This window comes from Schistocerca cancellata, chromosome 7 (genome assembly GCF_023864275.1).
Source record: "Schistocerca cancellata isolate TAMUIC-IGC-003103 chromosome 7, iqSchCanc2.1, whole genome shotgun sequence".
Classification (NCBI taxonomy): Eukaryota; Metazoa; Arthropoda; class Insecta; order Orthoptera; family Acrididae; genus Schistocerca; species Schistocerca cancellata.
Window position 1 is genome coordinate 590,552,869 of NC_064632.1, and position 144,179 is coordinate 590,697,047.

Sequence of the window (144,179 nt, forward strand, 5' to 3'; positions counted from 1 at the left end):
GGAAATCGGCCGTGCCCTTTCAAAGGAACCATCCCGGCATTTGCCTGAAACGACTTAGGGAAATCACGGAAAACCTAAATCAGGATGGTTGGAGATGGGATTGAACCGTCGTCCTCCCGAATGCGAGTCCAGTGTGCTAACCACTGCGCCACCTCGCTCGGTGGTAAGGCCACAGGAAGTAATTCTATTTCTGGAAGACAGAATATTTAAAGTGATACCTAGATAAGAGATTAGACACATAACAGAAAAAAACAAGTGAAGGAGAAGAAAAATAACAGTATGCACTGGGAGTGCTGGCTGTAATGTCAGTGGGGTGAATATAAAAAAATACAAGATTAGTAAGTACAGAGCAATAATAAATGTTTGGATACCATGAGAAAAGAATGTGAAACGAGTATGAACATACTATATATAGCTAAGGACCTTTAGCGCAAGGAATAATTTATTATCAGGGCGAACGATGTAGGCTAAATATTACTAATAACTCCATATGTGCTAACATTAATTGTGCATTATACTTAACTTTGGCGCATTATTGAGACAAGCAGTACAAAAATAAATTTATGTGTTTGTTAGTAAGATCCATTGCTTACAATTCTGTGGATACTTTACCGTGTATTTGCTGTACATATGTATACTGTTGTTAGAAGTACATAAAACATCATCACAAAGTTATATACAAAACGGACCAGAGACAATACATCGTAGTGTATGGTCATCAGTCTCTTGATTGGACTAATTCCTCTCCAGGAGCTAATCGTGTTACACTGCACTCTACATGAGCAGTAATCTGCTCTAACATTCTAACCTATGCATATCTTCACAGTTTTTGCTGTTAAGTTCATGGTTAATTAATCCTGGATTCCATAGCATTAGTCCCGTCAATCTACCCTTAATTCTGTTGAGTGCACTCCTAGAAACATCTGTCAGACATATGCCGTCGTAGCTGAATAAGTTATGGTAACATCAAACCACTCACATCTCAACGGTAATGGGCGCGCTAAGGCGAAAGAGGTGGCTGAAGGTATTCCACTGTTTGAGGACAACGTGCAAGAACTGACAGTGCAGTCTGTAATAGTGTTCACGAAACAAGAAATGATACACTCCTGGAAACTGAAATAAGAACACCGTGAATTCATTGTCCCAGGAAGGGGAAACTTTATTGACACATTCCTGGGGTCAGATACATCACATGATCACACTGACAGACCCACAGGCACATAGACACAGGCAACAGAGCATGCACAATGTCGGCACTAGTACAGTGTATATCCACCTTTCGCAGCAATGCAGGCTGCTATTCTCCCATGGAGACGATCGTAGAGATGCTGGATGTAGTCCTGTGGAACGGCTTGCCATGCCATTTCCACCTGGCGCCTCAGTTGGACCAGCGTTCGTGCTGGACGTGCAGACCGCGTGAGACGACGCTTCATCCAGTCCCAAACATGCTCAATGGGGGACATATCCGGAGATCTTGCTGGCCAGGATAGTTGACTTACACCTTCTAGAGCACGTTGGGTGGCACGGGATACATGCGGACGTGCATTGTCCTGTCGGAACAGCAAGTTCCCTTGCCGGTCTAGGAATGGTAGAACGATGGGTTCGATGACGGTTTGGATGTACCGTGCACTATTCAGTGTCCCCTCGACGATCACCAGTGGTGTACGGCCAGTGTAGGAGATCGCTCCCCACACCATGATGCCGGGTGTTGGCCCTGTGTGCCTCGGTCGTATGCAGTCCTGATTGTGGCGCTCACCTGCACGGCGCCAAACACGCATACGACCATCATTGGCATCAAGGCAGAAGCGACTCTCATCGCTGAAGACGACACGTCTCCATTCGTCCCTCCATTCACGCCTGTCGCGACACCACTGGAGGCGGGCTGCACGATGTTGGGGCGTGAGCGGAAGACGGCCTAACGGTGTGCGGGACCGTAGCCCAGCTTCATGGAGACGGTTGCGAATGGTCCTCGCCGATACCCCAGGAGCAACAGTGTCCCTAATTTGCTGGGAAGTGGCGGTGCGGTCCCCTACGGCACTGCGTAGGATCCTACGGTCTTGGCGTGCATCCGTGCGTCGCTGCGGTCCGGTCCCAGGTCGACGGGCACGTGCACCTTCCGCCGACCACTGGCGACAACATCGATGTACTGTGGAGACCTCACGCCCCACGTGTTGAGCAATTCGGCGGTACTTCCACCCGGCCTCCCGCATGCCCACTATACGCCCTCGCTCAAAGTCCGTCAACTGCACATACGGTTCACGTCCACGCTGTCGCGGCATGCTACCAGTGTTAAAGACTGCGATGGAGCTCCGTATGCCACGGCAAACTGGCTGACACTGACGGCGGCGGTGCACAAATGCTGCGCAGCTAGCGCCATTCGACGGCCAACACCTCGGTTTCTGGTGTGTCCGCTGTGCCGTGCGTGTGATCATTGCTTGTACAGCCCTCTCGCAGTGTCCGGAGCAAGTATGGTGGGTCTGGCACACCGGTGTCAATGTGTTCTTTTTTCCATTTCCAGGAGTGTATTTATCGATGTGCCGCAGAAGTGCCCACTGAGGTGAGTCAATATCATTACTACCAGGAAGAGTACACAGGAGGAAACGGCCAGGCAGGGTGAGAACGAAGAAACAGCAATTACATCTCAGGCTGTAAGCGCTGTGGGCTTTGTCAAGCATCTCCTCCCGAACAGGCCATGAAGGCACAGCGGCACCGACCGGCTGCCGTGTTGTCCTCTGCCCACAGGCGTCACTGGATGTGGATACGGAGGGGCACGTGGTCAGCACACCGCTCTCCCGGCCTTATGTCAGTTTCCGAGACCGGAGCCGCTACTTCTCAATCAAGTAACTGCTCAGTTTGACTCACAAGGGCTGGGTGCACCCCACTTGCCAACAACGCTCGGCAAACCGAGTACGAGCCCAGCCCGACAGCGCGTAACTTCGGTGATCTGACGGGCTCCCGTGTTACCAGTGCGGCAAGGCCGTTAACTTTGTCAAGTGCCAGATACATACACTCCTGGAAATGGAAAAAAGAACACATTGACACCGGTGTGTCAGACCCACCATACTTGCTCCGGACACTGCGAGAGGGCTGTACAAGCAATGATCACACGCACGGCACAGCGGACACACCAGGAACCGCGGTGTTGGCCGTCGAATGGCGCTAGCTGCGCAGCATTTGTGCACCGCCGCCGTCAGTGTCAGCCAGTTTGCCGTGGCATACGGAGCTCCATCGCAGTCTTTAACACTGGTAGCATGCCGCGACAGCGTGGACGTGAACCGTATGTGCAGTTGACGGACTTTGAGCGAGGGCGTATAGTGGGCATGCGGGAGGCCGGGTGGACGTACCGCCGAATTGCTCAACACGTGGGGCGTGAGGTCTCCACAGTACATCGATGTTGTCGCCGGTGGTCGGCGGAAGGTGGACGTGCCCGACGACCTGGGACCGGACCGCAACGACGCACGGATGCACGCCAAGACCGTAGGATCCTACGCAGTGCCGTAGGGGACCGCACCGCCACTTCCCAGCAAATTAGGGACACTGTTGCTCCTGGGGTATCGGCGAGGACCATTCGCAACCGTCTCCATGAAGCTGGGCTACGGTCCCGCACACCGTTAGGCCGTCTTCCGCTCACGCCCCAACATCGTGCAGCCCGCCTCCAGTGGTGTCGCGACAGGCGTGAATGGAGGGCCGAATGGAGACGTGTCGTCTTCAGCGATGAGAGTCGCTTCTGCCTTGGTGCCAATGATGGTCGTATGCGTGTTTGGCGCCGTGCAGGTGAGCGCCACAATCAGGACTGCATACGACCGAGGCACACAGGGCCAACACCCGGCATCATGGTGTGGGGAGCGATCTCCTACACTGGCCGTACACCACTGGTGATCGTCGAGGGGACACTGAATAGTGCACGGTACATCCAAACCGTCATCGAACCCATCGTTCTACCATTCCTAGACCGGCAAGGGAACTTGCTGTTCCAACAGGACAATGCACGTCCGCATGTATCCCGTGCCACCCAACGTGCTCTAGAAGGTGTAAGTCAACTACCCTGGCCAGCAAGATCTCCGGATCTGTCACCCATTGAGCATGTTTGGGACTGGATGAAGCGTCGTCTCACGCGGTCTGCACGTCCAGCACGAACGCTGGTCCAACTGAGGCGCCAGGTGGAAATGGCATGGCAAGCCGTTCCACAGGACTACATCCAGCATCTCTACGATCGTCTCCATGGGAGAATAGCAGCCTGCATTGCTGCGAAAGGTGGATATACACTGTACTAGTGCCGACATTGTGCATGCTCTGTTGCCTGCGTCTATGTGCCTGTGGTTCTGTCAGTGTGATCATGTGATGTATCTGACCCCAGGAATGTGTCAATAAAGTTTCCCCTTCCTGGGTCAATGAATTCACGGTGTTCTTATTTCAATTTCCAGGAGTGTATTTATTGAGAAACTCTCATGATCGAGAAGTACCTCCATGAATGTGAAATGTAATCGACTCTCATGTTTACATGAAGGTGTAAGAAAGCGATTCACTTTATAATAATCTAGTAACACTAATGTCCATTGGTTAAAATACCTCAATATAAACATAAGGTTGAACGCTAAATTATTACTGACGGAAAGTGAGGGTCAGTTGTAAAATTGCCATGGGTTCGGAATATATCAGTGTGTGAAAAATGGCACCCCAAAACGACATCAGATCCACCGGTTATAGAAGTCCGTCCTGTCGAGTCACAACTGATTGAAGTTCACTGCCAGTCGGAGTCACATCCATCTTATCAGTATTGCAGGTTCGAGGCAATGGTGTACCATTAGAAGCTGACTTTAAACTTGCGACAAAGTCGTTACTGTCCTAACGCAACACCGCCTCGTTACAGATTTCTGCGGAATACCATCTTTGTTTGGCTGGTCTCTTACAGGAATATAAAACATATACAAAGCATCTGGCTACGTCATAGCGGAACTGTAGCGCAGGTTACAAGTGAGTTTAAGTACTTCTTGCTTCAGTGGGACTGCGACCACAGGAATTTGCTGTTAAGAACTGTGGAAGTGAGGTAGAGCCTGCTCTGTAATGTAAACCTAGACCACGGGAGCACAGACTCGTCTGGTCAGTCACACACTAAACAGTGACATTAGCGCGATGAAGTATCGCTATCAATGGAAAAAATGCCACGCACTTAGATATATAAGTTAGATCAGACAGACCTGTTACCAGAACAGAATACTTAAATGTGGTATCGCGTCTAAGTGGATATGAAACCAGGAGCTGGAAATAAATGACGCCATGAATACCACCAATTAACCTTTTATGAAACAGCGGGGGACGGATAAAGCCGCCAGAAACAATTTTAACACTAAAACGGTACTTGACTACTAGAATCTGACGTAGCAGATAACATAGATGATTCAAACGAAATGACTACTACATCTATTGAGTGCACTTAGTGAGGAGTGGATTGATTCGATTCCTCGAAACAAATGAGAGGGATTAATCTGACTTCATAAACATTATTCTCTAACCGGCACAAGGGCACTCCACGAGGACGTCTACATCTTTCTCCCAACACTCCTCACATACTAAGAGCCTCTGTTGTACTTTCGTGGGGTCTACTTTCCTCTATTACGCCACCGTCAATGATACTTCGAATGTAAATGAGTTCTTAATCCAGACTGCTTGTACAATTAAGAGCAGTCGGGAGAGCCCACGTGAAATCAGTGGCACCAAAAATGTTCAAATGTGTGTGAAATCCTATGGGACTTAACTGCTAAGGTCATCAGTCCCTAAGCTTACACATTACTTAACCTAAGGACAAACACGAACACCCATGCCCGAGGGAGGACTCGAACCTCCGCCGGGACCAGCCGCACATCCATGACTGCAGCGCCTTGAGACCGCTCGGCTAATCCCGCGCGGCTCAGTGGCACCAGTCGTGGAAAAGTGTTGGTGTCTCTCTCTTTGTGGCGAATCAAAGTTTCGCAAAGATGTGTCGTTACACTTATGTAATATCTCTTTATATTCGACGAATTATTCTGATACAATTCTACCCTTGAATGACGTATACTAATTTTCTATCTTCATACTCGCAGAATCCATGCGAAAAGTAGTTCATACAATAGCTATGCCATGAGCGCATAAGTATTCTTTGTAGTACTCCCTCTGGTGGTTGTTAGGAAAAAAAAAAAAAAAAGCTTCCGAGATTGTCTTCGTGCCGATTAGCCTGAGCTTGGTTAGGAAGAACTGTAATTTGATTATTGAGATTTATCACAGAAGATAACTGATACGAACTGTACGATTAAAAAGGAAATATATATATATATATATATATATATATATATATATTGCTCCTTCAAAAAAAGGTGTGTATGTGACATTTGGAATTAATGATATTTATCGATATATTGAGTAGTTGTTAATCAGAAGGGACTTCCGAAAGACTGGATACGAACCTGCATTTAATAATCCAAGAGCTCCATTACTTCTTCGGAAGGTTAAACTCCATCAAAGCCAAATATCCGCTTGGTCTGAGGTCTCCCGACTGATTATACAACGCTCCCAAAATTACGAGGCATTTTATTTGTACAGATTAGCAGACTGCCGCAAAGCACGGGCCTGCAGAGAAGAAGAATCATCGCCTGATTTCATTCTAACAAGTAAAATTTCAGAATCGTTTTGAGTGACTGAGCTATGACTGTGTTTCCTATCATGAATGATTGATTGCTCGAACGAATTGAGAGCTACATATTCACGTAGATAGGAGGAAAAATTACACTTACTTATAGAGATACTGTTAGAACCAAACCGACAACCATCCCATCTGTTTTTCTACATCAGTCTTGATTACCACGAATACCAAAGTTTTCGATCCTTAAGATAATGAGTATGGAGAGCAATCCATAAGTAGAAATGTAGTTCTTTTTTTCTACCGTCTTAGAGTTTAAACTGTTTACGGTACAGCTAGAACAACAGTAAGGTCCAAAGTTGTGGCAAACTCGGTAAGTCATGATAGCATGTTTTAATTCAACATTTACTTTCACATTACTGCTACGGAATGATGGTGAGTTCACTCAAGTATGGAGACCAAAAAAGCAGCAGCTGCTCCACAGGTTCACAGGTTCACCTATGACCATAAACGTAACACAGGCGAACCGAAATCTCTGACACCCCAAAATTCGAAGACAGTGAACCTCGGAAAAAGAGTTGAATTTTCGTATTTAGCTGGTGAATAGGTTTCTTTTGTCACAGATCATTTCGATCGACCAGTATCCACATCAGTGTTATAACCAGTGTGAGTGAATAATTTAGCAGGAAATGGAGCTTACTGTAACCAATATGCATGAAATCCAAGCTCTTTCCAAAGGCGATAGGCAGGCTGTTCCCAACCGAAAAGAACACATACTGCTTCGCTCACCATCCATATCCATATCGAGATCGAGATCTGTCTCTCATGACTTCGTGAACGTCCGTACATTGGATCCCAATTAAGCATTCTCTTAGCACAGTGGCACCGCAGGCACCTTCTACATACTAAAGTGCCCTGGAATTCTTGTGCTGTTAGGAAGACATCGGATCTGTGAAACACTACGTAACAACTTCTATGATTACTTGCTGTTCGACTAGTGGTGCTACATTCAATAGGAGTATCCCAGTATCCTAAAGAGGTATGGCACTTTATGGATTGAGGCCCTCTGGGACAGATGTACTGGGTTGTAGTTTATGCAGTATGGATAAAAACGCTCTTGACATTTCTCAATGGGTGTGATTTGATAGACGGCAACGGTGCATATGAAAATATGGCCATCGTTCCATCTGAATATGCGACCACATTGGTAGACGCAGAAATAGTGGCAGTGCTCATATACAGAAGTTGTGCTGGGAAATTAAGCGGAAAAGAATAAATAAATCAGTATAAAATAAATAAGGAATCCCATAAAGCGAATCCAGTAATGCTGTACAAAGTAATTCTATTTCTGGGAGATAACGCATTTAAAGTTGTACCTAGGTAACAGATTAGCCATACACCAGAACAAAAACTAATAAGAAGAACATTATACGTATATAAGGGAAGTGGCAGTAATGTTAATGTGGTGAATACACACTACAGCATTAATAACTTTAGAACAATAATACAAGTCGGTTAATATGATAGAAAAGTGTGAAGGGTAATGGATATTTAACATGTGAGTAAATACCTTTATTGTAAGGAATTTATTATTAGTGCAAATGACACAAATTTAAATTTTAGTTAGCAAGATGCCTTGTTTACAAATCTCTTTATACTTCGATATGAAATGTGAAATGTCTGAATGTTAGCTGGACACATGTCTGTGCTGTACAGTTTATGAACCACACAAAACATGCAAAATGGACCACACGCAGTTCATCATGTTTTAAGATCTACAGTCTCTTGACTGGCTTCATTCTTCTTCAGGTACTAATGTTGTTACACTATACACTACACCAGCAATAATCTGCTTCTAATATTCTAACCTCTGTATATCTTCATTTCAAGATTCTGTTCTCAAAGCTCTGACATGAAGCTTAACATCTTCTCATGGACGAGTCGGTGTACATTCTTGTCAAAGAGGATATGGAGGTGGTCATAGCCCTCCAGTGGTACCACCATCTTCTTGACGTTGCTTGGAATCATTTGTATCTGCCGCATAGCTTCCTGTGGACGACGGAATTTTAGTAGCACATACGGCATAATGAACTTCATGCAAATATAGGCGAATGTACACATACTTTATGGGTACTTTCTGTTGGGTAAAAGCTATATCTTGTGAAGTTTTTGAGCGGTGAACCCATATCTCCTGTTTCTTTCTCCCCTCAGATGTACTTCTGTTGGCATGTAACTACATTATAAACTAGGTAAAAGATTAGGTGTAATTAATGATAACCTAATTTTTAAATATGAACAATCAATTTGTTGAAGTATGAAAATGAAAGTATCCTTTGTTACCAGGAACTTTGTGTGCTTTGACTTAAACTTCCCATTTTCTCCACTCCTCAGAGCACCTAATAGAGTACGAAAACGTAAACGAGCCTTTGTTACACATGGTGACTGGTGTGGTTCATCTCCCCATGCTACTCTACCCTGTGCAAACCTTTTCATCTCCAAATAACTCCTGCAGCATGTGTCCATTTGAGCTGGCTTGTGGTACTCATCTCTTGGTCTAACTCTGCAATTTTTGCCTTCCCCCATCTCTCAATTATATATGGAAAAGATTATTAATATTTTTACAGACCGCCATTATTTATCATCAACATTTACTCCCATCCCTAATTTTCGTTTTCGATACATTATTTCTCTTACTGCAGTTGCTGCTAAATTTTCACCAAATGACGAATCTTTAGAACGTATACTTTCTTTTGCGATTAGTTGAAGTTCTTCATTTCTTTCACGTCTTTCTAAATCTTTAATATCTCTATAACCAATATCATGCTTCATCATGTACATGCTTCATCTAATGGATTAATTCCTTGATCAACTTTAGCTATTCTTTTTCTAGTTTTGTCCCAGGGCAACAATAATTATAATGTGGAATATATCATTCAAATTGTAGTTTATTAATTAACATATTAACTAAATCTTTTCAATATTTTTCATTTTTCCGAAATTTTTCCTTATTCAAAAACTGTACAAAAAATGGAATTCCTTCTGGATTGTTAATAATACAATAGCTAAATTTATTTGTTGACATTTTCATTATTCAAATTTTTCATTATGATAATTTTTATTTCCAGCTAATTCTTCTCCATGAATTACAGCTAGTCTATCATTAATTGAGAAGCATTATTCATCGAAAAATGTTATATTGGTTTATCTGTATATTTTTAATTAATCCTTCACCCATTTTTCATCAACACTTGAATCCATTTTTTGGAAAGATGAAGATGAACAATTTCCTATACCAATCAGTTGTATTTATTATCCTTATTTGATTTTATTTAATTTGGATTATTGTCACAATATAATGTTCCTGAATGACTCACTAAATCTGCATAGCTTGATAAAATAGAAGCAGTAAATAGTGCATTCATATCTTTCATAGTTATTTGGTTTTTAGTTAACAGATTCATTAAGTCATCTGTATCTTCATAGCCTTTTTCACCAATCTTTAATTTATTTCCATTAAATTCAACTGGATATTTACCAACAATTTCAAATCAAGCAACAGCTCTTACTACAAAAACCTTATCTTTAAGTCATTAATATATTCCAGTATTCTTTCACTTCTGTTCATTTTTAATATTCGATGATTCATTTTCATTTTTTAACTTTTTCGTCTTTAAGTTCCTCTTCATATTTATTCAATTAATCTTGTATTACTGATTCACTTAGTACATAATCTCTTTTATCATTTAAATATTTTTTAATTGTTGGAATTAAATCCTTCAAAATAATGTTGTTTATAAGGAATAATTTGTTTTCAGCTTCTCTATTTTCTTTAATAGCTTTCAAAACATTCTCTACAGATCCTTAAATTATCCAATTCACTTGTTCAATAAAATCTACAACTGTTTAATCTTCTCTTTTAAATTTTTATAATATGTTCTTGTCCTTTTTTTCCACACTTTAAACTCTTCTTTTAATTGATCTTTTCCTCTTCAACTTCACCTAGGTTTTCTAAAAATATTTGGATCTTACAACCAAACTGACTTATTCCTTCTGGATGATCACATTTTGAAAACATTTATTAAGTATAAAAACAATCAATTTCGTTTTTAACATTCAACATTTATATTCAACATTTATTTTCAACATTTACATTTAACATTTACGTTAAATATGTAAAAATTCTTAATCTTTTCTCTGTATTTATCGTTATTAATTTTTACTTGTGATATCTATTGCAATAAAACCGAATTCGTCATTATCCCAACATTTACTACATATTTCTTTAAAATCATCAAACTTTAAATAACCCTGACAAACTCATATAAGTATTATTCAAATTTTAGTCATTTAATCTGAAAACATTAAAAATTAAGGTTATCTCTATGTAATTGTTTTGGTATTTTTGAGGATGTTTGACTAAAATAAAAACAATCTGTTTCTTTGTGTCTATTTCTAGTAAAATACTCTCTAACTATATCACGGTTATCAAGAATGAACTCGTCAAACTGTACATCTTAATTATTTTTACACCCATCTAACAGAATAATTTCATCATTATTTAAATATGATAGCATTTTTTCCTTTAATTTATCATCTACTTTTCACGTCTTTTTATAAATTCTTCATATTTTGGTTCATCTACATCTACATGGATACTCTGCAAATCACATTTAAGTGCCTGGCAGAGTGTTCATCGAATCACCTTTACAATTCTCTATTATTCCAATCTCGTATAGCATGCGGAAAGAATGAACATCTGTATCTTTCCGTACGAGCTCTGATTTCCCTTATTTTATCGTGGTGATCGTTTCTCCCTATGTAGGTTGGTGTCAACAAAATATTTTCGCATTTCGGAGGAGAAAGTTGTGATTGGTATCTCGTGAGAAGATTCTGTCGCATCGAAAAACGCCTTTCTTTTAATGATTTCCAGCCCAAATCCTGCATCGTTTCTGTGACACTCTCTCCCATTTTTCACGATAATACAAAACGTGCTGTCTTTCTTTGAACTTTTTCGATGTACTCCATCAGTCCTACCTGGTATGTATCCCACACCATGCAGCAGTATTCTAAAAGAGGACGGACAGGCGTAGTGTAGGTAGTCTCCTTAGTAGGTCTGTTACATTTTCTTAGTGTCCTGGCAATGAAACGCAGCCTTTGATTAGCCTTTGTTCAGCACTTTAGAATGAATGTACAAATGATTGATTCTATTCTAATTTAATCATCCTGGAACTAGAATACAATTATCAATCATTAACAATGTTTTTTCATAAACACTTGATCCAATTATTGCACATCAATTAGAATTTGATAATGTTTACTGTGTTTATTTTTTATTTCTTTTGTGGAATTTTTATTTTTGGTTCAATTTTAGTCATTTATTGACATTATTTTTATTAATATCAAATGGCTTGTCTATTTCAATTCAGTGATGATTCATCTGTTCTTAAGAAAGATTAATTGTTCCAGTAAGAGAAACTTATAAAAACGTCACATCTGTTGGTTTTTACACAACTTTTTAACTGCAAATATAACATCAAAAATTGTAAATAATACACTAACAAAAGAATGACAGAAATTAATATTGGTCAATATAGCCTGAAAAATTTGGAAAAACTTATTCAATCGAAAAAACCTAATATACACATTTCGCATCAGCGCACACTCGTCTGCAGAGAGAAAATTTCATTCTGGAAACATCCCCTAGGTTGTGGCTAAGCCATGTCTTCGCAATATCCTTTCTTCCAGGAGTGCTAGTTCTGCAAAGTATGCAGGAGAGCTTCTGCAAGGTTCAGAAGGTAGGAGACGAGGTACTAGAGGAATTGAAGCTGTGAGGACGGGGCGTGAGTCGTGCTTGGGTAGTTCAGTTGGTAGAGCACTTGCCCGCGGAAGGCAAAGGTCCCGAGTTCGAATCTCGGTCTGGCACACAGTTTTAATCTGCCAGGAAGTTTCATATCAGCGCACACTCCGCTCCAGAGGGAAAATTTCATTCTGATTACTCGAAATAACTGTCAACATACATAGTCATCCCCCTACACAGGGACTTGCCCCACTCTCCCCTTAGAATCTTGAGTACCATGCTTTCATTCATTACAGAACTCTAGAAGTGATTCCCCATGATTCGGCTAAACCCCTCGTTTTGCAAATATAGCACTATCTGGCTGACCGCAATGAGACAATACTATGCTTATAGCACTTGGTGTATAATCGTTCGTTGTCTCAAGTATTGAAGTGGTGTACTTGTAACAAATATTAAATGGATAATTATCAGTTTTCAGGGATATATTGTTTATTGTGTCACCTATGAAATTTAGCTGTTGTGGCTTGATACATTTCAGAAGTGACCGACTCATTTACATCGAAAATGGGAATGTTTGTGTCTAGCACCTGTTCCCCTTCCCTATCCCCGATAAATTTCTGCAGATGCCTATATCCGCATGATCGAAAAACAAAACGCTACAATGAGAGACGTTTACAAGTGCAGTTTCACCTTAAAGTAGTTAAGATAAAGTAATAGAAACGTGTCGATTCATGCAATAATACGTGCACTAAACGATTATATTAGGGCATTTAATGTATACACACAAATAAATAAGTATATATACATTTATTTAGAATTTTGCGTTGCATAATTCTGGACAATAACGTTCGATTCATTCGTATCATTTCTGTTTTTGTACTCATCTGCTTTAAAATTACAGAATACCGGCAGTTATTTATACATAAATTGATGGTGGAGGGAGGGTGGGGGGAGAAAGGAAAAGAGAGAAAAAGGGATGGGTTACTGATTTCGGCTGTATCAGGACATTACGTGGAATCAGTGGCGACGAGTGAAAATATTTATCAGATCGGGATTCGAAGCCAGGTACTCCTGTTTACTAGGCAGGTGTGGTAACCACTGCGTCATCCAGCACACAGTGCTACTGCACCTGCGCGGCCCTCACGCCCAACCCATATTCCCACCAAGTGCCACCTACCCGGGGTCCATGTCCATTTCCTGCACGCTCGCTACTCTGAGATCCCCGCAGGAGGTGGGTCGTAGTTGTGCATCTGCAATGTAGAAGGAGGATCCATAGCTCATATTGACGAATCAGTTATATGAATGTGTGGTGTCTGTTCCTTCAGACGTCAGTAAAACATTCCCTTTCGTTTCCTTTCTCACAAAAAAATGGTTCAAATGGCTCTGAGCAGTATGGGACTTAACATCTGTGGTCATCAGTCCCCTAGAACTTAGAACTACTTAAACCTAACTAACCTAAGGACATCACACACATCCATGCCCGAGGCAGGATTCGAACCTGCGACCGTAGCAGTCGCGCGGTTCCGGACTGCGCGCCTAGAACCGCTAGACCACCGCGGGCGGCTCCTTTCTCACACCTGCACCTTCAATTTACGTATAATGTATCACAACTGCGGATTCCGCGTGGCGTCTGTTCTTTCGGACATGTATGTAATATCAGGCACCACGCGTTCATGTAAGTTATTTGTACATTCGATGCATTCCTATCATAACGCTGTTTCGTCTTGTTTTCGACTCACTTTCAACACCCACAGCTAAACGAACAGCGAATGCATAGATACTCAGTCTGCAGCACCCGAAAGACTGCCCACAGGCGGCACAATATTTCCGAGCGGCGCAAAATATTTAGAAAATTTTTGGTGTTTTCAATATCTTTGCGCAACCTCTCCCCTATAGTTTCAATATTATTGCACTGCAGCGAAACTTGTTCATTTTTTCTTTTATCAGCCTAATTCCTCCGGGAAGCGAACGTTTGGTGTTGCGAAAATTACGTGCCATCAGCGTGCATAACGCGCATCCTGTCTGTTAGAAACTGCAGGCTAAATTATTTTGTATATGGAGTCCGATTATGCTTGCTGTGCACCGCAGCACATTTTTGTCGCATTGTACTGCACATTAACATAGTCTGCCACCACTCAACTTATCGTTCTCCTACAGCGACATCTGCACCTGGTTTCATTGTAACAGGAAATTTAACAGGAAACAAACCGCACGTTTAGGTTCAGTGTGGAATTTTGTTTGAATCCACTCCTGAGCTAAACATATTCATTTTTACTGTCGCTATTGCCACTATAATTTATGCCACCTCCGAACAGTTATCATTCTGACGTAAAATGCAATCTAGTATTCCACCTTTCTTCTGAACTTTTTTGGGGATGAATTGCACACTGTTATAACTGCAAGGTAAATACTTAAAACTGCAAACAGTCAATTTTTTGAAATAGTTATTTGTTCATTCCACGAACAGGGTTCATAAGCTTCATCTGTTCAAGGGGCTCCGGAACGCCCTATACTTGCAATGTTAAAATAACGCTTATAAATTACATCTTTCCTCACAAAGTATTTGAGGTAGGAAGTTGAACTTTTTACAGATTATTTATTGGAATATGGGCTACAACTTAACACAGGGATTTTACAAAATTTTAGTTCAGTTATTAAAGATGATTTTTTTTTCATTTGTAATGAAAATTCACAACATTTTTTTGCAATTTTTTATTTATATATTCAAAAATATACAGTTTTTTGGAAAAAGGCTGTGTTAAATTACGCAGAAGGTACTGTGTAACATTTACTGAAAGTTTGAAACAAATATGTTTGGAAGATCCTTAGAAAACATGTAATTAGTATGAGAAAATAAAAGTTTTGGGAATCGAGCGACAAAGATTGGAATAACTTTTTAGTGCATTCCAGGTCCATAGGGTGGATTATCTTCATCCTCTGCAAACTCCTCCTCCAGCTTCCTCTTGTTTCCTGTTTACTCTTGCTTGTATTTCTAGACTCTTTACAGCCCTGTCTGCAGCCCGAAGGCGTTCCTTGTCTAAAGCAAGCATCGCTCGTACCATGTTAGAACCTATCTTCATTCCCATATTTCTAAATACCTTGCACCTTACAATGTTGCCATCATTGAAAGTCGCAACAGCAACTTTACTTTTACTCATTATTATACTTCAACAAAACAGAGACTCAAGAAACAGAATTAATTACGAATATTTTCGAGATAACGACAGAGTAAATAAACATGAAACAATCGACAATCATACCAGCGATATATATTGAACCATCACAGGTTAGCCACAACACATACTTTATCTCACATCACCAAAATGTACCTGATGAACACGGACGTTAATAATAACACCATTTGACAGCAGTTTAACAGCGCCACAGTGGGTCACGGCCATGTAGAACACATTTAAAAAAAATTTAAAAATAGTTGTAGTCTTCGGAATTGAATAAATTATATATCTATTAAAAGGTAATAGTCTGCAGATTCAGAAAACGCAAAAAAGTAAAAATTGAACTTTTCATGATTTTGAGCCTTTCCGGAGCCCCTTAACTGCAGTCTGGTTTGTCTATAAGCTGTATACAACATTTTTCTCCCAGTATTTTATCTCTGCTGCCTTCAGAATTTCGTATAGCGTATGCCGTCAACATTCTCAAAACCTTTTTCTATGTCTTCAAGTACAATAAACTTAGGATTTTCTTTGTTTAACCTATCTCCTATACTGATCAGCGAGAACATTATGATCACCTGCCTAACAGCCGGTACATCCACCTTCGCACGGATAACAGGCAACTCGTCGTGGCACGAAAGCAATGAGGCTATGGTAGGGCGATGAGTGAGGTGGCACCACATCTGCACACACAAGTCACCTAATTACTGGAAATTCCTGGGAGGGGGCCGGCCGCGGTGGTCTCGCGGTTCTAGGCGCGCAGTCCGGAACCGCGCGACCGCTACGGTCGCAGGTTCGAATCCTGCCTCGGGCATGGATGTGTGTGATGTCCTTAGGTTTAAGCAGTTCTAAGTTCTAGGGGACTGATGACCACAGCTGTTAAGTCCCAGAGTGCTCAGAGCCATTTGAGCCATTTGAACCTGGGAGGGGAGTGACGAGCTCTGACGCCACATTCAATCACATTCCAGATGTGTTCAGTCGGGTTCAGATACGGCGAGTTGGAGGGCCTGCACATCGAACGGAATCCGCCACTACGTTCTTTGAACCACTCCACCACACTGCTGGCCTTGTGACATGGCGTATTATCTTGCTGGAAGAAACCACAGCTGTCGGGAAACGACATAGTGATTGTGCTTGAAACAGCTGTGTAAGTCCTCTGGGACCAGTGTACGATACTCCTTGGCTGTCATGGTGCACCAATGGACCCATGGATGCCCGTGTGAATCTTCCCCAGAGCAAAATGGAACCGCCGCCAGCTTGTCTATACCGCAGTAGAGGTGCCAAGGAGCCGTTCCCCTGGAAGGCAGCTGATTCTCGACCTCCCATCGGCGCGACGAAGAAGGTATCGAGAATCACCAGACTGTGAAACGCTCTGCCACTGCGTCAGCATCCAGTTCCGATGGGTCGTCGGCTGCGGAGGCCCATCGATAGGAGTGATCGGTGCACTGTGTGTCCAGACACACTTCTACTCTGCCCAGCACTAAAGTCTGATGTCAGTTCCGCCACAGTTCGTCGCCTGACCAGTCTTACCAGTCCGCCCAGCTTACGACGTCCCATATCTGTAACGAGGGGTGCCCGCCCAACAGTACGACATCTGGACGTGATTTCATCTCGGTTGCAACACATATTGAAGACACTCACCGCAACACTCCTTGAACACCCGAGAAATCGTGCAGTTTCCCAAATGCTCGTGCTGAGCCTTCGAGTCATCACAATCTGTCCTCGGTCAAATTCAGACAGATCACGCGCCTCCCCCATCCTACGCACGGACAGCACGCCCACTGGTACTACATGCACCGTAGGTCGGTGTTCATAATGTTGTGGCTGATCAGTGTAACATGGGTCGTGGGACCAGCAATGCCTCGCGTGCAGCTACGCTTCTGTGAATCCCCAACTGATCTTCCCCGAGGTCGACTTCTGCTACGTTCTACATCTACATCTACATTTATACTCCGCGAGCCACCCAACGGTGTGTGGCGGAGGGCACTTTACGTGCCACTGTCATTACCTCCCTTTCCTGTTCCAGTCGCGTATGGTTCGCGGGAAGAACGACTGTCTGAAAGCCTCTGTGCGCGCTCTAATATCTCTAATTTTACATTCGTGATCTCCTCGGGAGGTATAATTAGGGGGAAGCAATATATTCGATACCTCATCCAGAAACGCACCCTCTCGAAACCTGGCGAGCAAGCTACACCGCGATGCAGAGCGCCTCTCTTGCAGAGTCTGCCACTTGAGTTTGTTAAACATCTCCGTAACGCTATCACGGTTACCAAATAACCCTGTGACGAAACGCGCCGCTCTTCTTTGGATCTTTTCTATCTCCTCCGTCAACCCGATCTGGTGCGGATCCCACACTGATGAGCAATACTCAAGTATAGGTCGAACGAGTGTTTTGTAAGCCACCTCCTTTGTTGATGGACTACATTTTCTAAGGACTCTCCCAATGAATATCAACCTGGTACCCGCCTTACCAACAATTAATTTTATATGATCATTCCACTTCAAATCGTTCCGCACGCATACTCCCAGATATTTTACAGAAGTAACTGCTACCAGTGTTTGTTCCGCTATCATATAATCATACAATAAAATATCCTTCTTTCTATGTATTCGCAATACATTACATTTGTCTATGTTAAGGGTCAGTTGCCACTCCCTGCACCAAGTGCCTATCCGCTGCAGATCTTCCTGCATTTCGCTACAATTTTCTAATGCTCCAACTGCTCGGTATACTACAGCATCATCCGCGAAAAGCCGCATGGAACTTCCGACACTATCTACTAGGTCATTTATATATATTGTGAAAAGCAATGGTCCCATAACACTCCCCTGTGGCACACCAGAGGTTACTTTAACGTCTGTAGACGTCTCTCCGTTGATAACAACATGCTGTGTTCTGTTTGCTAAAAACTCTTCAATCCAGCCACACAGCTGGTCTGATATTCCGTAGGCTCTTACTTTGTTTATCAGGCGACAGTGCGGAACTGTATCGAACGCCTTCCGGAAGTCAAGAAAAATAGCATCTACCTGGGAGCCTGTATCTAATATTTTCTGGGTCTCGTGAACAAATAGAGCGAGTTGGGTCTCACACGATCGCTGTTTCCGGAATCCATGTTGATTCCTACATAGTGGATTCTGAGTTTCCAAAAACGACATGATACTCGAGCAAAAAACATGTTGTAAAATTCTACACTCTTCAGTAAATAATTCGTGTCAGTATCTTGCAACCATGGTTTAGTAAGTCGATGGTTCGGTAATATTCACACTTGTCACTCCTGTTTGCTTTAGAATTGGAGTTATTACATTTGGGTATTTTGCCTGTGTCATATATCTTACACATCATGTAGAATAGTTTTGCCATGGCGGACTGTCCCAAGATCTCAGTAATTCTGATGGAATATCACCTACTCCCGGGGTCCATAACAGAAATATAATGTGAGTCCTTACGTTGCCTCAGCACATAGTAACAAACATCTTGTATGATTTTATTTTTGTTTTACACGTCTAGTTACGTAGGACCAAATTGAGGAGCAAATCTCCAAGGTCATGAAACGTGCCAGTACACGAAATTAGTACATAAAAGTAATAACAGATAAAATAAAATGTTTTTGAACAAAAAAAAAGACAAGCTATAAGTTTATGTACGCGCACTAAACAATATAACGCAGGAATCAGCTTAATATTTCAAGGAACTCCTCGACAGAATTGAAGGAGTGACCCATGAGAAAACTCTTAGGTTTCGATTTGAAAGCGCGTGGATTACTGTTAAGATTTTTCAGTTCTTGTGATAGCTTCTTGAAAGTGGATGCAGCAGTATACTGCACACCTTTCAGCACAAGAGTCAAAGAATGCCATCCAAATGCAGATTGGATTTCTGCCTAGTATTAACTGAGTGAAAACTGCTAATTGTTGGGAATAATTTGATATTGTTAACAAGAAACGACTGTTAATAATATATATATATTGAGAGGCCAATGTGAGAATACCTACACTAATGAACAGAGGACGACAAGAAGTTGGCGAACTTACACCTACCTCTTTCTGAGTCAAAAATATCCTTTGAGAATGGGAAGAGTTACCGCTAAATATAATACCATAAGTTATAAGGGAATGAAAATAAGAAAAGTAAACTACTTTTCGTGTCGAACCATCGCCTACTTCAGACGCAGTTCATATAGTAAAAAGGCAGCATTAAGTCTTACTGTCTTACTGTGATGTAGCATAAGTTTATTTTCTACAAGCTATGAACTTACGTTTGAACTGCACTGTTTGAAACATTGCCAAAAGACACCAACCACTACAGGAATTTTCCCATCAGTGATCCCATCACCACCCACTACACTGTTATCTATAAGCTTTGCCAGCCTCCCCTTCCCATACCTACTGAGATGCAGGCTATGCCTAATAAAACCCGATCTATTAATAGACTCAACTGGCACCACTGCACTCGGCCATCAGCGCCCTCTCCAGCCCTATGTTAACACGCCTAACAGCAGCATTAAGATGAGGCGGATCGTGTTGTTGAAACAGATGCACGAAGTGCACATTAGTGCCATCAGTCTGAGTGGCTATCTTTACTAGGTCATCACCTACATCGTACTCCCTTTCCCTATCAAGACTGTTCCCAGCTCCACCCACAATCACTACCCGATCCTCATTAGTAAAATTCCTACGTAACACCCCTATGCTAACAGTCACTTGTGACAACCCTGCACTAGGCTTCAGCGGGTGACCCTCACCTCTACCATACGAACTACCTAGCAGCACAATCTTCTTCTTTCTGTTAGAACATGCAACTGACTTAGGTTCCCAAAACACCTGAGGACTGCTGCATGTTTCCTAAACCTACAGCTACAAGATGCTCCTCTCCAACAAGCTCTGGCAGTTGGCGAAATCTATTGGTTATACGCAAAGTACAACTGCCTGAATATCTCCTCCTCCCAGCTGCCTTCTTACCAACTGGCAGTTCCCATTCCTCAGCGCCCTTCATCCTTATCAACCTATCTAGCGCCTGCATTGCGTTTGCTAACTTCACCTGAAGGGCATAGATCGTAGGCTCCTGCTCTTCTATCAACTTCTGCTGAAAATTCTGCATTTCCAGGACAGGATCCCGCTAGAATGACCACTGGCTTCCCCACTGCATTCCCCCCAATGAGAATACTTTGAACAAATCTCACACCGAAACCCCCTACTCACAAATCTACGACAAAGCCCACACTTCTCAGTCATGGTATTCTTTTAAGTTTCTGAAAAAAACTAATCGTTTACGTTACGTTCAGTTACAACAGTAGAACTATTTAAATAACTAACAACAGTGATCTCGAATGCCGCTAAGAAAGCAGCTACTTTTATTAGTACTACTAAACCACAACTAATACCAGTACCACATATACTTCAGTTTCTTATCTGAAACCAAAAATTCGAGTGACCACTGTAAAGCTCAACGAAATTTAACACAGTGAACGAAAGTTTTACTGAAATATTTCAGTACAAATAATAAGAAATGTCAGCTGAAAACTACCGTACTGGATTTAACAAATGACTTCAACGCGCAAACATCTCTGTAAAACACAGTGGGAGAAAGTTTCCAAAAGTTTATTAAACCGATATTTCACCAGAAACAGCGCGAGACACCGTTGGAAACTACTAAATTTAATAACCGAATAACAGTGCACAAACAGCTTAGTCAAGAATTTAAGTTACGAACCGCTACAGCTGCAACTGCACGCGGTGAAATGTAAACACACTGCTAATATTTGGATGAACGACTGAAAGCTACAAAATTTAATATTCAGATACAGTGGACAAACAACAACAACAGTCGTCTCAATCACAGTCAATATTGATTCAAAATAGGAGTCCATCATCATTTTTCGAAGGAAAATTTCAATTTTGCTTGTGACAGATGAGATAACGCCTAGCAGAGATAATCGAAAATGTCTCCATCTTTGGGTGATCCTTTGGGAGTCTGTTTCGTCAGGTTCAACGTAATGTACAGAGACAGTAATATATTTTTCCCCGCACATGAAAAGAAGCGCCAAAGAGCTTGTCACAAAAGTTGCGATATGTATTTCTAGATTGAAATTTTTATTCTGCAATGGAGGGTGCACTAATATGAAACTTCCCACGAAACTGCAACTCGCACACATGACCTTTGTCTTTCGCGCGGCAAATGCTCCACAGACTATATGCAGGAGAACTTCTCTGAAGGTTGGAAGGCAGGAGATGTGCTGGCGGAATCAAAGCCGTAAGGGATGGTCGTGTCATTTGGTACAGCACTCGCCCGCCGAAGGCATAAACCCTACAGTATGCGTTAACGAGTGCAACGGCTACCATCTCGATTTCACCTTACTTGTTTTGGTGCCACTGTCAGATTCTTCGTAAGGCCTGTACACTGCGAAAATATTTCATGAATCTCTTATATAAGTTAGCACCACGGTCTTTCATAAGAGACGTGATAAAAGAGCCTATCACACAGTTAAAGATTTAATAAATTGACTTTTGCAAAAGATATTTGACAAGGTTCATTTACTATAATTTGGGCCTGAGCACTCTATCGAAGATGAAAGTCGATCGGGTAGTTTGCAGTCCTTGGCAGTGAGCTGGGAAGTTGCCTGTGATTTCTGTGGTGGATGAAGGAGCAGGCGTAACGTGTGCAACGGACTGCTGGGTTATAAAGGCATTGTGCTCACAAGCTTGTCGGTCTGCGAGAGACAGCTTGTACTCGAGCCACGTTCCAATGTAAGTTACAAAGTACGCTCGTGTTTACGGCCAGTGGCTGTTTGTTGCGTACAATGCTAGGTGTCATTGCTTCTGTCTCAACTGCACTAGGGCCTGCACCATATGAGAAGTGTAATACACAGGGCGATTCAGCTGCCCCTGTCGATTCCGTTTTATGCAACCCGCAACTTAACATCTAGCCTTCAAAAACCACGCTCAAGATTTTCGTTTTCTCTCGTTCCCTACGCACTGTTAGCCCTACAGGAGAAAAAAAGGAACAGGACCTTTTATAGGAAATTTTGTGTAGTTTAATTTTGTACTGGGGCACGTTTTCGCTACAGGCAACGGTTTTCGAGGTACACGAGAAAAAAAAAAAAAAAAACGTGCAAAAGTGACCATCAAACGCACTTCATCCACACACTCATCCCTCACCAGTCAGGATTTCTAGTGTGTTTCTCGTGGCACTCCCTCGTACCACTGTAAAAAAAGTTTCCGGCGACACGAACTATTCCCGATATTCGACCTTTTTTGTTCTCTGTTGACTGGGCTCTTACGCCACAAGAATAGTCAGCTGTTTTGGTAACATTATTAATTTATACATGGCCTTGAGGGTAATGAAAGGAAAACGACTTTTGCAAACGTTACGCTAAAACTAATCATGTTGACAATTCGATACAAATTTAACCCTTCCAATTACAGTAATTTATTGGCCAGAAGGCCTGACGAATACAACGATTTAATTGTTTTCTTATGCTGTTAAAATTCACAAAATTATTAGATAAAATATATACAAACATCAATTTTAATACTCGTTAGTGCTCGACTAAGCGCGTGCCGGAATACTGCCAGTCAACGAAGGCCAAAGAAAGGTCGAATGTGGGAAATAATTCGTGCACTCGCAAATATTTGTACAGTGGTAGGAGGGAGCGCCATGAACAACGTATTAGAAATCCTGACCGATTGGGCTGAGTGTGGGAGAAGTGCTGCGTTTGATGGTCACATTTGTACGTTTCTCTTGAGTAACTCGAAAACTATGGCCTAATGCGAAAACGTACGCCAGTGAAAAATTTTACTACATTAAATTTCCTACAGTAAGGCGCTGTTCATTTTCTCTCTTGTAGTAATAGTTTGCACGTGGCGAACGAGAGAATATGAAAATCTCGCACTTGGTTTTTGAAGGTCAGTTATAACGTGCGGGTTGCATAAAACGACACCGGTAGGGGCAGCTGAATGACCCTGTAAAGTGAAGTGCACACCGACAGGTAAGTGTACCCTAACTAGGCAAGGAGAGTCCGAGTTGGGGTAAGCATACGCTGCCTCATGTTGACCAAGAGCGACATGTACAAGGTACTCCGCAAGCTCCCTAACGGAGTGTGGCCAAGAGTATTTCTAATACGACTATCTGATCGACTCTTCCCTGTTCCACTTGTGAATGGCGCACAGGAAGAATGATTATCGGTAAGCCTCTGTATTCGCTCTAATTTTTCGGGTTTTCTCGCCGTGCTCGTTTCGTGATACGTATGCGAGGAGGGAAGTAATATGTTGTTCAGCTCTTAAGGCACTTCTAGTGTGTGCCACTGGAGTTTATTGAGAATGCCTGTAAGGCTTTCGCGCCGACTAAAGGAAGCCGTGACGGAACGCACCGCTCTTTGTTAGATCTTCTCTCTCTCTACTATCAATCCTACCCGATAAGGCTCCCAGATTGATGAACAATACTCGAGAGTCGGTCGCAGAAGCGCCTTCTAAGCCACTTTACACGAGTTACATTTCCTTAATTTTCTTCCTATGAATTTCCGTCTGGAATCTGCTTTTGTTTTATGTTGTCAATCCACTTAAGGTCGCTCTGGACAGTTACTCCTACATAATGCATGGTAGACACTGTTTGCACCAATTTGTTACCAATAGTATAATTGTAAACTTGTGGCTTTCTTTTCCAACGGGTGTTCAGGGTCAGCTGCCAGGGCTTGCACCATTCACCAATCCTCTGCAGGCCATTGTGCAAATCGATATCGTCTTCTGGTGTTGCTACTTTCTTATTGACAAGCACATCATCTGTGAACGGTCTTCGACAATCAGTGGATGTATGCCATTGGTATAGATGTACTGGTTTTAAGTACTAACTGACCACGCATATTTACGTTCACGTTTGTATTATGGCTGGTTACAGGGTTTATATTCTGAAGGCCACTGTACCTGTACAGTAAATGTCCCACCAGGTATCAGTTGTGCTTACTGCCTCTCCCTTACGTGGGAATTCTGGTCTCTAACTGTGAACCGTCTATAGTCAGTCGTTAAGTACATTTATGGAGAGCGTTAAAACAGAATTATTGATTAGATGTTGATCAGTTCATTTACCTTTTGGCTATTTTATGTTTTTTGACATCAGATATTTCACTTATATTTTTGGTATTGGTTAGTAGTTGATTGTCGAAACAGAGTACCTTAGAGTCTTGGCACTACAGTTACAACTTTGTCGAAAGTTCGTTTCGTACATAATATCAAGTAATCTAATTCCAATGCAAATATAAAACTGTGTTAGCCTGTTAATAACATCGATTATATTTTTCTGCTCTAGAACGTTATGGATTATCTTCTTCCACAACAAAGCTGTTCTTGTTAAGGTGAAGCATTACTGAAAACTTGTGAGAACGATACGTGATATCACCACTTCGCTCTGTGAACCACTAACAAGACATTCGCAGTATCAAAAAGCCAATTCGCTTTACGTATTTTAGTTGTTGAGATAACTTTGTAACACATGATATAAGCATTGTATACTTAATTTTGAAGATATTTTAATTCTTGAATTAACATTGTGACACTTGACAAACATCATAGAACAATTTAGATGTGGACATTTAATTTGATGATCCAATTGTGCCTTACTCCAAGTGTAGGCCCAAAAATTGAATTAGCCGCATTCTTCCCACAGCCAGCTGTGATTCAGACTGCCTATTTGTTTGTGTGCTTATCTGCTTTGCGTAGTATTTTAGCCAACATCTGTTTTCTCTGCAGGAATGGGCTTGGTCTGGTTAAATTTGCTGCATTACCTCATTTAGGAATAAATGTGAAGTGTCAACGGTCTGTTAGGCATATTATTTTAATGTCACAGTTGTTTTGTGGCTATTCAAGCATACAAATAGCATTTGGGCACTTCATTTGAGAGTTCAAAAGTATGTTTTGATGATTTGGCTGTGTGTGTGTATGTGTGTGTGTGTCATTGTGTATGGAAAATAATACTGTTTCGGTTTATATAAAAAATTCATTTTTGGTGATGTATTTTTGTAGACATTCTAGTCATGAAAACAAAATTGTGGCTCTTGAGAAGAATCATAGTAGAATTTGGATTTGGGGAATATTTAATTTGAGGATCCGTTGTGCCTTACAACAAGCATCGTGCAATAATTGCGCTTTTGCCACTCATAAGTCTGGTCCTACATTGTGACTGGCTATTTCACCGTAATCGTTTCTAAAATAAGGGACTGTGATCACTAATTCGTTCAAATGGCTGCCACCATACCAATAAATGAGGTTTGGCTTCTTGGAACATGTATGATGCCATGGAGAAGGAAGACTTTAATTTCATGTGAAGATAATCATGATGATGATGATGATGGTGATGATGATGATGATGTCCTCGATAAGGAGGGCGTGGTTTGAGGGTGACATGGCTAGTAGATATATGGAGAATCTAGCTCACCTGCAATTATACAGGTCATTAAAATACAAAGTGGAGCAGAATACTCGTAGATATGCTACTGATAAGTGAAGTTAATTGAGCGGAAAAATAATGAGAGCACATTCCCAAGAGCGAGAAAATAGTTTATAAAAATTAAATGTGTTGATGTGGAATTTAAATTGAAATGTTAGAATGTCTTTACTGAAGGTCCCTGCCTAGAGTGTAGCCTTCTATGGAGGTGAACTGAGAACAATAAATAGTTCAGAAAATTCAAGCTTTAAAATGTGGTGCTACAGGAGAATACCGAAGATTTGATGAGTATATCAGGTAACTAATAAGATGATATTACATCAGTTTGTAAAGAGAAGAAAGTTACAGTACAACTTGATTAAATGAAGGGATCTGTTGACAGGATGTATCCAGAAAAATCAAGAAAATGTAAGTTCGCTGATGGAGAGATGTGGTGAGGGTAAAAACTGTGCAGAGAGGCCAAGACTTGACTGATGTAAGCAGTTTGAGATAGGTGGGGGTTGCTGTAGTTACTCAGAGGTGAAAGGGGTTAGTTGGGACATACTAGCGTGAAGAGGTTCATCGCACCAAGACATTGGCTTGAAGACCTCTACATTGCTAACTGTGTCCACCAGCTACTTGGACGTCTTGGTAAGAAATGCTGGTCTCATAGCGTCGCAGCAGTGTCAACGGAAAGAGAGGTTCACGTAGAGTCACTCCAGCACCAGTCAGCTGCGTTGCCTGGACAAGCTGCTGGCTGCAAACAGTGCAGCGCGCAGCGGTGGCGCCACCCCAGTGGGGGCACGCACCCAGCAACTGAGTTAAAGACACGTCGGTACCACAGGGAATTTGGTACACAATAGCGACAATATGGATCGTCTAGCAACAGAGAAAATTTGAAATGTAGGGCAGTAGTACACTCAAGACAAGACAATCATCTATCACCAGTAAAGGATTGTAGTACAAAGTTCCAATTTCTGATCAAACTAATGCTGATATCTTCGATGTAATACACCTGACAATTCCATTGATAAACCCAGATGTAGCTTTCTGACATAATTTTAACTCTTTATAAAGCAATCTCTCATGCTGATTTCAAAACCTGCAAACATTTCTTGGATATACAACGTCACGTCTGAAAACGGCAAAATTTTATTTTTTGTGAAATGGCATGTCACTGGAAACTTTTCGTCAGTTCTCGGTATTGTTCATGAAGTGCTGTAACTCACCCTAAGAGGAATTCCAATGAAACTGTTAGCGGTGCATCAACGCTGACTCTAAGTCATTATGGCCTTTGTCCATTAGTTTGCCTGCACGTAGGGACACTGGTTCACCTACCTGCCAAGGGCAATGACATCATCAGTGCCTTTGTACGCATTAAGGCCGTGAGGATGGTGGATGGCAGGAAATTTAAAAATTCAATATATCATTGGCAGGAAATTTAAAAATGCAAGATTGTGAGAAATTAAAAAGATCCAAGATGACGGAACTAGGCCGTTTGTGCTTTGCAACACCTACCCATCCCCTCCCCTTCCCCTACTGGTCAGAGCATAGTAATCCACAGATCATCAGAATGAGAGAGCCAATCTCACTAAAGCCATCTTGACTGGGCTCTAAAGTATCTGAATGCTTTAAATTTCTTGCACCGTGTTCAAAAGCATATTTCCTGAAAATTATTTAAAGGGTGTAACATTCGATATTTGCACATTAAAAGTACTTTATAGACCCGTACAACGAAATACCCAATCACGATGTAGCAGTCTTGACATTTCTCGGAAGTAGTCAAATGTCCTGATTTTTTTCCCATCTTGTTCAAATACATTTACCCAATACATTACGTATTCAGTGTAACTTGCAATATCTGAACATTAAAGTACTTTACGGATATTAAAATGAAACATTAAAACGAAAGAAATAGCACAATGTAGACTCAGAGCAGCCTTTTTCGTCGTGCTCAGAAGTATTCGAACGATCTGAATTTTTGTACTATGTTCAAAGGTATTTATCCAGAAAAGACAGTAAAGTGGCTCTTCCATATGTGAAACGTTCGAGTAGACCATTCAAATGGAACTGCTTAAAAGTAATCAATCTGAACCGTTCTGTGTGGTTTTCAAAGTATGTATGGAAAATTTGTAATACTCTACTTGTGTACATGCAAAGTTCGATTTCTGTACCATAGTTGTAAGCCACAATAGGCCCTCGAATCGTTTATTCTACGCCTCTGAACTGTTCTACAATGCTCATCAAGTCTCACTGAGAAAACAGGCAGGCGAGCAGACATCGGTAAGACCGAACTCACTGACTGAACGTTTTACTTATTCCAACTAACTTGCCTTGCTGAAGTCCAGGGCATCTGATTTTCGGCTTCGTGTAGTACGACATGAAAGCTGCACTCCAAGACACACATGGGCACTAATGGTGATGTAAGTTAAGCTTAAAGTGCACGTGTCAACGAGAATTGCGAAAAAAACCAATATTATTCCATATCTTAATTCGAAAAAAATCGTCTCTAAAAAGTGATATCAGAGGCGGTCAAGTATTATAGTGACCTCATGCAAAGGTGCTAACTTCACCTTTCAGTTCAAAGCGTATGTCGCCTTAACAGTGGAAACAACTTGACATCGTAATGTTATACCGCACTGAACAATAGTATATCTGAATAGGTATGAAAGCAAGTTTCTTATGCTCTCAAAGTCAGCCAAACGTTATACTGATGGTAAGGTACTGACTGTATCTTCCATTCCAAAACGTTTCTCATACCCTGCTTATAATGCTAAATCATGTCCTCATACAGTGGAAACTACCATCATCCATCCAGATATTTTGTATGAATTTTATGAATCAGAGTTATCCTGGGAACTCTGATTTACTAGCTCTTGCTATGGGGTGGCTGTGAGCTACTGGGTAGGGTGTGGGATGTTTGTCAGCTGCTGGGGGATGTCAGCGACTGGGGGTCATTTTCCATTGAAAACAGGCAACGGTAAATGGTAAAGAGTAATCGGTGAACAGCTAACAAGTAACAGATAATAGTAAACAGTACACAGTAAATCACAAATCGGTAACGGGTAATGGGCATTGTGTAATGGTTAACAGTGAATGGTAAATGGTGGATGGTAAAAAGTAAATGGGTAACAGGTAATGGGTAGCAAAAAAATAGGTAATCAATTACTGGTAAGTTGCAAATGTAAATGGGAAATGGTAAATGGAAAACTGTAAATGGTAAACAATAAATACACATTATCTGGTTAGATTTCCCCATTACCCATTATCCATTACCTGCTACCTGTTTAGTTATTACCCATTACCCTTGTACCACTTATTTGTCCTATATCATTTACCATTACCTGTTACCAGCTGTTATATGTTTACACTGGGAAACAGGCCACTATTAACTGACACACCAGTACTTTGACACTGCTCCATCCCCATCCCCCCCCCCCCCCCCCCCCCACTACCACCCTATCCAGTAGGTCCAGCTTCTCAAATAGCTGACACCCCACAGCAACCGGTGATCAGTTGTAAGAGCAAAAAGTTTGTAGATCAACTGTGATTTATAAAAATTCTGGCAAGATGTGCAGGGCGAATCACCTAAAGCTTGGACTGCAAGTATTGCGGAAATAAAAAATGATACTGATATGCAGCTTTCACAGAATGGATTGGTAGTCAGGGGCTCGTGTTGTTATCCAATAAACAGATTCTAATAATACCCAGAAAGTGTGTTTTTGTGCAAACATACACTGCCTATTGACATTAATATACTAAAGGTAGGGTAAATTAGAATGCCAGTGGTGTTCTCTGCTGGATTCTAGTGCGAGTCTTTTAGAAGATATCACATATTGAAAAGTACCAACAATGACACTTGTACAGTACCTGTGGTACCATACATTAAAGAGTAACATGAGTGTAAACACTAGTCATGTAGATTCTGACTAGTAACGAATCAATTGACCATCACAGGTTGTGTTCAAAATTACCACTGGCAGTGGCAATACATGCTTCCAGTCGAGTACGGAACGACTGCTGTACACGTGCTAGCATTTTAGCGGAGGCTGCAGTAATACATCGTTGGATATCATCAGGCGTAGTCGGTATGTCCTTACAGACAGTGTCTGTCACCTTCCCCAACAGGAAAAAGTGTACCGGCGTCAAATCTGGGGAACGGGCCAGCCAAAGTACAGGTCTTCTGTGTCCAATCCAACGATCTGGAAACAATTCATGAAGAATTGCTGTAGTACTTCGTGGGGTATGGCTGGACAGCCATCACGTTGGTAGCACAGGTGCCTCCTAGTCTGCAGAGGAACGACATCTAGCAGCCGACGAAGATGGTCTATTAGGAGGCTGCGATACTTGTGCCCATTCAGTGTTCCATCTGTGGATGTTGGGCCTATGAGCTGCTGATTCAGTATCCCGCAGCACGTTTACGCTCCATGGACGCTGACGTTCTGCGTGATGAAGCCAACGGGGATTGTCAGCAGATCAGCAGTGCATGTTTCGGCGCCTTACCTGGCAATGATTAATACACTCCTGGAAATGAAAAAAAGAACACATTGACACCGGTGTGTCAGACCCACCATACTTGCTCCGGACACTGCGAGAGGGCTGTACAAGCAATGATCACACGCACGGCACAGCGGACACACCAGGAACCGCGGTGTTGGCCGTCGAATGGCGCTAGCTGCGCAGCATTTGTGCACCGCCGCCGTCAGTGTCAGCCAGTTTGCCGTGGCATACGGAGCTCCATCGCTGTCTTTAACACTGGTAGCATGCCGCGACAGCGTGGACGTGAACCGTATGTGCAGTTGACGGACTTTGAGCGAGGGCGTATAGTGGGCATGCGGGAGGCCGGGTGGACGTACCGCCGAATTGCTCAACACGTGGGGCGTGAGGTCTCCACAGTACATAGATGTTGTCGCCAGTGGTCGGCGGAAGGTGCACGTGCCCGTCGACCTGGGACCGGACCGCAGCGACGCACGGATGCACGCCAACACCGTAGGATCCTACGCAGTGCCGTAGGGGACCGCACCGCCACTTCCCAGCAAATTAGGGACACTGTTGCTCCTGGGGTATCGGCGAGGACCATTCGCAACCGTCTCCATGAAGCTGGGCTACGGTCCCGCACACCGTTAGGCCGTCTTCCGCTCACGCCCCAACATCGTGCAGCCCGCCTCCAGTGGTGTCGCGACAGGCGTGAATGGAGGGACGAATGGAGACGTGTCGTCTTCAGCGATGAGAGTCGCTTCTGCCTTGGTGCCAATGATGGTCGTATGCGTGTTTGGCGCCGTGCAGGTGAGCGCCACAATCAGGACTGCATACGACCGAGGCACACAGGGCCAACACCCGGCATCATGGTGTGGGGAGCGATCTCCTACACTGGCCGTACACCACTGGTGAACGTCGAGGGGACACTGAATAGTGCACGGTACATCCAAACCGTCATCGAACCATCGTTCTACCATTCCTAGACCGGCAAGGGAACTTGCTGTTCCAACAGGACAATGCACGTCCGCATGTATCCCGTGCCACCCAACGTGCTCTAGAAGGTGTAAGTCAACTACCCTGGCCAGCAAGATCTCCGGATCTGTCCCCCATTGAGCATGTTTGGGACTGGATGAAGCGTCGTCTCACGCGGTCTGCACGTCCAGCACGAACGCTGGTCCAACTGAGGCGCCAGGTGGAAGCCGTTCCACAGGACTACATCCAGCATCTCTACGATCGTCTCCATGGGAGAATAGCAGCCTGCATTGCTGCGAAAGGTGTACTAGTGCCGACATTGTGCATGCTCTGTTGCCTGTGTCTATGTGCCTGTGGTTCTGTCAGTGTGATCATGTGATGTATCTGACCCCAGGAATGTGTGAATAAAGTTTCCCCTTCCTGGGACAATGAATTCACGGTGTTCTTATTTCAATTTCCAGGAATGTATATGTGCTTCATCACTAAAAATGATTTGTGATACATCGGGAGTATCCTGTCTTAATGCCCATGAACAGAAGTTAACGCGATTCTCGTAATAGTTTTTATGGAGCTCTTGACGAAGAGAGATGCGACAGGGATGGAACTTATGCCGATGGAGAATGCATAGGACTGATGCCACTTCCTCGTGCGATTGCGCGGGAGGTAACGTGCGGATCAACTGCAACAGCATCAAGAACATTTATTTCCTCCTCTTCTGTCGTCGCTTCTTCCCTCCTGTTACGTTTTCTAGGAATTACACTATCATATTCATGTAACTGCTTGAAGAGGTTGATAAATATTTGCTGAGACTGTTGATGTCTATCGGATATCTTGCCGCATAGACTGTACAAGAACGAATTGCATTCTTCCTACACTCCCCTTACACCAAGAGCCTGTCTGCATTTTCTGCACTGGTTTCTAGTTTCTAAGTATTATTACAATCTCTTTATTGGCTAACAATACGAGCCCCTAACTACCAATCATTCTGTGAATACCTCACATCAATAGTACTTTCTATTTTCGCGACGTTTGCGGCGTACGTTTTAGGTAATTCACCCTGGATGGTTACAGTACAATATTTTTCACTGTGTTTCAGCATGATTTAGTATTATCAGCAGAATATGATAAACTTTTTGTACTCCAGTTCACCGTTAATATTCTAGCAAGGGGCATTACAATTTCTGACAGATTTTGAAAGCGGGCAGTTAAAAGTATAGCAATCCTTCCTTCTTATATTTACGAATAAGTACTAGTACTGTTTGGAATTATCAGCAGAAGATGACACACATCATGTACAGCAAATTCAGCCAATGTCTTAGATTTTACTAAGTATAATCTTTGACTAATATTCAAAACATAGCAACACCAGCATAGAGACACCGTAATATTTGGCTGACTTTGATATCGGCTTTATAGACGAATTATTGCCGAATTTTGAAGTGATAATAACGTTATTCACTTTGGTGATTCTCGTCGACAAGTGGACTTCAAGCTGTAAGTTAGGCCAGCAGTTTTGCCCATTTGTGTCTTACTGCAGGGTGAGCCGAGAACGCAATGGATACCAGCAAGACAAGAGTCGTTGTGACAAACAAAACGCTCGCTCAGCAAGTTCACTCTGCTGGCGTCTGCCTGTCTGCTTTACGACAAATACCTTAAAAGTGGGAAATAATTCGTGTGATGCTCCGTTAAGCATTACGCAATTTGATGTGTATAAATAGACATATGCATGAACGCAAGTGCTGTTTTACGTGACTTTTGGATAACACTTTAGAACATATACCAGAATATTCAGATCTATTGGCTACATTGGGCAGGTTCAAGACAACTGCTCTGAGTCTACACTGTTTCATTTTAATTGTCAGTAAAATACACTACTGGTCATTAAAATTGCTACACCAAGAAGAAATGCAGATGATCAATGGGTATTCATTGGGCAAATATATTATACTAGAACTGACATGTGATTACATTTTCACGCAATTTGGGTGCATAGATCCTGAGAAATCAGTATTAAGAACAACCACCTCTGACCGTAATAACGGCCTTGATACGCCTGGGCATTGAGTCAAACAGAGCTTTGATGGCGTGTACAGGTACAGCTGCCCATGCAGCTGCAACACGATACCACAGTTCATCAAGAGTAGTAACTGGCGTATTGTGAGGAGCCAGTTGCTCGGCCACCATTGACCAGACGTTTTCAGTTGGTGAGAGATCTGGAGAATGTGCTGGCCAGAGCAGCAGTCGAACATTTTCCATATCCAGAAAGGCCCGTACAGGACCTGCAACATGCGGTCGTGCATTCTCCTGCTGAAATGTAGGGTTTCGCAGGGATCGAATGAAGGGTAGAGCCACGGGTCGTAACACATCTGAAATGTAACGTCCACTGTGCAGAGTGTCGTCAATGCGAACAAGCGGTGACCGAGACGTGTAACCAATGGCACCCCATACCATCACGCCGGGTGATACGCCAGTTTGGCGATGACGAATACACGCTTCCAATGTGCGTTCACCGCGATGTCGCCAAACACGGATGCGACCATCATGATGCTGTAAACAGAACCTGGATTCATCCGAAAAAATGACGTTTTGCCATTCGTGCACCCAGGTTCGTCGTTGAGTACACCATCGCAGGCGCTCCTGTCTGTGATGCAGCGTCAAGGGTAATCGCAGCCATGGTCTCCGAGCTGATATTCCATGCAGCTGCAAACATCGTCGAACTGTTCGTGCAGATGGTTGTTGTCTTGCAAACGTCCCCATCTGTTGCCTCAGGGATCGAGACGTGGCTGCACCATCCGTTACAGCCATGCGGATAAGATGTCTGTCATCTCGACTGCTAGTGATACGAGGCCGTTGGGATCCAGCTCGGCGTTCCGTATTACCCTCCTGAACCCACCGATTCCATTATCTGCTAACAGTCATTGGATCTCGACCAACGCGAGCAGCAATGTCGTGATACGATAAACCGCAATCACGATAGGGTACAATCCGACCTTTATCAAAGTCGGAAACTTGATGGTACGCATGTCTCCTTCTTACACGAGGCATCGCAACAACGTTTCACCAGGCAACGCCGGTCAACTGCTGTTTGTGCATGAGAAATCGGTTGGAAACTTTCCTCATGTCAGCACGTTGTAGGTGTCGCCACCGGATCCTACGTTGTGTGAATGCTCTGAAAAGCTAATCATTTGCATATCACAGCATCTTCTTCCCATCGGTTAAATTTCGCGTCTGTAGCACGTCATCTTCGTGGTGTAGCAATTTTAATGGCCAGTAGTGTATTATTAGATGTGGTAATATTACAAGTTATATCCTTTACATAATTTTTGGGATAAATACTTTTGAAAATGGCACAACAAATTTCAGCCTGTCGGATACATTTGAGCGTGGTCAAGATGGCTGCTCTGTGGCTACATTGTGATTGGATCTATAAAATGATGGCCTCTGATTAAAGGCGTGGAGAGGGAGGGGGATGGGCGATTGTTACAAAGCAAAATGGGAGGAATTGCGCCATCTTGAATTTTGTCGATATTTTTTTAATTTCCTACGTACATCACTATACTAACAACAAAACTGTAAAACGGTGGTGTCTGTGTATTTGTCTATTCGAACACTCTAATCTCCAAAACAACGAGGCGGAATTTTATGGTGTTTTCCCAGGTAACTTAAGTCTACCTTGTGGCAACGTATGGGCTTATTGCATCAATATCGGTTGTTGCAAGAGAAAAGAAAAAAGATATCGTGATCTCAGGTTTTAACCGAAACCATTATGTCTGTCCTTTTGTCTTTTTGAACATACAAATCTGCATAACTGCAAGACGAATTTGAAGGCATTATCTCAGTGAAGCTGCACGCCAAACGCTATCTCTTGTGGGAATCCTGGATGGTGAGTGAGGGTTTCTTGCGTAGGCGACGCAACGCTAGTGTTGTGTAACAGGCTGTGAATCTGGTCAGACGGGAAGCGTGCTTGGGTGGCCGAAGCGGTTAAGGCAACCACTTGCGCCAAGCGAAAGATCCGAGTTGGAGTCACGTTTCGGTGCAAATTTCCGCTGTTACCATCGATTCACTTCGATTCCCAAATGCGGCTAACATCATTGATAAACTTTGAATAGTGTTCTTTGAAAGTGTAATGGCTAGAAGTACAAAATCGGGAAGTGTCGCCGGCCGGAGTGGCCGAGCGGTTAAAGGCACTACAGTCTGGAACCGCACGACCGCTACGGTCGCAGGTTCGAATCCTGCCTCGGGCATGGATGTGTGTGATGTCCTTAGGTTAGTTAGGTTTAAGTAGTTCTAAGTTCTAGGGGACTTATGACCACAGCAGTTGAGTCCCATAGTGCTCAGAGCCATTTGAACCAATCGGGAAGTGTCCTTTCTCATTCGCCCATAGCGCATATTAGGTCAAAGAACTAGATACCACGTAAGGTCCACACACAGAAGGTTCTCTCCTTCAACGTACAATGCCAGACCTCACACTAGAGTTGCGATATCTGGATCAATCTGACGCCTTCAGTTCACTGTCATCAATAATATTTCCTACTGTCCCGACTTTACGTCATCCGTTTTTCGTCTGTTTCCAGAACTGAAAAAATAGCTTCGAGGCCTTCACTTTGATAGCGATGAAGCGGTGAAAGCAAAGGTGACGTTGTAGCTCCATCAGTAAAGGCACACGTTCAGCAGTGACGGTACCAACTAACTGGTCTCGTCGGGAGAAATGTGTTGGCCACCACGGTGCCTATGTCGGGAAATAAGTATGTAGACATGAAGAATATAGATGTGGAATGTCAATACAGTTTGTTTGATTTAAAAAGTCGCAAGAGTTTTCACATAAAAAATTCGGAGCCATTGCTTTTCAGCATTGCCACGTAATTAGTTATACTTCTATCTATAAGAGTTCGTTTCGACACAGTCACAAGTGCAATAAAGCAATAAGAGGACAGAGGGAAAGGGGCTGATCATTAACTGCTCTTACGAAGTTGGCAAATATTGGAAATGCTGTGGGAAGGTCAAGGCTGCCAGTTTGGTCTTGTCATTGAGAAGACAATCAAGTGCTACATCAAGTTTGATTCGTTCCAGCAAGTCGAGTGGTGTATGTCTTTATTGACAAGGCGAAGTATCTGAAGAGTATCCACGACAAGTAACTGAAGTAAATAACTAGTTGTAGCTATCATTGAGTAGAACTCACTCGACCATAATAATGAAAGTGGTATTACTAGCAACAGTGGACTGCGTACCTCAAAGGAGACCAACCGGTCGCGCGTCCCGAGGAAGAAGGCGGTGGGCAGCGTCGAGTTGAGGACGTGGTAGGCCGGCGGCCGCTCGCTGCCGTACTTGCTGAGGTTCTCCTCCGGGCCAAAGTCGAACGCCTGCAGGCGCTCTGGGGGCGACAAGAGGGACACTGCGTCATCCCAGCTGCGCTGCGAGTACTGTGCGTACGCGTGAGGAGGCGCGCAGCGGGACAAGCCATTGCGAGGACACGAACGTCAGTAGCCGCACAAATAAACAGATAAACAAAGGCGGTTCAACATCACTGCGTGTACACTGGGCCTCCTTTGTCACCCTCTATCACGTCATTAACAACATCCGTTGTAGGTACGTACAAACTGTGTGTGTTTTTTGTTGTTTAAATTGAAGGAGGAGGGGGAGCAAATGAAAGGAAAGGTGTTATTGACATCAGCTGCATCAGGGCTTTGTGGGGCATCAGTAGTCATCATCATCATTATCATTTAAGACTGATTATGCCTTTCAGCGTTCAGTCTGGAGCATAGCCCCCCTTATACAGTTCCTCCATGATACCCTATTCAGTGCTAACATTGGTGCCTCTTCTGATGTTAAACCTATTACTTCAAAATCATTCTTAACCGAATCCAGGTACCTTCTCCTCGGTCTGCCCCGACTCCTCCTACCCTCTACTGCTGAATCCATGAGTCTCTTGGGTAACCTTGCTTCTCCCATGCGTGTAACATGACCCCACCATCTAAGCCTGTTCGCCCTGACTGCTACATCTGTAGAGTTCATTCCCAGTTTTTCTTTGATTTCCTCATTGTGGACACCCTCCTGCCATTGTTCCCATCTACTAGTACCTGCAATCATCCTAGCTACTTTCATATCCGTAACCTCAACCTTGTTGATAAGGTAACCTGAATCCACCCAGCTTTCGCTCCCATACAACAAAGTTGGTCGAAAGATTGAACGGTGCACAGATAACTTAGTCTTGGTACTGACTTCCTTCTTGCAGAAGAGAGTAGATCGCAGCTGAGCGCTCACTGCATTAGCTTTGCTACACCTCGCTTCCAGTTCTTTCACTATGTTGCCATCCTGTGAGAATATGCATCCTAAGTACTTGAAACCGTCCACCTGTTCTAACTTTGTTCCTCCTATTTGGCACTCAATCCGTTTATATTTCTTTCCCACTGACATTACTTTCGTTTTGGAGATGCTAATCTTCATACCATAGTCCTTACATTTCTGATCTAGCTCTGAAATATTACTTTGCAAACTTTCAATCGAATCTACCATCACAACTAAGTCATCCGCATATGCAAGACTGCTTATTTTGTGTTCACATATCTTAATCTCACCCAGCCAGTCTATTGTTTTCAACATATGATCCATAAATAATATGAACAACAGTGGAGACAGGTTGCAGCCTTGTCTTACCCCTGAAACTACTCTGAACCATGAACTCAATTTACCGTCAACTCTAACTGCTGCCTGACTATCCATGTAAAGACCTTTAATTGCTTGCAACAGTTTGCCTCCTATTCCATAATCTTGTAGAACAGACAATAACTTCCTCCTAGGAACCCGGTCATAGGCCTTTTCTAGATCTATAAAGCATAGATACAATTCCCTGTTCCACTCATAACACTTCTCCATTATTTGCCGTAAGCTAAAGATCTGGTCCTGACAACCTCTAAGAGGCCTAAACCCACACTGATTTTCATCCAATTGGTCCTCAACTAATACTCGCACTTTCCTTTCAACAATACCTGAGAAGATTTTACCCACAACGCTGATTAAAGAGATACCTCTGTAGTTGTTACAATCTTTTCTGTTTCCATATTTAAAGATTGGTGTGATTACTGCTTTTGTCCAGTCTGATGGGACCTGTCCTGACTCCCAGGCCATTTCAATTATCCTGTGTAGCCATTTAAGACCTGACATTCCACTGTATTTGATGAGTTCCGACTTAATTTCATCCACCCCAGCCGCTTTATTGCACTGCAATCTATTGACCATTTTTTCCACTTCCCCAAATGTGATCCTGTTTCCATCATCATTCCTATCCCATTCTCCCTCGAAATCTGAAACATTACTGATCGCATTTTCACCCACATTGAGCAACTCTTCAAAATACTCCCTCCATCTGCCCAAGGCATCCACAGGATTCACCAGCAGTTTTCCTGACCTGTCCAAAATACTTGTCATTTCCTTCTTACCTACTTGGCATCAGTAGTGACGGCAGAAAATATGTGCCGCAGTGGGACTGAAACCCGGGATCCCCTGGTTACCAGGCAACTGCGGTAACCACTGCGCCACTCCAGACACAGTGTTTATGGCAACTGCGTGGACTATTTCGGTACGCCTCTCGGCCGACACGTGTTCCCACCTAGCGAAACCTGCCAGTAGTCGCTGTCAATGTCCTCGATGCCTGCTGCTAGAGATTCCGGCAGGGGGTCAGACGTAACCGCACTGAGTACGATTCACTTCGATGGACAGTGGATCCACAACGTTCAGTGGGGATGCACTGTTACGTCCGACCTCCTACCGGAATCTCTGAGCAGCGGGCATGGGGACGCGGACAGGGACTGCAGATAGGTGGTGGCGTTAGGTGAGAAAGCGGGTCGGTCGAGAGACATGCTGAGACAGACCGAGCAGTGGGCGTATACGCTGTGTCCAGGTGGTGCAATGGTTAACGTTATTACCTAGTAAGCAGGAAATCAAAGGTTCGAATCCTGGTCTGGTACACATTTTTGCTCGTCGCGTCTGACGCCACACAAAGTCCTGATGCTGCTAATATCAACAATACCTTCTCTTCCTTGTCCTTTCTCCCGCCTCCACCTTCAGTTTACATAATACATTTCACAGCTACGGGTTCTGCATGCTGTCTGTTCTTTCAGATATATCCGAAAAAAAAAACAGACACCATGCATTATTATTATTATTATTATGTGCGATTGGACCCATACGGATCACGCAAAGCTTTTCCGATTCAATTTTTTAATTCTCCAAACTTCTCTCATTCTTTCCCCACGAATTCTCTTTCTTTCCCCTGTCCATTTTGTCCCCTGTCTCTTGCAAACTTCATTCTCGGGTTGTACTTTCCAACTATTGATTTTTTGCCTGTATACATTTCTGTTTATAACTTCTGACGAATTTATTTGCGCATTTGCTAGATCTGTTTTGGTTTCTTTTATCCAGGGTATGGTTTTCAATTTTTCAATATATATTAAAATTTTGTGTGTGAGTCTGGGTGTTGGGAGTCTGTGGATATGACCGTAAAATTTTAGTCTTCTTTTCCGGATGTCTGCGGCGAGGTTAGATAATTTTTCTGTAGTTTTCCGAGACACCATGCATTCATATAATTTATTAATTTTTTTAGGCAACAGTGCTACACATAAATTAAGTGACATCTTGTACTGCTTGTAGAATACTAGCGTTCAACACAGGACAGATTGGTGAATATACAATGTATAACTCTGTACATATGTATAAGGGGCAATGATAAGATTTCCATTCGAGGGTGTTGCTGCAGCGAATATGAAACGTAGCGCAACTCCGATGCCGGTATATAAGCCCCGACGTGTAGGCAATATTCGTGTCTTTGCAATGTATGTGCGGTACATATGGAAACGTGAACAACAGCGACGTTGTTACCAAATGCGCCCAAACAGGACCAACGTGCTGTTATTCTTTTCATGGCTGCCGAAAGACAGACCCTGGTAGACTTCCACAAGCGATGTGTGTGTGGGGGGGTCACCACACCTCTCGAAAATCACAGCTGTCGAATGTTGCGCAAAGTTCCACGCTGGTCGTGATTCGACACAACACGCTAGTCGATCTCATAGACCAGGCTTATCCGTAACGACCAACTGAAGTGGGAGACACTCAGGCACCCTCCCTATAGTCTATAGTCCTCACCTCTCAAAATGCAATTACACACCGACCATTCCTTAAAAGGGCCTTGAAAGGTCGACGATTTCAATCGGATAAGGCTGTGCAGCAGGAAATTACAGACATCATCACGTAGCATGACGTGCTGTTTCATCAAATTGGGATCTTCAACCTGGTGTGTCGGTGGGAGAATTGTCTCAATAATCACGGCAACTCTGCCTGATTGATATGCCGATTTTGGACTTAACGGCCGTTGAGTGGAAACTTTTTCATTGCCCCTTACATAATATGTAAGCACTGCTTCAACCAGGTATTCTTGCAGAGGGCAACACAGTTATTACCGATAGTCCACTTTCGAGAATCTCTGCAGAGAAAATAAAAATTTTTCGTTGTAAAAATACACGAGCTTTTTGGTAAAAGACGTAGGTAAAACACAAATGGTCAAAAAGTTCAAGTATATTATCAAGCCAAGATAGCTTAATAAAATGGTTTAAATATCTGATTAAAGGATACACAAAATGGAAGCAGCATATCAAACCTAAGGCAGGGAAGGTCATAAATCCCAAGTCCTTAATATTAGAATTACTCTGAAACTGGTAGCCAGATGTGGAAAGAGTACAATGGTGTCGAATTTTTCATTTTTCGAACTAAGATACTAAAAACCAAAATTACTATGCTTACATTTAAAAATGTGTAATTAATGTAGCAGTGAAAAGAGAACATACATCATTTGCTGGGGACTTTACACAATTCACCGGTTTGAAAACAGATTTGCGGTATCTCACACGCTGCCAGAAATATTTGAGGTGAACAATTTAGTAGAATCAGCCTGTTTTATTGAAACATAGTATAAGGGTGCGAAAACCCCACTGCCCTCACTACAACTAATCACCTGAGCTACAGCAGGGTTGCACACTAGCCCACATTTCCATAGCAATGTGGACCATGGAAGATCAGTCAGGCTCATCCCAGTGCCTTACAAATCACAACATTATATGGTTGGTGTCATACTGTTATCGATGAGGTACACTGCTTTACAAATCACAACATTATATGGTTGGTGTCATACTGTTATCGATGAGGTACACTGCTTGACAACTGCTAAGGAACAAATAATAGTTGCTAAGATACAACATTCAGTTGCTATTGAAGAACCAAAAGACCACCCAACTAATTATAATAAAAGTAAATGTAGTTGACAGTTCACGGAGCACCATTTGAAGTTTTTATGGAATCAATTACAGCAACATACCATGTCGCGACAGTAGTATATGTATGTCATTCCTGGTGCAAAGAGCATATTTTTTAAAAAATCTCAGAATTAAAAACAAGATTTTAATTTTGTTTATTCCATAGTTTAAAAATTTATCAATACTGATGAACGAAATTTTCATCTAATTAAAAATAGATTTATTCAATAAAAATTTAAAATTTAAAAATACAAAAATTCTAAAATTTAATCTAATTTAATAACATGAACTGACGTATCTTTATTTTGCTTTTTACCTCAATAAAAAAATTTAGTTCAGAAATTTTCTGCAATTTATCTTCATTTTCTGACAAGATTTTAGAGTAACAACCTGGAAGAGTTATTTTATATTTAACATCTAAAAGCAAAAAAATTTTTTCACCATATTTAGTCATCCAAATGTTGGATTTTGAATTATTGCAAGATTTTTTTTTCAGTTCTGTTAATTTAGTGAACACTTCTATACAACGATTACTATAACTGTTAAATTCACTTACTAGATTTTCAACAATACCACTCATGTTTTGATTTTATTTATATGGAAAATAATCGTATTTCAAATTTTTTTTAAACCAAAACTTTTAATATTTTGAAATGTTTGATAAACGTTTTAATTTCTGAAAATCTCAATTTTTTGGTTATTATTTTCTTTCACTTCCAAGAAATACTTCAAAAGGAAATGTAAACATTTCATAATTCTTGAGGAAAATTTTCATTTATTCCATCTTTATGTAGATATTTTGTAATTTAATGTTAGTGAATAAAGAACTTTTTTCGATTAGTTTAGAAAACAACGAAAATAAAGTAAGGTATATCAAATTTATAGGTATTATAATAATTTGTAATATCTAGTTCTACATTTGTTTTTTTTATTTAATTCACAAATTTCAATTGTCAATCAGAAAATGGAATTTTTGGGTTTTTCAGTCTTTCTTGTTCTAGTTCAAGTGATTTTTCTGGCTCGTGTTTAGTAACAGAAACCAGAATTTCCATACTTTTACAACAATTTTACCATCTTTTGAAACTGTTCTATTTTCCTTAGCAGTAGTCTATAGAAGAACAGAAACTTCTACATCTTTTCTTGAACTCCAAGTGAATATTGTTATTTAAACTCTTTTCCAAATTATTTCTTTAAAATCCTTAAAAATCCACCAAATAATTCCAATGGATGAAATACTTATTTGTTTGTTTTTAATTTTATCATTATTAAGAATATTGTTCCTCATAGTTAAATCATTTGATAGAGATGAAGTTAATATAATAAGAGTTGCTGAACCAAAAATGGATGTTCTTTTCTAGGTAAAATGTTATATACTTTAACTGTAATGACATCAAAGAATCTTAACACATTTTTAATATGTAGTTTAATATTTGATTTACCAATGCTGAAAAATGTGGTCCATCACTATGACTAACATCCTCCTAACAAAGAAGCAGTAATTAATATTAATATTAGTGAATGTTGTATTCATATGAATTCTTCTCAATAATAAATTTATCTACTCTGATGTGTGTATTAGGTTTTTTAAATTGAATAAATTTGCCAAATTTTTCGAATTATATTTCACCAAAACGAATATCTACGATTTCTTTGTTAATGTATAATTTATTATTTTTTGGTGTAATATTTGGAGTTAAAAAAGTTTATCTTATTGGAATAGTTACCTTTTTTAAGAACAAATGAATTATCACTCAACTGAAATAATCAACTCATTTATATTAATAAAATTTATGTAAATAAATGACAGATTGGGAACTAAAACAATAAAAACAAAAAAAATAAAAAATAAACATGGTATGCTTTTACCTAATTCTATTCAGTGTTGTATATTCTAGCATGTGGTTGGTTACATTGGAAAAAAATTAATAATTTGTATGTTTATTCTAAAAGTCTAGATCAACGAGAGTATGTAGAATTTATGAAAAATATTTAAAGATAAGTAAAACGAAAAGTTGTTAATTTCATTGAGAATAATGATGAAATTATTTTGTCAGATGAATATGAAAGTAGTTCAGTTGTAGTTTCTGATGATATAGTTAGAGAATATTTTAATACTGCTAGACATAAGGTAATATGGCTTATTCAAATTCAGCAAAACAAATATTTAGAGGTAATCTTAAGTGTTTAAATATTTTCAGACAACATGACACTAATTTCATCATATTTGTGATTTTGATGATTTTAAAGAAATATGTTGGTGATGTTGGAATAAAGATGAGTTTAGTATTATAACAATAGATGTGAGATGAAAATTTAATAATGTTGACTGCAAAGAAAAGATTAATAACTTTTAATACTTAAATGTAAATGTTAAATAAGTTTTAAATAAGTTTTCATGATAAGTGTGAACATTAATTAAAATATTTTACTTCTTTTCTAATTTTGAAGTGTCTGTTAAGCGAACAGGAAAATCAATTTTCCCTTTTACAAATATTTCATCTAATTATAATCCAATATTTCTGTATTTACTAACTCTTGCTCCATCATGATCAATGTCACGTAAAACTGATTTTATTGAATAAAGAAAATTTATGATATGTATTTTTTATATTAATTACATCTCTTAATTAATTATAAATTATCTACATGAAAGAAAGAGCATCCAGATTTTCTTCATTGCGTTTCCTCAATTTCTGTTAATAGTTTTCTTGTTGGTTTTTCATAATAGAACTTCATTACATGTTTTAAAATGAAATTGTTTTGTTTCATCTTGTCTTTTAAAATCACAATAAAATTGTATGTTAGCTTTAATCGTTTTATTATTAAAATATTCTTAAATTTAGTGATTACTTCTATTTTATTTGATTAAAAATTGTTGTGGTTCAACAGTATTATCAACATGATTAATTTCAGATGTCATTACTTTAATTTAAAAGCAGGACTTTTCTATTAGTTCATTTAAGTGATTTAAAAAATCGTAAGCATCTAGAAAATTGTAACCTGAAAAATTTTTCAGAAAGTTTTTTGTTTAACTTCTTGATATTTATCTAGTAGAAGTTTTTGAAAATAATTCTCATTATTGATATTATTAATATTAATCTCAGAGGTACTGATATGATCGATCAATTGTTGTTTATTAAGTTTAGAATAATTTTTTAATTATTTCATTTTGCAGGTTTTACGAAGATTTTCTGAGAATTTTTTATTCAGTTTGTTGTCATTATTATTTATACTGTCCTCTGATCTTTCAATAAGAGGGATTACATGTTGTTTGTTAAGTTCAGAATAATTTTTTAAATTTTTTGCTTCACAGGTTTCAGGAAGTTCTTTCAAAGCTTTTTGACTGAATTCGTTATCATTAGTATTGTCGACCAGTTTTGGAACAGGATCGATTAATTTTTCTATATTAAGTTTTGAATAATTCTTTAAATTTGTTGTTTTACAAATTGATCGAAATTATTTTATATTTTTATATCCTAGTCCTCTCTTCTTCATTTCTTTCCTATTAAAATCAATACATTCAAAGAGATCTTGTCTAGTTAAATTTGAATAACCTTTTTCTTTACAATAATATTAAAAATATATATAACTCTATCTATGATTTTCTTTAAAATAGTTTTCTATGTCTTCGAAATAGCTGATTTTTTGCATACATTTTGTTTTGCTATTATTTATTATGTAAAAAGTTCTAGTTCTTTAAAAAATTAAAATGTTTGTGGCTGAAATGTAGATGAAAATGTCAGTCATTTATATAGATAGATGATGTTTGACAGAACTTATTTGTACAGAAAAAAATTTATGAAGTTTTTATTTATTACACAAAATGTGAATTTCGTTTTTTGGAATTGATAGTGTCACCTTGTGATTCAAAATGCCTGCAGAAGGTGGAAATGGTTCGCGATAGCATGCTGGTTCTTGCAGGCAGACCACTACACTGCAAGGCGATCGACAAGTATCCCTACTGGCGAATAGGAGCAGAAATCACATTCCTAGGGATATTGCTGCAAACCTTAGAACTACTACCAGTACACACGTCTGTGCCAAAACCGTTTTGTGGAAATTAAACCAGGCTGGTTTGTATGCTTGGAAACCTGTTACATGAATTCCACTTCAATCATGCCATAATCGAGAAAGAGTTCCTTATTGCAGGGAGCATGTTGGTTGGGCTCAGCAACAATGGCCCAGAGTGATGTACTCCCACGAATCCCACTTCATTGTGGAAAGTGATTCTTGACAACAGTTAGTGCCGATAAAGCTGGGAATACGTTACAGACCACAGAAGGTTCATGAACATCATCGGTATGACCTAGGCGCTATGCTGTGGAGCGGTATTATTTACAATGGGTCAACACTGATGTATATCTTTGCGTGAGGTACTGTTGCAGCGCAGCGGTACTATAGAGGGAGTATTCTGAATCGTGTCCATCTGTTTATGGAAGACAAGGCCCGCCCAGACAGGACAATGACGTGTTGGACTGTGAAGATATTGAACGTGTGGAATGGCCTGCATATTTCCGGACTTAAACACTATACGGGATGCCTGGAACGCTCTTGGCAGACGTATTTATCGAGGAACGCTCCCTCTCCGAACCGTGCAAGAACTGAAAATCGCATGGAAAGACGACTAGGGCAAGACACCCGAAGTACTCCTCAAGTAAGAGTAACAACTGTGTAACGTGCATTAGTGCCCAAGGAGAGCATATTCGTTACTCAGAGTCCGATACAAACCTTTGTGTTGGGAGTCTGACCTGTGATATAGATGAACGTTATTTATGTCTGTTATCTTGCTTTACCATGTGGTGAAATCTGTGCCATTTATCGTTATAAGCGTGTCAGTCCACGTTTGTTATGTATGGATTGTGTTTCATGTCATCTGTTATTGCCTGTAGTTCCACCTGTCCAGTAATTTCTCTGTCCCTTATCAGTTATCAAATAGTGTAGGCCCCGGAAAAACATCACATAGCATGTTTGAACCATTTCAGACAATGTTATCTTACTACGTTAACCACATCGGCACAAGAAGAACAAATTAGTAATAGGGAAGGATGGGATAATGTTGCTGCAGAATGCGGTACTTACTGGCCCTGATGTTCTGGAGGTAGTGGGCGAATGTGGTGGTGGGCATGCCACAGGAGGCGTGCGCAGCGATCGCGGGCAGCCGGTTCTGAAATGTACCGTGAGTTGTCAGTCATTGTATCCAATGTACACACACTTCATGCGCACATAAGAGGGGAAATAGAAGGGAGGATGGGCTGGCGTACGGTGGCGGAAGCGCACCTAGCGGCGTAGAGATTACGAGAGTACCGATAGAGGCCAATGACTAGAAGTGCCGCCAACCCCATCTCAGCCGCGAGTATTTAGGATCGCCGTTGCGAACTGGAGGGCCAGTTTTAGCCAGTTCGTTTAGCCAGTTAGTTCGAGCCAGTTACGCCAGTTAGTTCGTGACTGTACGCCGTGGACCTCCACCGTGTTATTGAGATGAAGCTGCAGACAGTTTAGCAGACAGACAGCAAGCACATAGCAACACTAGGGTGAACGTGGCGACCCTCTTGCTTCAGCAGCAGTGAGGCTACATGGACTATATAGAAGAGAGCTTGTCCCACAGCTCATGGTAACTTAAAGTTAAGTATCTCTTTGTTTAAGAATTAAGAATACAGTTAATATGGGCGTTTAGTTTGTGTTATAGAAACAGGATACCAGCCACCAATCAACATGCTTTGCTTGCTTCCCTTGGTACAAGCTTACAAGAGACAACGAAATGCCATAAAAGATGGCGACGAGTATAATTCAGAATATTTTGCTTGTTTCTCTTGTCTTTCAGATTGCAGGGGTTTCTAATTGCAAATTTGTTGTTCAGTTAGCCGGCCGCGGTGGTCTAGTGGTTCTAGGCGCGCAGTCCGGAACCGCGGGACTGCTACGGTCGCAGGTTCGAATCCTGCCTCGGGCATGGATGTGTGTGATGTCCTTAGGTTAGTTAGGTTTAAGTAGTTCTAAGTTCTAGGGGACTGATGACCACAGAAGTTAAGTCCCATAGTGCTCAGAGCCATTTGAACAATTTTTTGTTGTTGTTCAGTTCTTGCATGTATTCCAGGAGGGGAGCAGCAGAACTAATCAAATTTCTCTTCTCAGGGGCTTTGCTTGCTTGCTTTTATGCTATAACTTATTTGTGAAATCCATGGCTACCACGCCCCTTCCGCCTCCTGCCCCCGCCCCTCAGACAACCAATGTTATGGATCTAACACCAGCTTTTGACTTTCAGACCCAACCATTTGCTTTCTTGCTGACAACCCTACAACAATTTCTGGCTGCACAAGCAACGGCGGCCGCATAGCCGACTGACCGACACGCCCAACAAGTGCCGCAGCCCAGCATACCTACGTACCGGCAAGTTAATGACACACAAGAGGAATGGAACGAATACCTGACACGGTTCCAAGCTTATTGTGCGGCTCATCGTGTTCAAGATATTGCAAAGCTATAACACTTTCTTTCGATGGCAGGGCCCCCAGTGTTGAGGCTACTAAAAGAACTTTTCCCAGCTGCGTCTCCCGACGAACTAAGTTATGACGAAGTAATCGCTGCATTAACCAAGTACTAAGACCAGCAAGTTCACGTAGCTACAGCCAGGTATGCGGTTTTCCGTCTGCAGAAAAAGCCGGAATTGATGTACTGTCAGTGGTATACAGAATTGAGGGGCATGACTAGGAAGTGTAAATTTAAGTGTAGTTGTGGCAACTTTAACTGTGACCTCGTATATCCTGTGGCTGAATATTGCACACCTGTCTGGTACAGTAGTGTGCATGCCAGAAAGGTTGACTTTCAGCTGAATGACACAATGAGAATTGTGACGGGCACCGTGAGATCAACCCCACTACCTTGGCTGTCTGCTCTCAGTAGCATCACTCCACCACATTTGAGACGACAACAAGCAGCGGCCCACGTATGGGAAAAGATTAATGACGTAAAGCTTTCCCAAGGGCTACCTGCCCAGGAAATACTGCTCAATGCACTCTGCACGGGTCTCAAATCGAGAAAACCATTCTGGACAGCTCGACAACCCGAACCATTCAAGACTGAAGATGTGTGGAAGGAGAAATGGGAAAACGACGCCAGCATACTCCGCCGTGGCGTCGAAGACCCTACATGTATACCAGGCTTCCAACTACCTAGGAGAACCTGGTGTGTGCTCAACAGAATCCGATATGGACATTGAAGAACTAAGTCCTTCACGTACATATTGGGACTCTCAGACTCCCCGATGTGAGACTGTGGAGCAACAGAACAATGTTGAACACATTGTAGAGGAATGTTCCAATAGATGTTTTACTGGAGGCTGGAACGACATAATCAACGCCTCACCAACAGAACTGGATTGGAAAGACTCTCTGGATATCAGTTTGTGATATAATTAGTGACCATAACTCCTGGACATTCCTTTTGTTATGTATAAATATTTCTTTTGTATTGTGTAAATATAGCTGAAAGCTTCATGTGTGTTTCCGTGCGATAAATAAACCATAATAACTGTGACCTCGTGATTCGAGATGTTATAACATTCAATGTCCCCGATAGCAGAACACGGAAACAGATCCTTAAGTACGCTGATCCTTCATTTTCTCAAACGTTGCAAATCTTAGAGCAATATGACGCGGGTACCATAGTGGCCGATAAGTTTGGCCAGGTCCCAATCTGTCGGGTCGAGTCACTCCCAGCTCGCGACCGCCCCAAGCAGCCACAACAGCGAGCGCGTACACATACGTGATGACAGGATATAAACAAGCCGGTGAACTTAGTGAAGTCTTGCCTTACAAGGGAACCTCCCCATCGCACCCCCCTCACATTTAGTTATAAGTTGGCACAGTGGATAGGCCTTGAAAAACTGAACACAGATCAATCCAGAAAAGAGGAAGAAGTTGTGTGGAACAGTGAAAAAAATTAGTAAACTACACAAACTGAGTAGTCCATGCGCAAGATAGGCAACATCAAGGAGAACCTGATCTCAAGAGCGCCGTGGTCCCGTGGTTAGCGTCAGTAACTGCAGAACGAGAGGTCGTTGGTTCAAGTCTTCCCTCGACTGAAAATTTTACTTTCTTTATTTTCGCAAATTTATGATCTGTCCGTTTGTTCATTGACGTCTCTGTTCACTGCAATAAGTTTAGTGTATCTGTTTTGCGACCGCACCGCAAAACCGTGCGATTAGTAGACGAAAGGACGTGCCTCTCCAATGGGAACCGAAAACATTTGATCGCAAGGTCATAGGTCAACCGATTCCTCCACGGGAAAACACGTCTGATATATTCTATACGACACTGGTGACGGCATATGCGTCACATGACAGGAATATGTTGTCGACCCACCTAGCTTGTACACTTGGCGAATGGCTAAAAAGATTCTTCTACCTTGCCCGATTTAGGTTTTCTCGTGGATGTGATAATCAGTCCCAAAAACGTGATGTAAACGTAAGAGTTTGTCACATAAACAGCAATAAATGAATGCAACAGTTTCACAGTCGCACAGTTTTCCCTGTGCTCTGTCAAAACATATGTTTTTAACGGTTTCAAATTTTTCCGTCTGTAGACCGTCAAATCCCGCATATGTCCAAGCAAATCTGAACATGTCCTGGAATTTTGGAGAGCGAAGTTAATTATATAAAAAGTTAAACTTTTCACTCCAGGGATGACTTGAACCACGGACCTCTCGTTCCGCAACTGCTCACGCTAACCACGGGACCACGGCGCTCCTGAGCTCATAATATCCTAGATGTTGCCTATGTTGCACATGGACTACTCAGTTTGTATATTTTGTTTATTTTTTTCATAGTTCCACACAACTTCTTCCTGTTTTCTCGATTGATCTTTGTTCAGTTTCTCAAGGCCTACCCACTGTGCCAACTTATAACTAAATCTGAGGGGGGTGCGATGGGGAGGTTCCCTTGTTAGATGTTTTGCTCGCCATAAAAGACAACACTGCCCATCACGTAACGTAACGTGTTACATCTGTGAAAAATGGCCATCTCCAAGTAGTTTGTTTGCAACGACACAAAAACGCCAATTTCGGCCGCTCCCAGAAAAAAACACGCTAGTGCACATGCAGTGAGCGTTGTGCTTTCCAAATCTGCAATAGGTTCTGACAAAAGTATGATTAAAGTTACACCTCCTTCTCGCCCTAGTGCTGTACAATGACGTTCTAACAAACTATTTGTATCATTACGCATTGCAGGTCGTCGTGTGAACTTTGAGTTAGACACAGGTGCCTCAGTAACTTTGCTAAGCCGTGCCACGTACGAACAGTCCGGCTCACCACGGCTTTCTAAATCTAGCAAGCACCTCACTGCTTACAACGAACAGGAAATTCCAGCGCTTGGACATTGTAGTTTGTCTGCCATTTAGAAATCTCACACTACGACAGTGAATTTTACGGCATTGACATCAAGAGAAGATAAGAGCATTTTTGGTTTAGATGCCTCTGATTGGTTTGGTCTTAGCATCCAAGACAATGTACGTTCCATATCGACTTTTGATCCGAAAGCCAATGCTTAAAGAATTTCCTGGACTATTTTCCGAAGGAATGGGGAAAGCTAATAACTTTTAGCGCATGTTACATTGAAAGACAATGGACAGCCTAAATTTTTTCGGGCCCGCCCCGTTCCAAATGCCTTAAGAGACAAAGTAGCGAGCGAACTGAAAGAATTGCAAGATAATGGTGTAGTTGCTCCCATTCAAGCTAATCAAGTCCACTAGTTTTGTTGCCTATGCCTTGTGGTCGCATTGGCATTTGTGTTGTATTCAAGTCTACAGTCAATACACAGACAGTAGTTGACACTTGTGCGTTATCTCGGCCTGAGGAACTCATGGACCGGCTTGGTGCAGGATGTTACTTTTCTAAGGAAGATTTGCGTAAAGCCTACTTGCAAATTACATTGAATGAAGAGTCACAGAAAATGTTTGTTGTAATTACACTCTTAGGACTGTTCAAGTACAGCGTTACCGTAAATAATGGACCCATTTTCAAAACTTCGTATTTATTCAAGTACAAATACAAAAGTAAACAAGCTTTATACTAATAAAAGAGGAAGTTTCAAAGTTTTTTTCCTAATGCTTGATATCAATTTAATAAATTTAATAATATGTAACTATTTTGTTTTTAATGATTATCTAAAAATTAGAAATGTGATAAATGTTATAAATGTTCAATGTGGCCACCGTTGGCTACACTGGAAATATCGACGCGGTAGCCAAAGTCGTCCAGCACATGCGACAGTATATCTGCTGTTACTCAGTGCGCGGCAGCAGTGATCCGATTCCGCAGATCGTTCAGAGCAGTTGGTAGAGGCGGGACGTTAAAAGCTTCCTCCTCATAACCCTATAATAAATAGTCACAGGGTGTGAGATCAGGAGATCTCGGTGGCCAGAAGTACAGAGCTATGTTCTTAAGTACTCTGCGACCGATGTAGCACTGAGGAAGGGAGTCATTCAAATAGCGTCGTACATCACGGTGCCAATGTGGTGGAGCGCCATCCTGTTGGAAAACTAAGTCCTGGGAATCTTCCATAACTTGAGGGAACAGCTATTGTTCCAAAACATCCAGGTACCTGATTCCCATTACGGTTCTTTCCACAAAGAAAAATGGTCCATAAACCTTTGTATGGGATATGCCACAGAACACGATGATCTTCAGTGAGTCTCTTTTGCGTCGCAATGGTGAATGTGGATTTTCCAAATCCCATATGCAAACATTGTGTCTGTTGAATTTTCCACTAAAAATTACACGCTGTAGAAATGCGTCATCCTCCATCTATACTAGCACATAACCACAAAATGGGAGACACTTCGCTTTGTAATTGGGATTGAGAGCCTGCACAACTTGTAATCGGTAGGGCTTGTACAGTACACGTCGTATCAGAACTTTCCATAAAGTTGGTTGGGGTATTCCAGGTTCTCAACTGGCTCTATTGGTAGCCTTACTGGGATTGCGCACAAAAATTTCTTTACTCCATCGGTCGTCACCCTCTGACACACACGGTCGGACTGTGCTTTTTCTTTTGCACACACTCCCAGACTGTTCAAATTGCTTAAATCAACGGATAATGATTTTGCTTGTTGGTGGTTGAAGACCGAATGTGGTACGAAATGCCCGCTGCACTGAAATTTGTGACTCACTTTTCACGAACTCAAGAACTCAGAAAAGCTTGTGCACCGCAATCTCCATCTCACTCACAACTGTAGAGTTGTTGTTGTTGTGGTCTTCAGTCCTGAGACTGGTTTGATGCAGCTCTATCCTGTGCAAGCTTCTTCATCTCCCAGTACTTACTGCAACCTACATCCTTCTGAATCTGCTTAGTGTATTCATCTCTTGGTCTCCCCCTGTGATTTTTACCCTCCACGCTGCCCTCCAATACTAAATTGGTGATGCCTTGATGCCTCAGAACATGTCCTACCAACCGATCCCTTCTTCTGGTCAAGTTGTGCCACAAACTCTTCTTCTCCCCAATCCTATTCAATACTTCCTCATTAGTTATGTGATCTACCCATCTAATCTTCAGCATTCTTCTGTAGCACCACATTTCGAAAGCTTCTATTCTCTTCTTGTCCAAACTATTTACCGTCCATGTTTCACTTCCATACATGGCTACACTCCATACAAATACTTTCAGAAATGACTTCCTGACACTTAAATCTATACTCGATGTTAACAAATTTCTCTTCTTCAGAAACGCTTTCCTTGACATTGCCAGTCTACATTTTATATCCTCATTTCCACTGGCAATATCAGTAGATCCACTGTCATGTCTACGTCTTTGTAGATTATAGGCGCTTCATGGCGAGATTATCAGCGTCCTTACACTGCTTAAAACAAAATCTCTAAAACTGTTGCACGCTTACGCACTCGAATTGAACACACAATCACTCCATCCCATGCTCTAAAACAATGGAGAAAGACTAAAAGTAGCTATGCATGAGATTAAAACACAAGTAAAACGGCAAAGAAGCTGAAAGAAAGGCACAGGGAAATGCCACTGGCTGACCACTTACAAAAAAATAATTGTGATGCTCATGTAAAATGTCGCAAAGTATAGCGCTAAAAACAGGAGCGGGAGCTCAGTCTCTTCTGTACTGCACTAAATCTAAAATTGCTGTGAGCCTCTGCAACCCGCAGAGTGGCGGTCAGTTAAGAACCCTGATTTGTGGGGGCCCCACACCATGGGACTCCAGCACACATTGCGCAAGGATCCCAAACGGCCTCCTTACCCGTGGACGTTTCGTAAACATGCGCTCCATAGCTTGATGAGCAGTTGTTTGGTAGGCTGGGGTAACGAGCAGCTGACACACCTGGCATACCATGAGAAGCTGCCACCAAAAGGTAAGTCGTGGTTCCACAGTCTCAAACCAGAGACTGGATATGGCGCTGGTCCTGTAAGCGCCCGTGGACAACCTGATCCCCTTATGGCGTACAGCGTCAATAATTGTCGAGTATGAAAGTCTCCCTGACCCAACACTGTGCACACATAGTCCAGCCGTGATCGAACAAAAGCCCTATAAAACTGGAGCAGACTCGCTCTGTCTGTTTCCCAAGACTGATGGCTAAGACATTTCAAAAAGTTCAGTGCTTTTCGGGCCCTGGTCTTCAGATCTTTCACGTGCGTTAAACACAGCAGCTTGGAGTCAAAAATTAGACCAAAAATTCGGACACAGTGTTTAAATGGTTGAACAGTGTTCCATATACTGAATTCAGGAAAATTAAAAATACTACGAGAACGATTAAATTGAACACACAGACCTTCTCTGCAGAAAACGTAAAACCAGTCCTTGTATCCCACTTCTCCAGTCTGTCCAGTGTCAGTTGTAACTGACGACTTGCTGTTGCGATACTGCAGTAAGAACAGAAAACTGCAAAGTCGATCACAAATAAGGAGCATTGCACAGGACTACTTACCGTACATGTGATACCGTTTATGAGTATGGCAAAGAGAGTAACACTTGAGGAACTCCATTCATCTGCGCGACACTATTCGACAGCATGTCACCAAGTCTATCACGAAAAAAGCGCTTAAAAAGGACCGAATAAAGATGGGGAGATAGACACGGAAGCCCCATTGGTGGAACTGCCCAAGCAAAAGGTGTCTGAAGCAGTATCAAATACCTTACTGATATCAAAAATTATACCTACGCAATGCTGTTTATGTAGGAAAGCCTACTGAATAGACACCTCTGGCAAGGTCATGTCGTCAACAGTTGACGGAAATCTCCTGAATCCACACTGAGAGCGATTAGGAGCTGCTCGGTGTGCAACATTCAGACGACGGTTAACCGTTCTCTCCAAGGTCTTTGCTAGATATTTCGTTAAAGCTGCCGAGACACGTTTGATACTTTCCAGTTTGAGAAGAGGAATAAAAATAGTCTCTCTACATGAGTTGTGAAAGTTGCCTGTCTGCCATGTAGAATTAAAACACTTTAGGTGGATTACCTTGGAAACCGGTTTCATTTTCTACAGCATATTGTATCGGATTTGACTGTGACTGAGCGCAGTATCACGCGCCACAGATAGTGCCAAATCCAGCTCCTGCGTGGAGAATGGGCAGTTATAGGACACCGAATTATTAGACTTGATGTACAACTCACCCCTCTCTGTGGTGGCACGGTAATGACGGAATGCTGAGTCCTCTGTGACAGTGGCAGTAGTCAGCGCAAAATGCTGTGCCACTGTCTGTGCAATACCTCCAGGCGTTGTCTGAAGACAACTCTGATTCAACAACGCTGCTATGGGGAAGTGACTGACTTTACTGCTAAGCATCCTGATGGCTGCCCGTACTGTAGCTGAACAAGTGGAACGGCTGACAGAGTAGAGGAACATTTGCCTTGTTCTCCTTGATGGTGCGTCGAGCCTTTTCCCTCGCTAATCGAAAGACTCAAGGTTTTCTGCCATTCGGTGGCTCTTAAACTGTAGCAGAGCTGCACACCTGACCCGAATAACTGAATGGCATTCATCAGTCGCCCAAGGCACAGTCGGCCTCTCTGGGTGATGAGAGGCATTTGAGATGGAGAGGTGAACAACATTTTGGATTACTCGTGTGATGTGGTACACCCACTCCTGGATGCTGTCATAGCACTCAAACACAGCCAGCTGATCATTCATCCTGGCTGGCGCCTTTCAGGGAGGGCTCCATCCAGTAGGTGAATGCGGACTGGGAAGTGGTCACTGGAATGAAAGCTGTCAGCGACTTCCCACTGAACAGGGTCCGCAAGGGCTGGAGAGCAGAAAGAGAGGTCAGTGGCTGAGAACGACTCAGCAGCAGCACAGATGAGTGGGGGCGCCTGTGTTGAGGACAAACAGCTCATGAGGCGTCACGAGGCTCTCCAAAACCCGACCCCAGGGACAAGGAAAGGTCGAACCCCACAATATATGATGTGCACTGAAATCTCCCAGTCGGAGATGGCGGGGAAATTGTTCTATAGGGCCCGGTATAGCCTCAGTGTCGATCGCACTGTGCAGAGGTAAATACAGCGAGCAAACAGTGATCCTCTGACAGACATTAACTGCAACTGCAACGGCTTGCGGGTCAGTAGCTGTGTTGAGAGTGGAACTGTTGATGAGATATCGATGAACAGATAGTTTATGCAAGAAAATGTCAGCGGTATTTTTTCACTGATACATTGATAAAGAGATGGCAATATCGAATGCCGATATTTTTATTTTATATATTTTTTTCAATTTTCGACAAATACACTCCTGGAAATTGAAATAAGAACACCGTGAATTCATTGTCCCAGGAAGGGGAAACTTTATTGACACATTCCTGGGGTCAGATACATCACATGATCACACTGACAGAACCACAGGCGCATAGACACAGGCAACAGAGCATGCACAATGTCGGCACTAGTACAGTGTATATCCACCTTTCGCAGCAATGCAGGCTGCTATTCTCCCATGGAGACGATCGTAGAGATGCTGGATGTAGTCCTGTGGAACGGCTTGCCATGCCATTTCCACCTGGCGCCTCAGTTGGACCAGCGTTCGTGCTGGACGTACAGACCGCGTGAGACGACGCTTCATCCAGTCCCAAACATGCTCAATGGGGGACAGATCCGGAGATCTTGCTGGCCAGGGTAGTTGACTTGCACCTTCTAGAGCACGTTGGGTGGCACGGGATACATGCGGACGTGCATTGTCCTGTTGGAACAGCAAGTTCCCTTGCCGGTCTAGGAATGGTAGAACGATGGGTTCGATGACGGTTTGGATGTACCGTGCACTATTCAGTGTCCCCTCGACGATCACCAGTGGTGTACGGCCAGTGTAGGAGATCGCTCCCCACACCATGATGCCGGGTGTTGGCCCTGCGTGCCTCGGTCGTATGCAGTCCTGATTGTGGCGCTCACCTGCACGGCGCCAAACACGCATACGACCATCATTGGCACCAAGGCAGAAGCGACTCTCATCGCTGAAGACGACACGTCTCCATTCGTCCCTCCATTCACGCCTGTCGCGACACCACTGGAGGCGGGCTGCACGATGTTGGGGCGTGAGCGGAAGACGGCCTAACGGTGTGCGGGACCGTAGCCCAGCTTCATGGAGACGGTTGCGAATGGTCCTCGGCGATACCCCAGGAGCAACAGTGTCCCTAATTTGCTGGGAAGTGGCGGTGCGGTCCCCTACGGCACTGCGTAGGATCCTACGGTCTTGGCGTGCATCCGTGCGTCGCTGCGGTCCGGTCCCAGGTCGACGGGCACGAGGACCTTCCGCCGACCACTGGCGACAACATCGATGTACTGTGGAGACCTCACGCCCCACGTGTTGAGCAATTCGGCAGTGCGTCCACCCGGCCTCCCGCATGCCCACTATACGCCCTCGCTCAAAGTCCGTCAACTGCACATACGGTTCACGTCCACGCTGTCGCGGCATGCTACCAGTGTTAAAGACTGCGATGGAGCTCCGTATGCCACGGCAAACTGGCTGACACTGACGGCGGCGGTGCACAAATGCTGCGCAGCTAGCGCCATTCGACGGCCAACACCGCGGTTCCTGGTGTGTCCGCTGTGCCGTGCGTGTGATCATTGCTTGTACAGCCCTCTCGCAGTGTCCGGAGCAAGTATGGTGGGTCTGACACACCGGTGTCAATGTGTTCTTTTTTCCATTTCCAGGAGTGTATTTGAAGTTGTACTTTTGAAATTGTAATAGAATATAATTTTCACTGTGTGAAGGAGGCTCACTACTTTCTGATCCTACATGACGTCCAGTCTTCGTCCTTGACTATGTGAATTAAATAAAGATGGCACAGAGAAAAAGTGTAATTGCACTGGGGGGCGCAGCGTGATCGGCATAACAAGATATCCGATGTGAAGAAATAGCACTCCAGTCGCGTCAAAAAGAATATTTAACGCAACTAATGTGCCATTTCTTCACATCGGCATTCTTCAGAAACAGTTGCTGAAACTGATGAATAAAAATCTAAATGACAAAATTGGCCTTTGTGGTTGGCGGTGACCTTTGAGGGGAAATGCTAACGTAACCGCGCTTGGTGCTACCGACAGTAACTGTAACGTCTAACTTCACCAGTTCGATACTACAACTGCTAGGTCGCTGGCAACGGCAGAAATGAAAAAAAAAAAAAAAAAAAACTCGGAAGTCGACATGAAATGTTCCTTTTACTGTCCAACTTACTTGCAGTTACCATTGTTCGCAAAGTGGTTGTGGCCAAGCGTGACCATGCGTCGTTTTACTTTCACTTCTTACTCTAAGGGGGATAAGCAGGCTGCTAGCTTCTGGATGCACGGAATATCTAATAATAAATCAGTACTTAAGTATATACTGTAGTTCTAAAACTGGCAGTGTATTTACAATGTGCAGCCGGTTTTTTTGCCTGGAACGTCGATACTTTTTTCATCCACATATCGATAGCTTTCTTCGATACATCTAGGAGAGATAGTGAACTTTTTTTTAATATTGATGTATCAGATTCCGGATATTTTTAGAAATATCAAGAGTATTATTTGAAATTGAGACTAGAGGAGTGGTGCGGATTATTGACAAACGAAGCAAGTGCTTCCTTGGTCCTTAACACAGTCAGGTAAGCCTTCTGACAGGGTCATTAGACGTTAACGCATTTCCTACGAACACAAGTTCAGAGAGCTTTCGTATCCCCGCAGTTTCAGTTCCTCCACATGCGTTCTGAACCCATTAATGTTCCACTGCGGTGTGGAAGCCATTTTAACAGTGAGGCTTTACTCTCTCTTTCCTCTTCTCGTTCCACCGTGGTGTCGTGGCGGTAACAGAGAGGGGGCGAAGTGGGGAGGGGGGGGGGGGGTTCACTCGATGGACTCGCTGGTTCCCTCAGGTAATCGTCGACATCGATATTGGGGATGGTTTGATAATTGTCTGACCCGTCAGACAGCAACAGGGTCGCATGGTCCGATGGCTCTGGAGAGGAGTGGTTTGGCCATTTGGCCTTTGTCCCCAGCTTGGAAACTTGGGATGGTGGCAAGGCTGACGTAACAGAAACAGCCGGCTGGATCTCTTCTGATGTATGCCGTGAGAGTTTGATATCTATGCTGACACTGTGTTCAGCAACTTTAAATACTTCGGCGACAGGATGACTGAGCTGCGGGACCAGCGACGCATTTACAGTTATAGGTAGACGTGCTATACTCGATCGTCAAAGTCTGGGTGCTAACACGCATTTTCTGGGTAGGCTGTTTCAACACCGAGGCAAAAGACTTGACGAAACATGGTGGCTGAGTGGTCTTAAATTTCTTCTATGCGTCAGAGTATGAGACACGTTGGGTGACGGGACAGCCCCTCCTCCAAACCAGATAGGCCTGGGGCAGCTAACGCAACTGGGTGGGGTAGTGCGTTGAAAACGTTGTTTGTGTGCTGCACTGTGTAATGGTCGCCTAGTCGTAGATATTGCTAATTGCTATAATCGCACTATTTCACTCCCATTTACGGAGCTTGTTAGCACTTGAGGTTAGGTTGGCGCCATTAAAATGCGTTGTGTTGTAGTAATCGCTGCTACTTGCTGGATCGCTGCTGTCTCTCGATGCTGATGTTGGCTCTACATCTGGTTGTCTAGGGTTAAAAACATGAGGTCCCGTGTTTTTTATGTGCTTTTGATGATAAAGAACGAGCGAAACCAACAAATATGTAAACTTCAAATATTTATTACTCTGGTGGCCATCTTAATTCCACTGTCCACCAAAGACCATGACACAACACAAAGTAGTACTTCCGTTACATGTTCTTTGCATTGTTTATCCACCTCAAACAATAACACACAAACACACTTTACCAAAGTGACATTCCGACTGCCTCTCGACCCTTCTTGCTGCTCGTATTTATAACATTGTCAAAGAACTACTAAAAAGAGATATAGTTTACAATTCACATATACATCTGTTATCATAATTTGTGCAGAAAAGTTATTAATTTGCATCGAGTGACATAATTTAACATGTTATTAAAATGACAGACAGATTTGTTGACTTGACAGAATAATTCTTTGTTACAAAAAGGCCGTTTTTTAGAAGTTTGTCAATTGACTTCTCTAATTTGCATAAATAAGTAAATAACATGAATTATTAAGAATTACATAGGTTTCCGTCTAAAATAAGATTGCTTACGTGAATACTGAGTGAAAACGCTCCTAGTGAACAAATAGGTTTCACTGGGTGATTTTTATTTAAAGAGATCCAAAATACCTAAGTTGGCCACTATTTTTCGTACTTCATATTAATTATTTAAGATGAACTTAGTGTTTTTACATGATGACATTTGCTGTATCAGTGATCAAGTGATATAAACTTTTGTGTGGGTCAGTTATTCAGTATAATTTAATGGATTGGCTGTTTATGCAGACATGTTATGCAATCATTGTTAACATACACAATATCTTTTCTATAATCATAAATACTCGTTAAACTGGTTGAATTTGGAGGGTATCGCATACTTCGGTACAGTAAAGCCTTTAATATGTTCCGTTACAACTGCCACATCGCCCACATGTAGCCTGCCCATTACAACCAACAGTGGTGTGAATAAAGCTTTGGCGTTTGAGTCACTGTATTGGATTTGGGAATAAGATCTAACCTTAAGGCGGAGAAATCCTGTTGAAATACACTTCATAAAAGATTAAATGTCAGAATAAATTCTCAACACTTTTCATAACATTTTGGACTTCAGTCACCCTTGCACTTTCCCATTCCTGTTCCAGTTCCGTTGTACCCATATCCGTAATGTCCCAGCAATTTGCAACAGCTTTAACGCTATTTACCCCAGTGTGCAGCTCACTGACGCTGGAATATTCTGCAAGTAGCTTGGCATCCAGTAGCGTCTGTACTTGGGGAGGCTTCATAGTTTCCAGCAGGAGAGTAACATTTAGCAGCCTCTTGATAGATTTGAGTTGCCCTTCACGTCTCTCAAGAGCTTGAAGAATACAGAACAGCGAAAATTTTTCAAAAGAACCGTCCAAAAACGTTATCTACCACAGGACGTGGTATGTTGCTTGACATACATGATCCTTGTGGACTAGCCACGCGAGGCCTGCTTAGTTCTGTGTATTAATACTGTCCAACGGCCCACCGGAGCCGCTGTGAGTAGAAACCTGGGCTGTAGGCTTCATGGTGTTCCCACGAGCTGCTAGGGAAGAATTATTTTATTTATTTAGCGTATGGCAAGTACAAATCACGTATGAAAAATCTAAAAGTACATAACACACAAAACAGTTACAATATCACAGACAAACATCTAGGTTAGAAATATAATCGATTGCACTGTTAGTCGCATCCATGAAGTCCCTTGTTGGCCCAGGGTAGGCCCTCAGAGGGCATTCTACCACGATATGGTGAATTGTCTGCCTGTCGGCGCCGCAGTCGCACTGTGGTGATGGCACTATGCTCCATTTGTACAAGGAGTCCGAACAGCGGCCGTGGCTCGTCCTGATCCTGTTAAGGGTAGACCAGATTTTGCGGGGCAAGTCAAAGCCCCGAGGTCTGTTAGATGTTCCCAATAAGGTGTTAACCTGAGGCGGTGTCTTTTCCTCCCATTCTTCTCTCCAGCGGTCCTCAAGAATAAAAGCGTTCTTTACCAGATCTTTGGCACTTGCGAGAGGGGGGTGTCTGGATTTCAATCTATTTTGCTCAATTCCATTACTCAGGGTGTGGATAGGAAGATCTGGGCTATTTTGGATTTTTCGACACTCCCTGACAAGTGCGTGTTCTCTGCGCAAATGTGGCGGCGGGATATGGCTCAGTACAGGCAGCCATTGGACAGGAGTTGACCTGATCGTTCCAGAGATAATCCTCATCGTTTGGTTCAAGACTGATCCACCTTCTTGATGTGAGCACTATTTAACCATATTGGGGAACAGTACTCTGCTGCAGAATAGACAAGTCCTAGCGCAGAGCTACGCAGAACGGAGGCAGTGGACCCCCAACTAGTGCCACAAAGCTTTTGGACAATGTTGTTTCTAGTTCTGACTTTTTCAGCAGTGTTTACAAGGTGTTGTTTATAGCTCAATGTTGTATCGAGTGTCACACCCAGATACTTTGGTGTTCTGTTATATGGAAGAATGCCGCCATCAAAGCGGATCTTGAGCTCTTTGTTTGCTAAGAAGATTCACCCAGACAGAGCCCCACTTGGGTGGCTAAGCCTCATACAAGTGAGGTGCGCAGGTTTTCCAGAGGTTGCACGCTAGTGGATGTTCCTCCTCAACAGCCGTGCATCTCATCAATGCACAGCACACCTTGACGCTGAACATTTTTTTATGTTTTACCATCCTCGTGATCTGGCCGGTCAAGCCGTGATCCCCGTTCCCTGTGACTCACAACGTTCCACGGCCGTGGTGCACAGCAGCCCCTGAAGCACGCCCGGGGCTTATAGCGACAGGAGAGTGCCGGCAAGCACCAGTCCCCAGCTCGCGAACTCCGAGGTCGCCAAGCCTGTGCCCACCAAACCATCTGTGAGCCCCTGCGGGCTAAACTATGCTCTTTCGGTCTGTTTAAAATCTTATTAATGTGACCCACTGCCGAACTCAAAGCAGAAGGTTCAACTTCACCACAGTTTATAAAGTTATATACACTTAAACATTGATACGTCTTAAATGTGTAAATAGATATTTGAGGTAAAATTGCATTCTTATCTTACATAATTTGATTTTGTACATTACAGGTTTATTGCTTTCGTTAAAATGCTGCCTCGCGGGATTAGCCGAGCGGTCTAGGCGCTGCAGTCATGGACTGTGCGGCTGGTCCCGGCGAAGGTTCGAGTCCTCCCTCGGGCATGCGTGTGTGTGTGTGTGTGTTTGTCCTTAGGATAATTTGGGTTAAGTAGTGTGTAAGCTTAGGAACTGATGACCTTAGCAGTAAAGTCCCATAAGATTTCGCACACATTTGAACATTTTTTTCGCTAAAATGCTGCACACTACAAGATGGTACTGTAAGACCCTAGTGTGGCAATTTTATTCATCATGGTCAAGTACCACAAACTTACAAAAATGACCATCGTACAAATCTTGTATTACGGTAGTTCTTGTTAAGTAACGTAAGTGTAATAAAATGATAGCATAAGTCATCCATGCTTCTAATAATATTTAGTGTACATATGGAGAAACATGTGCTTTCATCAGTACTGTCTAATATACTACATAAATAATTTATAACAATAATGAATTTGTTCTACAACATTAAAAACACTGTCATCCCACAGCTGGTTTACAGACCTAACAAACTGTATGTCATATGCAAGGTTTGGTGTGTGTGTGTGTGTGTGTGTGTGTGAATGTGCTTGTGTGTTCAGAGCTTATGGGCATTCAATGGCGAGGTTATCAGCGCCCTTACATTCATTAAAGCAAACGAATACGGATAAAATCTCAGTAAGTGTTGCATGCGGTGAGGAAGAAATGCATAAAAGGACACTCATTCACTCACTACCTCCTCACTCTCTTTCAGCCACACAGTCACTCTACATCAAATACCCGAAGACAACTGAGAAAGGGTGGAAGATCCTACTCCTGCGAATAAAACAGATGTAACACTTTACAAAAGTTAAAGTAAAGATACAAGGAAACGTAACTGGCTGGCCGCTGACAAAGAGACAAAACCGAATGAGCCAGTAATCCTATTAACACATTAAAAACGTCTTCCTAAAATTTTCGGAAAAAATTGAACATTTCACAAAACTTTAGAAGCCGCACCACGTTTTATGGAACTTCACTTAAAACAGAGGCTAGACCTACTGGAAAATCTCCTATCGCCCTCTTGTCCCAAAACGAAACACTAGCAAAACGTGGCGCACAGAGATCTCCCATTGGAATGAGAAGCGACGGCTCAGACGACTGCGGCCTACGCAGACACGAGCGAGGAGCTCACCATCCTGTGTTTGTGGCTGAAACGAGGTACGCCACGGCCACGTGGTGGGCTTTATGAGACGCAGCTTATTGTCTCTCACTTGCAGCCACTCGTCTTCCCATCGATGCACGACCTTCTACCTCAGCAGCAAGGTGGTAGCATGCAGGGGGGGTGGCACAATGAAATAACTGAGGACCACGACACGCCTCTTCGGCTTCTACATCCGCACTTTCATTCCCCGCAGTTCCCATGTGCCGTAGTACCCAGCAGAAAGACTCCTCCTCTCGCAGCCATTGTAGTTGGAAGAGGGCACTCTTGACATTCTCGACTACTTTATCTGGTGGGTACAAGCGTTGTAGAGAGTGAAGTGCACTCAGAGAACCGGAACAGGCAAGGAATTAAGCGCTCGAAGCATATCTCATCTACTCCAGTGCCCGCAAGATATAATTCCACCTCGAAGACAGTAAACTCGCAAGGAAACCTACAGAGCAACTCTAAAAGCACCTTAGACTAGTTGCTCTAAGACAAAATGTCATGAAAAGCATTAAAATATGTTATCCCTCCCACACGGTACTAAATCTAAAGTTACTCACTGCCTGTGCTGTAACCAGTGTAGCAAAGAGTTACAACCCCGGATTTGGGGCTGTAATTGCTCCACTCCAAGTGACTCCACCACATGTTACATACAGATCTCAGATGGCCTTGTTGCTCACGGAAGATTGGGAAAAACGTGTTCCAGGGGTCGATGAGCAACATTATGGCATGCGGGTGAATGCGGAGCTGTGAGGAGGTTACATGTATGACATACCACGAGGAGCTTTCCTCAGCACAGAGACTAGGTATGGGGATGATCCTATAAGCATCCACGCCCAGCCTAATCCCCTCATGGCGGGCAGCGTCAATGATCTTCAAATAAGACGGCCTCGGTGACCCGAATGCCGTGCACCCACAGTCTAACCGCCAGCGCACAAAGGCCCTGTAAATGAGGACCAGGCGCTGCCTGTCCGCTCCGCAAGACCTGTGGCTAAGGCGCTTTGTGATGTTCAGTGCATTCAGCGTTCTGACTTAAGCTCTCTCAGGTGCGGTAACAACGACAATTTGCAGTAAAAAAATGAGGCCCGGAAATCTCACTGAGACTTTAAAATGTAGAATAGTGTCCCACATACGCAAGTCACGTAAATTAAAAATTCGACGATAACGATTAAAATGAGCACTTAAACACATTTATCTGTAGAAAACCGAAAAACCATCATCGCAGCCCACTCCTCAAACCTCGCCACCGTAAGTTGCAACTGACGAATCGCTATTGCAACGCTGGAGGAGGAACAGAAAACCGAAAAATCGACCACAAATAAGGAGCACTATACAGGACTCCTTATGGTTGTGTCAAAGAGGTTAACACTTAAAACAGTGCCCTGAGGGACACCGTTCTCCTGCTCAAAATGATCTGACAGCACGTCACCAAGTCGGTCTGCGCGACAGTATGGATAGGAAATACCGTAGGAAGATGGGGAGATTGCCACGAAAGTCCCAGTGATGCAGTTGTGCGAGAATGCTGTGTCTCCCAGCAGTGTCACAGGCCTTACTGATATAAAAGAATATTCCAATACGGTGATGTTTACACGTAGGAAAGACTGCTGGATAACCGCCTCTAACAGGGAGAGAGGTCGACAGTGGTCCGAAATCTCTGCAACGCACACCGAGAGAGACTAAGGAGTTGCCTGTTCTCTAACAACCAGAGCAGACGACGGTTAACCATTCGCTCTAGGCTCTTTCCTAGACAGCTCATTAAGGCGATTCTCTGGTAACTACTGGGGCACGTGTGCACCTTTTCTGGTTTGAGGAGAGGTATCAAAGTTGCTTCTCTTCACGTGTCGGGAAACGGAGCTATTCAGAGAAGGTGGTTAGTTATCTGCTAGTTTACACTCAATAAAGGCCATTAACAGCGAAAAACATGACAACATACGGATTTTTACGATATTCTTTTGCATTAGTCTTTGCTACCAGTACTTCTTTTTTGTGCACAGTTACCATTCGTAACTACAGTCACACGCACCCAAATAAACGTTTCTAAAAAATATACGGAGAAAAAGCAGTTGTCAAGCAAATATACTTATTTCGGTTTGTGTCTGAAGTTCATTTTGTTGGATTAGATTTATGCTTATAATTCAGTGAAAATCGCAATAAATGACAAAAATTGCAACCAGTTTCGATGACCTAGTCATTACATAATCGTCATTTTGAGAAATGCGCCTGCTGTTTTCGCATTCCGACGTCGTGTAGACTACAGAATGATGTGGAGCGGAGGATGGAACGTAGTCGAGGCGTGCAGTGAGGTTTCTCTCATTTAGACAATTGATCGAAATCGGTTTTAAAATTTATCATGCCCCTCATAGTTTTGAATGTATTGTACTATATGCAGTAGGCATATGAACCTGATTGCTGTTTGCAGCAACAAAGTTCGCCCTCTCTCTGCTGCCACGCATCCCCTCCACGCTTCCCATCGCTCCGCCTCCATGTGCAGAAACGCCTTCCTACGTTACCTGGACTATAGCTGAGGTAGCAGTGCTATGCATCTGTCGCAAGCCGAGCCACCTCCTACGAGATGTACAATAAATGCGAAATGAGTGATTGCTCAGATAGGCTGACCCATGACTCGCCAGTGATCGTGCTGTTAAAGCACTTTTTCTGAAATTTCACTTTTCCACTTTGATCTTAAATAAGACTCACTACGACAACAAGGATACAAAATGCAAATATTTACATAATCCCAAGTCCTTCCTTAAACTTTAATTCATCGTTGTAGTTTAACTCATATATTTACACACATAATACATATGTATCCCATAAACCTAATACAGGAACACTAAATATGTAAGTTAATCTCTCCCTGGTGCATGACTACGCACAAGAATGATTACCATTATAATTTCTAACACTACACACGAATAAACGTAGCTTTTATTTACAGTCCCTGTTTCACTAACCAAATGTCATGAGCATCCGTCTATTAATGCTACCCTTATGCACCACACTCAACCTACATGTCTGTCTTGATATGCATTTAAATCAAGCCCCGAAAGTTCTTATACCTGTAGTTAACCTACATTTACAAAACTGAAAGCAAGCTGAATCTTTCAGCCAACTTCCTTCTTTCATTCTCACTCAGATGCACTTCAAGCATCACCCACCTTCCAGCTGTTCATATCATCATGCGTCGTACATATTATTTAATTTCATACAGAAAAAAACCAAAATAACTATAACTGCACAGAATCATAACCAGACAGCTCGGCATCGTACTCACCCTCATAATGAGCCGACGTTTTAGCGCCGCTTAATTAGTTTTTAAATTTTCCTCAGTTTCTTTGCCCCCAGAGTTAGGTTCTTGAATCCAGCTTTTGATGATGATGTCACAGTCGTATTTACACATCAACTCTTCTCCTAAAATAATCTTCATAGGCATACCAAGAGCAACAAAAAAACTTGCTATAAAACGGTTTCTATCAATCTTAAACCCTAACAATAATTCGCTGCTGACAGGCTTGCGCCATGCCCCAATTCCTGTTCTTATTTTAACACAAGTTACAGAGAGTTCTACCAACTACCTACATCTAATTTACCCCCAGAATGACTCAAATACAGCTTACACACTTGGTCCAGAATTTATTAATCCACATTCTCCACGTTCCACACATTTACATTAATAATAGGATGAACTTTTACACTTACAGTCTTCTCCAACTACACTTTTTCTCAGAAATCAGCTTCATTTTCTTCTCTACTTTCTTTGTCCAACATATACATACACTTTTATACATTTCCCCTTACTCAATTTCTGTGTCCCCATGAAATAATTCATCAATCATATTCCTAATATCCTGCTCCCCACATGATTCTTCCAGCTATTTGGCTATTAAAACGTTCACTAATCCCATTTCTGCGGTAGTAAAGCATTATGAATTGTAGCTTAAGTCACCCTGTCACCAATATTATAGTCTCTCTTCCTTCACCCCATCCAGTTATTGTTGACATCCTTCCCCAGAATCATATGTTCATCATTTACGAAATATGTCCTTCAGTGCCTCCTTCAGGTCAATCCTCTTAACAATATTTTTCTCACTGCAACTTCTTCCTGCTCTGCTTTTCAGATAGCGATCATTATTATTAAAATTACTAAGTACACCCACAGGCAACACATTCCATCAATAATTATTTCAGTACCTACAACACCATTTCTGCAAACATTTTGAACCATAACACTTACTCCACTTTGAACAGGGTTATCCACAGTATTTGTATAATTCTCCTCATGCACTTACATCTACCACCTCCTTAAATATACTTTACTGTTGCTAATTATTTTGCCCCTTGAATCTATATCTACTTTTTCCTCAAAAATGTGTCTTTTTTAGATATTTCAATAATTTACCTTATAGTAAACCTACACTATTCTGAACATTATCTGGCTCAGCCACGCCATTTCTTTCAAACATTTCTTTAATGTGAAAACCATTATCATCGGTATTAAACTTCGTTCTGTTCAGTTTATCATAGTGATTTCTTCTATTCCATTTAGTGTACTTAACATACAGCACCCACAATTTTTATTATCTGTAATAGTATGCATAAGATATACACCCATCTCGTTTCTCTTTCTGTTACCTCCCTGTCTGGCCCTATTCATCATACAGTTATAAGCCCCCAATGCAGACCCTAACTGAGGCACCATTTAGTATCAGGACTTACTGCCCTGCACGTTTGCACCTGGTCGTCCCTAATACCTTGTGCCTTGCCTATCGTAATCTCTTCTTGGGTCAAAATTATCTCTTCTTCACCCAAAATTAATTTTTTGTCGCTGCTGCATATTTCTCCAGCCCATATTCTGATTATTGGGTCCAATTTCTTATCTCGCCATCTTTGACAATTTTACTCATTAAAACTGATTATTACCATTCTCTCTCGGCCTAACAAACTTATCTCTGCAACACAAAACTCTGTCCATGTTCTCAGTGAGATTGAGAATTTCTTCCACAGAATCATTAGGCATTTGTTTGCCTTTCATGCAGTTTACGTTTTCGTTCTTGTGGCTCAATTTGCCCAACAAAATCACATTGCACAACTTCCAGTCCTGTGATAAAATCTCTCTCTAGCACTTTGGTATTGATCTCAACTTTACCTCCAGTTTCTTTAAATTTGTCTTCAAACTGATCAAATTTGTGAGCTATATATGATATTTTGCCCCAACAGTCTGATTTTAATTCCTCAGTACTATACCCGAACTAAGATTTATTACCTCAATTAATTTAGATTTCCTCTGTATCTTTAAATTTTGATTTTGTCTTGTTACAATTAGCATTCATAGCATTCAAAAGTAATGTAAGTCGATCATCTGCCAAGCACTGGGCTTTGTTTCTGCTTCTCCTTTCCAACTTGTAGGACTGCCTGCATCACTACCTGCACGCACTGATCCACCATCAGTCAGTGATATTTTGATTTTGTAGGCCATGGCTGATGACTCAAAACACAAACGGAATGCTGTTTCAGACGTATATAACTGTTGCACCGCGACTCTGCTGAGTGTGGACAACTGTTCTTATGACAGTCGGCAGGAGGACGCCATACAGAGGGAAGCTGGTGTCAGCCTGAAGCCCAGACACTTTTTTACGCCAAGGTGTCTTCAGAAGGAAAGAGCGCTTATTGAGGAAGCTGACAAAGTGAAGAAAGCTAGAAAATGTCTCTGAGAGCTGATACTGGGCGATACTACACCTCGCGATAGTCCCCTTTAAGAGCCGACTAAGGAAGGAAAGCAGAACAAATGAAATCAGCGCCTGCCAATACCGAGAGCTGGCAGCTACAGCTTGTTGTAGACTCTCAGAAGAACTTCCCAAAATCGGGACCTCACTCTCATATGTTCTCAGGTGCTCACCGACATTTTCTATTTGTAACCATATCGAGGTGTGTACTTGATGCTGACCTCTGCTGTCTCCATCAGCTGCTATGCTCAAAGTAAATGACGGTGCAGGGCCTGATGAAGTATCCAGTAACCTGCCAAGGACTTTACCTTCAGCCAGAAGAGGCAGCGGCCTGAGATGGGGACCTTATGCAGACGACTCGATGCTTTCCTACTGCTGGGTCACTTACTGGGTGACAGCCTCCTGCTGGCGAACGCCTCCCTGGTAGCTCGCATATTATTATAAACTCAGGACTGGGTACAGCAGCCCAGTCTCTCTGTAGCTGCACGCCCATTCCTGAGGCCTCCAATGACACTGGTCGCAGCCCAGTGCAGATACGTGCCTTCGGCTTATGCTGTGCTGGATGTTTCAGTTTAAACACCATCTATCCTGGTGCGGTATGCGATGCCCTGTGTAGTGCCACTTCCTCGGCCGAGAAATAAAAATCAAAAATTAGCTCCAAAATTCCCAAAGATTTCCCCAAAACAAGTTCAAAATTCCATGAAAAATGAACAAGCAAACAAATTTCCAGTTAACATTATTATTTGGATATTAACCAGTAATTGAATCAGGAATCTAATACTTAGTAATTAATTAACATACAAAAGAAAGAGAGGATTCCAGTAAAATCAAACTGAAAATTCAAAATCATAGTAAATCGCAAAATCATTATAATTAAAATTCGCAAAGTAGAACCAACGTTCCCAAAGAACATTCCGTGTGAGTACTCTTTGAGATTTGTGAGTAATGGCTAAGGATAATTCAGTCCATTGTCACTACATGATGAGAGTCAGCCGAAGCAGGTCATACATTTGAATGCTCGTATATGTAGGCGCAATTAGGTTGTTTTTCAGAATTGATTATTGCGATCTACTATGACGCAGTGAAACGATACTTTGACTTCAAATATTACGTTATTTAGAATTCAGATAGAGGACTTGGATATATTAGACAGAAGTGACTTTTAATTAGATAACCTGAAGTTTACACTATTTAGGAAGGGAACACAGATAGACAACTTCATTCGCAATAACTAATGGACTAGGGAACTTGGCGACAGTTACGAAGCATATAATTTATAATTCCCCTCAACACCTGCGAAAGCTTCTTCCTCACGACTCTGTTAGGAAGCGACTAATATTGTGTAATAAACCAACATATCGTGTCAATTCAAGCATTTATCATTCAAGTTTTACAATATTATTTATAGAGATAACGTGCTGCGATATTATTTGACTGAAGCGGTCGGCGCTTGTATAGAAACTCCTTGACGTTAGGAATTAATAACACTGTTACGACTGATTATAGATTTGAGATTATAACCAGTCTATAGGGAATTTGGTGTCGCTGGAACTAACCTGAACTTATCATTAATATTTAAATACCAAGTGATACACCAGCGATTATAAACGATTTAATTACGACATTTGGTGAAGTAAATATCTCGCACAAGTCGCGAGTTCGCTTTATCAATGTTATTTTTGAAACGTGGATACAGACACATAACAAATAACAATCTCATTGCTCTACCGCTGAGTGTTAGCCAAGACCGAAGATCCGAAGAACGTTACGCCTGGAGTCATGTGCCAACCCAAACGTAATTTAGATTTCTTTTTTGCAGCTAAGATGCGATGTGGAGATGCTGAAGCATGGTCAGGTGGTGGTATGGACACGACAGTGGCGCTGAGGTGGTGCGGCATAGGAACTGCAGCTGGGAGCATAGATGCAGTACCCACGTGTGGCTGTGATGTGGATTAGTATCAGCGTGTATCTGGCAGCACTGAGATGCTGTAGCACGAAAACGTCAGTGGTGGCACACAATGACATTGACATAGTGATTGTGAATGACTGTGGTGCAGACGGAGGCAAGTGGTGCCGAGATTCTGTGGTGCAGAAGCTGCAGCGTGGACAGGCAGCAGTGTGGATGGAGTGGCTGAGAATGATTGTGGGATGGGCAGGCAGCAGATGGTCGTGGCAGCCCTGTGACAGCTCCGGTGTGGCCAGGCAGTGACGTCTAGAGATGGGCAAAACTGTTCTTTTCAGAGATTGGATCAGAACTGTTCACTCCCTGAAATGAATTAGCTCTTTTTCATGACTCACAACTCATTTACAATAGAAAATAAATGGAAGGCACATTGCCCTTTAAACTTGGTTTATTCCAGTACTATACCTGTGTTTTGATCTTATTTGATCCTATTTTGAAGTAACACAGATAATGACTAAGAATTTTGTATTGTTTATTGAAATTTCCACGACATGACAAAGTTTTGGATTATTGATTTATTTTGCACTATCGTGGTTTTTTGGGTGATCGGAAAATGTTGTAACTTGAGATTTACATTAACAATATATTTGGCTATAATGTATTAAAATTTGATTAACCTCATACAAATGCATCGCAAGCCATATATTTTTAAAGTGAACGTTTCCTTCTGAAGACGCCTAAAATCGCAAAATCCGTACCAGAATAAGAAAAAAAATATAAATTTGACTGTAAAACGAAAGTGCTGCATATAGCCTTACGCAGAATAAAACAAGGAAAATATTGGTGTATCACATTTTGCGACACGTTTATCGGTTCGCTCATAATTAAAGCGTAAATTCGAGTATCCATAATTAAAATCCTATAGTAAGAGGAGTCGTCAGGAACCTAATCTAATCAGTTTAAACAAAGAAAAATAAAATAAAAACAATTGATGTATACATAACATAATAATGTAATATACATAGCGGTATTACTACGAAGAACAATATCCAGTAGAGACGAACTCCGATGCAGAGGCGCTGAGTCGAGCAGGTCGAGCCGTGAGCTGTATTACTGCGTGAGCTGAGACCGCAGAGACCAGAGTGACACCTGAGTCGCTTTTCTCAACGCTCTGGCTAGAGTCGAGATGGTGGGGTGAGCGTTGAGCGGGCGAGTTCCGAGGGTGGGGGGGAGCGGTGAACTCACCCGCTCCGAGACAAATCGTCCGTTCCCTTGCGAGCAGGTTGTTGCAAGTAGTTCCTATGTTATCCGCTAGGTGGCTCTCTGTCCTGTTGCTCGCATCAACTGCCCAGAGGGCAGGACGTGCAACTGAAACGATCGCCGACAGAGTGCGATGCGAAGTTAAGCTGCGCCAGACACTGCATGCGGCAGACGACGCACAGAGACGGCACGGCATATGTGAAACACAAAATCCAATGGGGCACTGCACAATGCAGGCAGCCAAGGTAGAAGCAGGGCAGAGGCCGGCGCTGGCTGTGTTGTGTGGCGTGCACTGTGCTCTGACCAGCAGAGGTGCTGCTGATATGCTCCGTCTCTCTCTCTCTCTCTCTCTCTCTCTCTCTCTCTCTCTCTCTCTGCCTTAGGAAACTTTTGGAGCTACCATTCTTTTTTTCTGAATCACTGATTGTTCACTCCTTTGAAAGATTCAACTCTATGCATTAGTTCAAGAGCGGATCCCCCATCTCTGGTGACGTCGACACGGACGTGGATGGAGCAGCTGTGTGATAACTGCAGTGCAGACAGGGGGGGGGGGGGCGAGGATACGATGGCTGTGTACGTGACAGTCCTGGGACACAAGGACTCGTTACAAAGAGACTGCTGCACACAGAGGTGGCAACCTGCAGACATCCTGGGCAGGCAGTGGCAGCATGTACACTGTTGCCTAATGCTCTACCAAAACATTCTCCCACACCTAGCAGTCACACTGCTACTGCGGATACTGCTGCTGCAGTGTGTAATGGTCACAGCCCCCCCCACCCCTCAACATTGATTGAAGCACTCGGTCACAAGGTAAATGTCGGAATAAATTTCAATACAGTTCTATTCTTGACAAGCGAACCCAACTGCAACGTCAGTGGGGATTGGTACCAAATTAAATATGTTAAATTAATCCCTGTCGGAATTAATTCGTTGCTACCTAATGTGACCTTAAAGCTAAATGTGGCTCATCAGTACGTGAGGAGTTACTGTTGCTGTGAGCCCAGTATGAGGTTCTAATTTTGCGTTGACACATTAGCGAATATACAAATAAATTAATAAGTAAATGTGCATAACAAAGGAAAAATTATTTGGCATAAGACCCTGTAAAATAGAGATGTTGTACTCAACTAAAGGATTGGTATTTGCCACGAATTTATTCAAACTGAATAGAGATCTACTGCGATTGATGCCTCATACAAGTAGCTGCCGAACACAGTACAAATAAGAAAGTAACAACTGCATCACTTTACAGTGCAAGTAGAAAATTTGTAAGCAATGGTGATTACAAAATAAGGCATGGAGCATTGCTTCAGTTCACCTAAACAGCAACAAATGTTAAAGTTCAACTGGAACATACAAATTTCCGTACATTAATAAAACTTCTACCGAAGAAATGTTCACTCAGTCATACCCAACTAAGAACCAACGCTCACTGGCGATCAAGGATGCACAATATTTCCAAGTCCTGAACAGACCTGTACAAAAATATTTCTCTCGCAAACGGAGGGTCATCGAAATAGTTATGAGTCCCAAATAACGTTCAAGTCATGTGGCTCTCTGGCCACGCAATCTTACCAAAACCAGTCTTATAAGCCAGGTGGTGGAGATAAAGGACCGCACACTTCCTCTGACCAGCTATTTAAAAACTTGATCACGTGACCCACTGCCTGACTCAAGGTGGAGGCTTCAACCTGACCACAACTTCTGCAGTTTCATATATTTCAATACAAGTACAAACACCTTATGCATATATTAAATATATTTATGATTATTTGCATTCTGATTTTGCATAATTTTATTCTATACGTTGACAGGTGTGAAAATTATCAGACCATCAGTTTAATAAGTCACGGCTGCAAAATACTAACGTAAATAATTTACGGACGAATGGAAACACTGGTAGAAGCCGACCTCGGGGAAGAGCAGTTCGGATTCCGTCGAAGTGTTGGAACACGCGAGGCAATACTGACCCTACGACTTATCTTCGAAAGTAGATTAAGGAAAGGGAAACCCACCTTTCTAGCATTTGTAGACTTAGAAAATATTTTGGCAAAGTTTATCAGAATACTCTCTTTCAAATTCTCAATGTGGCAGGAGTTAAATACAGGGAACGAAAGACTATTTACAATTTGTACAGAAATCAGATGGCAGTTAAAAGAGTCGAGTGGCTTGAAAGGGAAGCAGTGGTTGGGAAGGGAGTGAGACAGGGTTGTAGCCTATCCCAGATTTTATTCAATCTGTATACTGAGCAGGCAGTAAAGAAGAAATAAAAATTTTGAGATTTGCCGATGACTTTGTAATTCTCTCAGAAACAGCAAAGGTCCTGGAAGAGCAGTTGAACAGAATGGACAGCGTCTTGAAAGGAGGATACAAGATGAACGTCAACAAAAGCAAAACGAGGATAACGGAATGCAGTCGAATTAAATCAGGTGATGCTGAGGGAATAAGATCAGGAAATGGGACATTAAAGTAGATGAGTTTTGCTAAAATAACTGATGATGGTCGAAGTAGAGAGTATATAAAATGTAGACTGGCAATGTTAAGGAAAGAGTTTCTGAAGAAGAGAAATTTTTTCGACATCGAGTGGAGACTTAAGTGCCATGAAGTCTTTTCTGAAAGTACTTGTGTGGATTATAGCCGTATATGGACGTGAAACATGGGCGATAAATACTTTAGACAAGAAGAGAATAGAAGCTTTCGAAATGTGGTGGTACAGAAGAATGCTGAAGATTAGATGGGTAGACCACGTAACTAATGAGGACGTACTGAACAGAACTGGGGAGAAGAGGAATTTGTCGCAGAACATGAGTAGAAGAAGGGATCGGTTGGTAGGACACGTTCTGAGGCATCAAGGGGTCACCAAAATTTAGTACTGGAGAAAAGTGTCGAGGGTAAAAATCGTAGAGGGAGACCAAGAGATGAATACACTAAGCAGATTCAGAAGGATGTGGGTTGCAGTAGGTACTGGGAGATGAAGAAGATTGCACAGGATACAGCAGCATGGAGAGCTGCATCAAACCAGTCTCTGGACTGAAGACGACAACAACAACATAGGCTTGTGATGACACTAGGCCTACTGGGTGAGTTACAACTGGCAGCAAGTACAAAAATGTGGTTGCTATTGGCCAGAGATGATGGAACAGCCTGCATGGTTGCCAGATTTATCCAAGTTGGCGGATTTAATTTATTATCTTTATTAATGACCTGTCACTTTCAACCATGCGTTGTGTATATTACCGCTATATTATATCATCCAACTATTATGTGATGACCTGCTGTGCCCCCTCTTTGATTTATGACCCAGTAAGTGGAGGGAAACTTGGTACAACATGCATGGTTGCCAACCCCACACAGTGCTTACTTTTCAAAATGGTGGAAAATTTAAAAAAATCTTGATACAGTGGTCTACAGTCGCTACCATCAGAAATGATGGAAGGAACTTAGTATAATTTGTGATCCAGAAAAGTGCCTGTCAAGATGCATGATACATAGCATTGTTGTATGTGCCTTGCTATATGATATCATAGCACGCTTGTGCTAAGTAAAAATGGATGGAAATTTACAAATGACAGGAAAATGCAAAATATCCTGCTTGTTGTAAGGGAGAACTCAAAATTGAAAGGGCCCATATAGGCACGCTTACTACAAGTTTAAAATGCTGGAAATTTTAAAAAGTTTATATTTTAGCGACATTTCTTACATGCTTATACCAGTATCATGTTAAAAGACCGCACTAATGGATATCACACGCATTGTACTAAGTGTAACATGGAAGAGTATAATATATGACCCACCATCAAACACAATCCAACACTAAGACATAATAGTGGGTATGTAAAATTGGTGGGAAATTAAAAAATTCATTTACCTTAAGCTTATAAACGGTGCAGAGCCCTCTGATACAACCAGCATGGTCTGCGTATGTAGGACATACACATACAAGAAATGCAATGGAAACACGTTATAGGTTACACATATAAGACAGCGCTAATTACACTGTGGAGATGTATAAACATTTTATTCTGGCACCACACGGTTCCACATTTTAAGAAATACTACTGGCGCTATGCAGCACATAATACAGTATGATCTGGATGGATACAACTGCATCTTTATTTTAAACAAGTACTACACCGCATCCAATGCACACACCCCTGCTGTAGCAGACCCCATGAGCTGCCGCCTGACTTGTGAGCTGTGGGGGTCATGCTATCGCCCAGATGCAGCGCAGACAGCGCCATCAACGTGTTCCACAAAGGATTACTTGATCATCTTTCTTTGTATTCTGGGAGGTGCGAAAAGCTCCACCAGACAACAGGCTCTATACTGAAACAGACGCCACCACTTGGTGCCCATGGTGCATGATGGAAGCAGGGTGGAGGTGTGAGGCACTGTCCAGGACATCAAGCACAAATCTGACCTTGCAACCTGATATTAGTCTTCACTCCCTCCCACATGTCCGATAACCAACCATCACCTACAGTTGGCAGAATTCGATACTTGATAAAACTAGGTGTAACACAGCAACTATCTCTGTAGATGTAAACAAAAATCTCAAGATTTATTGAAACAACTGGTGTGATAAACTAAATATGTGTTATTATACACTCCTGGAAATTGAAATAAGAACACCGTGAATTCATTGTCCCAGGAAGGGGAAACTTTATTGACACATTCCTGGGGCCAGATACATCACATGATCACACTGACAGAACCACAGGCACATAGACACAGGCAACAGAGCATGAACAATGTCGGCACTAGTACAGTGTATATCCACCTTTCGCAGCAATGCAGGCTGCTATTCTCCCATGGAGACGATCGTAGAGATGCTGGATGTAGTCCTGTGGAACGGCTTGCCATGCCATTTCCACCTGGCGCCTCAGTTGGACCAGCGTTCGTGCTGGACGTGCAGACCGCGTGAGACGACGCTTCATCCAGACCCAAACATGCTCAATGGGGGACAGATCCGGAGATCTTGCTGGCCAGGGTAGTTGACTTACACCTTCTAGAGCACGTTGGGTGGCACGGGATACATGCGGACGTGCATTGTCCTGTTGGAACAGCAAGTTCCCTTGCCGGTCTAGGAATGGTAGAACGATGGGTTCGATGACGGTTTGGATGTACCGTGCACTATTCAGTGTCCCCTCGACGATCACCAGTGGTGTACGGCCAGTGTAGGAGATCGCTCCCCACACCATGATGCCGGGTGTTGGCCCTGTGTGCCTCGGTCGTATGCAGTCCTGATTGTGGCGCTCACCTGCACGGCGCCAAACACGCATACGACCATCATTGGCACCAAGGCAGAAGCGACTCTCATCGCTGAAGACGACACGTCTCCACTCGTCCCTCCATTCACGCCTGTCGCGACACCACTAGAGGTGGGCTGCACGATGTTGGGGCGTGAGCGGAAGACGGCCTAACGGTGTGCGGGACCGTAGCCCAGCTTCATGGAGACGGTTTGGAATGGTCCTCGCCGATACCCGCGGAGCAACAGTGTCCCTAATTTGCTGGGAAGTGGCGGTGCGGTCCCCTACGGCACTGCGTAGGATCCTACGGTCTTGGCGTGCATCCGTGCGTCGCTGCGCTCCGGTCCCAGGTCGACGGGCACGTGCACCTTCCGCCGACCACTGGCGACAACATCGATGTACTGTGGAGACCTCACGCCCCACGTGTTGAGCAATTCGGCGGTACGTCCACCCGGCCTCCCGCATGCCCACTATACGCCCTCGCTCAAAGTCCGTCAACTGCACATACGGTTCACGTCCACGCTGTCGCGGCATGCTACCAGTGTTGAAGACTGCGATGGAGCTCCGTATGCCACGGCAAACTGGCTGACACTGACGGCGGCGGTGCACAAATGCTGCGCAGCTAGCGCCATTCGACGGCCAACACCGCGGTTCCTGGTGTGTCCGCTGTGCCGTGCGTGTGATCATTGCTTGTACAGCCCTCTCGCAGTGTCCGGAGCAAGTACGGTGGGTCTGACACACCGGTGTCAATGTGTTCTTTTTTCCATTTTTTCCATTTCCATTCAGTAACATACGTGATAGGACTGATGGTACCTTGGGGAAGCATAGGACTGATTTACCTCTACTCCCTAACTAATCCACATCTGCACTTGATATATGGTTTACAATCGTATGAGCTTTTCACAGATGATGATACTGTCTTTATTGTACCGAATATCAGATTTCTAACGTTCACATACTACCTTAAACGTGTAGTCCATAGTATTACAATCATTTAACCACTGTCTCTGCTCCATTTGCACAGAAAGTAATTTGTAAGCATTGGTTGTGCATCTGTAATGGAAAGCTCCTTTTCCAGTAGCAGTTTATATTTTTTCTTCTTGGTAGCTGTTTCAGCCATACACTCCAGTTCACAAATGCTAACTTGCTTCCCTATTAGCTGCTCATAGTGGTCTGTGTGATTAACATTGTGCATACAGTATCTGATCAAATTACGGAGATATCTACTAGTGGACGTTACTACGGAGTGTGTTTGCCAGTCGAAAGGCAGATTGTTAATTTGCTCCAAGAGTACTGCACTATCTGCAAACAGCACATATCCACATCTAAGCAAGTACTGCGCAACCCACTCTACAGTGCATGGTGGAGAGAATATCACAGTAACATTATCGATTTTCTTTTCTGATCCCCTCTCACGTACTGATCGAGGAAGCAGTAACTGTCTTCATGTCTCTGTAGATTGCCCTAATCGGTCTTATCTTATTCTTATGATCGTTATGCCAGATATATGATGGTGGTGATGTTCTGTATGACTTAGTACATAATGGAAGGAGAGGTGCGCTACGGCGTGGTGCATCAACTGTCATCATAGGAAAGCTGGAAAGGAGTAGAAGTGATCAGCCAACAACTTACCACAGTAAACAGAAGATACACATAACTTGTATTTCTGTAAGCGAACAAAGACTCATTACAAATAATCCAGCAAGAAATAAAGTCCAGCTCTCAACGTCCACTAGGATGAGACTGTGAACTATAGCACGAACGTTGGAACCAGAGCCGTGACCAGGTGGCGTCCGTGTAGCGCGTCACAGCGAGCAGCCATCCTGCTGGTGCGAGGTGTCCGGTGGCTGCACCGTGGCGGCGGCAGAGGTCGCTCGCGGCCCAGGGCCGCCGAAGGCGTGGCTCAGGTGGCCCACACCGCTGGGTCCGCCACGTCTTGCAAGACCGCTATCAACTTGCAATTCTGCTACCAACCTCGTGACACCCATGGGATAGTATCGATACGTGGTACCACAGGTGACGTGGCAGTCCGCTTAGAGAAGCTTCTAATGCCTTACTTTCCTTTTCTTGGAAAATAACTTCCGTTGCTTCGTTACTCTCCATCAACTCGTATGTTTCTGCACTAATTTTCTTTGTCCTTTCGGCAGAACTTGTAATGTCCCCACAGAAAAATACCCTCTACCACGCACCAATTAATCATTGTCAATCAAATCATCCACATTCATTCACTTTGGATAAGTATCTGATCTGATTTTCTAGTAATATATGCGCCGACAGCTCGGCGATGCCAAAGTATTTTCTAGTACGTTTATTCTTTGGAATAACAGAGATACATGTATGTATTCTCCAAGGTTGTTAGACTGGTAACTAGGACAGCTTCGGAAGTATCTGTTGAAAGATTGACGGGTTTCTAAAAGAGACATATTTGCTTTTCTTCTCGCTAAAGCGAGCTATTAACATTTGTGCCCCTAGCGGGTTGTTTGAAGAGAAAGAAATTGTAACGGAAAGTAATTAAGACTTGGAACCAACAGAAATCTGGACATGTAATGGAGATGGATTGAATATACAATTTCCTTCATAAATAAGGTTTGTGACCCCTTTTCTTCTGGAGTGAGTGAACGAATGAGTTCTTTGTCTGAATCATTGATGATCGCGTTGGCCCTGTAATTAGTGGGGAAGTTTCAACTGTGTCGAAGAGAGCCTGCAATCACCGAGTCTTTGTTAAATCGTCCAAAAAGGCTTCGTACACATCTGGAATTCGAAATCTTTCGTAAAAGGAACGAATTGTTCAAACGATTGATTTTCCCAACAGAATGCAGTGCTTAACAATAATAATAAGTGTAAAGATTTCTTACAGCAAGCCAGCCGCTGAATACTAAGACGAAGGGCTCCACCAGAGATTCTATTGGGCTAATTTCACGTAATGAAATATTATATTTAAAACGGTACATAGATAAAGGAGAGAGAGAGAGAGAGCGAATGAAATTAGAGAAAATACTAATAATCCTCCATTAGTCTAACTTTTCGCCTGTCTTATCACGGATCAGCCTAAAGACAAAACGGGAGGCCCTTACTTTACTGTATAGATTTATGTGTGAAAGTGAAGCGATCTTAAAGGCAACAGATACACGTCTATACAGACAAGACATTACACAAAGTTAGCGGCAAGCTGCATGCATTCATCATTCAGCATCTATTCTTACATTAATACATTATAAACTGTTACTTTCTGCCTCTGTGATACTCCCACCTTCTTGCTCCTGGCTGAATATTGACCTATTCTGCTTCATATAACGGTGTACATTCTCCCCCTTATTTGCTGAGATGTAAGCGTGTTTTTAACACTGTCAAACGCAACTTGGTCATTCGCCATTATTGATCATCCATCCACAAACACAGCCTTGCAGCTGCCACTAAGCCATCTATAAATGACAAAGTATTCTCAGTTGGCTTGCCTGAAAAGGGATAACTAAACAGGCAGCAGATCAATCTAACAGAAGAGCATCGAAAATCTCATAGCAGCCAACTGCCTATGCATCTCTGTGTTATCGGTTTAATAGCTGTTACGTAATGGTACGGATATTTACTATGCAATACATGCCACTGCAGCCTCGTGGCTTTGGAATAACGTTATTTGTAGGAAACCACAGTAGCAGTTTATAGTCATCCTTCACAGCAATCGTTCTTCACAGCAATCGTTCCACCAAATAGCTCAATATTGGTTCAATTGAACTCAATCCATCCCATTTCCTGTTTTCCACTTTTCCACATTATCTGCACTTAAAGGGATGATTTCTGCATAGGGACTGGCTTCAGTATATTCGGTACACTGAATCTTTTTCTTAAGATTTGTGGAATAACATTATTTGAGCGAACAGCAGCAGTATATAATTCTTTTTCTGGAGATCTCCGGAGTAACATTATTTGTAAGGAACCACTTTTAGCACAAATGTTTCAAATGGCTCTGAGCACTATGGGGCTTAACATCTGAGGTCATCAGTCCCCTAGGACTTAGAACTACTTAAACCTAACTAACCTAAGGACATCACACACATCCATGCCCAAGGCAGGATTCGAACCTGCGACCGTAGCGATCGCGCGGTTCCAGACTGAAGCGCCTAGAACCACTTTTGGCAAACGTGTTGTTTATACAGCATTTCTGCTAACTCGACTGTAAATCTGTGACGGTGTGTCTCTAATGCAACATGAACTATGCAGAAAATCCATAACATCTATTTACCTTCTGTGTCTCCCATGTCCAAAGTATCGTGTAGAATAATGTGGACTGCTATATGTCACAGTACTACCATGATTTATTACTAGAACACTTATAAGGGACTGCATACACTACACTCGACATTGTATGCATACTGTCATCCAGTAACCTATTAGTGGCAGGATACTATACATGTGTATTTTTTTTACTGCTGTACAACAAAAATGTTACAACAGTAGCGCTACCTCCGTGCTTTATAACTGAAACCTTACTTTTTTTTTTGCATGTTATTCAGATAACTTTCATTTTTCGATGAGATAAGAGATCTATAACAATACCTGTGTTTCAAAAGAAGGAAAATAAATGTGCATACTGTTAATCTACACATCAAAACACCTACATACAGAGGAAATTTAGGGGCTTATATTTACCAAAATATTAATCTTGGCCTCCTTACAGTTTGAGATGTCACCTGAAAGGGAACAGTAGATTCAACTCAGCCAGTTGTACAGAGCAACTGAAGTAAAATTCATAAGACGGTAGCAACAAGAGTTAATCTCAGAAGCTATCCTAGCACTGAGGACATTTAATGTATAAATGACTCTGATATCGTTTTTAGCAGAACTAAGACGAGCATTTTGACAAAATGGTGTGGAAAATTTATACTTTGGTACAAAGATCAAGTCTGTTTTTCATTTCTCTGAGACATCTATAATCATATGTGTATTAAAAAAAAGAACTTATTTCTTTCCATAAATTTTATTTGTACATTCACTATGCAGCTACGTTTTAACTATGTGGAACTATGAGACAGCATATCACAGCATTCGAAATTTAGGAGGTATAGCCATAAATGTGGCAACGGTCTTGCCGCATTGGATACACCGGTTCCCGTGAGATCACCGAAGTTAAGCGCTGTCGGGCGCGGTCGGCACTTGGATGGGTGACCATCCAGGCCGCCATGCGCTATTGCCATTTTTCGGGGTGCACTCAGCCTCGTGATGCCAATTGAGGAGCTACTCGACCGATTAGTAGCGGCTTCGGTCAAGAATATCATCATAACGACTGGGAGAGCGGTGTGCTGACCACACGCCTCTCCTATCCTCATCCTCCACCGAGGATGGCACGGCGGTCGGATGGTCCCGGTAGGCCACTCGTGGCCTGAGGACGGAGTGCTTTAGCCATAAATGTCGTCGTGATCACGTGACTAGTACTTCTAACATCTCGGACCTTTAGAGCATATAAGAAGACTTTATAATCACAACTGACCAGTATTTTGCTTTTGTGGAAAATCTTAACATGCCTCACTCCAAGTTGCGAAACATCACTCAGCTGTTAGGGAATAAAATGAGACCAACCAACAAATGCATTGGTGTATGGCTATTATTGGAGAACCTAGATAGTACCCTTACGGACACTGGTGTCCGCCCCCGGTAACTGAGTGGTCAGCGCGACAGAATGTCAATCCTAAGAGCCCGGGTTCAATTCCCGGGTGGGTCGGAGATTTTCTCCGCTCAGGGACTGGGTGTTGTGTTGTCCTAATCATCAATCATTTCATCCCCATCGACGCGCAAGTCGCCGAAGTGGCGTCAAATCGAAAGACTTGCACCCAGTGAACGTTCTACCCGACGGGAGGACCTAGCCACTAGGCATTTACATTTTTATTTTGTAATGAACCTGGACCCCTCTCTTGGAGTATCTGAATGACATTTAGCTGCATCTGGACATTTACATTTTTTCCTGTCATTGGTAGCGTAAATTACACTGATAATGGTATGATCCTTAGCAAGCAGAATTCAAATGTCCTTACATCTATTGCATAACTGTCTTGTGACAACATCATGGTGATTAAAATCTGTAATCAAGTGGGCTGTCAAGAATGGTTCGACAATGGGCAGCCTGTAATGGCAAATAAGGAAGTCTGCCATGCAATTAACAATCATCTATATGACAAAATCTCCAAGTTAGCCTCTGAGTGACATGGTGTTATGGCGAAGCTACCATTTCTCCTTCACACGATTGGCCATGTGGCAGCAACAGGAATACTGGAAAAAATTGGCGAGCAAGAATTATAAACCATTTCCAGGAAATATAAAAACCCTGTGGCTATGCCGTATAAGGTGGAATTGACCGACGATAAAAGAAGTTTTCTAATAGACCAACTGCCTGGAATATTGCAACAGCTTAGTGCAGACGACAAAACCTTTACAGATGTGGATCTAACGCAAGATTTAGCTGAGATTATTAACAAAATTGAGATGTTTGAACATCTAACCCCAAACCACGATTTCTGTGTACAAGAAGAATTCCAAGAAAAAAGTAACGTTATTCTAAACAATATTAAGACAGCTGGAATAGGCTGTTTAACATTGAGGACCTGATGTTGTGGAGTAAACGCATACTACAAATTTATAGGTCGAATCGCAAGGCCAGGAGGGAACAAAAAAGTCGATAACCATTCTACCCTTTATAAAGTGCCGCCATGAACATCTATGAGGAATTTTTATATCATCTTTGGCTAAAGAACCTGTTATTAGCATACTGGAAGCTACGATTTACAAATGTGGAATGCGTGATGTGTTTGACCCTCTGCAACACTGTTTTGTGTACAAGATGTCGACGAACAGTATTTACAATGTGCTCCGTTGTACTGTGTGTCAATCGCTTCTTTGTGGTATAAATTATCAGACAGCTTACAGAACAGTTGCTGTATAGTACCATGGCTGCTCGAAAGAAAGGTCCAATCGAGCACCCAACGGAAACCACAGCGAAAATTCGATGAATCTTTGCACAAAAGTGTTGCCCAGTGTCTCTAGTATGCCCGTCGATCGCGTCACGTCGCTCTTTTCAGTTCTGAATGCACAGTGAGCACGTGAAGATGCCTAGATGAATAGTGTCTCTCACCAGGTATGGAGGCCTGGTGAGATCTTCCGCCTGATGTTATGCAGCCCGCATAACATTACCCACGCATTTCCTCCTTTATGACTATTCTCAGTCGCTCTCTGCTGGGACAATCAATGTGCTCCTGCAGTGCTTTCGATGGGAAGTGTTTGATCGCCGACAACAAAGCCCGTAATTGACTCCCTCTGAGTTTTACCTCTGCGCACATGAGCCGCTGGCTATGAAGACAACGTTGTGGCATAGCGTAGAGAAATGTCAGAGAGCACAAGAAGTCACGTTCTGTGACGACGGTACTGGAAAGTTGGTACAACACTACGACAAATGTCAATGTAGGAGAGGAGACTATGTAGAGAAGTGACTGGATGTTGTAGCTAACTGTTGCAAATAAAACATTTTTGATTTTCACAGTAGTTTACATTTCACGACCGATCGGACTTTACTTTCCAGATAGCCCTTGTATTCTGATACTTGTCTACTGGGCAATAGGAATACCTGAAACTGATTGGTGTGCACGTAAACCACGTCTGAGAAAACATTATCTATGTTCTCTCTACCTAAATTTTTAATTATTTTCCTGTAAACTATATGTAGATCGTTACTACAGACACCAATACACATGACATAAGTATTTTACAAAAGTGTTATATTAAAACTGGAGAAACAATTTTTTTTTCATCTAGGCCACTGTTCTTCACAGTAACATCAAATATACACTCCTGGAAATTGAAATAAGATCACCGTGAATTCATTGTCCCAGGAAGGGGAAACTTTATTGACACATTCCTGGGGTCAGATGCATCACATGATCACACTGACAGAACCACAGGCACATAGACACAGGCAACAGAGCGTGCACAATGTCGGCACTAGTACAGTGTATATCCACCTTTCGCAGCAATGCAGGCTGCTATTCTCCCATGGAGACGATCGTAGAGATGCTGGATGTAGTCCTGTGGAACGGCTTGCCATGCCATTTCCACCTGGCGCCTCAGTTGGACCACCGTTCGTGCTGGACGTGCAGACCGCGTGAGACGACGCTTCACCCAGTCCCAAACATGCTCAATGGGGGACAGATCCGGAGATCTTGCTGGCCAGGGTAGTTGACTTACACCTTCTAGAGCACGTTGGGTGGCACGGGATACATGCGGACGTGCATTGTCCTGTTGGAACAGCAAGTTCCCTTGCCGGTCTAGGAATGGTAGAACGATGGGTTCGATGACGGTTTGGATGTACCGTGCACTATTCAGTGTCCCCTCGACGATCACCAGTGGTGTACGGCCAGTGTAGGAGATCGCTCCCTACACCATGATGCCGGGTGTTGGCCCTGTGTGCCTCGGTCGTATGCAGTCCTGATTGTGGCGCTCACCTGCACGGCGCCAAACACGCATACGACCATCATTGGCACCAAGGCAGAAGCGACTCTCATCGCTGAAGACGACACGTCTCCATTCGTCCCTCCATTCACGCCTGTCGCGACACCACTGGAGGCGGGCTGCACGATGTTGGGGCGTGAGCGGAAGACGGCCTAACGGTGTGCGGGACCGTAGCCCAGCTTCATGGAGACGGTTGCGAATGGTCCTCGCCGATACCCCAGGAGCAACAGTGTCCCTAATTTGCTGGGAAGTGGCGGTGCGGTCCCCTACGGCACTGCGTAGGATCCTACGGTCTTGGCGTGCATCCGTGCGTCGCTGCGGTCCGGTCCCAGGTCGACGGGCACGTGCACCTTCCGCCGACCACTGGCGACAACATCGATGTACTGTGGAGACCTCACGCCCCACGTGTTGAGCAATTCGGCGGTACGTCCACCCGGCCTCCCGCATGCCCACTATACGCCCTCGCTCAAAGTCCGTCAACTGCACATACGGTTCACGTCCACGCTGTCGCGGCATGCTACCAGTGTTAAAGACTGCGATGGAGCTCCGTATGCGACGGCAAACTGGCTGACACTGACGGCGGCGGTGCACAAATGCTGCGCAGCTAGCGCCATTCGACGGCCAACACCGCGGTTCCTGGTGTGTCCGCTGTGCCGTGCGTGTGATCATTGCTTGTACAGCCCTCTCGCAGTGTCCGGAGCAAGTATGGTGGGTCTGACACACCGGTGTCAATGTGTTCTTTTTTCCATTTCCAGGAGTGTAGATATTACTGAATAAGGATTGGTCCCCACAAGTAATGTGTGGTATCGTCATTACCACTGCAGAGTCTTGTACCGCAAGGATGCAAGGGAGAGGATGTTGTTGTGAGTGGCCGGTATACTGTTCCTAAAACACAAATGCAGACATGGATTAATACGGTTCTTTATTTAAATGAACATTTACTTAACTGGAATAGAGTCCATGTGTTGTGGTACTAGCTCATGAGTAACATTCCTCTAGCAGATGATATCGATAATATTGCTCTTACAAACGCTATAGCCACCAATTTGGTCGCCATGTAATGTCATAGCCTGTGACGTGAACTGAGCCCGCTCGGCGAGTGGATGACGGGACGCCAAACTGGAGGAGTGAGTCAGTGAAGCCCCCGGTCAGCGGCGGCGGCCTAAATACGCGCTGCCGAGGGGGCGTTGGCGGCGCGTTGCTTGTCAGTGTGTGTCTGGCCTCTGTCACGAAGGGCGCACTTGTTCCGGCACCTACTGTCGACCTTCGCCCTACATCTTTGCTGACCGGCGTGCTGGTGACAGCTTACACCAGTACATTCCTTCTCCCCCCCCCCCCAAATGCCACACCATTGTCGTGTAGGCAGGATGCGAACGACAATGGGGCGGGGGGGGGGGGAGGCAGGACGTTGGATCTAAAGATGAACTCGGAGCTCTGGCTGTGGAGGACAGCATACTCCTGACTCTACCCTGCCGTCTGGCTTCTGAGGCAGCACTATGTTTTTAGACAGGTCTTAACAAAAAGAACGGATGTTTCACACAGAAGAAATTACACCTTCAAGAGCAGTTGACGTGCTATGTGTAGAAAAACGGAAACTGGTGCATATGGCTAAGCCAGATCCTACATAAAAGAAACATGCGCTGTTACTGAAAAAAAAATTGCAAACAAGGGTTACATATTACTTTGAATATAGTATATGGAAAAATCTAGATAGAGGTAGCGAATACAAGAAATGAGAATTTACTGTAAATAATCTACTGCAAATGCCAGTAGAAAGTGTTTATACTTTGGAGTATTTACATGAATCAATAAACCCACAGATGCCTACAGTTTTTTTACATATATCTACAGGGTGGTCCATCTGAAGTTTCGGATGAGATTATCTCGAAAACTATACATCGGGTAAAAATAGTGGGTAAAACAAGTTCGTAAGCTCAAATGGGGACATCAAATGATACTACACATGACCTCCAAACCTTGGTTGGGGTGGGGACAACTTCTATATCTTAAATAGATTTTTTATTGCAGATTCGGATTCTCCATAAAAAGGTAATCGAGATTTGTCTGAAGCATTTTTTTAAACCATTGACAGATGGTGCTGAAATCGAGAAAAATGAAAATTGGGGAGGAACTCCGATTTATTTATTATGATCCGAGAAGGATCCTACCCGTCACAGTTTTTGATGGAGGGAGGCGGAATGGTATTAAAAACTAGTTACGGAACTCTTCACAATTGCATTACTCAGCCAACTGTGGCGCTACCATGGCCAAACTGCGAACTATGGCTCAGTATAAAGGTCGGTGCAATGGGAGCACACGTCACTTTTCAGATTGTGAACTGTAAACATCAACTGACGAAAGTAAATTATTCTTTAGCGAAACATGGCCCACTATCCTCCTACAGAGATTGTTGATATGATGTTAATTTTAGGTGAATGGCATAACAATTACGCTGCGGCTGCGCAATTGTATGCGGACCGTTTCCCAAACAGACGACATCCAAGCGAAAATATTATTCGAAAGTGCACTCAACGACCCCGAAATGGATACATGCACCGTCCACCTCGTCATCGCGAACACAATGAAAATGACGCTCGTACCCTTACTGTTCTCGCCTGTGTTCAACTGGATCCCGAAGTTAGTAGTCATGCGATTCAGAGACAAACTGGAATACCGAAGTCAACTGTTTTGAGGATTTTGAAGTCACATAAATATCATGCGTATTATATCACACTGACACACGCATTAACGCCGAAAGATATGCAAATTGTGGTGTCACCGCCAGACACCACACTTGCTAGGTGGTAGCTTTAAATCGGCCGCGGTCCATTAGTACATGTCGGACCCGCGTGTCGCCACTGTCAGTAATTGCAGACCGAGCGCCACCACACGGCAGGTCTAGAGAGACGTACTAGGACTCGGCCCGGTTGTACGACGACTTTGCTAGCGACTACACTGACGAAGCCTTTCTCTCATTTGCCGAGAGATAGTTAGAATAGCCTTCAGCTAAGTCCATGGCTACGACCTAGCAAGGCGCCATTAACCATTTCAAGAGAGAGTCTCACTTGTATCATCAAGAATGCTGTATACAAATGATGGATTAAAGTTAAGTATTCCAGCAGCTACGTACTTTTCTTTATAGCATTCGTTACGTATCCTGTTTCAGACCTCACGCCAGCCGGCGTGAGATGATGCGTGCATTTCGGCCTCCTTCTCTAAAAACAGTGCCGGCACGTCTGCCGACACTTCACAAATACGCGTGCATTTCTGCCAATGGGCCTTGGAAATAATAATAGGTGACAATGATTTTTTTAGATACGTTATGTTGACTGATGAAGCCACATTCAAAAACAATGGCGCATTAAATCGTCATGATTGTCATTATTGGTCCCCTGTCAATCCACACAGGCACAGACCCGTTGACAATCAACACAAATGGTCGTTAACGGTCTGGTGTGGAATTTTATACGGTTACTTGACAGGACCGTATTTTTTGACCGAAATATTACTGGGGAATCTTATTTAAAACTTCTCCGCGATGATTTGTTGGAGCTAATGGAAGATGTTGATTTAGAAACTAGGCAACGATTGTGGTTCCAATTGGACGGAGCAGCGCCCCATTATGCTAAAAGTGCGGTCGGTGGATAGAACGCGGCGGACCAATTCAGTGGCCACCACGTTCACCAGACCTCACATCTCCTGATTTTTTCTTGTGGGGTTATTTAAAAAGTACTGTTTCTGAAAGACAGCCCACAACCCGAAACGGTATGGAGCAACGCGTTCGAAGAGCGTGTGCAGCCATGCCACGGGATGTGCTGCTCAAAACTGTGGACAACTTTCGCAGGCGATTGACTTTATGCATTGAAGCAAATAGGGATAATTTTGAACAATTTCTTCGTGGGTAATTTCATTAATTAAGCACTACAAATTGTTAGAGGCATGGGGACTTACACCAATGAGGCACCCCAACACGTGAGAGGCAAGGGGACTCACACCGATCAAGCACCCCATGGGAACATCATTCTAATACGTCCATGTCGTTGTTCCTGGGTAACGCTAAAAGTAGGACACAGTACATTTTGTACAAAAATAGCTTAATTTGGCGTAACGAAAGAATTGGTGCACATTTTTTATCGATGTGATGCGTCTTTCTTGGATAATTCTAAATAAATCAGAGTTCTTCCCCAGTATTACTTTTTTCTCGATTTCAGCCCCATTTGTCAATGATTTAAAGGAATGTTTCAGACAAAACTTAATCACTTTCTATGGAGAATCCGAATCTGCAATAACAAATGAGTGTTTCAATTTAAGATTTAAAAGTTGCCCAATGGGGCGGGGGCTGGAGGTCACGCGTAGTATCATTTGATGCCCCACTTTTGAGCTTACGACCTTGTCTTACCCACTATTTTTACCAGATGTTTAGTTTTATAGATAATCTCTTCCGAAACTCCAGATGGACCATCCTGTATACATACATCTGTTCTTGTATGGATCTACTTAAAAAGGATGGCTACATTGTACATAAATGTGATGGACTAGATGTCGTCCCCCATTTGTGGGGATTAAAACCCATGGAATAACATCATTTAATGGTAATTTATTTCTACAGTTCTAAAGCTTCTTACGAAAATTCCACAAGAATGCCGAGTGAAAAGTCGCCAGTGCACACCCAAGTATATTTGGAAAGTTTTAGCAATAGCGTAATGCAGGAAATAAGTAGCAAAATTAAAATTACTGACTGCTTCGAGCTAAGAAAGTTGCAAGAAGGTACCAAGGAAATAGTTAAAGCCATAAAAAAGATATTTTCCAGGAAAAATTTAGATATGTGTTAGAATTTGAGAACATATAACTTTTCTGTATGTGTCAGATCACTGGCTAGATAAAGAAACAAATGGTTTTCATGAATATTTAAATTATAAGTTAAAAGATAAGCTGGATACTATCAAAATCACACGAAACAAACAGAGAATGAACTGTTATCTACGCGCAATGCAAATGCAAAAAATTAATAAGGATTTCCTACAGGAATATTTGTTTTCTTAATCCAATCCGTAACTGCCAACTGTGTCACATGGAGTGAGGTGGAGGTGGGATGTATTACAATAATAGTTAACATATCATAGATGACTGTGCTGACTTTAGCTACCTTAAATACAGTTTTATTCCCAATGCATGACCATCTAGCAGGGCCAACACGAATTCTTATCTTCTCGTGGGTTAATAACACAGAGTACTAGTAAACTGCAGTGCTCAAAGCTTCGTTTGTACTCAAAAATTCAAAGATGTATATAAAAGATGGAAACAATTTTCGAGGAACCGCTTTTGTCCAATTGTAAACACCTAGTCCAGTTGTGATATTTTGTGTATGTGGTGTCACCGCCAGACACCACACTTGCTAGGTAGTAGCCTTTAAATCGGCCGCGGTCCATTAGTATACGTCGGACCCGCGTGTCGCCACTGTCAGTGATTGCAGACCGAGCGCCGCCACACGGCAGGTCTAGAGAGACGTCCTAGCACTCGCCCCAGTTGTACAGCCGACTTAGCGAGCAATGGTTCACTGATAAATTACGCTCTCATTTGCCGAGACGATAGTTAGCATAGCCGTCAGCTACGTCATTTGCTACGACCTAGCAAGGCGCCATTTATCCTTTGCTATGTATCTTGTGAAGCATGTACCATCAAACCGATGTACACCAATTACGGATTAAAGTTAAGTATTCCAGCAGCAACGTACCTTATTGGCTATATTAATTACATTGTCCTGTTCCAGACCTCACGCCAGCCTGCGTGAACTTAAACGCGTGCCTTTCGGGATCCTCGCATTGTGACTTGGCTGTCTTGCCAAGTCACAACAGTGTACGTATTTGTTTGTCACTGTAGCATATCTAGCATATGGAGTAGGTCTGGAATATTGTTCAAAAGTGTATCCACCCATATTAGGTCTGGGCTAATGACCAAAGGTGTATCCACATCCATGAAATCCAGGATTGTGTTCCTAGCAAGACTTAGCAACATAGGTCTGGGATAGCGTCTGCCCCCCCCCCCCTTCCACCGCCCCCTCGCCCTCTCCATCCATGACAAATCAACACAAACAGAAAATATCACTTTTAACTTCCTACTATTTTTAAAAGTCCACTATAATGCCATAGTATTAGACTTACTTTGTGAAGCTGTGTTTGACAGTGAGTCATAAATTATACTATGTCTTGTATTTTATACTTAGTAAGACACCTAAGATACCCTGTGCACTTTTTTAACCTGATAATGGTATATGAATGTCAGAAATGTTGCTAAAACACCTACCACTTTAAATTTGCAACAAGTATTCCTAACTGAGCTGTTTGAATTTGGCCTTCTCCCTCAGTACATGTAGGATACCTTGTATTTTCCCACTGTGTTTGAATTTCCATCCACTTTACTTAGCATACATATGCTATGATGTCAGAGAGGCAGGCTCAAATCACACTTTTCCATATCACAAGGGTTGTAAAATTTTTTGTACTAAGGTGCCTGTCTTCATATCTGACAATCGTAATCGCATTCTTTTATTATCTGCCAGTTTTAAAAGTGGGTATTGGATGAATCTGGCAACCATGGATGCTGTTACAGCTTTCCCAGCAATTTTGGTTCTTAAATCATAGAGGGAGCAATGCAGGTCATCACATATAATAATTGGGTCATAAATTATAGCTATAACAAATGTGTGGCTGAAAGTGACATGTCATTAACAACAGTAATAACTTAGCTCCGTCTTTTTGGGTAAATCTGGCAACCATGAAGTCTGTTCTAGCTTTCCTAATGCACAGGATGACACATTTCAAAGTTTCCAACCATTTTTATCTCACCCCTTTGGCATAGAGTAGTAGGGGAGAAGGTAGGAAAGAGGGTAGGTGACCTCGATATTGACCTTGTGTGAGATCTGGTAACAACGCATTCTGTCTTAGAACCAGCTCTGCCCCCTTACTGGTTGAGTGCTGCGTGACGCTGATGAGCAACTGGCACATACCCACTCAGTTCTTGCTCAGGAGGACCCTACATTTGCCTGTTCACCAAGCTTGGCCATTATCTTCATGTCAGCTGAGACATTACACAGGCTTATGCCCCACAATATTGGTAGAGTTCTTTATGAAGAAAGGGAGGAACTGGAAAATGGCGTAGAATATGTACAACAGAAAGCACTAAGGTCTGCTCTTGTGCAACACATATAATCTTTCCTGAGATGGTTAATAGTCCTACTTGAAGCGCCCTGCTAAACCCCAGGACAGGGCAGATAGAATAAATTGTGGAAAGGAGCCGAAATGAGGGGCTCTCAGTTACACCCAAACAAACAAATTAATTATTTAGTCGAACATTACAACAGCCCAAAAAATTTTTTTTAAACACACAGCTTTAATCTTTGGGAGTCAATTACTGGCTGAAAGCCACTTTAATTTAAAAATGACTGAAGGCCAATAACTTACAACGCAAGCATAATCAGAAATTTAAAAGGGAACCCTTATCTTAAAACAGTTCTTTAGTCAGGTTCAAGTAAATAAGTTACATTCAAATCGTCTGGAGGCCGAACACTTAAAACACCAAAACATCAATCTTTTTTAAATACCAAAGACCTTATGGGGAACAGTTCTTTAATTTAGGCCGAAGGCCTTAAGAACAAACAACTGAAACTCAAACCTGCTGAAGGCCAAATACTTAATATTTCAGTAGGTTGAAGTAAACTAATTAAATTCAAATCTTCTGAAGGCCAAAGACTTAAAAATTCAAAAAATATTTAAAATGCCAAAGGGCTTACGTGAAACAGTGCTTTAAATTAGGCTGAAGGCCTCAAGAGTAAAACAACCATAATTTAAAACACAAAACCGGCTAGAAGCCATACAAGTACCAACAACAACAAATTAGAAAAAAAAGGCAGTACACACAAGGGCGCTCAGATGTTCGAGAGTCGGCCTGTAATTCAAACACTGACTCTCGGTTAGGTGAGACAGGCAGTTGGGCCAACCGTTCACGATACGACGACAACACAACCGACCGGCTGTCAGCAGACCCACCGACAAGATAACTTCCACTTCACCCGACCAGTGCTCAACAGGGAGTTCAATGGAACAACGTAGAAGATATCGGCGCCCACAGCAAATCATACACGGAGCTGTGAAACTACACACCGTGCTGGACAGCAACAACACGATGAGGAAACTACACTGTCTGAAATTTACGTCAACGCCCAGGTCAGGTAACCGGAACGTAAACGGCCACGGGGCAGAAGATTCCGCTAATGCACTTCAATTCAAATCACCAAATACAGTGAAACGCCACCAGAGGGTGGCTACAATTTTCCAACTTGAGAACTACGTTGTTGCTCGCGGAAATATCCCAACAGCCGACAACGAACTCCAAACGACACAATGTGAACAGTCTTGACTTGCTGGTAGGTCAAATCGAAACTCGACTTTCGTGTCCAGGGTCGGTCAACCACGGACCTCGTAGCAATGGGAACAGCGCCACACTCTCCGACACCGCGTAGAGACTGCCAGTGGGCCCCGGTCAAACTACGCCCCGGCCGAGAATTCCTCACTGCTCCACGCCAACCGACCGACTCCTCAGAGCCAGTACACCGACAACATTTAAAAAGCTTGTCAATCAAAATCACACAAACTACACACAGTTTCACGAACACTTGCATGAAGAACCAGACAATGATAACGGCAGTAATTGTAGAATAACCGGGACGAATCAAGAGTCAGCACAAACAGCCAACCTATAAGTGATCGCCAGTCAAATACACGTCGTCCGGCAAGACGACCGTCCGACGACCAACCAAAGTCGTCGCCACTCCAATCATGTGTGTCGGCAACCGTCGGGCGACTCATGGCGGTCCTGGTCTCACTGCTGCCGCGCCCCAACTCAACTTGTTCCACGTGCCAACTCAAAAACTGCCAGGTCCGAACTGACTGCTGGCACCTTCCAACTGACTCGTTGACACACGGCGACCGGGAGGAGTCCAGCAAAGATAATACGGCAGAGCTTATATCGATAAGCGCTGCTGCTGCCGCTCGCGGACAGGCAATGCAGCAACTCAGTGACACAAGTAACTGAAACTAACATAACTAGGTGGCAGTATGGCAAAAACAGGACGTTAAATAAGAGATGGGACGAACACGAGTCACGCGTGGCTCACTGTTCACTTGTTATCCATGAAGGACTTGAACAGTTCCTGTAAATCTGGTCCTCACATTGCCCATGCTTGGTCAGTACCACTGTCTCTGCTGAAATGGTAAGTGCAACTGGTAATAGGTCCTTTGAGTGTGGCATGAGCTTAGTGAGAAACTGGAATATAACTTGTCATACCTTTGTGAGAACGATCCTAGGCTTATATATATTATAATCCTAGGCCACTAGGTAATACCTCAACTGAGAAGATAGGCATATCTGTTCATTACGACAGAATCCACTGTGAGGTTGGTGGGGAACTGAAACATGGCCAACATATCTACACCCCCAAATCTGCAAAAGCACCACACTTAGCTACTAACTAATATCATATCTGAGAGTGTATATGGGTCTGCTAACCAACTCATCAGATTTCAGCATGAAGGTGGTGAGGAATTAGAATATATCCTTTCATGTCTTCTCCAAGATGTCCATAGGATCCCATATGCTTCAGCACTCCTTTAAACTGTTGCTGTCTCCACAACTGAGGCAACAGACAGGCGTACGTTGCACGTCAGCAAAGTCTAGGTGGTGACAAACTGGTAATTAGTCATACACATCAACCTCAAGGCAGCCACAAATCTGCACAAACCTGCATAGGCACCACACTTAGCCATACTCAGTTGAGGGAATGAGTAGGCAAATTAATAAGATTCACCGACTCAAGCATGAGGCTGGTGAGAAACTGGGACATAACCTGTTATTCGTAAGAAGGCACCTGGTTAGCACATGCACCAGTTTTAACTATTCACTATTTCTTTAACTGACATGGCAGGACGTTTTCCCATCAGGTCCCCAGAGCCTTCCATGAAGGCAGGGAGCACCTGAGACATAGCCTCACACATCTACATCACACACAAGAAATGAACTTGTGCCACAGTAGCTTGTGCTTCAGCTGGGATGATAGCAAGCATGTAAAATAGGTCGGTAGAATTTTGGAGGAGGCTGATGGAAAACTGGAAATGGCCCCTTGAGTCATCTTCAGCACAATAGTACATGCAGCTCCATTACCTGCTAGCTGTTACTTCAGCTGTGACAATATGCAGGTCTACTCTTGAGGTCAGCTGGGTCTGTCGTGAGGCTCATGTGAAACTTGAAAATTGCATATCGTATACATGCTAGTAGCCCATCAAACTGATTATGTGCCGTTCTTGGTTACTAGCTCCTATCAGTGGCATAGTTTACTTATCAGCACAGCAGGCCCAGCGAGAGGTCAGAAACGGACTGAGAAACAGCCTCACACTTCTAACACAGTGAGTCCTTAAGTCAGTACATGTGCCACACTAGCTAGCATAAGAACTGAGTTTTTAGATAAGCAGTTGTAGCAGGTCATCAGAGTCTAGTTGAAGGTCAGAGAGGCACTGCAGCGTTGACACTCAGGCCTTCCTCAGGAATACTCCGGGCTTCATCCTTAACTGCCATGCTTCTACAATAGCTGTTACCACAGTAGACAGGCATACTCACCAGATTAGCACAGCTCAACGTGAAGTTCATAATCAAGCAAGATGTGGCCACACTTGCTTTCCCCATGGGTTCCTCAGAGCTGCACATAGGCCATGCTTATTATCAGGTAGTGCTTCAGTTCAGACAATGGGAAGTTCTACTTATCTGCTCACTTCTACACATGTGTCATGGTTAGACACTAGCTAGCATCTCAACTGAGACACATGTACTCACCAATTTACAGAATGATGCCTATGAGCGACTGGAACGTGGTGTCACATGTTTTCTACAGGGTGAGCCAAATCTGCTCATGTACGATGCTTTGCCATTGTCCAATAATTGAGCTGAGATGGCGAGCAGGCCTACTCATCAGGAAGACTGAGTGCAGCATAAAACCGCTGATAATCTGGAATAATGCGTTGTACTTCTTCCTTAAGAGGGCCAAGGTCAGCACATTTGCCATGCTTAGCCACTCAAGCTAAGAAGATATACTGGTGTACACAACGAGGTGATGAGAGTCTAATGAGCGAATACAGCTTGCACATTTTCGGTAGCTATGTCCCAAGTTTGCACATGATTAGACAGTAGCTAGTACCTCATGTAAGATAGGAAGGCTGACTCACCATTTCTCCGGAATGCACCATGAGGCTGTTGAGGATTTGTAACAGATCTTCCGAGCATCCAGATATTAACCTCAGCTCGAGCAGTAAGCAATGCTATTCACTGAGGCAGCAGAGTACAGTGTGGGTCTAATGACAGAAGGGACAATGGCCATACACATATACAATGTCTAATAACATGTGTCAAACGCTTGAATAAGCACATTCTGCAATGCAGTCCCCTTCAAAAGATGCGGGAAGAGAGTCAGCGAGGTTCCAGAAGGTACCAATACGGATGTGGAGCCAAGCCGACTCCACTATGCCATGGAGAGCAACACTAGGTTTCTTGGCTGAGGATCGATGGTGCCAACAGCCCGATTGAGGTGGGCCCACAGATTCTCGATTGGGTTTGAATCCAGGGAGTTTGGTGGCCAGAGGAGTATGGCAAACACACCCTGGTACTCTTCAAACCACACATGTACACTGTGAGCTGAATTGCACATTGCACTGTCCTGCTGGCAGATGCCATCATGTTGAAGGAAAAAAAAAATTAATGTAGCGGTGGACATGGTCCCCAAGGATATCTGCGTACTTGCACTGATCCATTTTGCTTTGCAGAGTGACGAGATTACCCAGGAAATCCCACAAAAACATCTCCCATATCGTAACACTCACTCCTCTGGCCTGAAGCCTTCCAGTGGTTGTTGCAGAGTATTTGATTTCTGCCTTGAGGAACATAAAACGTGGTTATTCCCAAAAAGCCATCTGTAGCTACTCAGTGGACGTGATTTGCACTGTTGGCGAGCGAATCCCAGCCTTTGTCATTGAGGACAGCCGGCATGGGTGCATCAACCAGGCTCCTGCTGTGGAGGCCCATACGCAGCAACTTCAGCTGAGTGGTCGTTAAGGAGACACTGCTGGAAGACCCTTGGTTCATTTTGTTGGTCAGCTGCTCAACAGTTGCGTGTCTATTCAAAAGTAGACAGCCATAGTTCGTTTTTGTCATCTATGGTTCGTGACGCCAGTTTTGGATACCTCACTTTGATTACTTTGACATGCATGGTATATTTTAACCATGGCGGCTTGTCAACAATTTACAAACTTGGCCATTTTTGAAATGCTTGGATCCTTGGCCCTAAAGCCAGTGATCCTGCCCTTTTGGACGATAGATAAATCGCCCCATTTTCCACATTATGACAACAATGAACTGTTTTCCTCGTCCACTGGACACACTTTATATACCATTCATTACTGTTGCAGCCATCTGCCGTCTCTTATTGGTTGTTCCACGTTGACGTCGAACGTACGCTACGGTCACATTAATTTGAGTAGACCATGTTTATAGGAGGGCAACAAATTGGAACCTTTACCGCTTTTTGCCACTAGCTAGTAGCTCCAGATGAGACAGTTGGCCAATCGCGAAACAGGTCAGCAGAATTTTGCAGGGGACCAATGAGAAACACATATCTTATTCATTAGAACTGCAAGTTTGCACAAGCATCATGCTTAGCTGGTATCTATAAACTGACCTGAGCTGGTGGCCGGATGTACTCACCATTTCAGCTGAATCCAGAGTTGCGTTAGTTATGAGCTGATATAGTGCCTCGCAGAAATTCCTCAGGGGTGATCCAGATCTGCACATTCGCCATGCAATGTCCGCAGTGGCGCGAGATCGGGGCAACATGTCACCTGGCACCTGCCACAGCGCCCCCTGCGGACAGCAGAGGCCTCAGTAGAGTGACCACAGCAAAACAAACAAAAAAAACGTGTAGGAAAGGACAGGACGGGGCACAATGGCTGTTGTACACTACTTCACTACTCTGACAGCAGGTCAGACTGAGAGCACAAATTTCTTGTAAAGATGTGAAATGTTTCTATTGAAATGTGATGTGCACACAACCCACTGTAGGGTATTCTGGACAGTATGAACACCTAGGAAAAAATGCAGATCAATCACAACTTATATTGGGAATGGGACTTATATTTTCATATGCAGGACAAAGATTTGTTGAAACTTTTAATAACTGCAATTTCCGTACCGTAAAAATATTTTTAATTTACATGCAGCACTTCGTTTCCGAAATGGGTGCCCTCCTCTCTTCAAAAATACATGATGACAGTGTACAAATTAGCAAGACATATCTGTTCATGTGAAAAAAATAATTAAAATGTGTTACTGATGGAGCACCAACCTTTAAGCAGCGAATTAAACGTAATAATTGAAAAATATAACAAACAGCCTTAGTAGTGGGCAAAAGCAGGTTGTGCCCAAATACGAGGCACTGTTCTTTTATGTAAACAAACCGGCGGTTGCGTTAGCCTATGTTATGTTTATTTAGACTGTAATTAATGGACAACACCTGTCATGATAGTACAATTAATGGTCAATAATATTGTCATGTTAATTACCATAATTTATAGCCAAGATGATAGCTGAATAGGACACTTGCACTCGTGTTATGTTATCAGTGATAGAGTCTCCGGCATCCAGTCCTCGTCTGTACCTCACTCGAGCAGCAGCAGCAGCAGCAGTAAACTGAGGTGATACTGCATATTTCTGGTACAGTATGGCACAAATGTTCTCCAGAGTATCGCATCCAATGCTGCTTTCTACAACCTATGACACTATTTATGGTTTCGTGGCTAATTTTACTGATTTATTGAGAAGACAGAGATTTCATTGCAATTTTGGCAATTTCTCCCCAACTTTTTAAGAATATACACATAAAAATGGGTTTAGTTGCTATTTTTCCCACTCCTTCAGAAGACAGACAAAAATGTAGGTTTTGTCATATAGTTTTCCAACTTTTTTAAGACAACATGTGCAAATATTAGTTTCGCTGTAGCCAGTATGTGACGTTATTTATAGTTTTTAGGCGATTTGTTAAAATTTGTCGATTTTGCCTCAGTATTCCGCAAATACCTCCTTTTTCAAGAAGAGACAAATATAGCACTTTGAATGTGTAACAACTAATACCACAATTCATGCCCTGCAAGCACACCAACATATGACGCTTTTAACATTTTTTAGGTAATTCGTTAAAAGTTTTGTCGATTTTCTTCCAGTATTCCACAAATTTCCATTATTTTCAGGGAGACACACAACAAAAACAAATGCGTAGTGGGCCTACATTTTGCTTAAGTGAACTTAAAACCCATAGTGTGTGACATAACTATCAGCTCCCGTGACGCTATGTCATTTTACTGAACTTGTAAAAAGTTAATGGCAGGAACGTTTCTACGGTAAAATGTTTGTACTTGACTAATATGCCCCACACTTGCGCCGCTACCGTTAGGATACTGACAGGCGAGAGAGAGAGATAGACAAATTATTGAAGTACAAACAAAGTACGTTTAGTTTACAAACTCCAAACGGAATATTCTTATTGCCCCACATCACACATTCTGCAATCCTTGTTTTGATACCGTGATGGCCGTGGAAGACAACAATTACCTCTACATTTAAAACTGAGAAAAAGAGAAAAATGCAACACGGCTTTCCTGCAAAGTATTCACAGTGCTTCAGTCCGTATTGTTACCACTACAGCCGCCGACTGGAGCCCCCTCCACTGCAGCACGTCTTGGAGCTGACCTGCCTGGCTGCGGAGAGTGGGCAGCTCGCAACACGAGGACAAACAGAGCGGTAAGAGCAAAGGACTCGCTTTGTCTTCACTGGTAGTGGGGCTTTCAACCGCTCCCCTCCACATCCCCATCACCCACGCAGCACCCAGAGGCAAAAGTAAGCGTTTCAATGGTCACCTGACGTTTTAGCTACCCTTTGAGATCCTTCCACACATATCACGATTAAAAACAAGTAATTATGGTTTAAACCGCTTCCTTTCCGCTAGCACTACTTATTCGAGCAGACTGAATGTGCGAATTTGCATCCTTCATAATAGGGTGACACATCCACCTTGTAAATGCCAGTCCAGCATGTGCACGTGTCACAGGCCTCTGTTCGCACAGGCCGCCGCTACACAGCACGGCCTGTCATTCTGCCACGCCTGCTAGTCTTAAATACACGCACACGCTCTAAGAATTTTGTAATGTAACGTGTCTCGCAGTTAGATGACTGAGACGTCATTAACACCTCACCATCCTGACACATTTTTCTGTGTAGCAAGACGTGTACAGTAGACTTTGTCGGGCTTCTACACTACCAGTGTCACTGCGGGCAGTGCAAGCATACACCTTAACAGCGCACTGGTATACCATTTACACTGAATGTAACAGTTCTTTGTGACACAAAGTCTTTGTATGTTTCCAGAGGTATATGACACAATATGTTTTACGAAATTCACGTTCAGTTACGGTCTGACATTTCCAGTATTCGTTTCCCCCCATTCCAACAGAATGTGTTCCAATTACGCTTCAATTACGGCAGATGGTCCTCCCCTTGTTCACGTTCCACTATTCTAGCGATCACAGTACGTCACTCCTAGAAGTCCTCACATGTACTCCTTCTTCCTCTGCACCTACTACAATTCGTGGATGGCCAGTCCAAAGAATGTTTGTCTGTTGGCCAAAATCTTGAGCTGCAGGGCAATCCCATAACATTATTCGTGGGATTTTATTCACAAGTCGACAACCCAAGTTTAATTTGCCTATTAAGATTTTATTCCATACATTTAAGGATACATAAAGCTCACGGAAAACTGTGCACTATACACTTAAACTTCTTTTGTCACTCAACTGAAAAGTGCTTTGTAAGATACTTTCTGTGAACAATAATGTGTTTCCCCATATTGTTGCCTTTGATAAATCTTCCGCAAAAAAGAAAAGAAACCTACAGTCTTCAATTTATCTAGAATTTGCATCTTGAATACCATACCGCTGAATATGGAACGCCATTTACGTTTGTTTCAACAACAACAGAGATCACCCACACGCTACAGACTGTCCTGCAAGTTGCTAGGATAGTGCGCTAGCCTTCCCCTCGTTTAAGTTCCAAAATGCTAACACTGCTGCGTGTTACGAGAAGGGGTCTACATGCGTTTTGTAGGAACATAAATGAGATTCCATGGAAGAAAGCCAGGAACTCTCTGAGTCAACTGTGGTAGGAAGTGATGTACACACCCCCACTAATTTTTAACAGTAAAGCCCCTCCAACATGCATACCGCCTGTCTTGCAGCATATACCACAGAAATTCTACCAACTAAATGATTGCATCGCCGCCACTCCACATATTCTTTTACGATTGATACTGCATTTAGTGATTTGTAGTCAACAGCCTACTACAAGTGTATCAGGATCTTCTCACTTATTTATATTCAACTGATATATTTTATTATGTTCAGCTCCAATTCCCATTCCTCGTGAATTGCTGCAGCCTATTGCTGCCGCAGCCTTCTTATACACTCCTGGAAATGGAAAAAAGAACACATTGACACCGGTGTGTCAGACCCACCATACTTGCTCCGGACACTGCGAGAGGGCTGTACAAGCAATGATCACACGCACGGCACAGCGGACACACCAGGAACCGCGGTGTTGGCCGTCGAATGGCGCTAGCTGCGCAGCATTTGTCCACCGCCGCCGTCAGTGTCAGCCAGTTTGCCGTGGCATACGGAGCTCCATCGCAGTCTTTAACACTGGTAGCATGCCGCGACAGCGTGGACGTGAACATGTGCAGTTGACGGACTTTGAGCGAGGGCGTATAGTGGGCATGCGGGAGGCCGGGTGGACGTACCGCCGAATTGCTCAACACGTGGGGCGTGAGGTCTCCACAGTACATCGATGTTGTCGCCAGTGGTCGGCGGAAGGTGCACGTGCCCGTCGACCTGGGACCGGACCGCAGCGACGCACGGATGCACGCCAAGACCGTAGGATCCTACGCAGTGCCGTAGGGGACCGCACCGCCACTTCCCAGCAAATTAGGGACACTGTTGCTCCTGGGGTATCGGCGAGGACCATTCGCAACCGTCTCCATGAAGCTGGGCTACGGTCCCGCACACCGTTAGGCCGTCTTCCGCTCACGCCCCAACATCGTGCAGCCCGCCTCCAGTGGTGTCGCGACAGGCGTGAATGGAGGGACGAATGGAGACGTGTCGTCTTCAGCGATAAGAGTCGCTTCTGCCTTGGTGCCAATGATGGTCGTATGCGTGTTTGGCGCCGTGCAGGTGAGCGCCACAATCAGGACTGCATACGACCGAGGCACACAGGGCCAACACCCGGCATCATGGTGTGGGGAGCGATCTCCTACACTGGCCGTACACCACTGGTGATCGTCGAGGGGACACTGAATAGTGCACGGTACATCCAAACCGTCATCGAACCCATCGTTCTACCATTCCTAGACTGGCAAGGGAACTTGCTGTTCCAACAGGACAATGCACGTCCGCATGTATCCTGTGCCACCCAACGTGCTCTAGAAGGTGTAAGTCAACTACCCTGGCCAGCAAGATCTCCGGATCTGTCCCCCATTGAGCATGTTTGGGACTGGATGAAGCGTCGTCTCACGCGGTCTGCACATCCAGCACGAACGCTGGTCCAACTGAGGCGCCAGGTGGAAATGGCATGGCAAGCCGTTCCACAGGACTACATCCAGCATCTCTACGATCGTCTGCATGGGAGAATAGCAGCCTGCATTGCTGCGAAAGGTGGATATACACTGTACTAGTGCCGACATTGTGCATGCTGTGTTGCCTGTGTCTATGTGCCTGTGGTTCTGTCAGTGTGATCATGTGATGTATCTGACCCCAGGAATGTGTCAATAAAGTTTCCCCTTCCTGGGACAATGAATTCACGGTGTTCTTATTTCAATTTCCAGGAGTGTAGATAATAGCTCGTATCTCTACACATACCCTGCAAGCCACTATACAGTACTTCTTGGGATGTCAGTCAGAACATTATTAACGATTTTCGTTCCCATTCCACTCAAACACGTACTGATCAATAATAATGACTATATGCCTTTCTGTACACCCAATCCCCCTGATTATAGTTACTCTAGATACGCCATGCCAGAAATACGATTATGGTGGCATAATGGGATCAGACTCATCGTTGAATGCATAATGAGTCATAAGAAATGTATTGTCTTTTTTATTCAGAGGCATATACATAATAATATGGCTCCAACAGCGTTATAGTGCTTCCAGCACATCATCCACTGGATTCTTTACATTTGTGAGGCTACAACCATTGAAACGCAGTTCAGAGCTACTGCATAAATACAGAAAGATTTAAGGTTTGATCACAATTTTTGTTCATTTTTCCCCTCAACAGGCTATTCGAGAGTGGACTGACCAGGCATCGTATTCCACTTAGAGGAGAGTATATCTTATTCTTTTTCCACATGGTCAGGGAGCATTCATGTAATAGAACTTATTTTTATACACAAATCGATCAGTATTTACACATCAGACAGGATTGCACTCTTAAGTGACATGCAGAGGGGATTTGCGACTTCTCGCCTGCAACATATAAATCCACCTTCCAGTTCTTATTGTTTGGATTACTTGCCTTAAGATTTCTGCAAATGAGTCTGAGCCTGACAGAAGCATCCTGCTTCATCTTGCTCCTCGTGGTCATTACTAAGTCTATCTATCTATATCCGAATCCCGCTCCAGCTACTGCCGGGTCTGGGTGCTGACGAGTCCTCTCCATTTGGCTCGGTTCTCCCACCACTTTTCTTCCTCCACTTGCTGCCAGGTCACACCTCTCCTTTCAACAGATATTCTCACTCCCATTTTCCACCGTGTTCTTGGGCGCCCTCTAGGTCTTTTCCCATCCATCTTTAGTTCTTCCATAATTTTGGGGAGTCTCTGCCCATGCATCCTCTTAACATGCCCATACCATCTTAATCTCTTTCTTTCAATTTCTTCTCTCATACTTTCTTGTTTGAGGTCCTTTCTAATCTCTACATTCCTTACTCTGTCCATTCTTGTTTTTCCCTTTACTGCTCTGAGAAATTTCATTTCCCCTGCTTGCAGTCTGCTCCAGTCCCTTTCTTTCATTGTCCATGTTTCTCCACCATAGGTGACAATAGGGAAGTAATAATTCTTATACATCAGGAGTTTTGCTCTTTCTGGAACTTCATTATTCCAAATCAGATGTTTTATTGTTTGGTAGAAATTGCCTCCCTTCATTACTAAGTATTTTACTGCAATTAATATTTTCAGTGACAGTGTAGGGGATTTCTTGTCCTATTCATGTGCAGTAGATTTATTTACCTTTTTTGCAGGCTTTGGATTAGGGTTCAAAAATAAAAGAAGCGAAACGCATGTGTTAATCAAACAATGAGCCTTTTATTTATTGAAGGAATGGACTTTATACAACAAGAGCATAGTAATAGTCAAGTTAGCGACGGAAGAACGACAGAAAACGATAACTTCCATTAGCACTGCTTAGCAGCTAGCAGTTGCAAACAGTATCACTATCTACATTAACGCAATTTACACTCTGTATACTACACCCCATTTTATGTTCCGCCGTAAAAATTCGTGCAAATTTTGAAGGGGTACCATGTAGCCTGGAAGCCGTAGATGTTACAGCCAGTACTTACATGAAAGCTGCATATTTAACCCTTGAATCGATCGTGTTCCCCTCAGGCAAAGCTAACTCGCACGATCACTTCGAGCCCGATGGCATTTTAACTGGCCCTCGCTCGTCCACAGGCTATGCACAGTTGCAGCCCCCAAACTCTCCAGTGCTGTGTTTTCACACCAGGTGCACGAGGACTGCAAACTTTATGGTGGCATGTAACTATTTAGTAGTTTGATTTTAAATGGAAGAACATTGTAATGCCGACTTTTACAGTTCAGCATATATAGGCATATTTAAATCGATTTAGGTTAAATAAGATAATACAGATTGACCACTTATTACCTGTACTTATAGTTGAGAATATCAACGAGTTTTCAATATGTGGCAAGATAACGCATGAAGTTTGTTTCCTCACCCATTCGTATCGCTGTGTGGATTCTGATGACTCAGACGAAGTGCATTCGGTGTTCAGTGTTTCTCTCCATGTACGTTCAGGCATCTCCACGGCTGCGTATTCGAAAGCACTACGAAGTCACGAGTCACTTCAGGTGTTCTCGGTCTGTAAGCCTGCTTTAGTGCACCTGATCGTTTACGAAACCTCACAGGAGAGGTCTACTGATGCGAAAGTTGATAGCAGCGGCCACCCGATTCGACGATCTGGAAGCCCCTCATCCAGGAATCGACCAACATTTAGGGACCAATGAGGACTCATTGGAGAATCAAATCATTTCCAAGAAGTCATTGCTTGACTCACTCTTGGCTGTGACACCTACTGCTAGCAGTTCGCACTGAGTTTGTCGCTCAGCTGTAGTGTCTGAAGCAGCATCGCCTTGTAGCCTTTTCTACCAGAAGTTGTAGGCTGTTGATCGGAGAATTTTCAGCTCCCTAGCCGTCAGACACAGTGATTTAGTCAGACTCCCAGCAAACGCCTACTACATATCAGCTATGACGCCACTACGAGCAGTGGCCACGAGCTGATTTTGTGTGCTGCGGGAAAGAGCTGCCCAGACCCGCGGTGATTATTGCCTCTGTGCCCAAGTCCACTCGAGAAACATCGAGTGAATCATGTGTACACATACACGAAGTGCAAGGCTGAAGTAAACGATCCTATTCATTTGAGAATCGGTGAGTAATAATTTCCTGACGTTATAAGTACATGTAGGGTATTACCAGCATGAGTGCAGATACTCATGTCGATGACTGAGGACAGCCTACTGAACAACGTTACATCAGACTAATATGGTTCAAACGGCTCTGAGCACTATGGGACTTAACATCTGAGGTCATCAGTCCCCTAGAACTTAGAACTACTTGAACCTAAATAGCCTAAGGACATCACACACATCGATGCCCGAGGAAGGATTCGAACCTGCGACCGTAGCGGTTGTGCGGTTCCAGACTGAAGCGCCTAGAACCCCTCGGGCACAGCGGCCGGCGGAGACTAATAATTATAACTATTGTGAGTAGTATGTTCTTAGGTTGGTTGGTACCTCCAAGTATGCATGGCACAAGGGAGCTATAATGTTTGCTTTCCCCTGGGCAGCAGATCAAGTGTTGCAGTCTGGAGTAGAGTGCGACTGTCAGTACAAAAAATGGCTCTGAGCACTATGGGACTTAACATCCGAGGTCATCAGTCCCCTAGAACTTAGAACTACTTAAACCTAACTAACCTAAGGACATCACACACATCGATGCCCGAGGCAGGATTCGAACCTGCGACCGTAGCGGTCGCGCGGTTCCAAACTGACGCGCTTAGAACCGCTCGGCCACACCAGCTGGCGACTGTCAGTACAGACTTTCGATTCAGTTTCCAGGCCGAAAGGTGCAGGTGATCATACAGAACGACTGACACAATTTCAAAGACTCTCCTGGTCTCATACAGATATGCTTTTATGTATATAGAGTGAGGCGACGAGTGAAAATTTGTGCGAAGTCCGGGAATCGAACCTGGGTTTCCTGCTTACTAGGCAGGTGAACTGGTCAGTAAGCCACGTTAGCACAATGGTTTGCACAACTCCACATACTGCCCTGGAATGCCTCGTTCCTCGGTCCAAATTCTCAGTGCTGCCCCAGTTTACTTTGCATTCCCCGTAGGTAAAACGATGTGCAAGTCTTAAGGAGCTGTGATGTAAAATTTACCGTATGTTTCATGTCTAACACAAGCACTCTGTGTTGCACGGTGTGGGCTCTAGTGGTGGGAAGGCACGCTCTCATTGCTGCATACGCTGGGCCCTGATAGTTGGATTGTAGCAGGTGGCATATCAATCTGAGCTACCTCGAAAAGAAGTGCGGGAAAATCGATGTTTCCGTTGGCACCTTTGACTAGATATTGAACGAAGCTGCTAAATCAACTGTTCAGTATGCAATTCGATCGAAGCTGCATACACTTACCACTATGAAGCAAAGCCAGTTCACATTATCAGCAAAAGATGATAAATGCTTCATACTCAACGATAATAGCGACACTGTAGTGTGGGGATGGTAGCCTGTATGAGCCAACAGATACTAACCAATTCATACCTTGTAAATTCATTGGGTACATAGAATGAACTACAAAAGAAAGATGGGAAGGCATGTGTCAGAGACGTATCTGCTGTTGTAAAATTTTTGGGGTCCGGAGCGAGCCGGTGTGGCTGTGCGGTTCTAGGCGCTTCGGTCTGGAACCGCGTGACCGCTACGGTCGCCGGTTCGAATCCTGCCTCGGGCACGGATGTGTGTGCTGTCCTTAGGTTAGTTAGGTTTAAGTAGTTCTAAGTTCTAGGGGACTGATGACCTCGGATGTTAAGTCCCATAGGGCTCACAGCCATTTGAACCATTTTTTGGGGTCCAGAAATCAAACCAGAGGGAAAAGTTGGTGGATGAGGGATCAGAGATTGAACTGCGATTGTAATACAGGCATGACAAAGGTCAAAGGTCAATTTACATTCAAAGTTGCTATTGCATTCCTGCTGAGAAACATCCAGTTTTTTTTTAATTGAAAGAGAAGTAATTTCTGTCAACCACTTTTTTTAAATACACTCCTGGAAATGGAAAAAAGAACACATTGACACCGGTGTGTCAGACCCACCATACTTGCTCCGGACACTGCGAGAGGGCTGTACAAGCAATGATCACACGCACGGCACAGCGGACACACCAGGAACCGCGGTGTTGGCCGTCGAATGGCGCTAGCTGCGCAGCATTTGTGCACCGCCGCCGTCAGTGTCAGCCAGTTTGCCGTGGCATACGGAGCTCCATCGCAGTCTTTAACACTGGTAGCATGCCGCGACAGCGTGGACGTGAACCGTATGTGCAGTTGACGGCCTTTGAGCGAGGGCGTATAGTGGGCATGCGGGAGGCCGGGTGGAAGTACCGCCGAATTGCTCAACACGTGGGGCGTGAGGTCTCCACAGTACATCGATGTTGTCGCCAGTGGTCGGCGGAAGGTGCACGTGCCCGTCGACCTGGGACCGGACCGCAGCGACGCACGGATGCACGCCAAGACCGTAGGATCCTACGCAGTGCCGTAGGGGACCGCACCGCCACTTCCCAGCAAATTAGGGACACTGTTGCTCCTGGGGTATCGGCGAGGACCATTCGCAACCGTCTCCATGAAGCTGGGCTACGGTCCCGCACACCGTTAGGCCGTCTTCCGCTCACGCCCCAACATCGTGCAGCCCGCCTCCAGTGGTGTCGCGACAGGCGTGAATGGAGGGACGAATGGAGACGTGTCGTCTTCAGCGATGAGAGTCGCTTCTGCCTTGGTGCCAATGATGGTCGTATGCGTGTTTGGCGCCGTGCAGGTGAGCGCCACAATCAGGACTGCATACGACCGAGGCACACAGGGCCAACACCCGGCATCATGGTGTGGGGAGCGATCTCCTACACTGGCCGTACACCACTGGTGATCGTCGAGGGGACACTGAATAGTGCACGGTACATCCAAACCGTCATCGAACCCATCGTTCTACCATTCCTAGACCGGCAAGGGAACTTGCTGTTCCAACAGGACAATGCACGTCCGCATGTATCCCGTGCCACCCAACGTGCTCTAGAAGGTGTAAGTCAACTACCCTGGCCAGCAAGATCTCCGGATCTGTCCCCCATTGAGCATGTTTGGGACTGGATGAAGCGTCGTCTCACGCGGTCTGCACGTCCAGCACGAACGCTGGTCCAACTGAGACGCCAGGTGGAAATGGCATGGCAAGCCGTTCCACAGGACTACATCCAGCATCTCTACGATCGTCTCCATGGGAGAATAGCAGCCTGCATTGCTGCGAAAGGTGGATATACACTGTACTAGTGCCGACATTGTGCATTCTCTGTTGCCTGTGTCTATGTGCCTGTGGTTCTGTCAGTGTGATCATGTGATGTATCTGACCCCAGGAATGTGTCAATAAAGTTTCCCCTTCCTGGGACAATGAATTCACGGTGTTCTTATTTCAATTTCAGGAGTGTAGTTCCAAGACAAAAACAGTGAAGTAATTCTGATCAGACTATTAAGACAGTGGCTAAGGAAGGGTGAACCTTACCACTAGGGACTCCGGAAGGAGATTGTAAATCTTGAGGATGGTGCTGTGCGGCTCGGTGTAGAAGACGGAGGGCGTCCAGAGCAGTGCGCCTCTGAGCACGTGGTGTGCACGTGGCCGGCGCTGCAGCCACGTGTAGAGCGCGCCCCCGCCCGAGCTGTAGCCCAGGTAGAAGGGCCGAGCGTCGCCGGTGACGCGCTGCGTGAGCCCTACCAGCGCCTCCACGTCGTACTCGCCCATGTCGTCCAGGCTGCGCGGCAGAGGCAGGCAGAGGGCGACAACAGGTGGTCAATAGTCGGCACCGTACACGTTTCCTGCGCATGCTGTCGTTTCTACATCTACGTACATACTCCGCAATCCACCATACGGTGCGTGGCGGAGGGTACCTCGTACCACAACTAGCATCTTCTCTCCCTGTTCACTCCCAAAACAGAATGAGGGAAAAATGTCTGCCTATATGCCTCTGTACGAGCCCTAATCTCTCTTATCTTACCTTTGTGGTCTTTCCGCGAAATGTAAGTTGGCGGCAGTAAAATTGTACAGCAGTCAGCCTCAAATGCTGGTTCTCTAAATTTCCTCAGTAGCGATTCACGAAAGGAACGCCTCCTTTCCTGTAGGGACTCCCACCCGAGTTCCTGAAGCATTTCTGCAACACTCGCGTGATGATCAAACCTACCAGTAACAAATCTAGCAGCCCGCCTCTGTATTGCTTCTGTGTCCTCCCCCAATCCGACCTGATAGGAATCCCAAACGCTCGAGCAGTACTCAAGAATAGGTCGTATTAGTGTTTTATAAGCGGTCTCCTTTACAGATGAACCACATCTTCCCAAAATTCTACCAATGAACCGAAGACGACTATCCACCTTCCACACAACTGCCATTACACGCTTGTCCCACTTCATATCACTCTGCAATGTTACGCCCAAATATTTAATCGATGTGACTGTGTCAAGCGCTACACTACTAGTGGACTATTCAAACATTACAGGGTTTTTCCTATTCATCTGCATTAATTTACGTTTATCTATATTTAGAGTTAGCTGCCATTCTTTACACCAATCACAAATCCTGTCCAAGTCATCTTGTATCCTACTGCAGTCACTCAATGACGTCACCTTCCCGTACACCACAGCATCATCAGCAAACAGCCGCACATTGCTATCCACCCTATCCAAAAGATCATTTATGTAGATAGAAAACAACAGCGGACCTACCACACTTCCCTGGGGCACTCCAGATGATACCCTGACCTCCGATGAACACTCACCATCGAGGACAACGTACTGGGTTCTATTACTTAAGAAGTCTTCGAGCTATTCACATACTTGGGATCCAATCCCATATGCTCGTACATTAGTTAGGAGTCTGCAGTGGGGCACCGAGTCAAACGCATTCTGGAAGTCAAGGAATATGGCATCCGTCTGATACCCTTCAGACGGATGGTTGAGAGATTAGAGCCCACACAGAGGCATACCGACAATTCTTCTTTCCACGAATAATACGAGACTGGAATAGAAGGGAGAACCGATAGAGGTACTTAAGGTACCCTCCGCCACACACCGTCAGGGGGCTTGCGGAGTATGGATGTAGATGTAGTTGTAGATCCATGGTTCGCAAGATATCATGTGAAAAAAGGGCGAGCTGCGTTTCGCAGGAGCGATGCTTTCTAAAGCCGTGCTGATGCATGGACAGAAGGAAATTCATTATATTCGAACTGAGAATATGTTCGAGAATCCTGCAACAAACCGATGTTAAAGATATTGGTCTGTAATATTGAGGATCCGTCCTTCTACCCTTCTTATATACAGACGTCACCAGCGCTTTTTTCCAGTCGCTCGGGACTTTACGTTGGGCAAGAGATTCGCGATAAATGCAAGCTAAGTAAGGAGCCAATGCAGTAGAGTACTCTCTGTAAAACCGGATTGGAATCCCATCAGGACCTGGCGATTTATTTATTTTCAACCCATTCAGTTGCTTCACAACCGCAGGGATGTCTATCACTATGTCCTGCATACGGGAATCTGTACGAGACTCAAACGGCGGTATGTTTGCACGATCCTCCTGCGTGAAAGATTTCTCAAATACTAAATTTAAAATTTCAGCTCTCGTTTTGCTGTCTTCCGTTGCCAGGTCAGACTGATCAGTGAGTGACTGGATGGAAGCCTTCGACCCGCTTACCGATTTTACGTAAGACCAGAATTTCCTTGGGTTTTCAGCAAGATCTTTTGCTAAGGTATGACGGTGGTAGTGGTTGAATGCTTCGCGCATCGCTCTTTTTACAGCAGCACGAACCTCTGCTAACTTTTGCCTGTCCTCATTCTCCCGATCTTTCTTGTACCGCGAGTGCAACTGCTTCCTGAGCATTCTCCGAATTCTTCGAATTTTGTCTCTAACTAGCTTTTTTCCCCACTGCTTCAGCTGCGTATGCGTACGTCATACGTATTGTATACACTACCTCGTCATGTGCGTCATGTTCCCCAAGTTTACTTGAAATCGATCCAACGGTTTAGGAGCACAGGTGGAACGTACGTACATACAGGGTATCTGTAATTAAAATTCCAGTTTCAAAACTCTGTAGCAGACAACCACTGCTCAGGACGACGTCAAATTTCAACAGCATACTACTGGCGCATGTGGAAGCGCCGTAGAACAAAAATAATTTGTTGAAAATTTCGCCAATAGATGGCTCTGTAAGCGCCTTAACGTACATTGTGTCTGCTGCAAATGACGGATGTATCGTAATAAGTCGGTTTAGTTGCACGTTACATCATCCACACCGTTCAATGTTCATGACTGCACAGGTTTGGCAACTGACAGTTGTAGCTCTGCTACCTAACTGACCCGAGCCACTGTTTTCTGCCACAAGTTGTAATAGAGAAACAGCATGTTCCACAACAGATCGGAGTGTCTTAGGGGTCACGTTGAGAATGAGTTCCCTCAGTTCAACTACTTCTGCAATTGGAGCACTGAACACAACATCTTTCAGATAACCCCACAGCCATAAGTCACGCAGGTTGAGATAATCTGGACAGCCAGGTAGTAGGGAAATGACGGCTGATAATTCTAGCTTCTCTTAATGCCTCAGCAGCAGCCACTTCACTGGATGTGGAATGTGCTGACGAGAGCCATCTTCCATGAAAACGTTCCAACCCACACGTCCACAGGGCTGAAGGGTTGGAACGACGTTGGAGCGCAAAAGACACTCCTAGCGCTTACCAGTGACGATATGTGTAACAGGACCCACAGGACACGTACGCTGGAAAAAACACGGGCCTACGGTAAATGATGCCCTCAACCACCACCACTGGTACCGGTTGACGTGCAACGGATTTTCCGTTGCCGATTTTCTGCCATTCTGCGTACTGACATTGAAACGCCCCCTCAGGAACAATTATACACGACTGTGCTGATAAACCTCTTACACTATTTGCTTTTCAAACAGCTGAGCAAAACTGAACGTACTCAAACATTCACTAAAGTGACACACAATATTTTTAGCGCAACGCAATCTGACTTTCAAAAATCCCTGCAAAAGAATAGCCCTGAGTAACATTAAACTATACCTTTCACAAATAACTTACCTCACAAAAATCTTCATTACTCGAACTACTGCAATACAGCGAGCGCCACTATTGTCAGTTAAATAAAAGATTCAAACTACAGAAGGCACTAACTACTGATAGGGATAGTTAGCAAATGAAAGATATTAATAGAGAACAAACAATGTATTTACCTTAATAGTCATAATATATATATTAGTTCATGACAAATTACAAAACTCCGCCATCTCTCTCCCCACATCCACCACTGCTGGCGGCTCACCTCCAACTGCGCAACGCTACGCGCTGTTCACATCCAGCTGCCGCTGCCCAACACTACAATGGCAGACAACAATGCAAACTAGAACAATGCAAACTAGCCACAGACTGCACACAGCACAGCCAGTGATTTTCATATAGAGCGCTACGTAACGTTGCCGATAATAAAACATAAACAGCCTACTTACATAAAGAAAACATAAACAGCCTACTTACATAAAGAAAACATAAACAGCCTACTTACATAGCCCCCATGCTCCCCACAAAAAATTTTACAAAATGTGTTGGGCACTGGGCAATACAGATTTGAAAAAAAATTTCATAATTACAGTAAGAAAGATATCAAATGCACACACTTATTTATACAATGTTGGTCAAAAGCTAAAATTTTCTCACAGTCCATAAAGATAGTCCTGATCATTCATCATAATAGTAATTACAGTTTTTTTTCACAAAGTCTCATTAGTAAAAGAAATTGCACACAAAAGTAGTGGATTTCCATGCAGTCTTGAAGAAGTAGTGATGTCCTTCCAACGGAAAGACAGTGCTGACTCTTGACATGATGACAGGTAATGGGCCACAACAGAGCAAACCCACAGCAGAGTCATTCGACGTTTTGAAGAAGATTGGTAGGTAGGTCATCACAGAGTAGACCCACTGTAGTCCTGGTAGAGATTGTGGTATTGGTGGGCCACCAGAGGTGCAGACCCACTGCAGTCCTTGTAGAAATAATGGTATTGGTGGGTCATCAAAGATGCAGACCCACTGTAGTCCATGTAGAGACGGCCAGCAGCCATCTGCTGCGACTGTGCAGGTGCACAATCACCATCGAAGAGTCTTGCGGAGAATATAGCAAGTCCATAAACCACCACTTGTGCACTCACAAAGTTTTTGGAATTGTCCTTAGAACCAGCAATGCTGTTATCCAGTCCCTTGCTGAATTATTAACATACGTGCAAACACTAACAGTCACAACTTCTCACATATTGTGCATTACTATGACCAACAGAAATGTGTGCAGTGAAATGAATGCTTACAAGTTACTTAATTTGATGAACTGGTGTCAATTACAATTTTATAACATGAGAATACAATTACAAAGGTACAAAATACATCATTAAAAACATAACAATACAGATAATATTTTGTAGTACAGGCTTTACAACAGAATAGAAATAAACATATACATCAGTGTTACAGGAATTATGACATGAGTACAAAAATAAAAGATCAGAATCACCTTCGAAACATCAACTTCACACATGAGCATTAAAACAAAACAGAATAAATAATGTCTCAACATTTTTACAAAGTAAATAACATAGAAAAATTCTACAACATAGCTCTCATCAGCTAAACACATAAAGACAGGAAGAACATAAATACACAAGGGTACACAAACATATAGAGGGATGACACAAAAGGAAAGGACAGGGTTTGTTTTACTGCAGTATTTTGCATGGAGATCTCCCTTCGTTCATCATTATTCCCAAAAGTCCTATCTAAGCCTGCTTTCTGTATTCTGTCCACATCCTCTGTCAAAAATAGTTTTTCTCCACTGTACAGTATACTTTTTTTTTTGCCCAAACCATTTTCATATAGCTTCTCAATACATTTCTTCCAAGTCATCATAGTTAGTTTCTTATATAGTGTACCCCTCTTAAGCTAACTTAAATTTACTGAGCTCAGATGCTAAACTAAGGGACGAGGCAATGCAGCAGCATATAACAAATTAACACAAACAGCAATGCAAAAAAAATGGAAAATTGCAAAGCAAGCTACAGTAAATCTAAATTACCAAGCAATGCAACATTAAAACTAATATGAGCCAATGTGCAGCAACAATAAAAATAAATCAATAGTAAAACTAGCTTAACAGAGTAATACAAAGTGAAATTTAGTAGCACTATGCCTGGCAAACAGCAGCAGAAATAACTTATATCCAAACATGACATAGCTCAAGCAAAAAAAAATATTACATTAAAGACAACAATGCAGACAAGGGAAATGTATATTCACATCTTAATGTCTATGTAATTAAAGTGGTGCACCACAACTTATTCTACGAAAAATATTACCATGTACTTGAAAAGAATATTACGTATACAGTTACTGTTACTAGTTCCTTCTTATTGTTCTTTCCTTTCCAAGTGCTCCTTTTTTAAAGAATGTGGATCATAAAATGATTATTTAATAGATCTGTTGACAGAAAGTGTTCACATTAGCAAATGCATTTTATTTTATAAAAGCAATGCTGCAACACAGCTGGAAACCAGATATCAAATGAAATAAGCAATTACGCAAACCAAAGCATAAAAATATCATTCAGTAGTCATGTGACATTTCATAAGTTAGTATAAATTCTCTCAACTCTCGTAGAAAGACGCTTGTCATAATCAGGTGTGCAGATAAAAGTATCTTTCCAAGTAATGAGGGTGTCGCATTTGCAATGTTTTCTCTAAAGGAATGTCAATGGCGAGGATAATGGCCTCCCTTTTTTTTCATATAAAAATTTCACAGGTCAAGAATTTGCGTTGCAAATGTGTAGAAACAAAATCTTATGAATATAACAGTGTCCAAAAAAATTTTCGCCGGCATTGTGATACATTCACGCATTTACACACATTTCATAACTCTTAAAGTACGATTCTTGGTTTCCAACATCCTTTTTCACAAGTCAAGAGTCCCTAACTTCTATTCATTATTCATATACATATAAACACGTAATCACATTCCTCATATATGGTAGCATCATCTTATTGACATAAACATACCTCAACAGCATAATACACATCGTCGTCGTAAAAATAACATCATAACACCTCAGTCAAACCTCAAAAACGTCGTAGCTTTCTGCAATAATGTCGAAACCTAAAAAAATTCTCTGCTCATTTCAATAGTGTCATCTACCTCAAACGTACTTTAAAAATCATGTTCCCTTACCAAATACATCATTCAAAGCTCTCATAGTATCACAATGGTTCCGAAAAAATATGAACAGTTCACAAACTACAGACAAAATACAATTTCGTAAGTGTGAAGTTATCCAATGGTGTAATTACGTAAACATCTGTCACTGCCGTAGTAAAAAAGAAAAATCCCTGCAAAAGAATGGCCCTGAGTAACATTAAACTATACCTTTCACAAATAACTTACCTCACAAAAATCTTCATTACTCGAACTACTGCAATACAGCGAGCGCCACTATTGTCAGTTAAATAAAAGTTTCAAACTACAGAAGGCACTAACTACTGATAGGGATAGTTAGCAAATGAAAGATATTAATAGAGAACAAACAATGTATTTACCTTAATAGTCATAATATATATATTAGTTCATGACAAATTACAAAACTCCGCCATCTCTCTCCCCACATCCACCACTACTGGCGGCTCACCTCTAACTGCGCAACGCTACGCGCTGTTCACATCCAGCTGCCGCTGCCCAACACTACAATGGCAGACAGCAATGCAAACTAGAACAATGCAAACTAGCCACAGACTGCACGCAGCACAGCCAGTGATTTTCATATAGAGTGCTACGTAACGTTGCCGATAATAAAACATAAACACCCTACTTACATAAAGAAAACATAAACAGCCTACTTACATAAAGAAAACATAAACAGCCTACTTACAACATGTTCATGGAAACGGTAATGGAATTCGTATGTGCAGAAAATGTTCTGGTGCCATTCACTGTCCAGTTGCATGCGAAGCAGAAATTGGAGAGCGAACGTTTGTCTTGCTGGCAGGTCAGCAGCAAGCAACTCCTCAACATGGGTGGTTTAGTGTGTACAACAATGCAGGATGTTTCGTACGACTTTTTGCAACGAGCTCGCGGGTATCTCCAACGTTGGGAAATTCCATGTGGACTTCATATTTCCACACCACCGCTGTACCCCTGTTTTCAAAATTTAAAAAAAATTTTCTCCAGACCAATACCCTTTTCCATACACTTGAGTGTCTGGAACATCTACAGGGCTACCGGTGCATGGTCACCGTTCTTGCTGTCCGCCCAGATAGCTGTCGGACTACCGTCCTAAGCGGCCCGGGTTTGATTACTGGCTGGATCGGTGATTTTCTCCGCTCAGGGACTGCGTGTTGTGTTGTCTTCATCATCATTTCATCCCCCTCCGGCGCGCAGGTCACCCAATGTGGCGTCGAATGTAATAAGTCCTGCACCAAGGCGGCCGGACCTGCCCCGCAAAGGGGCCCCCCGGCCAATGACACCAAAGGCTCATTTCCTTTTTACCGTTCTTGCTAAATACGAGGACAGTTCAATAAGTAATGCAACACTTTTTTTTTTCTCGGCCAATTTTGGTTGAAAAAACCGGAAATTTCTTGTGGAATATTTTCAAACATTCCCGCTTCGTCTCGTATAATTTCATTGACTTCCGACAGGTGGCAGCGCTGTACGGAGCTGTTAAAATGGCGTCTGTAACGGATGTGCGTTGCAAACAACGGGCAGTGATCGAGTTTCTTTTGGCGGAAAACCAGGGCATCTCAGATATTCATAGGCGCTTGCAGAATGTCTACGGTGATCTGGCAGTGGACAAAAGCACGGTGAGTCGTTGGGCAAAGCGTGTGTCATCATCGCCGCAAGGTCAAGCAAGACTGTCTGATCTCCCGCGTGCGGGCCGGCCGTGCACAGCTGTGACTCCTGCAATGACAGAGCGTGCGAACACACTCGTTCGAGATGATCGACGGATCACTATCAAACAACTCAGTGCTCAACTTGACATCTCTGTTGGTAGTGCTGTCACAATTGTTCACCAGTTGGGATATTCAAAGGTTTGTTCCCGCTGGGTCCCTCGTTGTCTAACCGAACACCATAAAGAACAAAGGAGAACCATCTGTGCGGAATTGCTTGCTCGTCATGTGGCTGAGGGTGACAATTTCTTGTCAAAGATTGTTACAGGCGATGAAACATGGGTTCATCACTTCGAACCTGAAACAAAACGGCAATCAATGGAGTGGCGCCACGCCAACTCCCCTACCAAGAAAAAGTTTAAAGCCATACCCTCAGCCGGTAAAGTCACGGTTACAGTCTTCTGGGACACTGATGGGGTTATTCTGTTCGATGCCTTTCCCCATGGTCAAACGATCAACTCTGAAGTGTATTGTGCTACTCTTCAGAAACTGAAGAAACGACTTCAGCGTGTTCGTAGCATAAAAATCTGAACGAACTTCTCCTCCTTCATGACAACGCAAGACCTCACACAAGTCTTCGCACCCGAGAGGAGCTCACAAAACTTCAGTGGACTGTTCTTCCTCGTGCACCCTACAGCCCCGATCTCGCACCGTCGGATTTCCATATGTTTGGCCCAATGAAGGACGCAATCCGTGGGAGGCACTACGCGGATGATGAAGAAGTTATTGATGCAGTACGACGTTGGCTCCGACATCGACCAGTGGAATGGTACCGTGCAGGCATACAGGCCCTCATTTCAAGGTGGCGTAAAGCCGTAGCATTCAATGGAGATTACGTTGAAAAATAGTGTTGTGTAGTTAAAAGATTGGGGAATAACCTGGTGTATTTCAATGCTGAATAAAACAACCCCTGTTTCAGAAAAAAAAATGTGTTGCATTACTTATTGAACTGCCCTCGTAGCTTTACCAGCAGCGTGCCGTCTTTCACGGAGACAGTCATCTTTGGCGTCGAGCTAACTAAATGAGCAACTGCCGTGTGCCGCGAGTCCCTTGGTGCGCATGTTCTGAAGCTTCCGGCGGCATATATTGGTCAAATTTTCGTTAAACTTTCTTGTTCCATGACGTTACCCCTGCATCAATAATATGCTGCTCAAATTTGACATTCTGTGCAGTGGTTCTTCTTCTACAGCATTTTGAAACTATAAATTTCATCATGGACACCCAAATTTATAATACATGTAGGTACAGAAAAAGGTTTTATTTAATTTCGCTCTATTGGGCGTTAACAATCAACCTGGTGGTGAAAACAAGATCCAAAATTGTGGCGAATCAAAGTAAAAATTATCTGTGTTGCTTGATGCATTCCACACATCGTGTGAGGGCTTCCTTAGTGAGACCGTAGCAGTCGCGCGGTTCCGGACTGAAGCGCCTAGAACCACTTGGCCACCGTGGCCGGCTTTCTGTGTGAACAGAGCAAAAACAGCTACAGTCACCCTCGTAATTACCTTCAAATGGTTCAAATGGCTCTGAGCACTATGGGACTCAACATCTATGGTCATAAGTCCCCTAGAACTTAGAACTACTTAAACCTAACTAACCTAAGAACAGCACACAACACCCAGTCATCACGAGGCAGAGAAAATCCCCGACCCCGCCGGGAATCGAACCCGAGAACCCGGGCGCGGGAAGCGAGAACGCTACCGCACGACCACGAGCTGCACACCGTAATTACCTCCTCTTAACAGAACGTAGATGGACAATTTGATGCTGGTATTAACGCTCAAGGAACAAACAAGTCAGGTATTCTTCTAATAATAAACATTCTGCAGAATGTCGACGGGATCCGGCTGCATACCCGGAAATTATTAGAAAAAGAAATATTCCGGGAAAATTTCAGATGTCACAAGTCAGATATTATTGAAATAATGGTTTTTCAAAAATGGTTCAAATGGCTCTGAGCACTATGGGACCCAACATCTTAGGTCATAAGTCCCCTAGAACTTAGAACTACTTAAACCTAACTAACCTAAGGACATGACACACACCCATGCCCGAGGCAGGATTCGAACCTGCGACTGTAGCAGTCCCGCGGTTCCGGACTGCAGCGCCAGACCCGCACGGCCGCCGCGGCCCGCAATGGTTGTCCGTTCGTCAGTGGTAATGTTCGGATGGCCGAGTTTCACATGGGATATACGGCGTACGTCTTACTGAGTTTCACGACAGGAAAGGAGAGAAGTCACGCGGAGAATTTTCCCGCTTCTGATACCTGGGACAAGTGAGAGCTAGACCTGGCTGTCTGACAGGGTTTTTGGCAGAATTATTTTTTCTGAGACGCCAGAGTCAGATAAACTAAAAAGTACACAGAATATTCTGTTTCAGAGAGCCGTAGAGAGAACTCTCGCTTTCAGAGAGCGGTACAGCGTAGGTTCAGTTCCGGAGCTTCTGTGGAGAACAGCCGCTTCCTGGTTCTGTGATCGACCGAGAGCAATGGGTGGTTGTTCGTGACATGCCGCGGCAGCCTGCACGGCGAGTATTCACGCTGCAGCGTTAGGATTCACTCGACATTGGTACCGTTTGAAGTTTAGGAACCTTGCGACGAAATTACAGTCGTTCCACAGCTTAAGTCATGATTCACATTTTTTGATTTGTTCTTTCATAATTCGGGACTCAACGACTGTTACAGTGAATCTTGAGTTACCACCACTTGCTCGTTAGCCCGCCCGGTGCTTGTATTTATTGTGGTGGGCGTCCGACCTCTCTTCAGGACCGTTGTTGTTGTTGTTGTCTTCAGTCCTGAGACTGGTTTGATGCAGCTCTCCATGCTACTTTATCCTGTGCAAGCTTCTTCATCTCCCAGTACCTACTGCAACCTACGTCCTTCTGAATCTGCTTAGTGTATTCATCTCTTGGTCTCCCCTTACGATTTTTACCCTCCACGCTGCCCTCCAATACTAAATTTGTGATCCCTTGATGCCTCAGAACATGTCCTACCAACTGGTCCTTTCTTCTTGTCAAGTTGTGCCAAAAACTCCTCTTCTCCCCAATTCTATTCAATACCTTTTCATTAGTTATGTGATCTACCCATCTAATCTTCAGCATTCTTCTGTAGCACCACATTTCGAAAGCTTCTATTCTCTTCTTGTCCAAACTATTTACCGTCCATGTTTCACTTCCATACATGGCTACACTCCATACAAATACTTTCAGAAACGACTTCCTGACACTTAAATCTATACTCGATGTTAACAAATTTCTCTTCTTCAGAAACGCTTTCCTTGCCATTGCCAGTCTACATTTTATATCCTCTCTACTTCGACCATCATCAGTTATTTTGCTCCCCAAATAGCAAAACTCTTTTACTACTTTAAGTGTCTCATTTCCTAATCTAATACCCTCAGCATCACCCGACTTAATTCGACTACATTCCATTATCTTCGTTTTGCTTTTGTTGATGTTCATCTTATATCCTCCCTTCAAGACACCATCCATTCCGTTCAACTGCTCTTCCAAGTCCTTTGCTGTCTCTGGCAGAATTACAATGTCATCGGCGAACCTCAAAGTTTTCATTTCTTCTCCATGGATTTTAATACCTACTCCAAATTTTTCTTTTGTTTCCTTTACTGCTTGCTCAATATACAGATTGAATAACATTGGGGAGAGGCTACAACCCTGTCTCACTCCCTTCCCAACCGCTGCTTCCCTCTCATGCCCCTCGACTCTTATAACTGCCATCTGGTTTCTGTACAAATTGTAAATAGCCTTTCGCTCCCTGTATTTTACCCCTGCCACCTTTAGAATTTGAAAGAGAGTATTCCAGTCAACATTGTCAAAAGATTTCTCTAAGTCTACAAATGATAGAAATGTAGGTTTGCCTTTCCTTAATCTTTCTTCTAAGATAAGTCGTAAGGTCAGTATTGCCTCACGTGTTCCAGTATTTCTACGGAATCCAAACTGATCTTCCCCGAGGTCGGCTTCTACTAGTTTTTCCATTCGTCTGTAAAGAATTCGTGTTAGTATTTTGCAGCTGTGGCTTATTACACTGATTGTTCGGTAATTTTCACATCTGTCAACACCTGCTTTCTTTGGGATTGGAATGATTATATTCTTCTTGAAGTCTGAGGGTATTTCGCCTGTTTCATACATCTTGCTCACCAGATGGTAGAGTTTTGTCAGGACTGGCTCTCACAAGGCCGTCAGTAGTTCCAATGGAATGTTGTCTACTCCGGGGGCCTTGTTTCGACTCAGGTCTTTCAGTGCTCTGTCAAACTCTTCACGCAGTATCGTATCCCCCATTTCATCTTCATCTACATCCTCTTCCATTTCCATAATATTGTCCTCAAGTACATCGCCCTTGTATAGACCCTCTATATACTCCTTCCACCTTTCTGCTTTCCCTTCTTTGCTTAAAACTGGGTTTCCATCTGAGCTCTTTATGTTCATACAAGTGGTTCTCTTATCTCCAAAGGTCTCAGGACCGTAGGTAACACAATTACTTCTGTCACGTCATTTAAAGACGATTAAGTCGCGATCTCTTTTACGCTGTGTCTCCTAGTTGTTAGGGGCTCACTATATGTGCATTACTTATAACTGAGGGAGTTTATTTTGAACGAAGACGTTCGCCGTGTTTAGCTTTTCTATTGTATGTAGATCCTCTTAAAATAAAAGTGTAGTAATCAAATTTTCCTAGATATCATTTCGGTAGTTAATTAACTCCATGTCACATGAAAATAAATTAGCCAAGGCCATCAGCCATACATGTATGTGTGTGGGACATTGTTTCTAATGACTATTACATTGGAAAAATCTTTTAAATGACACTACCGGCCAAAGGATTATTTCCTTTGCCGTGCATTAATCATGCATCAGCTGATTTCACCAGAGTCCAGCCGAGGAGAGGCGCTGTAGGCGATACTGTGCTGTTAGCAAAGACACTCGCGTCGGTCGGCTACTGCCATAGCCTGTTAACGCAGAATTTCGCCACACTGTCATAATGGATATGTTTACCGCTTCTCCTATACCGATTTCTGCGGCTATTGCAAGCACTGTTGTTTGCCACTTAAAAGGGAACCTCCCCATCGCACCCCCCTCAGATTTAGGTATAAGTTGGCACAGTGGATAGGCCTTGAAAAACTAAATACAGATCAATCGAGAAAATAGGAAGAAGTTGTGTGGAACTATGAAAAAAATAAGCAAAATATACAAACTGAGTAGTCCATGCTCAAGATATGTAACGTTGAGGATAGTACTACCTCAGTAGCGCCGTGGTCCTGTGGTGAGCTTGAGCATCAGTGAAACCAGGAGTCCTTGGTACGAATCTTACCCCGAGTGAAAATTTTAATTTTTTATTTTCAGACAATTATCAAAGTTCAGGCACACACACTCCAAAATTCCAGGACATGTTCAGATTTGCTTGGACATATGCAATATTTGACGGTCTACACACGGAAAAATTTGAAAACGTTAAAAACATGTGTTTTGACAGAGCACAGGGAAAACTGTGCGACTGTTGCAGTCATTTGTTACAGTTTATGTGACAAACTCTTATGTTTTCATCACTTTTTTGGGAGTGATTATCACATCCACAAGAAAACCTAAATCGGGCAAGGTAGAAGAATCTTTTTACCTATTCGCCAAGTGTACAAGTTATGTGGGTCGACAACATATTCCTGTCATGTGACGCACATGCCGTCACCAGTGTCGTATAGAATGTATCAGACGTGTTTTCCTGTGGAGGAATCGGTTGACTTATGACCCTGCGATCAAATGTTTTCTGTTCCCATTGGAGTGGCACGTCCTTTCGTCTACTACTCGCACGGTTTTGCGGTGCGGTCGCAAAATACAACCACTAAACTTATTACAGTGAACAAAGACGTCAATGAACGAACGGACAGATCATAACTGCGAAAATAAAGAAATTAAAATTTTCACTCGAGGGAGGACTTGAATTAAGGATCTCTCGTTCCACTGCTGCTCACGCTAGCCACGGGACCACGGCGCTGCCGATCTCACACTGTCCTTGATGTTGCATATGTTGCACATAGACTACTGAGTTTGTATATTTTGCTTATTATTTTTTCATAGTTCCACACAACGTCTTCCTGTTTTCTCGATTGATCTGTGTTCAGTTTTTCAAGGCCTATCCACTGTGCCAACTTATAACTAAATCTGAGGGGGGGTTCGATGGGGAGGTTCCCTTGTCAGCACTGAGAACTCTACTCAAACGCTGCTGACTCGGTCATTAAGTGACGGACATCGGCCACTGCTTTGCTCGTCGTGAAAGACAATGCCTGAAATTTGCTATTCACGACACAGTCTGGACACTTTGGATCTCGGAATATTGGATTCCCTAACGATCTCCGAAATGGAATGTCCCATGCGTCCAGTTCATTCCATGTTCAATGTGTTAATTCCCGTCGTGCAGCCATAATCACGTCGGAAACCTTTTCAGACGAGTAAAAATGACGGATCAGCCAATGCACTGTCCTCTTCTACCTTGTGTATGCGATGCTGCCGCTATCTGTATGTGTGCATTCTGCTATCCCACGACTTGTCACCTCGGTGCGCAGTGGACTTGGAGTAGGAGCGCGCTGCACGATATGTGCCAGTTATTTTTGATATGGGATGCTTCAACCAACATTTAAGTTTCAGTTACTACAGGGTGTTTCAAAAATGACCGGTATATTTGAAACGGCAATAAAAACTAAACGAGCAGCGATAGAAATACACCGTTTGTTGCAATATGCTTGGGACAATAGTACATTTTCAGGCGGACAAACTTTCGAAATTACAGTAGTTACAATTTTCAACAACAGATGGCGCTGCAAGTGATGTGAAAGATATAGAAGACAACGCAGTCTGTGGGTGCGCCATTCTGTACGTCGTCTTTCTGCTGTAAGCGTGTGCTGTTCACAACGTGCAAGTGTGCTGTAGACAACATGGTTTATTCCTTAGAACAGAGGATTTTTCTGGTGTTGGAATTCCACCGCCTAGAACAAAGTGTTGTTGCAACAAGACGAAGTTTTCAACGGAGGTTTAATTTAACCAAAGGACCGAAAAGCGATACAATAAAGGATCTGTTTGAAAAATTTCAACGGACTGGGAACGTGGCGGATGAACGTGCTGGAAAGGTAGGGCGACCGCGTACGGCAACCACAGAGGGCAATGCGCAGCTAGTGCAGCAGGTGATCCGACAGCGGCCTCGGGTTTCCGTTCGCCGTGTTGCAGCTGCGGTCCAAATGACGCCAACGTCCACGTATCGTCTCGTGCGCCAGAGTTTACACCTCTATCCGTACAAAATTCAAATGCGGCAACACCTCAGCGCCGCTACCATTGCTGCACGAGAGACATTCGCTAACGATATAGTGCACAGGATTGATGACGGCGATATGCATGTGGGCAGCATTTGGTTTACTGACGAAGCTTATTTTTACCTGGACGGCTTCGTCAATAAACAGAACTGGCGCATATGGGGAACCGAAAAGCCCCATGTTGCAGTCCCATCGTCCCTGCATCCTCAAAAAGTACTGGTCTGGGCCGCCATTTCTTCCAAAGGAATCATTGGCCCATTTTTCAGATCCGAAACGATTACTGCATCACGCTATCTGGACATTCTTCGTGAATTTGTGGCGGTACAAACTGCCTTAGACGACACTGCGAACACCTCGTGGTTTATGCAAGATGGTGCCCGGTCACATCGCACGGCCGACGTCTTTAATTTCCTGAATGAATATTTCGATGATCGTGTGATTGCTTTGGGCTATCCGAAACATACAGGAGGCGGCGTGGATTGGCCTCCCTATTCGCCAGACATGAACCCCTGTGACTTCTTTCTGTGGGGATACTTGAAAGACCAGGTGTACCGCCAGAATCCAGAAACAATTGAACAGCTGAAGCAGTACATCTCATCTGCATGTGAAGCCATTCCGCCAGACACGTTGTCAAAGGTTTCGGGTAATTTCATTCAGAGACTACGCCATATTATTGCTACGCATGGTGGATATGTGGAAAATGTCGTGCTATAGAGTTTCCCAGACCGCAGCGCCATCTGTTGTTGAAAATTGTAACTACTGTAATTTCGAAAGTTTGTCTGCCTGAAAATGTGCTGTTGTCCCAAGCATATTGCAACAAACGGTGTATTTCTATCGCTGCTCGTTTAGTTTGTATTGCCGTTTCAAATATACCGGTCATTATTGAAACACCCTGTATCTGCTTATTGTTCTCTAAATCAGTAGTGTCCTGTCCTTTTTGAAAAGTAAATAAGCAAATCGTCAGAGTTCAGAGTGATCCAGAAGCGACGCACCCATGCTGGCAGATGACGTGGAGCAACGTTACGGCATTTGTGGTGTATCGCGCCAGCTACATGATGCCGAAGTGGAGCTGTGTTGTGGTGTCAGTGGTGTATCGCAGTTCAGTATCTGCAGACAGCAACTGGACGCACGCAGCACGCGCTGCGGTGCCGTAATCACAATGACCGCGCGTGAGTCGCCGTGTGCCAGTCGACAGACGCCTCCGGACGACTGCCGTTGCAGCCTGCTGCCACTGGTTCCGCGGTCTCTTCGTGTGGAGCTACTGTTCACTGTAAGCGGCTGTCAGACTATTTTATTAGCAGTATATGTGGATACTATAACAACTCTACTAGATACAGAATAGATAGGTACATCATTTAATCGTCAAACTGTTAGATTAGAAAACTCAGGAAGATGCATCAGCAGAGGAACCCACTATTTTCGGTGATGTCAAATTTGGCTGATAAAAGGCAATCGTATGCAAATACACTCCTGGAAATTGAAATAAGAACACCGTGAATTCATTGTCCCAGGAAGGGGAAACTTTATTGACACTTTCCTGGGGTCAGATACATCACATGATCACACTGACAGAACCACAGGCACATAGACACAGGCAACAGAGCATGCACAATGTCGGCACTAGTACAGTGTATATCCACCTTTCGCAGCAATGCAGGCTGCTATTCTCCCATGGAGACGATCGTAGAGATGCTGGATGTAGTCCTGTGGAACGGCTTACCATGCCACTTCCACCTGGCGCCTCAGTTGGACCAGCGTTCGTGCTGGACGTGCAGACCGCGTGAGACGACGCTTCATCCAGTCCCAAACATGCTCAATGGGGGACAGATCCGGAGATCTTGCTGGCCAGGGTAGTTGACTTACACCTTCTAGAGCACGTTGGGTGGCACGGGATACATGCGGACGTGCATTGTCCTGTTGGAACAGCAAGTTCCCTTGCCGGTCTAGGAATAGTAGAACGATGGGTTCGACGACGGTTTGTATGTACCGTGCACTATTCAGTGTCCCCTCGACGATCACCAGTGGTGTACGGCCAGTGTAGGAGATCGCTCCCCACACCATGCTGCCGGGTGTTGGCCCTGTGTGCCTCGGTCGTATGCAGTCCTGATTGTGGCGCTCACCTGCACGGCGCCAAACACGCATACGACCATCATTGGCACCAAGGCAGAAGTGACTCTCATCGCTGAAGACGACACGTCTCCATTCGTCCCTCCATTCACGCCTGTCGCGACACCACTGGAGGCGGGCTGCACGATGTTGGGGCGTGAGCGGAAGACGGCCTAACGGTGTGCGGGACCGTAGCCCAGCTTCATGGAGACGGTTGCGAATGGTCCTCGCCGATACCCCAGGAGCAACAGTGTCCCTAATTTGCTGGGAAGTGGCGGTGCGGTCCCCTACGGCACTGCGTAGGATCCTACGGTCTTGGCGTGCATCCGTGCGTCGCTGCGGTCCGGTCCCAGGTCGACGGGCACGTGCACCTTCCGCCGACCACTGGCGACAACATCGTTGTACTGTGGAGACCTCACGCCCCACGTGTTGAGCAATTCGGCGGTACGTCCACCCGGCCTCCCGCATGCCCACTATATGCCCTCGCTCAAAGTCCGTCAACTGCACATACGGTTCACGTCCACGCTGTCGCGGCATGCTACCAGTGTTAAAGACTGCGATGGAGCTCCGTATGCCACGGCAAACTGGCTGACACTGACATAAAAATCATTTCCGCTCTTTTTATTGCTGATGAAAACCGCAGATTGTATGTTGTACCACCATACAGTGGGACCTTCAGAGGTGGTGGTCCAGATTGCTGTACACACCGATACCTCTATTACCCAGTAGCATGTCCTCTTCCATTGATGCATGCCTGTATTCTTCGTGTCCACAACTTCATCAAGCCACTGTTGATCCAGATTGTCCCTCTCCTCAATGGTCATTTGGCGTAGATTCCTCAGAGTGGTTGGTGGATCACGTCGTCCATAAACAGCCCTTTTCGATCTATCCCAGGCATGTCCGATAGGGTTCATGTCTGGAAAACATGCTGGCCACTCTAGTCGAGCAAGGCCGTTATCCTGAAGGAACTCATTCACATGATGTGTACGATGGGGGCACGAATTGTCGTCAGTGAAGACGAATGCCTCGCCAATATGCTACCGATATGGTTACACTATCGGTCGGAGGATGGCATTCACGTATCGTACAGACCTTACGTCGCCTTCCATGACCACCAGCAGCGTACGTCGGCCCCACCCCAAAACATCAGGGAACCTCCACCTTGCTGCACTCGCTGGACGATCTAAGGCATTCAGCCTGACCGGATCGCCTCGAAAGACGTCTTTGGTTGAAGACAAATGCAACACTCATCGGTGAAGAGAACGTGATGCCAATCCTGAGCGGTCCATTCGGCATGTTGTTGAGCCTATATGTACCGCGCTGCATGGTGTTGTGGTTGCAAAGACGGACCTCGCCAGGGACGTCTAGAGTGAAGTCGCGCATCATGCAGCCTATTGTGCACAGTTTGAGTCGAAATGCGACGTCCTGCGGCTGCACGAAAAGTATTATTCAACATGGTGGTGTTGCTGTCAGGGTTCCTCCGAGCCATAATCCGTAGATAGCGGTAATCCACTGCAGTAGTAGCCCTCGAGAGGCCTGAGCGAGGCATGTCATCGACAGTTCCTGTCTCTCTGTATCTCCCCCATGTCCGAACAACATCGCTTTGGTTCACTCCGAGACGCCTGGACACTTCCCTTGTTGAGAGCCCTTCCTGTCACAAAGTAACAATGTGGACGCGATCGAACCGCGCTATTGACCGTCTAGGCATTGTTGAACTACAGACAACACGAGCCGTGTACCTCCTTTCTGGTGGAATGACTGACTGAAACTGATCGTCTGTCGGACCCCCTCCGTCTAATAACGGCTGTTCATGCATGGCTGTTTACATCTTTGGGCGGGTTTAGTGACATCTCTGAACAGTCAGACAGACTGTGTCTGTGATACAATATCCACAGTCAATGTCTAACTTCAGGAGCTCTCGGAACCGTGGTGATGCAAAACTTTGTTTGATGTGTGTACTAAGATGCTGTAGTAAATATCAGACATTGTTTTTATTACGATGGTTGTTGGTACAGTAAGGTCCGAATCGCTGTAGGTACCCAATGTACATGTGCAAAGACTTCTGAGAGGCGTTTCTCGTCAATGGACGCCACTTGCTTTGGTATTACCACAGTGTGCTATTTACAGTCAGAGTGCGCAAGGGGATGTGAGCTTTGAAGGACGGACGGGAAAATGTCCGTGGTGGTCCGTGATCAGACCGATCATCAGTGAACTTGTAAGAATTTTGAGAGAACGGTGTTACGGGGAGACGAGACATGAGTTCCTCCCACGACACCAGAGTCTTAACGTCAGTCAATGGAATGGCGTCACAGGACATCACCATTCAAAGTCAAGGCCAGGTAGACCATCTCAAGACGTAGTGTTATGGCAGTCGTGTTTTGGGACAGACATGGAGTCTTGTTAGTCGAGTTTACGCAAGGGACGACAATAACCTCAGCCGCTTACTGAGCTATCCTAACCAAACTTCGATGTTCAGTACAGGATAAGCGAAGTGTGTTTTGTTGCTGCACGACAATGCAGACCCAATTTGTCCATTCACTGCCAAAACCTGATCAGATATTTTGGAGGGAAGCAGACTGTCCAGCCACCGTAGGTCCAGATTTGTTGCTGAGCGATTTTCAGTTGTTCCGCTATTTTCAAAAATCTGTGATGGCCTCTGTTTTGTAAGTAACTGGAACTTACTTTTCGGATAAACCTCGTATGTACTCTGTCTGATCAGAAAATGTATCGAGACACCACCGAGTAAGCGGAACTGACCGCGAAATGTCACAACAGGCGGACCCGCCAGTTAAGAAGGAGACCACTGTTACTGTACAAGGTGCATTCAAATTCTAAGGCCTCCCATTTTTTTTCTCCGGACTGGAAAGAGATAGAAACATGCGCATTGTTTTAAAATGAGGCCGCGTTCATTGTCAATACGTCCCACAGATGGCAGCACCGTATGGCAGATGGAATTTTACCGCCAGCGGCGAGAATGAGAACTGTTTTAAATACTTAAAATGGCGACGTTTTCCTTACTTGAACCGCGTGCAATCATTCGTTTTCTGAATTTGCGTGGTGTGAAACCAACTGAAATTCATAGACAGTTGAAGGAGAAATATGGTGATGGAGTTATGGATGTGTCGAAAGTGCGTTCGTGGGTGCGACAGTTTAATGAAGGCAGAACATCGTGTGACAACAAACCGAAACAATCTCGGGCTCGCACATGCCGGTCTGACGACATGATCGAGAAAGTGGAGAGAATTGTTTTGGGGGATCGCCGAATGACTGCTGAACAGATCGCCTCCAGAGTTGGCATTTCTGTGGGTTCTGTGCACACAATCCTGCATGACGACCTGAAAATACGAAAAGTGTCATCCAGGTGGGTGCCACGAATGCTGACGGACGACCACACGGCTGCCCGTGTGGCATGTTGCCAAGCAATGTTGACGCGCAACGACAGCATGAATGGGACTTTCTTCTCATCGGTTGTGACGATGGATGAGACGTGGATGCCATTTTTCAATCCAGAAACAAAGCGCCAGTCAGCTCAATGGAAGCACACAGATTCACCGCCACCAAAAAAATTTCGGGTAACCTCCAGTGCTGAAAAAATGATGGTGTCCATGTTCTGGGACAGCGAGGGCATAATCCTTACCCATTGCGTTCCACAGGGCACTACGGTAACAGGTGCATCCTACGACAATGTTTTGAAGAACAAATTCCTTCCTGCACTGCAACAAAAACGTCCGGGAAGGGCTGCGCGTGTGCTGTTTCACCAAGACAATGCACCCGCACATCGAGCTAACGTTACGCAACAGTTTCTTCGTGATAACAACTTTGAATTGATTCCTCATGCTCCCTACTCACCTGACCTGGCTCCTAGTGACTTTTGGATTTTTCCAACAATGAAAGACACTGTCCGTGGCCTTACATTTACCAGCCGTGCTGCTATTGCCTCAGCGATTTTCCAGTGGTCAAAACACTCCTAAAGAAGCCTTCGCCGCTGCCATGGAATCATGGCGTCAGCGTTGTAAAAAATGTGTACGTCTGCAGGGCGATTACGTCGAGAAGTAACGCCAGTTTCATCGATTTCGGGTGAGTAGTTAATCTGAAAAAAAAATCGGAGGCCTTAGAACTTGAATGCACCTCGTATTGTCGGTGGGGAAGCAGCGACGGCAGATTGGATCGGGTAGTAGAGCTCGGTGACTTGAATCGTTGACCAGACACAGGATATCACGTTAGTAACAAATCCATCAGGGAGATTTCAAGCTTTCCAAAACTGCCTAAGTTGACTGCCGGTGATGTAACTGTGAAATGGGGGCGCGAAGGGACGACCGTAGCTAAATAAAACCCACGCGTACCTCATATACTGGAGGACAGTTACTGTCGAGCATTGTGGAGACTGGTTATAAAAGGTCGCGTGGAATCTGTGGAGCGAACCGCACGTGAGTTCCAAAGTCTTGTCAGAGGCCCATCTTGCACAGTGACTGCGTGTCGGGAGTTAAAAAGAGTGGGGCGCAGCTCCTCAAGCCAGTGTACAAGACTGTTATCAGTTTTGATGAGACACCAAACCCAGTGTCTCAACAGGAAATACTTAGTGGGTCAATAACTTTTGTTGGTTGTAAAATCAATTTCTCTTGTACAACAAATGAAGTTGTACCAGGGAATTCAGGAATTATGGTACTTGTGTTGTGACAACGGACAAGCCATTCTCTTTGTACACCAGGAACAGAGGCTCACAGGCCGCGTGTTTCTGCAGCCAGTGCTGGGAGACGCTCGAGGTGGTGTCAAGTGCGGCGCCGCTGAACTCTGGATCACTGGAAACGAGGGACCTGGAAGGGTGATACCCTGTGATAAACCGAGCGGGGTGGCGCAGTGGTTAGACACTGGACTCGCATTCGGGAGGACGACGGTTCAATCCTGCGTCCGGCCATCCTGATTTAGGTTTTCCGTGATTTCCCTAAATCACTCCAGGAAAATGCCGAGATGGTTCCTCTGAATGGGCACGGCCGACTTCCTTCCCAATCCTTCCCTAATCCGATGAGACCGATGACCACGCTGTCTGGTCTCCTTCCCCAAACCAACCAACCAACCCTGTGATAATCCGATGTTGGCGTTTGGGGACGTTACTTACTATGATGTGTGGTGCTAAAAGTGAAGTATGGGGAAAGTAGTGTTATGATACGGGGGTTTTCACGTGGTTAGGGTGCGGTCTCCTTATCGTACTTAAGGAAACGCTAAATCAGGAAGGATACGAACACATTTTACAGCATCGTAAACTGCGCACAGTGTGACATATCGCTTTATCATAAAGTAGCATCTTCGGGGCAGTGGTCTGTGGACAATAGTATTCCTTGAAATGGACTGCCCTCCTCAGAGTCCTGTTGTGAAGCCGACGGCACGCTGTCGGGCCGAAGTCAGAAAGTTGACTTCGCTCCCAGACCCCAGTGTCGGCGTCACGCGTTACTGCCTTCTCTGGTTTCCAGCTCTCGAGGAAGAATAGGCTACTGTTCCTTTAAAGACATTCAGACACCTCACTGAAAGTGTCCCCAGCAGAGTTAAAGCTGTCATAAAGGACTAGAGTTGACACACCCCATGTTAATGTCTATTAATGTCCACTAACAGGCATCAGGATACTTTTGATAACGTAATCCGATTTGGACCACAGCTAGGTTTACTGCAGTTACCATTTATAATGTAACTAATGTTTCTCAATCACCCAATAGAGTTAAAAAAAGAAAGCAATAACTGTAATAGTTACATCAGGATCGCTTTCTTGGGGATCAGTAATTGTTAAGAGCCTGGCTGGAAGGCATTTCTGCTTGCCACTGCCTGGGAGTGTACGTCACTGAACTGACCTCAGATTCACTGCACAGGTCGGCGCTATTTCTGGCGACAGGTGTGAAGGCAGTGAGTGTTGCGGATGTGGCTACTGTCTGGACTGTATCGGGCTTCCAGCAAGTGGCGGTCACTCCAGCAGACATCCGCATCTCGCGCCCGCCAACTAAGTCTCGCACGTCTTCTCCTCTAGCAGGCGATGGATCGGGAGAGAGTCAGCAGGGAAATTTCGTAACTGAGAGTGCGACTGTCTCCCTTCTTTCCCTCTAGGGATCTCTGTACAGCTAACCGCATGGCTGGAATCCTCAGTTCATCCGTCAGATCATTTGTTTGCAACTTTCGTGTCTGTCGCATAGGGCCATCATGTACCACACTAAAATAAACATATCACAGACAATGAAAAACATTTCTCTGTCATCCGCAGCGACGGACACTTCCTTTGGTGTCTGCTGAAGTACACGTCCTATGAGGCAGTAGCTTTGTTCTTTTTCTCAGGATCATGTGAACGTGCGTTATTGCCGACATACAGGGCGACAACAAGCCTTCGGCTATGTCCCTCGTACATACAGGGTTATTACAAATGATTGAAGCTATTTCACAGCTCTACAATAACTTTATTATTTGAGATATTTTCACAATGCTTTGCACACACATGCAAAAACTCAAAAAGTTTTTTTAGGCATTCACAAATGTTCGATATGTGCCCCTTTAGTGATTCGGTAGACATCAAGCCGATAATCAAGTTCCTGCCACACTCGGCACAGCATGTCCCCATCAATGAGTTCGAAAGCATCGTTGATGCGAGCTTGCAGTTCTGGCACGTTTCTTGGTAGAGGAGGTTTAAACACTGAATCTTTCACATAACCCCACAGAAAGAAATCGCATGGGGTTAAGTCGAGAGAGCGTGGAGGCCATGACATGAATTGCTGATCATGATCTCCACCACGACCGATCCATCGGTTTTCCAATCTCCTGTTTAAGAAATGCCGAACATCATGATGGAAGTGCGGTGGAGCACCATCCTGTTGAAAGATGAAGTCGGCGCTGTCGGTCTCCAGTTGTAGCATGAGCCAATTTTCCGCGGGCTACGCGTGAAACTTGCCCGCACGCGTTCAACCGTTTCTTCGCTCACTGCTGGCCGACCCGTTGATTTCCCCTTACAGAGGCATCCAGAAGCTTTAAACTGTGCATACCATCGCCGAATGGAGTTAGCAATTTGTGGATCTTTGTTAAACTTCTTCCTGAAGTGTCGTTGCACTGTTATGACTGACTGATGTGAGTGCATTTCAAGCACGACATACGCTTTCTCGGCTCCTGTCGCCATTTTGTCTCACTGCGCTCTCGAGCGCTCTGACGGCAGAAACCTGAAGTGCGGCTTCAGGCGAACAAAACTTTATGATTTTTTCTACGTATCTGTAGTGTGTCGTGACCATATGTCAATGAATGGAGCTACAGTGAATTTATGAAATCGCTTCAATCATTTGTAATAGCCCTGTATATCTACAATAGCGTTCTAGGTGGCACCCACAGCATCATTGTCTGATGAGGCAGTTCCCATATCACGATACACACATGCATCGAGGTATACATAGATCCGTCGCAATGCACGGTCATGTTTCTGTCTTGCTCAGACAGATATTTCTGCCGAGAGGGCATCACTGTGATTTACTGTATTTATGATAATTTAATTACCTATCACAGTCACATTTATTTTTAACAAAATAACTGGCTTTGGTCGATATCGGCCATCCTCAGGTCATAAAATACTAGCTGTGGTTCAGTCCCATCACTGTGAAAACAATGTTGAGTGACAGTTGAGAGTGAGATTGAAATATGCCATTGTTAAATCCTTCTACAAGAGAGAGGAAGATGCCAACAACTACCGACCTTGTTCTCCATATCTTCTGAAGAGATTATCTATAATAGACATACTCAAGGAGCCCCTCCCCCCCCTCCCCCCCCCCCCCTCTTCGCCACTAGAGTCCAGTGCACTGGAGGGTGTACTGTGAAGTTATCTGGAAGATGTGAGGTCTGTCAATCGTCATCAGTGGCTGTTTATTGGTTATTCTATACAGTTTGTACATCGTACGTCGTGGTGGAAGGCAATGTGGCCAACCGTAGCACGAGTTGGTGCGGGCCGGCTGTAATCTCCCCACGGAAAATTACCCTCTACCACGCACCAATTAATCATTGTCAATCAAACCATCCACATTTATTTACTTTGGAAAAGTATCTGATCTGATTTTTCTAGTAACATATGCGGCGACAGCTTGGCGACGCCAAAGTATTTTCTAGTACGTTTATTCTTTGGAATAACAGATATATATATATATGTATTCTCCATGGTTGTTAGACTGGTAACTAGGACAGCTTCGGAAGTATCTGTTGAAAGATTGAGAGGTTTCTAAAAGAGACATATTTGCTTTTCTTCTCGCTAAAGCGAGCTATTAACATTTGTGCCACTAGCGGGTTGTTTGAAGATAAAGAAACTGTAACGGGAAATAATTAAGATTTGGAACCAACAAAGATCTGGACATGTAATGGAGATGGATTGAATATACAGTTTCCTTCATAAATAAGGTTTGTGACCCCTTTTATTCTGGAGTGAATGAACGAATGAGTTCTTTGGCTGAATCATTGATGATCGCTTTGGCCCTGTAATTAGTGGGGAAGTTTCAGCTGTGTCGAAGAGAGCCTGCAATCACCGAGCCTTTGTTAAATCGTCCAAAAAGGCTTCGTACACATCTTGAATTCGAAATCTTTCGTAAAAGGAACGAATTGTTCAAACGATTGATTTTCCCAACTGAATGCAGCGCTTAACAATAATAATAAATGTAGAGATCTCTTACAGCAAGCCAGCCGCTGAATACTAAGACGAAGGGCTCCACCAGAGATTCTGTTGGGCTGATCTCACGTAATGAAATATTATATTTAAAACTGTACATAGATAAAGGAGAGAGAGAGAGAGAGAGAGCGAATGAAATTAGAGAAAATACTAATAATCCTCCATTAGTCTAACTTTTCGCCTGTCTTATCACGGATCAGCCTAAAGACAAAACGGGAGGCCCTTACTTTACTGTATAGATTTATGTGTGCAAGTGAAGGGATCTTAAAGGCAACAAATACACGTCTATACAGAGAAGACATTACACACAGTTAGCGGCAAGCTGCATGCATTCATCATTCAGCATCTATTCTCCTTACATTTATACATTATACGGCGTTGCTTCTGCCCCTGCTGATAATCGTACTGAATCGTGCATGAGTCGTGTCAGATGCAGAGCAGTAACAGAGGCTCGCAGGCTGCATGTAGCTGCATGGAGAGGCAACCAGCAGTGTGATTTTTGAGTTCGCTTTCCTGGGAGATTCCTGAAGACACCGCCATGAATTCCAGTGTTGTCAGGAGGCAAAAGGTACTGACGAGGCTAGTACTGATCGCCTGGATTCTGGAGTCCAGGGCTGCACTCGCTGCTTCCACCCAGAGATCGGTGTTGACCAGTTTGACTACAACTTCTTCTGATTAGACGTCACAGATGTCGACCATGAGCATTTCTGGTTAGCTGGGTCGTGAGGTCGTGATCTGGTCGAATGTGAGATGTCCAGTTTGTTCTCGTCCTGAAGGTCGTTTTTATCCCCCTCCCAGTAATGAAGGTCCATGTAGGGTTTACTCTGCTGATGGGGTCTGTCGTAGGGTTGCCGTTGAAGTTGATTCGAATGCGTAATTGGCTCATTTTAACCGTTGGAATGGTTCGCCGACCGCTGTGGCCGAGCGGTTCTAGGCGCTTCAGCCCGGAACCGCGCGACTGCTAAGGTCGCAGGTTCGAATCCTGCCTCGGCCATGGATGTGTGTGATGTCCTTAGGTTGGTTATGTTTAATTACACTACTGGCCATTAAAATAGCTACACCAAAAAGAGATGCAGATGATAAACGGGTATTCATTGGACAAATATATTATACTAGAACTAACATATGTGATTACATTTTCACGCAATTTGGGTGGACAGATTCTGAGAACTCAGTACCCAGAACAACCACCTCTCGCCGTAATAACGGCCTCGATACGCCTGGGCATTGAGTCAAACAGAGCTTGGATGGCGTGTACAGGTACAGCTTCCCATGCAGCTTCAACACGGTACCACAGCTCATCAATAGTGACTGGCGTATTGTGACGAGCCAGTTGCTCGGCCACCATTGACCAGAAGTTTTCAATTAGTGAGAGATCTGGAGAATGTGCTGGCTAGGGCAGCAGTCGAACATTTACTGCATCCACAGAGGTCCGCAGAGGACCTGCAACATGCGGTCGTGCATTATCCTGCTGAAATGTAGGGTTTCGCAGGGATCGAATGAAGGGTAGAGCCACGGGTCGTAACACATCTGAAATGTAACGTCGACTGTTCAAAGTGCCGTCAATGCGAACTAGAGGTGACCCACGCCAGGTGATACGCCAGTATGGCGATGACGAATACACGCTTCCAATGTGCGTTCACCGCAATGTCGCCAAACGCGGATGCGACCATCATGATGCTTTAAACAGAACCTGGATTCATCCGAAAAAATGACGTTTTATCATTCGTGCACCCAGGTTCGTCGTTGAGTACACCCATCGCAGGCGCTCCTGTCTGTGATGCAGCGTAAAGGATAACCGCAGCCATGGTCTCCGAGCTGATAGTTCATGCTGCTGCAAACGTCGTCGAACTGTTAGTGCAGATCGTTGTTGTCTTGCAAACGTCAGGGATCGAGACGTGGCTGCACGATCCGTTACAGCCATGAGGATACGATGCCTGTCATCTCGACTGCTAGTGATACGAGGCCGTTGCGATCCAGCACGGCGTTCCGTATTACCCTCCTGAACCCACCGATTCCATATTCTGCTAACAGTCATTGGATCTCTACCAACGCGAGCAGCAATGTCGCTATACGATAAACCGCAATCGCAATAGGCTAAAATCCGACCTTTATCAAAGTCGGAAATGTAAAACCCAATATCCTTCTTACACGAGGCATCACAACAACGTTTCACCAGGCAACGCCGGTCATCTGCTGTTTGTGTATGAGAAATCGGTTGGAAACTTTCCTCATGTCAGCACGTTGTAGGTGTCGCCACCGGCGCCAACCTTGTGTGAATGCTCTGGAAAGCTAATAATTTGCATATCACAGCATGTTCTTCCCGTCGGTTAAATTTCGCGTCTGTAGCACATCTTCGTGGTGTAGCAATTTTAATGGCCAGTAGTGTAGTTCTAAGTCTAGGGGGCTGATGACGACAGATGTTAAGTCCCATAGTGCTTAGAGCCATTTGACCATTTGGAAAGGTTCACTATGAAAACCTGTAAGGCCAGCAGTATAGAGTGGTCATGGAGCATCACATGTCTACAATCTTCCAGTTTCTTGCGTGTGAATAGTGCGCAGACGAGGGAGGCATCAGAGAATTGCGAAATTTGTTTCTGACCCACTACACCATCGTTCTGATGAGTCTTGTGTAGGGGTTGATGGGTTGATAACACAAATTCTGTTGGAAGTATGACTGACACACTGTAAAGAATCTCTGTGAGCGAAGCCTGTAGGTTGTTCTCGAACGCCATGCGAATGCCAACAAGCACCAGCAGAAGGGCATCGGTCGATGCGCCTTGGCTCATGAGTGCTCTTTTTATCATGTGATTCTATCATTCCATATGCCATTATTATGGAGATGGTATGCCATTCTGCGATGGTGGAAGATGACACAGATGTTCCAGAAAGCAGCAAAGAGCGCCGAATTGAATTGGTACCCACGATCTTTGGTGATGGTATATGGGCAACCAAAATGTGATATCCAAGCCGTTATGAAGCCCTTGGCTATCGGTTCAGCCTGTCAGTGGAACAGCTTCCATCCAGCGTGAAACTTGGTCGACGTCCAAGAGAAGGTGTTTGTAGCCTTCCAACTCTGACAGAGGTCCCATGCCAAGAGCGTCTGCATGTGTCAGGCCATTTTGCTTTGCTCTCAATAAAGGAATCTACACATCCATTCATGGCAGCTGCGACTGGTGCCCGGCCAAACCAACTATTTGGTGCCAATTTGGATCGTTGTTTGGGTGTGCAACATAGTGTAGATGCTCAAAGATTGTCCATTGCATTTATGTGGGTTGTTGTTGTTGTTGTGGTCTTCAGTCCTGAGGCTGGTTTAATGCAGCTCTCCATGCTACTCTATCCTGTGCAAGCTTCTTCATCTCCCAGTACCTACTGCAACCTACATCCTTCTGAATCTGCTTAGTGTATTCATCTCTTGGTCTCCCCCTACGATTTTTACCCTCCACGCTGCCCTCCAATACCAAATTGGTGATCCCTTGATGCCTCAGAACATGTCCTACCAACCGATCCCTTCTTCTGGTCAAGTTGTGTCACAAACTTCTCTTCTCCCCAATTCTATTCAATACTTCCTCATTAGTTATGTGATCTACCCATCTAATCTTCAGCATTCTTCTGTAGCACCACATTTCGAAAGCTTCTATTTATGTGGGTAGACTCGATCATATCTTGTGAATCAGAATCGATCACCATTCGATTTGGAGGTTAGACAAACCATCCATGAGTAAAGGTCGAACTGTCAACTGCCACTACTGTTCACCTGCTAACCTGTTGTGAGATTGTCTGCACTCATGAAAGGTACTGATGTTACCCACTAAGTGCATGTGCAGGATTCAGTAAAGTGTTGGGTGATTAGGTCAAGATGACAAACTTGCCCGGGGTTGACGATCACTGACAGGTGTCGTATACCATCTGCCAGCAGTTTGTCGTTGGTGTAAATAACGAACTGGTGTCTCTCTACATCTTCCCAAAAGCAGTGCATGACCTCATGTGCAGTTAGTAATTCATGGTCAAATGCTGGCCATTTTATTTGGGATGCTTTTAGTTTCCAAGAGAAGAATTTGGGAGGCTGTGTAGCACCTGCCACGTATTTCTGGTGGCCGCTCCAATAGCTGTGTCGCTGGCATCTGTGGTGATGGTGATCTGAGCGCTTGGTACAGAATGTGCCAGTGGAGCTACAATCACAAGGTATTCCTTAGAGCGGTTGAATACCATTTGCTTGTATGTGGTCGATCCCAGTTTTCGTTTCCTTTGTGTGTGGGCCCACCAGAGTGCCACAACAGAGAAATGGTGAAAGTTACTACCCTGTTAACAAATTAAAAACATCTTCCTAAAACATTAAGAAAGAGAAGTTGGACAGATCACAAAACTGTAAAACTCTAACCACATTCGTTTCAACGCCTCGAGCACTACACATTGAAGGGTCCTCTCGCTTGAACGAGAAGTCGTGTGTCAGAGAACTGTGACCTATGTGAAGACGAGTAAGTAGAACCTCACTCCATCTTCATGGGCAAAAAGAGGTACTCCACTAGCGCATAGTGGGCTTTACTAGACGCGCCTCCAGTTACTCGTTTCCCATCGATACATAACTCTGTACCTCAACAGAGGGGTGAGAGTATGCAGAGCGATAGCACACTGAAATAACTGAGGATCATCTGCCCTTTCATTCCCTGTAATACACATGTGTCCCGGTACTCAGCAGATAGACTCCTAGCTTCCCCACCTATTGTAGTTGAAGGAGTGGGTCCTGACATTCTGAACTACTTTATCTGCTGGGTACAACAATTGTAGAGCGTGGAGAGTAAGATCACATATAATTCTGTGTTGAAGACAGTAAAGTCTCCAGGCAGTCAGACCTCGAGGACATGATCAGTAAAAACCACAGAGCAACCTCTGCTTCGACCCTTCCACAAAGCTGTCGAGTTGAGTTAAAATGGCAGAAAATAAAGTATTAAAAACATAAAGAGGAGTGCAGTCTCTCCCATATTGCACTAAATCTGGGCCTGTGCAGTAACCAGGGTGGCAAACGTTTAGAACCCAGGATATTGGGTTGTACTTCCTCCACACCAAGTGACTCTAGCACATGCTGCTTGCAGGTCCCAGAGGCCTTGTTGCTCGTGGACAGTTGGAAAAACGGCATTTCAGAGGTGGGTGAGCAACAGGGTGGTAGGCAGGTGAAGTCTTAGCTTCAAGGAACTTACATGCCTGATGTACCATGAGCAGCTGCCACCGGATGGTGAGTGGTGGTTCCCCAGCCTCGGCACAGAGACTGTGTATGGGGCTGGACCTGTAAGCATGTGTGGCCAGACTGATCTCCCCACAGTGGACAGCGTCAATAATCCTCAGGTAAGAGGGCCTCCTGACCCATATGCTATGCATCCATGGTCTAGACATGAACGCACGAGACGTCTAAAAAATGAAGAAGACGCGGCCTGCTGCGCTGCAAGATTGGTGGCTAAGGCAATTTACGATATTTAGTGCCTTCTGGGTTCTAGCTTTCAGGTCTCTCAGCTGCTGTAACCACGAAAGTTGTACTTAAAAATGAGGCCAAGAAACCTCATTGAGTCTCTAAAATGTGGAATGACATCCCTCAGATGCAATTCAGGTAATTTAAAAAGATGATGTGAACAATTAACATGAACGAACACAAACGTATATGCAGAAAACTAAAAACCCATCTTTGCAAGTTACTCCTCTAACCTTTGTGCTGTAGGCTGAAAATGACGGGTCACTGTTGCAACACTGGAGGAGGCACAGAAAACAGCAAAATTTTCGGCAAATAATGAGCACTGCACAGGACCCCTTACTGCAGATATACTGTTTATGGCTAAGGTAAAGGTACACTTAAAAGAGTTCCCTGACAGATACCATTCTCCTGCTCGAAATGAACTGACAGCATGTCTCCTACTAGGAGACCTAAAAAGGTATTTGGACAGTATGAAGACGGGGAGAAGATGGGCACGAAAAGCACCATTGATGGCGTTGCACGAGCGCACTGTGTCTCCAAGTAGTGTCATACGCCTCACTGATATCAAAAAATATTCCCAGACAGTTATGTTTACGTAGCTAAGCCAGTTGAACAGCCGTCTCTAGTAGGGCCAGGCTGCCAACAGTGAACTGAAATCTCCAGAATCCATACTGGGAGTGACTAAGGAGTTACCTGGTCCCTGGCAAACAGACCAGACGATGGTTAACCATTAACCCCAGGGCCTTTCCTATACAGCTCGTTAAGGCGACACTTAGGTAACTACTAGGACATTTGCTTTCCTTTCCTAGTTTGAGGAGAGGTATCAAAATTGCTTTTCTCCACATGTTGGGAAATGGGCCTGTCTACCTTATCAAATTAAAACACTCAAGCAGGATTTTCCTTGATGAAGCTGACAAATGTCGAATCATACAGTACCAGATTTGTTCGTGACCAGGTGCAATGTCATAAGCCTCAGACAGTGCCAACTGAGCTGCCATATGGAGAAAAGTCAGTTGTAAGACTCAGAATTGTGGGATCTGAAGTCCAACTTACCCGTTTCTCTAGTTGCATGGATGTGGCAAAACGTTGGTTCCTGGCTGGCATCGGCAGTAGCAATTGAAGGATAATCTGCCATGGTCTGAGTGACATCTCCAGGTGTAGTTTCGAGATAGCCCTGTTTCAGCATT

At 43.8% G+C, this 144,179-nt stretch overlaps 1 protein-coding gene across 1 annotated transcript; it reads right to left on the minus strand.

Annotated features, from left to right (window-relative positions):
• Nucleotides 1-8,512: 8,512 nt before the first annotated feature.
• Nucleotides 8,513-111,224, minus strand: LOC126092915 (lysosomal acid lipase/cholesteryl ester hydrolase-like). Its single transcript, XM_049908646.1, has 5 exons — nt 110,984-111,224; nt 99,540-99,695; nt 46,823-46,907; nt 36,671-36,813; nt 8,513-8,662 (listed from the first exon to the last, which is right to left on the minus strand). The coding sequence occupies exons 1-5, from the start codon at nt 111,218-111,220 to the stop codon at nt 8,513-8,515; spliced, it is 771 nt and encodes a 256-aa protein (XP_049764603.1). The 5' UTR covers nt 111,221-111,224.
• Nucleotides 111,225-144,179: the final 32,955 nt, after the last annotated feature.

What these genes read in the sequence shown, in the direction of transcription:
- LOC126092915 (XM_049908646.1), bottom strand. Translation starts at nt 111,220, where the DNA reads ATGGGCGAGTACGACGTGGAGGCGCTGGTAGGGCTCACGCAGCGCGTC. An exon ending in CTCTGGATTCAGCTGAAATG is followed by an intron (nt 46,908 to 99,539) that starts GTGAGTACATCC and finishes GGTACATTTCAG; the next exon opens with AACCGGCTGCCCGCGATCGC. An exon ending in ACCGGTTGGTCTCCTTTGAG is followed by an intron (nt 8,663 to 36,670) that starts GTACGCAGTCCA and finishes CGTCGTCCACAG; the next exon opens with GAAGCTATGCGGCAGATACA.